Source organism: Scyliorhinus torazame, chromosome 8 (genome assembly GCF_047496885.1).
Source record: "Scyliorhinus torazame isolate Kashiwa2021f chromosome 8, sScyTor2.1, whole genome shotgun sequence".
Lineage (NCBI taxonomy): Eukaryota > Metazoa > Chordata > Chondrichthyes > Carcharhiniformes > Scyliorhinidae > Scyliorhinus > Scyliorhinus torazame.
This window is the reverse complement of record NC_092714.1, coordinates 206,672,684-206,816,862: the sequence shown is the minus strand read 5'-3', so window position 1 is coordinate 206,816,862 and position 144,179 is coordinate 206,672,684. Positions and strand designations below refer to the sequence as shown.

Below are 144,179 nucleotides of genomic sequence, written 5' to 3'. Positions count from 1 at the left end.
TGCACATAGCGTTGTTCCATGGGGGTCATGACGCATATGCAACGGGGGCCCATGATGAGGCATCATCGCGTTGCAGGAGCACTGCCCCAATGCCGGATTGGCTGGCATCGGTCAAAATTTTGCTCTTTTTTGCTGGATCAAAGAAAGCTAAGACCAGGGCCGTGGTGAGTTTGGTTTTGAGTTCTGTCCATTCGCACTCGTGGGCAGGGAGCCATTGGAAGTCTGTCGTCTTCCTGACCAGGTTCCTGAGAGCCGTGGTATGAGAGGCGAGGTTAGGGATGAACTTCCCTAAAAAGTTGACCATGCCCAGAAATCGGAGGACCACCTTCTTGTCCTTTGGCGTTTTCATGGCTGTGAGAGCAGCCACCTTGTCCGCATCCGGCCGCACACCCAACTGGGAGATGTGGTCCCCGAGGAACTTGAGTTCCGTCTGACCAAAAGAACATTTGGCCCTGTTGAGGCGGAGGCCCTGCTCACATATACGTTTGAATACGCGCTGGAGGCGACTGACATGCTCCTGCGGGGTGGTGGACCAAATGATTATGTCGTCGACATAGACGCGAACACCTTCAATGCCTTCCATCATTTGTTCCATAATCCTATGGAACACTTCTGAAGCAGATATGATCCCAAACGGCATCCTGTTGTGACAATATCTGCCAAAGGGAGTATTAAATGTGCAAAGTTTCCTGCTGGATTTGTTGAGCTGGATTTGCCAGAATCCTTTTGAGGCGTCAAGTTTGGTGAAGAGCTTGGCGCGAGCCATCTCGCATGTCATCTCTATGCGCTTGGGAATTGGATAATGCTCCCTCATGATATTGCGATTTAGATCCTTGGGATCAATGCAAATTCCCAATTCGCCGGTAGGCTTTTTTACACATCTCATGGAACTGACCCAGTCGGTTGGTTCCGTGACTCTGGAAATCACTCCTTGGTCCTGGAGGTCCAGCAGCTGTTGCTTGAGGCGGTCCTTGAGGGGTGCTGGGACCCTGCGAGGTTCGTGCACCACAGGCGTGGCATTCTGTTTCAATAAGATCTTGTAGGTGTACGGGAGCGTGCCCATGCCTTCGAAGACATTGTGGTGCTGGTTGATGATGGCATCCCATGGTGGAAACCCATGCTTACACGGGAAGAAAGTGCAAATTCCACACAGACAGTTCCCAAAGGTCAGAAATGAACCCAGGTCTCTGATGCTGAGAGGCAGCTCTCTACCACTGTGCCACCAACGAGGATCACTCAACCTTACTATTGCAAGCACCAGCTAAGAGGCTGATATCCTGCATAGTCTAGTGTGCCAGATAACGGGATCTACACTGAGATTCACTGATCACAAGTATGTAGAAGCAAGGAGAAAGGTGGCTTAGAGACAATGCTGTCAATCATAGAGCATGGAGTTGTTGGCCCTTGCTCCTGCTTTTCATTCTTGACTACTTGGTCTTGTTATTCACCTTGCTCCTTCGTGTCTTCTTCATGAGGTGCCCCAAGGGCTCCCTCTTTCAAAAGGGAGATGTTGTTGAGAATGCAACAAATCAAGATGCAAAGCCCATGTGTGTTATGTTCAGGGAAGTACTGCAAAATGCAAGTTTCAAACCCTCAAAACGTCAAAGGCATTTGAAGACTAGAATAAGTCTGGAAACCTCTCAGGCCTGTACTGAATGACTTATTCAGACTGCTCCACACAGGTGAACTCTGAAAAAGGCTATTTTATAGTTCATTCCTCATGGTTCAAAGTTCTTTAATTCAAAGTATCTGATAATTCAGAACGTTTTCAGCATTAAATTAAATTTCTACTTTGTTTTGTAATTTAGTGCATTATAGTGCATCCAAATGTTTCTGTGCAAAACCTATCTCTGAATTATCAGGAATATGCTGTAAAGACAATCTGATAGGAAGAGTGTTGCAAATTTGTAGCATATGTCAAGTCATTAACTGAGTATAAGCTGACCCATAAAATTAAGTAACAACTGCAAACACCTGCATAATTATATTTTATAATTTTATGTTTCCAATTTCTGAACCCTGTCACATTGCTTTTTATAATAAGCGTTTGGCACACTAGCCAAATATGCTAATAGTCAGCTAGGGCAGTGTTTTTCAAACCTTTTTCCTGGGACCCACTTTTACCAACCAGCCGATCACTGCATCCTTTGAAAAAATCAAGAGGTTTGTCCTCGAACTTGCCTCGAAAATGCCTTTGAAGTTTTGAGGGTTTTAAACTTTCATTTGCCAGTACTTCCCTGCACATAACACACATGGGCTTTGCACCCTGATCCTGGCACAATTAAAATGCCATACCTCAAGAAATCATCTTTACAATGCTTTGTTCCCGATTACAGCTCCTTCTTAATGGGTTATTCACCAGAGGCCCTGGAGCTCACACAAGCTCTGTTTTGTCCTGCTGTGGACTCGCCTGTGAAGCTCTCTCCTACAGATTCAGTTGTAGGATCCTGGCCTCTTTGTGTCTTTGGCCCTCTATTCCTTATTACAAAATGATCCATCTTCAGTTCTTCAATGTTTGCTTACCGGCAGCTACAAATTGGAGGAATCTATCCTCTGTGATTTCGCGTCCGAAGCATGGACCGCGTGACGCCAGCGTTCGTGCCAAGCATGTGACCTGCTCTTTACCGCCGCTTCTGGCGGATGACTCTACCATTTAAAAAAATAAATTTGGTCCTGGGACAGCGTGCTGATGCCAGGAGGAGACGGTACTGGGACAGCGCACTGACATCAAGAGGTGGTGGTCTGCCCCGCTGGGCTCCAGGCCTGTGCACTGCTGGATCCGCTTGAGGTGCACGCACGACGATCCTAAAGCCAATTGTGGTTGGCATTTTTAAAAGCCGGTCCCGGCCATTGGGCGCTTCTCCCACGATTGGGAATGCCGTGATCGATCGCTCCGCGACCCTCCCGGCACCCGCCTGTAGCCACCCGTGGTCGCGACCCGGAGTTTGAAAAATCCTGAGCGAGGACACCCCCTCTCGTTCATTGAGTAAACCTGTATTTTTGTTTATTCGTTCATGGAATTTTGACTTCCCTGGCTGGGCCATCATTTCTTACCCTTGAACTGAGTGGCTTGTTTGGCCATTTCAGGGGGCATTATATGGATTTTTAACAAATAAATTTAGAATATCTAATTCTTTTTTTCCAATTAAGGGGCAATTTCATGTGACCAATTCACCTACCCTGCACATCTTTTTGGGTTGTGGGGGTGAGACCCATGCAGGCACAGAGAGAATGTGCAAACTCCACACGGACAGTGACCCGGGACCGGGATAAATCCAGGTCCTCGGCGCTGTGAGGCAGCAGTGCTAACCACTGCACCACCGTGCCTCTCGGGACATTATAAGGAAGGCAGACTTCCAGATGGGTTTTTACAACAATCGACAATGGTTTTAGATTTTTCCAGATTCAAATTTCATCCTCTGCCATGGTGGGGTTTGATCCTGGGACCCCAGAGCATTACCCTGGGTCACTGGATTATTAGTCCAGTGATGATGCCACTATTCCACCGCCTTCCCTATTTATCTTTTACCATTTGTTTTATATTTAACTGTGGTGGTGTCCTGCGCTATGGCCCTATTGCCTTTACTTAGGTTATACAATTTTTGAAAAGACACTATCTGGTATAGCTCTGAGTCAGTCAGAGTAAGACTATCTCTGGGTTAATGCTCTATCTGTGTCAAATTAGCTGATCTCACCAAGGCAACAGTAACAATGCCATGGTTGTTTTCAGCACCTGTGGATTTTGCATCTGGAATCAATAGATAGCAACAATCACAGGACATTTACTCCCCTCCCAATGGCCAGAAAGGTTGAAGCCAATTCTAACATTCCCACCATGGCCTGCCTGAGATTTCCCAACTCAGTGCTGTGCAGGGATTGAACTGGGACCTTCCTGTTTGGTGTGGCACACATTACTCCACATGATGTGCCTTCAACAGGGGGCCCACCAATGGATAATTCATCGTGTGCAAATAATTAGTACAGACAGAAATCAGAAAAAGAACAAAAGATTGCAACAGTATGAGAGAAAGATGAGACTGAACTGAAACCAAACAATCTGAAGCGTGCACAATAGGGATCCTGAAAGCATCCATTCAAAGCACAATAAACATTGTGAATGTTCTAACAGTGTGACATTTTCAATTAGATTATCCAAGCTTGCCTAGGTCAGTAACTGTGTCACGACAATATTAACTTTATCCAGCAGCTGCACATTTTTATGTCCCTTTTATTAATTTGCAAACATTTTAGCTGCAAAGCTAACCATTTGACAGAAATAATTTCAATTCATACTTTGCTTCACGATTGGGAGAAGAATCAAGTCAGATTAAATAAATAATGGAGAAGGATATTATTTTTACATTGAAGCAGGAAATGTTGTCCGAAGGGAGGGAAGCAAAAGTATCATTTTGGCCAAGGGCTTTTTAAAAAATATATATTTTATTCAAAATATTTTCATATAAACAAACAAAAGCAGAAGAACAACTATACAACATTATAAACAATAAATAGTCTCTCCCTCCCCCCTTCCCGGCTCCCCTATTACCGTCCCTTCTCCCATCTTGCCTACCCTATTTCAATCTCCTTGCACCCCCCCTCATTACTGACCCTTCAATCCTCCTTAAAGAAATCAATAAATGGCTTCCACCTCTGAGTGACCCCCTCAGGATGAACTTGACCTTCTCCAGCCTCAGGAATTCTGCCAGGTCGCTCACCCACACCCCCGCTTTCAGCAGCTCCGAGTCCCTCCATCCAAGTAAGATCCGTCTCCAGGCTATCACGGAGAGAAAGGCCAAAATATCAGCCTCTCTCATCCCCTGGACTCGCTGAATATTGCCACCTTTGGACTTGGGGCCGCCTTCAACCCCAGCACCTCAGACATTATGTCCGCGAACCCCTGTCAGACCCCCCTCAGCTTCGAACATGCCCAAACATGTGGACGTGATTTGCCCCTCCCCCCTCCATGCACTGCCCACACCTATCCTCTATCCACTCAAAAACCTACTCATCCGTGTAACTGTCATATGGGCCCTATGGACTGCTTTAAACTGAATGACGCTTAACCTCACACACGACGAGGATTCATTCACCCTCCGCAGGGCCTCAGCCCACGTCCCGGCCTCCACCTCTTGTTCCAGCTCCTCCTCCCACTTATGCCCCCACCAGGACCCCCTCCCAGTGCATCAACTCCTTGTAGACCTTGGACACCTCCCCTCCCCCATCTCATCCTTCAACGGTACCTTATCCTCCAACCCCAGGGGCCACAGCCCAGGAAAGGATGTCACTTCTCTCTTTACCTGAAACCGTTCCCCCTGTGCAACACGTACTCTTCCTTCAGGTCCTCCAGCTTCGCGAATCTTCCCTCTTTGAACAGATTGCCAAATCGCTCAATCCTTGCCTGCCGCCATCCCCGAAATCTCGCATCCAATCCTTCCGTGCAAACCTAGGGCCCACAATGAGGCACCCGTCAGTCCCAAATGCTGCCTCCTCTGCCCCCACACCCTTAGGGCCACCACTGGGCTCATAGAGTGCCCGGCCGGCGAGAAGGGCGGAGGCACTGACAATAAAGCTCTTAAACTCATTCACCTACATGAAGCCGCCTCCATCCGCCCCCACACAGACCCCTACCCACAACCTATTTCCTAACCATGGCAATGTTCGCCGCCCAGTAGTAGTTCATCATGTTCGGCAGAGCCAGCTCCCCCGCCCTCTTCCCCCCGCTCCAGGAAAGCCCTCGTGACCCGCGGGGTCTTCCTCACCGACACAAACCCAGAGGTCAGCGCATTGACCTTTTTGAACAACGCCTTTGGGTCAAAGATTGGCAGGTTCCGAAGCCCGAACAGAAACCTTGGCAGCACCATCATTTTTACTGTCTGCACCCGTCCCGTTAGCGGCAAGCGGTAGCATATTCCACCTCTTAAATGTTAATTGCGCTCAAGATTATGAGAAAGGGATTCGACTCCATCTGGCGGCTTGAATGGGTTGTTCGACTAGCCTGTCCAGATCAATCTTATTTTCACCTGCTGTACATTTCCCTTATTGGATACTGATCAGAAATTGGAATCATCCCTGAGATGTTGGAACAAACTAAACTTCCTGCAACTGAAATTAGCACCGCTTTGTGCAAATAAATCTTCCCGGTGTCTGGGTGCCGAATGATTAATTTAAATAAAATCTTTGGGGAGCCCGCTCTTTGAAAGATTAAACAGGAAGCAGATACAACTTTTAGAACAACATGGCAGGGTACAGCATCTCTGATTAAATATAATTCTTTAGCTGACCAATTGCTTTCACTTTCTTCAGGCCAAAGCTTTCATGCTAAAAGGATAGTGTGTGGGTGTGTAATTATAAAACATAAGAGAAAAATGCTCTTTGAAGGTATTTTGCCGTCTCTGAAATTTGCACTTTACAATCACTGACCAAATTACTGTGTTACAAGAAAGGAAGCGGCTATCTGGTTTTACATTCTTTTTCCAGGGAGTTTGTGAGGAAGCGTCATGTCTGAAAAAGCAAACAAAGTGATCAGGCAGTAATTCTGCAGCAAGATCCTTTTAACAGCTGTAATTATCTAGGAAGATTATTTATTTGACAGATGTTGCTAGGCCCACCAGCTAGTATACACGTACCCGATCTCCTTTATATATATATATATCTTTATACATAGTCTTTATATTCTAGCCACAGCCTTATCTTTGCAGTGCATCACAACCAACATTTCCACAGTGTCTTGAGGTCAATTAATATTTATATACATACTATTAATATTAACACTTTGTGTTCTAGTTTCCTATTTAAAAAAACATGTCATTTTATAACACCAGAAAGCGCACTGCTTGAACATTAAAATAAAATGTATTGCAATAAGGTTTTAAAAATGTAATACTGTAGTCATTGTGTTCCGGCGTTGTTTGTTTCATTCCCTAGTTTTCTCCCTCCTCTCCTCAAGCTGCTGATTCTCTCACTGGGATACACTTCCATGGGTGGTGATAATCCCCTGGTTACTTCCATAGATTTACACCGTGGTTACAACACAGATACACCCGGTTCAGTTCAACCGGTTTGTGTTGGTGCTTATCTTCTTCATAAGTAGTAGTCCAAATCCCATGTGACCATCCCTTATCCCTTTATTCCCCATTACTTCGCCTACTCCCAAGTGGCATGGTCTGGGAATCTCAGTTGCTATAACTTTGCTGGAAGTGTGGTGGAAAGTCCGTGTGCATAGCAACAGGATTTCTGCCATATTTCCAGTGAAGTTACAGCACAAATAACTCTTAAGAAATTCTTACCGATGGTGTTTTACAATCATTAAATTGGATTGTTAGTTCCACAATTTCACAACTCTCCCCAAAACAGTTTCTTCTCCTCTCTGTCCTAAATCTCTTACATATGAATATGTTTAAACAAGTGGGCATTCTTTGTATGTGATCCTGACAGTGAGCAGTGACAGCCAAATATGATATTCAAATACAGTTCATCAATAATAGTCAGGATTAGATTTCTCCCAGCTCAAGTCTACAGATACGGAGACCAATTGCATCATACCAACAACTGAGACCAGTTCACTCAGCTTGGGTTTGAAGCTGGGACTCCTATGCGATATTGGTCAATTATGCACAGCCTTTGCCAATGGTACATCAATTCAAATCTTTTACCAGCACCCTACCCTGCATTAAATCTACTCAACAATCTACCCATATGAATGTTCTGACCCCATTTCTGTGCCATGCCTTGAGACACTGTCTTGACAGTGGAGGCTGTCAGGAAATTATAGTCGAGATATTGAAGATGGTCAACGTGCTGCTGTTATGACATCGACAGAGTATTGATTATTTCGGCCAAACTCCGCAAGTGCATATCATGCAGCCTCAGTGACCATATATGAAATTTAAAATCAACATTTCCATTGATTTGAATATATCTTAAGTTTAGTGCAGCTCAAGTAAGAACGGACAAAGAACAATAAGCACAGGAACAGGCCCTTCGGCCCTCCAAACCTGTACCGGTCATGATACCAACCTTTGCCAAAACCCTCAGCACTTCCTTGTGCCGTACCCCTCTATGCCCATCCTATCCATGTGTTTGCCAAGATGCCTTTTGAACGCCGTTTATGTATCTGCTTCCACAACCTCCCCAAGGCAACGCGTTCCAGGCACTCGCTACTCTCTGCATAAAAACAATTGCCTCGCACATATCCTCTAAACTTTGCCCCATGGACCTTAAACCTATGCCCCTTGGTGACTGACCCCTCCACCCTGGGAAAGGGTCCCTGCCCATCCACTCTATCCATGCCCCTCATAATCTTGTGGACATCTATCGGGTCACCCCTCGGCCTCCATCTTTCTAATGAAAACGGTCCGAGTCTATTCAGCCTCTCCACATAGCTAACACCCTGCAGATCAGGCAGCATCCTGGTGGGCCTCCTCTGCACCCTCTCTGGGGCCTCCACATCCTTCTAGTAGTTTGGCGACCAGAATTGTGCACGGGTTTCCAAGTGCGTCCTTACCAATGTTCTATACAACTTTTACATGACTTGCCAGTTTTTATACTTGAAGCCCCGTCCACTTGTGTTGTCACCTCCAAAGATCTGTGGACCTGTACGCCCAGATCTCTCTGACTTTCTACATTCTTGGGGTTCATGTCCACAGATCTCTGGGGGTTGCCACTCAAGTGGATAGAGCCGTGAAGAAGGCCTATAGTGTGTTAGCGTTTATTAACAGGGGGCTTGAGTTTAAGAGCTGTGGGGTAAAGCTGCAACTGTACATGACCCTGGTGAGACCACATTTGGAGTGTTGTGTGCAGTTCTGGTCACCTCACTGTAGGAGGGATGTGGAGGCATTGGAAGGGGTACAGAGGAGATTTGCCAGGATGCTGCCTTGTTTGGAGGATAGGTCTTATGAGGAAAGGTTGAGGGAGCTAGGGCTTTTCTCTTTGGAGCGGAGGTGGGTGGGAGGCGACTTGATAGAGGTTTATAAGACGAGGGGGATGGATAGAGTGGATGTTCAGGGACTATTGCCTCGGGTGGATGTGGCTGTTACAGGGGGGAATAACTATAAGGTTCAGGGTGGGAGATATAGGAGGGATGTCCGAGGTAGGTTCTTTACTCAGAGAGTGGTTAGGGTGTGGAATGGACTGCCTGCTGCGATAGTGGAGTCGGACACTTTAGGAACTTTCAAGCGGTTATTGGATAGGCACATGGAGCACACCAGAATGACAGGGAGTGGGATAGCTTGATCTTGGTTTCGGACAACGCTCGGCACAACATCGAGGGCCGAAGGACCTGTTCTGTGCTGTTCTATGTTCCTGATCTTAACAGATTTTTAAAAATATATAAATTTAGAGTAGCCAATTATTTTTCTTTTCCAATTAAGGGGCAATTTAGCATGGCCAATCCAACTAATCAGCACATCTTTGAGTTGTGGGGGTGAAACCCACGCAGACATGGGGAGAATGTACAAACTCCACACGGACAATAACCCAGAGCCGAGATCGAACCTGGGACCTCAGCGGCGTGAGGCAGCAATGCTAACCAATGTGCCACCGTGCTGCCCTTCCAAATACTTTTTATGGTAATGGAACAAGTAAAGAAACAAAAGATGGGTTCAGAGGAGGTGTGAATGGCAGAATAATGAACAGCTGCCATCAAAAGCAAAACAAAATAATTGGACAGCAAAAAACAAAACCAGCCAAGAAAAAGATAACAAAATGGAGGCAAAGATTTTGATCTGAAATTGTTGAACTCAATGTTGAGCCCAGAAGATTGTACAGTGCCTAATCAAAAGATGAGGTGCTGTTCCTTGAGCTTACATTGAGCTCACTGAAGGAGACAGAAGACAGAAAAGTCAGAATGGGAGCAAGATGCAGAATTAAGATGACAAGCAACTGGAAGCTCAGGGTCACGTTTGCAACTGAACAGAGGAGTTCAGCACAGCAGTCACCAAGTACGCAATAGATCCCTCCAACGTGGAGTACACTACAGCGTGAGCAGCGAAGACAGTGTAATAATTTTTTAAAAAAATTTAGAGTGCCAAATGCATTTTTTCCAATTAAGGGGCAATTTAGTGCGGCCATCCACCGACCCTGTACATCGTTTGGGTTGTGGGGGCGAAACCTACGCAAATACAGGGAGAACGTGCAAACTCCACACGGACAGTGACCCAGAGCCGGGATCGAACCTGGGACCTCGGCACCGTGAGGCAGCAATGCTAACCACTGTGCCACCGTGCTGCCCGGCAGCGTCCTAAATTGAAAGAATTGACACTCTAATCTCTGTTTCACCTGGAAGGAGTGTTTGGGGCTTGGACAATGAGGAGACAGGAGGTAAAAAGGGTATTTGTTTCATGGGAGGAGGTGTTGAAGTGATTGAGGAGTGGATCAGGGTATCATAGCAGATGGGCAAACAGATTGTTTTTGTTTGTTAAAGTACCACTTTCAAAAATGGTTATGCTAGTCACGCTCCAACACAATCTCCTGAGCACGAGTTACTTCTACTGCCACTTGGAATTAAACTGCCTTTGTGAACTTGGCTGCATTTGAGCATTTGCAAATTAAATTGCTAAGAGGTATTTTGCTCACCTTCGCAGATCTGCGAGAGTGTTGCAGAATGTAGGGCAGCTTGTAGGATGTCATTAAGGCTGATTTAAGGAGCTATTTCAGAATACGTATATTCCTACTATAAAGAAAAACCAACCCGATTCACTTACCTGCAGGGCACTAGCAGGGACCCGGGGAACTTCACACAGCTTTGGCTGTGGATACAGGCCACTGCACTTCCGGTTCCGAGTCCGCGCATGGCAGCAGCCTCCAGCGGCCGCGACGAGTGCGTTGGACCGCGGACCAACATAAACAACTAAGCCACCCATCGATCGGCCGCGCACCCCTGCATCGGACTGGCCCAATCGCTGCCCCGACTGCCCATTAGGTCCCCTCCCGGTGCTTGATCTCCCCGCCCCCCCCACCAGGGCGGCCACAGACTCAGTCCGCATCCACCGCGCGAGAGTCCCGACCGGCCAGACCATATTAGTTCCACGCCGTCGGGAACTCGGCCGGTCGGGAGCGGAGTATCGCTGGGCGGGCCTCTGGCAATGGCCCCCCAGTCACGCGGCATAATTCGCACATGCCCGGATATACAGGGCCCGGAGAATTGCCGGAGCGACGCCGGGCCCGATTCCGTCGGGAACTTCGATTCTCCGTCCCCGCGGCAAACGCGATTTCGGCGTGGGGCTGCGGAGAATCCAGCCCAATGCAGATGGATATAGATAGGACATATGAGTGGGCACAAATCTGGCAGATGGAGTAGAATGCAGGAATGTGAAGTTGTTCACTTTGGCAGGAAGGATAAAAAAACAGAGTATTACTAAATGGAGAACGACTGCACAGTTCGGTGGTGCAGAGGAATCTAGGTGTTCTCTTGCACGAGTCACAAAAAGGTAGTTTGCAGGTACAGCATAATCAAGGTGGCTAATGGAATGCTATCCTTTATTATGAGATGAATTGAACCTAAAAGTAAGGATATCATGCTTCAGTTATACAGGGCATTGCTGAGACCAGGGGCGGAATTCTCCTCAATCTGCGTGATGTCCGTCGACCGGCGCCAAAAACGGCGCGAATCAGTCCGGCATCGCGCCGCCCCAAAGGTGCGGAATTCTCCGCATCTTGAGGGGCCGAGCCCTCACCTTGAGGGGCTAGGCCCGCGCTGGACTAATTTCTGCCCCGCCAGCTGGCGGGAAAGGCCTTTGGTGCCCCGCCAGCTGGGAATTACTTTGCCGTGCGACGCATGCGGGGGAGCATCAGCGGCCGCTCACGGCATCCCCACGCATGCGCAGTGGAGGGGGTCTCTTCCGCCTCCGCCATAGTGGAGACCATGGCGAAGGCGGAAGGAAAAGAGTGCCCCCACGGCACAGGCCCGCCCGCGGATCGGTGGGCCCCGATTGCAGGCCAGGCCACCGTGGGGGCACCCCCCGGGCCAGATCGCCCCGCGCCCCCCCCAGGACCCCGGAGCCCGCCCACGCCGCCTTGTCCCGCCGGTAAGAGAGGTGGTTTGATTCTCACCGGCGGGACAGGCATCCCAGCAGCGGGACTTCGGCCCATCGCGGGCCGGAGAATCGCCGGGGTGGGGGCCCGCCAACCGGCGCGGTGCGATTCTCACCCCCGCTGAATATCCGGTGCAGGAGAATTCGGCAACCGGCGGGGGCAGGATTCACGCCAGCCCCCGGCGATTCTCCGACCCGGCGGGGGGTCGGAGAATCCCGCCCCAGATCTCGAATACTGTGTGCAGTTTTGGTCTCCTTATTTAAGGTAGGTTATAAATGTGCTGGAGGCAGTTCAGAGGAGATTTACCAGATTGATACGTGAAATGAGCAGGTTGTCTTCTGAGGTTGGGCCTGTTTCCACTGGAGCTTTGGAGAGTGAAGGGTGACTTGATTGAAGTATAATCTCGGTAAGGTGGATGTGGAAAGGATGTTTCCTCTTGCTTGTGAGCCCATAACTAGAGGGCACTGTTTAAAAATGAGGTGTTACCCATATAGGACAGACATGAGGAGATATTTGGGTTGTGCAACTCAGAAGGCAGTGGAAGTAGGATCATTGAATATTTTTAAGGTGCGATAAATTGATTCCTTGCCTAACAAGAATCTAAGGCTATCAAGGGAAGATAGGAATGTGGAACTCAAAACAAAAATAGCTCAGCCAATTGAATGGCAGAGTGGGTTCGAGGGGCTGAGTGGCCTACTTCTGCTTCTATTGTTTATGCTCGTATGATTGTGGATTGGGCTTGGATCATTGTTAACTCCTTCTGTTCAAAAATGTACCAAGAAAAGTTTGAAAATGTTAGGTCTAATATTTACTCCTGCACAACTCTTTTTTATGCACTCACACTGTGGGCGAAATTCTCCCCAAACGGCGCGATGTCCACCGACTGGCGCCCAAAATGGCGCCAATCAGACGGGCATCGCACCGCCCCAAAGGTGCGGAATGCTCCGCATCTTTGGGGGCCGAGCCCCAACATTGAGGGGTTAGGTCGACGCCGGAGGGATTTCCGCCCCGCCAGCTGGCGGAAACGGCGTTTGTTGCCCCGCCAGCTGGCGCGGAAATGACATGTCGGGGCGGCGCATGCGCGGGAGCGTCAGCGGCCGCTGACAGTTTCCCGCGCATGCGCAGTGGGGAGAGTCTCTTCCGCCTCCGCCATGGTGGAGACCGTGGCGGAGGCGGAAGGGAAAGAGTGCCCCCACAGCACAGGCCCGCCCGCGGATCGGTGGGCCCCGATCGCGGGCCAGGCCACCGTGGGGGCACCCCCCGGGGCCAGATCGCCCCGTGCCCCCCCCAGGACCCCGGAGCCCGCCCACGCCGCCTTGTCCCGCCGGTAAATAGGTACTTTAATTTACGCCGGCGGGACAGGCAATTTCTCGGCGGGACTTCGGCCCATCCGGGCCGGAGAATCGAGCGGGGGGGGCCCGCCATCCGGCGCGGCCCGATTCCCGCCCCCGCCCAATCTCCGGTACCGGAGACTTCGGCAACCGTCGGGGGCGGGATTCACGGCGGCCAACGGCCATTCTCCGACCCGCTGGGGGGGTCGGAGAATGACGCCCTGTGTCTGTTTTGTTGGATCTGTAGTACCAGAAGGGATCTTCAATGAATATTAGTGTGGTGTGTACCCCAAACGGCTTAGTTGGTATATGCAATGAGGCAGTGTGGGCTACACTCCTGATCCATGTTGAGTTAGCCTATTTCAAAATATACAATATCCAGGACTAAACAGTCCACTTGATTGGCACCCCATCCAACATCTTGAACATTTGCACCCCCCAACTCACAGTGGCAGCAGTGTGTACCATCTACAAGATGTACTGCAGCAACTCGCCAAGACTTCCACGACAGCACCGTCCAATTCTAACAACCTCTATAGTCTACAATTACAAAACCAGAGTACCATGGGCCGACCGTCACCTGAAAATTCCCCTCCAAGTAATACACCACTCTGACTTGAACACCTGTCACCATTCCTTCAATGTTGTCAGGTCAAAATCTTGGACCTCCCATCAGAACAGCACCCTGGGTGCACCTACATCAGGTGAACTGCAGCAGCTCGCCACCACCTTCTCAGGGGCAAGTAGGAAAGGGCAATAATAAAGAAGAACAAAGAAAAGTACAGCGCAGGAACAGGCCCTTCGACCCTCCAAGCCTGTGCCGATCATGATGCCCTAACTAAAAAAAAACCTTCTGCCCTTACTAGGTCCGTATCCCTCTATTTCCTCCCTATTCATGTACCCATCCAGATGCATCTTAAATGTTGCTAAGAGCCTGCTTCCACCACATTCTCTGGCAGCGCATTCCAGGCACCCACCACTCCCTGCGTGAGAAACCAACCCCGCACATCTCCCTTAAACTTTCCCCCTCTCACCTTCAACCTATGCCCCCTTGTAATTGACACTTCCACCAATGGAAAAAGCCTCTGACTATCCAATAAATGCTGGCCCAACCATTGACACCCACATCCTTTGAATGAATAAAATGAAACTTCAGCAGGAGCCACAGCTCGCAAGAAGGAGAAATGTGAAAAGGAAAAACATTTCCTTTAAGCTACCAGTACATGCCGATTATCCAATAAGGTCAGCATTGTTTGAGGCAGCACACACATGAATGATGTGTGGATTCCTAACATGAATTAGTGTTCTGTAATGTGCATTGCTTGGCACTACTGCAAAAATTTTCCAGGGAGGTAAAATGTGTAGATTGTTTAGTTTGTATAAAACGCACAGTAATAATTATACTTGCCATATATTTTTAAAATTATTTTAAAATTTTCAACCTACCACGAGTTTCCCACAAATCTCCATCCACATCAAACATTATCATTTGCTATTTGGTGAGGTTTCAGGACCCACCCTCACCAAAGTTGCTCTTTAATTGCCAGAGTAGTCAAGAATGAGCTTTCCCTGCTTCCTGCTGGAGAGACATCAGGATAACTCAGCAGAAATGAGAGATTTGCTGTGTGAGCTAAACCAGACAGAGTCTGCAATCCAGTCATCTGATCACGACAAATTAATACAACAGTGACCATTCTGTCCATGCATCAAAAACTGAGATCAATTCTTAAACCAGTTGCAGGGGACAAACGAGAACCACATCAAACTGGACAAAGTAGTTATCTTACAACAAACGCAAGGTTGTGAGCTGTTATTTCCTATTGTGCAAATTGAAGGATTACCATCACTTTCAGCGGAAATTCTCAGCTGCTTTTCAGCACCTGACGTTTGAGGCTGCTCATTGGCGCCGCCCAGTGGACTCCGAACTTACCACATCTTACAGTTGGGTAAAAGTTCATCGGAATTTGCAACCTGAATTGTAGCATTCGAACATGGCTTGGAACCTGGGAGGATGATAATTTCTTGCATTTATGATTCCTTATTGCTCAGAGAGATACTCATTTGCACAATTGTGGGAAAAAGAGCAGGGGAGTGGGATGCTTTCTTATATTACACAGCCATCAGGAAGAGTTGTATTTACAATGTTTATAGCAGCAAAAAAACAACTAATGATCGGTTGGTCAGTAGTGACTTATGCGATACCCATTTTGTCATGTAGACAGGTCATATTATGAACTCTTAGTCAATACTTTTAAAAATTGGACACAAACAAGCTGTTATAATGGCTGCTATTCATAAGATTGTTGGCATTTGGACTGCAGACAGTATCAAATCGCTGGTGAATACCTAATTAAATATGGACATAATTGAGAATATCGCACAATTTGTGGAATACACACATCCCTTTAGTTAAGGATGGGTCAACGCCTAAAGACCATGGAATTTCCAAACTGTCTTCTCAATTCTTCAAACTCGACAAAAGTGAAAGACAAAAGCCGGCAGCTATTGGGCAGCACGGTGGCGCAGTGGTTAGCACTGCTGTCTCATGGCGCTGAGGACCCAGGTTCGATCCCGGCCCCCGGTCACTGTCTGTGTGGAGTTTGCACATTTCCCCCGTGCCTGCGTGGGTCTTACTGCCACAACCCCAAGATGCGCAGGTAGGTGGATTGGCCATGCTAAATTGCCCCTTAATGGGAAAAAGAATGAACTGGGTACTTAAATTTATTTTAAAAAAACAGCAATCATGTCATCGAAGCTGGTTTCAGAGATTACACTCTTGATACTCCAGGACCCAGCCGATCCATCAGAACCATCAGTCGTCAGCTAGCCTAAGAACTGTACGCTGCAAGTCAACAAGCAGCCAAAATACTTAACCTATTTTTGTTTCAAAGTTCACCTGAGAACCACTACCCTAGATATTCGACGACAAGAAACTTTGCAAACAGGTTCGAACCCTTCACTTTAAGATGGCATTGGTAACCATGGATTCATTGGATTGGTCCATGATTATGCTTGGCAAAATAGAGTAGTAGTTTGACATCGACTTCTGTATCAGGTGTTTTGGAAGGATTTACTGTTTGGCAATCAACTTGTTTGTCTAAGTAATGAATGCATCTTCTGCAGCCCTCGAATCCTGAAGAGGGGCTTGAACAGGGAGCTTCTAGCCCAGAAGTAGGTTTGCTACCACTGCGCTACAAGACCTCCCTTTGAGAATAAATAACCTTCTTTATTCTAAGCTCACAAAAGTTTGCTGCTGAATTATGTAATTGGAATTCACACCCCAGTGTGTGTATTCCATACACGCATACCGATTACGGGTAGTAAAAAAAAACATACATTTTCCTCATGACAATTGCACATATGGAAAATAGAAATGAAGTTGCAGATGGAGGAATATTTGTTCCTAAAACTTATATTAACACAAAGATATTTCAAAAGGTATTTTTGACAAAATATTCAAAAAACATTTGTATCATATTTAGATATGGCTATTTAGGCAACATTTCACTGGTTGTAATAGATAGACGAACAGTACTATTTTCAGGTCTGTAATTTTCTCGCAGCCCATAAAATCATTACCTTTTCCTCAAATAATCCAATTATATATTTTGTTGGGTCAGCACCACTGAAGCAGCTGGACCAGGCAAATTGGCAGTGACTTGCACCAGCAATAAAAAAAAGCAACCATCTGCAATCTTAAATTACTGGGCTTTATAGAATTATTTGAGCCTGGTCTGGTGGATTGGTTCAGCTAATTTTGTAAATTGCTGATAGCCCGTTAAGTCTTTTAAAATATATATATTGGGCATAATTTTCAAGGTATCGACAGCATAAAATTGATCACTGCAGCGCAGACATTTATTAAAGTAAGTACCTGATATTACTTTTCATTCATTTTTTAACATATAAATTTAGAGTACCTAATTATTTTATTTTTTCCAATTAAGGGGCATTTTAGCATGGCCAACCCACCTAACCTGCACATCTTTGGGTTGTGGGGGTGAAACCCATGCAGACACGGGGAGAATGTGCAAACTCCACACAGACAGTGACACAGGGCCGGGATCCGAACCCGGGTCCTCAGCGCCATAGTCCCAGTGCTAACCACTGTGCCATGTGCCGCCCCACTTTTCATTCATTTCAACAAACCACGGAAGATGAAAGGGAAACATGATCTTTCTGAGGAGGGAGAACACTTTGAAAAGGCACAGATAATTTTCTCCTTTCCACTTTGAATCGTAGATTCATAGAATCTATACAGTGCAGAAGGAGGCCATTGGATCGTCAGGTCTGCACCAACCCCATGAAAGAGCACCCTACCATTAAACCTGGGTCCCTGACGCTGCGCGGCAGCAGTGCTAAACACTGTGCTGCCCATGTTCTGCTTTTCTGTCTTGAAGGCATTAACTCTTGATGGTATAGTTCCAAATGTGTATATAGTAACATGCCGAAGTTGCCTCCACTCAAATATCAGGTCTCACACTGTCAATAAACCGTGAAAGACTTTACAGCCAAATCCAATCGAGTACATACTCAACATTCATCCTCCCAATTTCCAACTGGATCTACTGCATAGCAAGCTGGCCAGTTACCTGCTTCCTAACTCCCAGGTGCTGAATCCAACTGTTGCATCGGTATCGTGACTGCAGCCAAGATCAGCACCCTGATCACCATCTCCGGACAGATATTGAACGTGGAATCTTCCTGCTCTCGACATTGGACACGCTAAGCAACCAGACAGTATTCTCACAATGCAAAGTCTTACCCAATATCATTGACAAAAGTATGACAACAAAATAAATGATAAGATTAAGCAAAACAATGGCTTGGCCAAGATGCGAATGGAGTTGCAGTTTTGAATGCCACATTACAGAAAGGACATTAAGATCATAGAGAGCACATAATAACCTGAAAAGTCCTAGAGGAAACAAATTCAGCAGTTACACTGGGAGTGAGTGAAGAGCAGTCATCAGCCTAAATGAGAATGAAGAGAGAGGCGAGGACTTTTCTTTCTGTGCAGAAAATTGTTGCAGCATGTAATGATTTGCCACAAGGATTGGCTGAAATACAAACATGCAAAAGAAAAAGGCAACGAGAAGATTAATTGGTCCGTCAACCTAACCCCACCAGCACCCCACAAACCCCCGGTCTCACATTCTCCCGGAAAAGACAAAAAAGGAGGCAAAAAATAGGCCAGTTAAGAACAAACTTTTGACACATTTTTGTTTGTCTCGGATGGCGATCAATCAGGTTTCAGGAGATCGTGGTCACTGATGTCAGTAGTCCCAGTTAGTCCATTTGCCTGCCATAATTTGAGATGTCTCCCGCACAGCCAGCTCTCTTTTGGAGGTCTGGTAGTGAGTTTACAGCCCCTGACATGGACAGGCAACCTCTTTCAAAGATCAACAATTCTCTGGGTAAAGAGGGTCAGAAAGCACTGCACCGTTTCAAGGAAATGCGGATTCATATTTCACTTTCACTCAGCCAGCACTGATGCAACGGGCAGACCTGCCTCTTTCTCTGAGGTAGGATTTGATGGTTCCAAGTTATTTGAAGCAGAGAGAGATTCAGAGCTCTCCAGAGAGAACAGGGAAGTCATGGGATTAGTTTTGAATTGCTCTACCAAATGAGCCAGCGCAGACACAACCGGCTGCATGGCGTCTATCTGTGTTATAAGCTTTGATGATTCAGCATTATCACAAGGGAATTGCAATATTCTATTGTGAAAGGGTTAACATTTTCTTTGCGGATATCATCCTTTAATATATCAGGGTAAGAATCACATTTTTAAAAACTTAATACAGATAGAAAAATGTTACTATTATGTCTAAATAGTTGAGATTATGCCAGGCCAGCCTGATCGTAAAGCTTTTAACCTCCAATTGTGTCTGTTAGTCAGAGTTGCATAAATTTCAAAATGTATGATCAGTTAAATGACCCATAAAACTGACTTACTGGAACTGCACATGGCTGCCTGCCAATGTTGGCAAAGTTGTATTCTGGGAAAGTCTTGGAAGAATTTAAGGTAAGTATGTCAGCAACTTAATTTCATGCCACATAATTTTTAAAAATCAACATTCAAATAGAAGCCTTATTTATTCAGAATGAATAAAAAACAGGGTTGGATTGTTAGTGTCTGTACTTATTTCTACCCAAAACAGTTTAAAAAGACATCTGCAAACTGAATCACACTAGAATCTGGAAATAATACCAGTTCAACATTAAAGGTTCCCTCACAAATGTTTAAGGAGGCATGGAGATAACAAAGCTGCAACTAGGTAGCTGTACTGTGGAGAGCTTAGTCAGAATGCAGGAACATATCTGCATTTTGTTAGTGTTTATTACCATCTATCAGATAATGAAGAACATTGTGGGATATGATGCTGCCTCCTTTGTCTGATGATGATGGCAGATTCTTCACAGGTGAAGATTATGAGAAGGTTCATCTCCTCTGTGGTAGCTAGCATGACCATGGGTGACTAAAGAGGACAATTCTTGATCTGCAGCCTATCAAGCAGTTGGAACTCCTGATTTGGAGGGGCTCTGGGTGGTAAGGTAGCACATTGGTTAGCACTGTTGCTTCACAGCACCAGGGCCCTGGGTTCAATTCCCGGCTTGGGTCGCTGTCTGTGTGAAGTTTGTACGTTCTCCCTGTTTCTGCGTGGGTTTCTTCCAAGTGCTCCAGTTTCCTTCCACAGTCGAAAGATGTGCATGTTAAATTGCCCTCAGTGTCCAATAATAAAGGTTAGGTGGGGATACTGGGTTACGGGGATATGGTGGAGGTCTGGGCTTTAGGGTGCTCTTTCCAAGGGCTGGTGCAGACTCGATGAACTGAGTGGCCTCCTTCTGCACTGTAAATTCTATGATTCTATGAAACAGATTCTTGCGCCTTTCTTTAACGGCCTTGCGTCTGATTGTTTCAAACTTGTAGGGCGCTTTCCTATTGTTGGCTGCCAGCTGTCACCATCGGAAACCTCCTGCTCTCATATTCAGTGGTTAAAGTCAGTTAGAAAGAGGTACCTTTGAAGCATTTGCGAAGGTGCAACTCAGCCTCACTTATCAAACCATTGATAATCAAAAAGCGCCACGTTTGGCATGAGACATGCCTTGCCCAGTACAATTGGCATTGTAAGAAAATGCATTCAATATTGGGTATTTTGACTCGGTTGAGGTCTTCATTATGTGCGATGTAATGCTGCTATCTGATGTCCGTGATGGATCAGAGGAAGCATTGATGGAAGCACTCCAGCAGTTGCATTTGTATTATATACAGAACCCATCCTGACCCATATGAGGGTGGTGATGCCAACTGTTCCCTTCCTGAGTTTTGATATATATGTATCCGTTTCTCCCCCCCCCCCCACCCCCGTGTCCCAGCTATTTCCTATTTATACTCTCAATAAAACAAGAACAACAAAAACATCAATAAATTAAACACAAACGAGAGGGGGCGGGGGGAGAGATAGCCCCTGCGTGGTGAATTGTTTCATCAGGCGCCCTTCTACAGGTGGATCAGGGAGTTATTCACCTTTGACAGTCAATTGTCCAGATCCTTATTGATAATGGCATCATTTAGGATAAAGCAACCTGGATAGGTAAACTGTTTTACTGCATTGAGATAGCTGTTGTCAGTGCTGATCTGAAGTGGATTGTAATTTCCTTGTGGTTGTAGCTGGTATGGTACTTCTGTATTTAGGTTAATTTGCTGCATCAGAGAGTTCACAGAAGCAGCATTGCCTGCTCCTTGTGTGTCATAATGGCAAAATGGTCAGCAAACAGCAGGTCCACGATAAGCTCTTCTGTGCTTTTGCTATTTGCCAGTGGCTGTCGAAGGTAGAAGAGACTGCCATCTGTTCACTTGATGTACGTCCAACTATTCTGTCAACTGCCTTTGCCTCCTGAAGCATTATACTGAACAAAATAGAGAAAAAGCTCAGTGCCAGAACACATACTTAATACCATTGGAGATTGGAAACTGTCTGAAAGGGCCGCATCCTGCTTGACCTAACCTTTCTGTTCTTTGTAAAGTCAATGGAGAATGGTGCGGAACCTTGGAGGGAAACCCAATCTCAATAGTATCCTCCAAAATCCATCTTGCTTGACTGTATTGAAGGTCTTGGTGAGGTCTACGAAAGTAACATTCAGGTCCTTTACCGGAGTCATATAATAATTGTCAAATACTTTGCAATCATAAATACATATCACTGTAACAATGACAAGGGTTACCATAAGTATCGTCTTGTCAATCCTTTGACGATAATGTGCTCTGTTTGTAATATCAGGAACAACATAAAGTACCTTTGCTTAGTTTTTCACAACAATTTTACATCACTCACAAACAAATGTTAATAGTATGATGCGTAACAAAATTACAGGCAAGAAACACACAATTGGTCTATTAAACCTGCCCTACCTATACAAATAATATAAATGTTTCTCAGTTCTTCGAACCTGCTTTGCCATCCAATGAGACCATGGCTGACCTTTAACATTCTCACCCTATTCCAATATCCCATCGTTGCCCTTACGCCCCAAATCAACCAATTTCAGTTCTGAACATACTCAGCAATTATGCACCCACACACTCGGAGGAAGAGAACTCCAAAGATTCACTCGTCTCTGAGTTAAGAGCAGCACAATTCCTCAATTAAGGCAGTATTCATTGGTATGCGTATTGAACAATTCCAAAAGTGGCTAAGGTTTGGAGTCGACCAGATTACCAAACGGAACCAGGGGTGAAATATTAGTGTATCATATGGAAATATTAGTGCAGGACTACTGGTGTCAGTCATCTGGTTACAACTGGAGAACACTGGAGGAACTATTTGCTGCCATAAGACTATAGAACATGCATGTTACTGTTTGATTTGGAAAACCCCACATGGCACAGAACACGACACCAAAGTTTGGCAGTATGAAAACTCACGGGGCTCAGAATATACAGGAAGTTGGTGCTGCGTCGAAATCGGATTTGGAACATACATTATTTCTAATATTCAGGAATAACTCAGACAAAGCTAACATTAGCAAACTTTTTCCCGTTTGCAAAGGATACCAAAATGGAAGGAAGGACCACATATTTTCCTCGAGTTCTCTGCACCGAGGCAGGTCCAACCCACAGAACCACGATCTTCACCATGGGCAGGGCAAGGAAACAGGTCCCGAATCTACCCCAACAGAAACTGCGATCGGACCCCATGGTGTTGGTACCAATCTGATCCAAACCAGCCACCCAGCCAACTGGAGCAAGAAACCTCAAGACGGTGTGTGTTAAATAAATTTACCTCAATGTTTGATCAAGACAGAGCTGCTGCAGATAAATCGATATCAACTCAGTGATTGGTGGCAGTGAAAACTGGCAGACTTATAAGAGCACAAATTAAATGAGGGTATATTGCTGCTGTAAAATGCAGTGAGGCGACACCTATCCTAATATTGTTGGCCTTCACAGGGCACAGGGCTGAGCAGCAAAAATGATTCCTGTTATCAGTTATGACATTAAACGTTTGAATTGCACTGTTTGGGAAAAAGAGCATTTCAAAGTGGGATTTGCAGAAGCAACAAGAGAAAAAAATGTTTTTATGCAACGAGTGGCTATTAGCCTTCAGAAGAGAATTTGATGAATACTTGAAGGCGAGAAAAGGATGCAGGGATATAGGGAAGTGAGACAATCACTTCCCTATGACCTGTCTGTGCTGTACGAGCCTATGGTTCGAGCTGCCTAGTTAAGTTTTGCAGTGAGGCTCATCTTCGTCCTGATATTTATTTTTGCCTTTCACCTTCTCCTAAGACAGTGCCTGAACTGGAGCATTGTTTTACAGATGCTATGAACCTCTCTTCACTTGTGAGGCCAGTGTGTGAATGGCAGGAGAAGCTTGACTATGGCAGCTGATTCCAATCCCAGTTTCACCCAATACTGATCTGCCACTGTTGTAGGGATGAATTTTCCCATGAGAGTCAGGAAGCAGACATCAGGGCCATATGCAAGTCCAAGCCCATGTTTGTCATCAAGGATGCCCACCAGTGAAACCTGTGTGAGGCAGGCTCCTAATTAGCCACCTCTGTGTCTGCCAGCCAATTAAGGACATGAAGCGGGTTCCCAATGCAGGAGGCCGAGTAGGAGGGCCCTTAGCGATGTCCGGGCGGCAGTTTCACCAGAGGAGGTGGTGCTTCGGGGGACAGAGGCAGACGGGGGATTGGGGTTGCATCTGGAGAATGGAGACGATGAAAAACTCCTTCCTTTTCAGTGATGAAAAATATGACAAAGTACTGTGAGGGGCCTCAGGATGCAGGGCGATCCCCTCCAAAGGATTGCTTATGTTTGCTCCACTGAGCAATCTGGCCTTCGAATGCCAACAATTAATTCAGCAACCGATGGGCCAGCAATCTCCCAGCAAAATGCTGCCATCTCAGTGTGGCTAGGGTCCTGACACAGTGGGGGCTGGGGGGAAAGGGGACTAGTTAATGTTGGATAAATTGAATAAATTGGAGCACTGTGGAAAATAGTCATTTATTGCCCACTCACTGCCATGTGAGGCTGCCAGTTCCTGTGGCAGTCGCCCAGAGGCAGGACAACATTGGGACCAATCTGCTTTCAAACCCCTCTCTACAGTGTTAAGAAAATTCAGCCTCTAGTTCTTGCACAGCTGGTCAGCTGAGATCAGTAAACATCGTGGAGGCCTTTGATCAGCATCCAAAAATATTGATAGGCGGGATTCTCCGTCGTTCACGGCAGCGGGATTCTCTGGTATCGCGGCAGTGAATAGGAAATTTGGCTGAGTGCCAAATTTTCCATCCTCCCTAGCGGGGCGGACTCGCAATGGAGAATCCCTGCCATAGTAGGCGGCAAGCTGCCGGTCTGACAATTTTTTGTAACGAATACTAGAGCCGTTGTTAATGCTGATGTTCTCAGTTCATATTTTGATTGCTGTACTTCTGAAATAATCTCAAAAGGATCATTAGGCACATGGGTCAATTGCTTTATGATGAGAGTTCAGAATCTGAGCAGCTTGTCACGGACAACCCATCCAGAACAAAGGGATCCCAGATGCCTTCACCCTTCCTCCACCTCTTCCCAAAGTTCCCTTCAAAGGTCTGGTGGCAAAGAATATGCCCCCATGGGAGCCAGGCTGTGAAGAATATCGCACAGCACCACAAAGTTGGATACATACTTTTCAGTTGGAAACATACGTGGGCAGCACGGTAGCATAGTGGTTACCACTGTGGCTTCACAGCGCCAGAGTCCCAGGTTCGATTCCCTGTTGTGTCACTGTCTGTGCGGGTTCTGCACGTTCTTCCCATGTCTGGTGGGTTTCCTCCGGGTGCTCCGGTTTCCTCCCACAGCCCAAAGATGTGGAGGTTAGGTGGATTGGCCATGCTAAATTGCCCTTAGTGCCCAAAAAAGGTTAGGAGGATTTATTGGGTGTGGTGAATGTATAATTACTGACAATTCACCAGTGCACGGTGTTATGTTATTAACCCTGTGGGCTCTACCTATGGGCCATTGTGTGGCTTCACCCACAGGGGATATGTTGGGGCATGCACGGGCTCCGCCCATGTCTCCACCCCCTTTACAGGAAGTATAAGAGTTGCCGACCTGCGGGGCCGCCTTCAGTGTTGTACCGGTCACAGGCAGGCTCAATTCTAAGCTGATTAAAATCACGGTTTACTTCTCCACGTGTCTTCGAGTGAATTGATGGTCGCATCAATTTAATCAGCTTAAAATACTACTATGGAATCAGCCCTCAAACCTGACAGACTGGAACTCGATCCACAGGCTGCGGAGGCGAAATAAATTTTTTCACATTGCCTTCGATGCTTCAAGGCCTATCTCGCTATGTCGTCTACGCCATCCGTCACTGACTAACAGAAGCTGAGCCTCCTCCACACACGGGTGAGCCATCGCATTTCTGTCCAGCTCGACAAAGCCGCTTCCTATACAGAGGCCCTCGCACTACTCTATGTGCGGCCTGTGAACGAGGTATACACGCGACACGTCTTCACCATTCACCGCCAGCGCCCCGGGAGTCACTAGATGATTACCTAAGTGACCTCAAAGCCCTCGCGCGAAACTGTAACTACCAGGCCGTTACGGCCACTCAGCACATGGAGCTCACCGTCCGAGACATTTACGTGGCGGGGGTCCGATCGAACTATGTGAGACAGCGCCTGCTCGAAAAAGGGGCCCAGGACCTGGACGACACGGTAAAACTCGCTACCTCTCTGGAGGCCGCTTTTCAGAGCCTTACTGCGTACCCGGCCGATCACGTGACACCCTAGTGGGCCACCGACCCAAGACTACCCCAGGACTGCGCCGCACGCCCATGATGGGGGGCTACCCTGCTACTTTTGCAGCCAGTCCCAACACCCCGACTGCACTGCCCGGCCCGCAATGCGAACTGCAGCAGCTGCGGGCGAAAAGGACACTTCGCCAAGGTCTGCCTGGCCAGGTCTAAGAATTCGAACTCACAGACACGATCCACAGACTCACAGGCCCGCAGGCCCCGCAAGGTGGCAGCGTGTCTGCCGCCTCCGCCTCCGCATAACACGTGCGACTCAAAGGGGCCGCCATCTTGGTCACCCTCCCCCACGCGGCTGGCCACGTGCGATCCATGGGGGCCGCCATCTTGGACGCCATCTTCCTCACCGCCCGCCACGCTCGACCAACGGGGGCCGCCATCTGCTACGCTGCTCGACGCATATGACCTACACGGACAGCCATCGCAGGGCCGCCCCAGCACCTCAGCGCGGTCACCCTGGACCAGTCACGACCTAAGCACCTCCGGAGCTCCATGATGGCCGTCCGGGTTAACGGGTACGAGACACATTGCCTTTATGACTCTGGGAGCACAGAGAGCTTCATTCGCCCGGACATGGTAAGACGCTGCTCGCTCCCAATATTCCCGACGCAACAAACCATATCCCTCGCCTCTGGGTCGCACTCGGTGCAAATCCAAGGGTGCACTACTGCAACCCTAGCGATACAGGGCGCTGAGTACGCTAATTTTCAACTATATGTGCTCCCAGACCTCTGCGCTCCTCTCCTTTTGGGACTCGACTTCCAGTGCAACCTCAGAAGCCTACTCTTAAATTTGGGGGCTCCCCGCTCACTGTATGCATCACGCGACCCTAAAGATCAACCCCCCCCCCCGCCTCGTCGCAAACCTCACTGCCGATTGAAAGCCAGTAGCCACTAGAAGCAGGCGGTATAGTATGCAGGACAGGACGTTCATTAGGTCCGAGGTCCAGCGTCTCTTGCGGGAGGGGGTCATAGAGGCCAGCAATAGCCCCTGGAGAGCTCAGGTGGTGGTCGTCAAGACCGGGGAAAAGTTCTGGATGGTGGTTGGTGACAGCCAGACCATTAACCGGTTTACGCAACTCGATGCGTGCCCCCTTCCCCGTATTGCAGACATAGTAAGTCAGATCGCGCACTACCACGTGTTCTCCACGGTGGATCTGAAGTCTGCATACCACCAGCTCCCAATCCGTCCGGAGGACCACCACTACACGGCACTCGGCCGCCTTTTCCATTTCCTCCGGGTCCCCTTTGGCGTCACGAACTGGGTTTCGGTGTTCCAACGAGTGATGGACCGAATGGTGGACCAGTACGGGCTGAGGGCCACGTTACCGTACTTGGACAATGTCACCATCTGCGGCCATGATCAGCAGGACCACGACGCCAACCTCCACCGATTTCTCCAAACCGCCCAAAAACTCAACCTCACCTACAACAAGGAGCAATGCGTTTTCCGCACAACCAAGCTAGCCATCCTCGGCTACGTCATGGAAAACGGGGTCCGAGGGCCTGACCCTGACCGTATGCGCCCCCTCCTACAACTCCCTCTCCCTCACTGTCCCAAGGCCCTGAAGAGGTGCCTTGGATTTTTCTCCTACTACGCCCAGTGGGTCCCCCAGTATGCGGACAAAGCCCACCCACTATTTAAGGCCACCCTCTTTCCACTGGCAGCTGAGGCCCGCTAGGCCTTCAACTGCATCAAGGCAGACATCACTGAAGCTGCGATGCGTGCGGTGGACGAGTCCGTCCCCATCCAGGTGGAGAGTGACGCTTCAGAGGTCGCTCTCGCCGCCACACTCAACCAAGCAGGCAGACCGGTAGCGTTTTCATCACGCACCCTCACCACCTCCGAAATTCGACACTCCTCGGTCGAAAAAGCCCAAGCCATCGTGGAAGCCGTGCGGCACTGGAGGCACTACCTCGCTGGTAGGAGGTTTATCCTCGTCACCGACCAACGATCGGTTGCCTTCATGTTTGACAATACGCAGCGGGGCAAGATCAAGAATGAAAAGATCTTGAGGTGGAGAATCGAACTCTCCACCTATAACTACAATATAGTATATCATCCTCGGAAGCTCAACGAGCCCCCAGATGCCCTGTCCCGCGGCACATGCGCCAGTGCAAGATGACCGATTACGGGCTATCCACGATGACCACTGCCACCCGGGGGTCACCCGGCTCGCCCATTACATCAAGGCCCGCAACCTGCCCTACTCCACCGAGGAAGTCAGAGCTATAACCAGAGACTGCCAAACCTGTGCGGAGTGTAAACTGCACTTCTATCGACCGGAAAAGGCCCACCTGGTAAAGGCATCCCGGCCCTTTGAGTGCCTCAGTATCGATTTCAAAGGGCCCCTCCCCTCCAATAACTGCAACACGTACTTTCTTAACATCATAGATGAGTTCTCCCGCTTCCCATCCCCTGCCCTGATATGACCACCCCCACTGCCATTAAAGCCCTGCATATTGTCTTCATCCTGTTTGGTTTCCCCAGTTATGTCCACAGCGACAGGGGCTCGTCGTTCATGAGCGACAAACTGCGTCAGTACCTGCTCAATAGTGACTACCAGTTCTAACCCCAGGGGAAACGGGCAGGTGGAGATGGAGAACGCAACGGTCTGGAAGACCGTCCTACTGACCCTGCGGTCCAGGAATCTCCCAGTTTCTCACTGGCAGGAGGTCCTCCCCGATACGCTCCACTCTATGAGGTCCCTCCTTTGCACAGCCACAAACCAGACTCCTCATGACCGTTTGTTTGATTTCCCTAGGGGAGCTACCTCAGGGGCCTCGCTTCCACCCTGGCTGATGACACCGGGTCCAGTCCTCCTCCGAAAACATGTTCGGAGCCATAAGACCGACCCCCTGGTAGAGCGGGTCCAGCTCCTGCACTCCAATCCACACTATGCGTACGTCGAACACCCCGATGGCCGGCAAGATACCGTCTCCCTCCGGGACCTGGCGCCCACAGGCTCCAACACCACTCCCACTACTGCATCCCCCACACTATGTCCCGTCCAACCCCCCATGTTCAGCGCCCCCATCCCTTTATGGTTCCCGCGCTCCCTCCCACCCGCCGCACCGGTCCACAGGAATGAAGCTCCGGAAGAGCTGCTCCAGGAGTTCAGGCCTGTGCCTGCTCCGGACCCACTTCCACAGCCACCCGAAGCAGCTGCAACACCAGTGCTTCGGTGGTCGCAACGTACGATCCGGGCACCGGACCGACTGAATCTATGAGCCCGTCACCCCCGCCGGACTTCATTTTTAAACAGGGGGTGAATGTGGTGAATGTTTAATTACCGATAATTCACCAGTGCACTGTGTTATGTTATTAACCCTGTGGGCTCTACCTATGGGCCATTGTGTGGCTTCACCCACAGGGGATATATTGGGGCATGTACAGGCTCTGCCCATGGCTCCACCCCCTTTACAGGAAGTATAAGAGCTGCCGACCTGCGGGCCGCCTTCAGTGTTGTACCGGTCACAGGCAGGCTCAGTTCTAAGCTGATTGAAACCACGGTTTACTTCTCCATGTGTCTTTGAGTGAAACAACATCCATGATTTCCTCCACAACGATCCTGGTGGCAACAGAACTTCCATTTAGGAGTGTTGACCAGATATGGCCGCATGGCAGAGGGGAGCTAAAAGCCAGGAATAGTGATAGTCCCTGTCACCAAGCAGCCAGATCTGGTTCATTATGTTGGCCAAAAGAGAAGGGCTGACTGAAGCAAGACAAAAGAATTGCAGACATTCACCAGCTTTATTATCTGTACATTGTTGCCAATCAACTGTACTTTCAGGGAGTGGTAGCCCTAGTGGTTGCGCAACATCCCCACTTTAATGTGTGTGTGCTGCAGAGCCACATGTCAGCAGTCAATGACATCCTGCACAACTGGGAATCCCATATGTCTGGAAAACCCAGCTCCCACTCCTACTGCTTCTTTCAGCAAAGGGATAAGACTGCAAAGCCTCCTCTCCTGGTGTAACTTAAGATGTTGCTGTCTTTAGTTTTAAGGCATGGTATGTTGCCTGCCCGGTGCTAGGGTGCGGGACAGCTCGGACCAGCTTGAAAGGATACTGGAGAGGGAGGGGGAGGATTCAGTTGTTGTGGTCCATGTCGGTACCAACAACATAGGCAAGTCTAGGAAAGAGGACCTGTTTAGAGATTATAAAGAGCTAGGATTCAAATTAAAAAACAGGTCCTCAAGGGTCATAATCTCCAGATTACTGCCCGAGCCACGTGCAAATTGGCATAGGGAGGCAAGAATAAGGGAAGTTAACACGTGGCTGAAAGAGTGGTGTGGGAAAGAGGGGTTCCTTTTCATGGGACACTGGTATCAGTTTTGGGACAGGGGGGACCTATACCGTTGGGATGGTCTCCACCTGAACCGAGCTGGGACCAGTGTTCTGGCGAAACGAGTAAATAGGGTGGTCAATAGGACTTTAAACTAGAGATTGAGGGGGAAGGGAAAGTCAAGGAACCAAGAGGTGAAGTAATCAGTGGGAAGCGTAGCTGCTTAGGAATACAAAAAAGCACGAAAGGACAGAACTCAGGAGAGGTTACGATAGTCCCCATCCCACAAAATATGACACAGTGTATGGAAAGGCTCAGTAAACCAAGGTCCACCACACTAAGAAAACAAAAAGGGACGGTTAATAGGGAATTAAAGGTGCTATATTTAAATGCGCGCAGTGTACGGAACAAGGTAGATGAGCTTGTGGCCCAGATTGTGACTGGCAGGTGTGATGTGGTAGGCATCACAGAGACGTGGTTGCAGGGGGTTCAGGCCTGGCATTTAAACATCCAGGGATTCACAACCTAACGAAAAGACAGAGAGGTGGGCAGAGGGGGCGGGGTTGCCTTGTTAATTAGGAATGAAATTAAATCAATAGCACTAAACGACATAGGGCCAGATGATGTGGAATCTGTGTGGGTAGAGTTGAGGAAACACAAAGGAAAAAAAACCACAATGGGAGTTATGTACAGGCCTCCTAACAGTGGTCAGGACCGGGGGCACAAAATGCACCACGAAATCGAAAGTGCATGTCAGAAAGGCAAGGTCACAGTGATCATGGGGGACTTCAATATGCAGGTGGACTGGGTAAATAATGCTGCCAGTGGACCCAAGGAAAGGGATTTCATTGAATGTTTACAGGAGGGCTTTTTGGAACATCTTGTGATGGAGCCCACGAGGGAACAGGCCATTCTGGACTTAGTGTTATGTAATGAGCCAGACTTGATTAAAGATCTTAAAGTAAGGGAACACTTAGGAGGCAGTGATCATAATATGGTAGAATTCAATCTCCAATTTGAAAGAAAGAAGGTAGAATCAGGTGTAAAGGTGTTACATTTAAATAAAGGTAACTACAGGGGCATGAGGGAGGAACTGACGAAAATCGACTGGGAGCAGAGCCTAGTGGGAAAGACAGTAGAACAGCAATGGCAGGAGTTTCTGGGAGTAATTGAGGACACAGTACAGAGGTTCATCCCAAAGAAAAGAAAGGTTATCAGAGGGGGGATTAGGCAGCCATGGCTGACAAAGGAAGTTAGGGAATGCATCAAAGCAAAAGAGAAAGCCTATAATGTGGCAAAGAGTAGTGGGAAGTCAGAAGATTGGGAAGGCTACAAAAACAGAGGATAACAAAGAGACAAATAAGGAAAAGAGGATCAATTATGAAGGTAGGCTAGCCAGTAACATTAGGAATGATAGTAAAAGTTTATTTAAATACATTAAAAACAAACGGGAGGCAAAGGTTGACAATGGGCCGCTCCAAAATGATTCTGGTAATCTAGTGATGGGAGACAAGGAAATAGCTGAGGAACTAAATAAGTACTTTGCGTCAGTCTTCACAGTCGAAGACATGAGTAATATCCCAACAATTCAGGAGAGTCAGGGGGCAGAGTTGAATATGGTAGCCATCACAAAGGAGAAAGTGCTAGAGAAACTAAGAGGTCTAAAAATTGATAAATCTCCGGGCCCAGATGGGCTACATCCTAGAGTTCTAAAGGAGATAGCTGAAGAAATAGTGGAGGCGTTAGTTATGATCTTTCAAAAGTCACTGGAGTCAGGGAAAGTCCCAGAGGATTGGAAAATCGCTGTTGTAACCCCCCTGGTCAAGAAGGGAACAAGGAAAAAGATGGAAAATTATAGGCCAATTAACCTAACCTCGGTTGTTGGCAAGATTCTCGAATCCATTGTTAAGGATGAGATTTCTAAATTCTTGGAAGTGCAGGGTCGGATTAGGACAAGTCAGCATGGATTTAGTAAGGGGAGGTCGTGCCTGACAAACCTGTTAGAGGTCTTTGAAGAGATAACAAATAGGTTAGACCAAGGAGAGCCAATGGATGTTATCTATCTTGACTTCCAAAAGGCCTTTGATAAGGTGCCTCACGGGAGACTGCTGAGTAAAATAAGGGCCCATAGTATGCGAGGCAAGGTACTAACATGGATTGACGATTGGCTGTCAGGCAGAAGGCAGAGAGTTGGGATAAAAGGTTCTTTTTCGGAATGGCAACCGGTGACGAGTGGTGTCCCGCAGGGTTCAGTGTTGGGGCCACAGCTGTTCTCTTTATATATTAACGATCTAGATGACGGGACTGGGGGCATTCTGGCTAAGTTTGCCGATGATACAAAGATAGGTGGAGGGGCAGGTAGTATGGAGGAGGTGGGGAGGCTGCAGAAAGATTTAGACAGTTTAGGAGAGTGGTCCAAGAAATGGCTGATGAAATTCAACGTGGGCAAGTGCGAGGTCTTGCACTTTGGAAAAAAGAATAGAGGCATGGACTATTTTCTAAACGGTGACAAAATTCATAATGCTGAAGTGCAAAGGGACTTGGGAGTCCTAGTCCAGGATTCTCTAAAGGTAAACTTGCAGGTTGAGTCCGTAATTAAGAAAGCAAATGCAATGTTGTCATTCATCTCAAGAGGATTGGAATATAAAAGCAGGGATGTACTTCTGAAGCTTTATAAAGCATTAGTTAGGCCCCATTTAGAATACTGTGAGCAATTTTGGGCCCCACACCTCAGGAAGGACATACTGCATTGGAGAGGGTCCAGCGGAGATTCACACGGATGATCCCAGGAATGGTAGGCCTAACATACAATGAACGTCTGAGGATCCTGGGATTATATTCATTGGAGTTTAGGAGGTTGAGGGGAGATCTAATAGAAACTTGCAAGATAATGAATGGCTTAGATAGGGTGGACGTAGGGAAGTTGTTTCCATTAGCAGGGGCGACTAGGACCCGGGGGCACAGCCTTAGAATAAAAGGAAGTCACTTCAGAACAGAGATGAGGAGAAATTTCTTCAGCTAGAGAGTGGTGGGTCTGTGGAATTCATTGCCATGGAGGGCGGTGGAGGCCGGGACGTTGAGTGTCTTTAAGACAGAAGTTGATAAATTCTTGATTTCTCGAGGAATTAAGGGCTATGGAGAGAGAGCGGGTAACTGGAGTTGAAATCAGCCACGATTGAATGGTGGAGTGGACTTGATGGGCCGAATGGCCTTACTTCCGCTCCTATGTCTTATGGTCTTATGGCATAAATGTTGCTGCCTTTCCTGATGCTGTTTCTTGCTGTACTGTTTGCAGACTGGTTTCTCCCTGGTGCTTAGAACAAGAAAGAAAGATTGTTTATTCATTATTCACCCAGAACGATTTGAAATTTGAAGTCATTGCTACATAGTGAGGAATGGGTGGTGGCCATTCACACCTACTTATTATTCAACTGGATTCTGCAGTTCTTTGTTTTAATATATCAAGCTCAGAAACAATAGGCTGGTTGTCCGGTCGGCGACGCCGAAATTGCTTTCGGCGATGGGCAGAATACCCAATCCTGACAAAAACGGTGGTGGCGCCGCTTTCGTGCCGCTCCGCCCCTTCCAAAGCGGCGTATGTACGGCATCAGTTCGTTGCCGGGGCCCACTCCCCCGATGCTCCGTCCCCGACCGGACGAGTTCCCGACTGCGTTGGTCGCGTGTGCTATCATCCGTCGGGAACTCGGCGTGACAGATGCAAACTCAGTACAGGGTCGCTACAGTCAGGGAAGGGCCGATCTGCGAGCCGAGTGGACTTTGTCAGGTACTGGGGGCACTGTTGAGTGGTGGTCCAGGGCTTGCGAGCTGGCGAAAGGGTGGGGCCACTATTTTACAGGCCGTATCTGTGCGCGGCCGGTGCCATGTTGCACGGCACGGCCGCTGCAGGCCGCCGCCGTGCGCATGCATAGCCACGGACTCGGCAATTCTCCGGGCCATATCGGCAGCTAGAGCCGGGTGTTCTACGCTGCCTTGCTGCTAGCCCCCAGCCAAATGGTGGATCGGTGGCCATTTTGTGCCGAATTCTCGAGCGGAAAACGTCACCGTTCCCAACCCGGTGTGAGGACATAGCCACAGAATGGGAGAATCCAGCCCAATAGGTCTGGGAGTCTATTGATTCGGAATTTCGGGAAGTCCATAAGTAATGAGAGGTGTGAAATCCACTTTTAATTTTGGTATGTTCATTCAAGAGATGCATACCACCCATGGTCATTTAATTTAGAACTTTCCGGAGGCTTGAGCTGTTTCTGACTCGATGCAGAAAATTTAAAAGCCACCTGATTCTTAGCAGCCTTTAATGTTCATTTTTAAGAAGGGCAGTTCCAGAAAATTCTGTCCATGTTTAAAGTTCTGAATATATCATGCCTTTAGTGATCAGTCCTAGCTGCTGATTGCGGGTTGTTTCCTTTCCCTCTTCACTGGTATTAAATAAAACACTTCATAACGACTCCAGTGAACCTCTCAATTTTGGAAAAATGCTTAAGTGATAAGGCAAGACCCACAAGATTATATTTCTTTTACCAGCTCATTTTTATTGTCCGTGGCATTTGCTGACTTGTCCATAGAAATTATACAAATTACCATCTTAAAAATATGCAAGATGCTCCTCAACTAAATTGCAATGTTAGTTGGTTATGCTTACTGATTTTATGAGATCAACTTATTAATCAATTCAATATGTGATCTCTTGTCTCAAGGACAGTCAAATATTTGGCTGCTATAATTTACTGGGTTTGATAACTTTCGTTCAGAATTAAATCTGATGATTGCGAGCAACTGCATTATTAATTAGATTTGATTGAAGATTAAAAGACATAATTTGGAGGAATGTTTACAGCCTTTTCCCCATCATACTCCAATGCTGCTTCCCTCGAGGTGGTATAGTTTGTACTGCTTTCTTTGCTACAGCTAGTCAAATATCGGGGCAGGGTCTGACAAAGACTACTACTGTTGTTCTTCTTCAAACTTCGCTCTCCTTCTGATGCAACTAATTCATGCTGGATGAAGACCGAGCGAAGGTACTTGGCCTCCAAGAACATTTTGCATCTGTGAGCCTAGACCGTAAACAAACAGCATCAACATATGACTGTGAGTTCATCAGATGAGAAATAGGAGCAGCAGTAGAACATTCGACTCCCTAACCTGCTTCACCACTCCATAAGATCACGACTGATCTTCTACCTCAACTGCATTTTCCTGACCCTCATATCCCCTAATTCCCTGAGAGATTAAAAATCTGCCCATCTCAGTCTTGAATGTGCTCAACGGCAGAGCATGTGGAATCCTCTGGAGTGGGCAATTCCAAAAGGGTCACAACCCTAAGTGAAGACATTTCTCCTCTTCTCAGTCCTTAAGTGTTTCAATGAGATAATCTCTCATTCTTCTAAACTCCAGAGAACATAGGCTCACGTTACTCAGCTTCTCATCATAGGGGAACCCAGGCAGCATGGTGGCGCAGTGGGTTAGCCCTGTTGCCTCACGGCGCCGAGGTCCCAGGTTCGATCCCGGCTCTGGGTCACTGTCCATGTGGAGTTTGCACATTCTACCCGTATTTGCGTGGGTTTCACCCCCACAACCCAAAGATGTGCAAGGTAGGTGGATTGAACACACTAAATTGCCCCTTAATTGGAAAACAAAAATGAATTGGGTACACTAAATTTATAAACAAACAAAAAAAAAATCATAGGGGAACCCTCTCATCCCAAGAACTAATCTAGTAAACATTCGCTGTGCCACCTCCAAGGCAAGCATGTCCTTCTGTTGGTATGGAGACCAGAACTGCGCACTGTACTCCAGATGTAATCTCACCAATTAGAATCACGGATTCCTACTGTGCAGAAGGAGGCAGCCATTTGGCCCATTGCGTCTGCACCGACCCTCTGAAAGAGCACCCTACCTAGGCCCACTCCTCCCCTCTATCCACGTAACCCCACCTAACCTGTGCATACCTGGACACGAAGGGGCAATTTAGCATGGCCAATCCACCTAACATGCATATCCCTGGACTGTAGCAATTGCAGCAAGGCTTCCTTATTCTTATACCCCAAACCCCTTCCAATAAAGCATGCCATTTGCCTTCCTAATTATTTGCTGAATCTGCAGGCTAACTTTGTGCTCCTTGTATGGGCAAATCATGACTCCAGTGATAGCCACACACACAGCTTTCTTCCCTGCAGAAGAAAACAATCTGGGTGGGAACTCTTCTAGAGTCCGAGGTTGCTGATTCGGTTAAGGCTTGTTGACTCAATACGAACTGAAATCACAACTTTGGGGTCCATCTTCCTCCAACCCCCGCTCAGAATGGTTTGTTTCAGCAACAAGCTATTCAATCATTGGAAAGCCAAAAGAGACTTCATAGTTTAGGATGTGATTTACTAACAATTTTGCTTATCGTTTTATTTTGCAATGTACCCTTACCATTAGGTACTTAGGATGATGAAGCACCCACTCTCACAGTGGTGAATATTTTCAAATATTAACTAAGGTTCAGACTGGAATGATCTCTGTTAACTATCATCAAAGCTATGAAGTTAGTTTAAAATCACAGATGACTATTAATGAAATAATTTGTTCTTGCAATGATTTCATCTTAATGATCTGTGTAAGACCATCATGCCCAAATAAGAGTACAATAGCTGTCTACAGAACACAACAAGCATTAGATTCTGCTGCATCGCTGCATTTTAGTCAATCAAAATCATATTCAGAATCTAGATGAACATAACAAGTTCACATTGTCCACTCTTGGGTCTCACTTATGGAACAGGATGATTGTGCATTGCCTCCACCAGAGGTAAGATGCATTGTTTGTCTATCGGAAAGCTGTGTGGAATCCTGCAGCACTAAGGCTGTGGTAGCACTGGAATCAGTGTAGAACGTCCTCTCAGAGAGCGGGTCATCAGTTGGTTGTTGCTGCGTTGTTGAAACAACCATTGGCAGACTCTGTATAATCACTCCTGAAGTGCTGATGCCGATGCTGGATACCAAAAGGCTGTTTGTTTCCATGGGCTGTGAGGGGAAGCCTACAGCTGAAGAATTATGAGATGGAATCTGTAATACTGAGCAGGTCACACTGGACGGAGCCTCGGGTGGAACAATAGGATAGGTCTGTTTTGGTCCCTGCGACTGAGGAGATGGGGAAGAGAAGATGGGTGATGTGGAGGATGAGGAGGAGGTTGCAACAGTCTGGCTAGCATCACTAACGACAGTGACATCCCTGCTTTCCTCTTGCATTAGGGCATTTAAGCCATCTAGATCTGAGCAGTTGATTGTAGAAGTAGTGATGAATGACTGGCTGTTTGAAGATGCTTGGTTGGCAACAGCTGTGGTTTGCATTAGCGCCTGATGGAGACTGTCAGTAGCACTTGAATCGATGGGGCTAAGTAAAGTGGCTGCCTGCTCTAAAGATGAGTTTGTTTCCGTTTCATTCTGCGATATTGTTTGTTGGGTTGGAGCAATTAAACTGACCTGCTGCAACAGTTGCAACTGGTTACTGGAGGTCACACCATCCCTGTTCTGGTGGCTCGAATCAGACACCGCAGTATCTCTTATTGTATGATGTTCGTTTCCTGATGTCTGAACAATGCTGTTGGCTGGATTCAGCTGATGGCTAACTATAATCTTCACCTCTCCTTTACCAAAGGATGCGACTGACCTTGGCTGAAGGTGATTTGACACAGAAGGAACAATGGTTTGGTTCTCTTGATGAATCTGCAGCTGTAAAACTGCTAGTGCATTGTTGTCACTGCTGTGGGACAAATCACGATGTTGATTCTTATGGCTGCGCAGTGAATCTTCTCTGACAAAACTTGCTTCGCACATATCACATCTGAAAGGCTTTTTAGCATCCAGTTTAACTACTAACCGTGAACTGCCTTGGTTTTGCCCATCGACATCTTTCTTCCCTGCATTCAGCTTATCCTTACCTATATCATGTTTTTTTAGGTGCATATGAAGGTTGCTACGTTGCTTTGAATCAAAGGAGCAATATTTGCACCGGAAAGGTCTATCTTCAGAATGAATTCTTTCATGTACCTTCAAAGATCCTTTACTAGCACAGGAGTAGCTGCACTGCAAGCATTTTATCGGCTTATCTGGTTGATGGGTTCTCATGTGCTGCCGCAGTGTAGATTTGTTCCCACATTGGAAATCGCAATGTGGACACTTGAAAGTGTTCTCCATGCTGTGCTTTACACGGATGTGAGATCGGAGGTTGCCCTTCATAGCACAGCGGTAATCACAGAAGCCACATTGGTACGGCTTTTCACCAGAGTGGATGCGCATGTGTCTCTTTAGGTCGGAGTTGATTTTAAATTTGGCGTTACACAACTGACATTGGAAAGGAGCATCACCTGAGGAGAGCAAAATTGTAAATACAAGGTTAAAAATGGTGCATTTTACAACTGAAATTCTCATCCTTGCTTTCAAATTCCACCATAGCCTCATCCATCCCAATCTTTCTCATCTCTCCTCCAGCCCCAAATCTCTCCAGAGGTTTCTGCCCTCCTCTAATTCTAGCCTCTTGATCATCCCCCAATGTTAAATCGCTCCAAGTTGGAAACCACAGCCTTGCGCTCTGGAATTCCCTCTGTAAGCCCCTTCACCTCTACCTCGCCTTCCTCCTTTAAGACTCTCCTTATAACGTATCCCTTTGTCCAAACGCTTGGTCACCTGCTCTAGTATCATCTTATGTAGTGTGATGTCAAATGTTATTTTTAATGCCCTGTGGAGCACGTTAAAGGTGCTATATAAATGCCATTTATTTTTTATTGCAGTTAACTGTACGGACTGAGTAATCATTCTGAAGATCTCCAGATTTGTTGATTTCATCACACAGGATTGTGGCAGTCTTTCTGTGAGAGATGTTTTGCTTTGAATTATTTTCCTCAACTTCCCAATTTTAGATTCTGCTCAGAGCTCACTGACGGAAAAAAGGTTTACTTCTTTTGATACATCAAATTTTATCACCATGAAGATTGGATGTGGCCAATGCAATTAGTTATTCTGGACCAGTAATATTTTTGAAAACTAAGGAATGTGATATCCTCTCTCTTTTTGCTTTTATGCATGTTGTACTGCAAATGTTGGAGCCCCAATGACGTCAAATGGTAAGCTGTGTAAACCCCGAGTCCAAATGCCCACAGTAACAAATCAAAGGAAGATTCGGTAAACGGTGAAAATTATGGGCTTGATTCTCCAGTACCCCAGCTGTGTGTTTCTTGGTGGTGGGATTCTCTACTCCCAGCGCTCGTCAATAGAATTTCCCACCGACACCACCCCGCGCCGCTGAGAAACCTGCGGGTGGGTGTGTACTGCCGGCGGGAATAGGGAATTCCCGTGGGGCAGCACGGTAGCATTGTGGATAGCACAATTGCTTCACAGCTCCAGGGTCCCAGGTTCGATTCCGGCTTGGGTCACTGTCTGTGCGGAGTCTGCACATCCTCCCCGTGTGTGCGTGGGTTTCCTCTGGGTGCTCCGGTTTCCTCCCACAGTCAAAAGATGTGCAGGTTAGGTGGATTGGCCATGATAAATTGCCCTTAGTGTCCAAAATTGCCCTTAGTGTTGGGTGGGGTTACTGGGTTATGGGGATAGGGTGGAGGTGTTGACCTTGGGTAGGGTGCTCTTTCCAAGAGCTGGTGCAGACTCGATGGGCCAAATGGCCTCCTTCTGCACTGTAAATTCTATGATCTATCTATGATAACAAAAGCCAGAGAATTCCGGCCAATATCTTTTTAAAAAAATTTGTTCATGGGAAATGGACGTCGCAGGCTGTGCCAGCATTTATTGCCCATCCCTAATTGCCCTTGAGGGGGCAGTTAAGAGTCACCCACATTACTGTGTTGTTGGAGTCACATATAGTCCAGACCAGGTAAGGATGACAAGATTTCCTTCCCTGAGGACATTAGTGAATCTTAGTGGGTTTTTTACAACGACCGACAAGATCTTAAGCCTTGAAAAAATGGTTGATTGACATGGAGAATGGAACAGACAGGGTTGGTAGTTTGTGTAAGGTTTACGATTAGGCGAACAACCATGTGGGATATCTCAGTACATAAGCAAAGAAACCGCACAAAAAAAAAAAATCAAAGATGAGAAACAGGAAAGGTTGGCTAACAACACAATTTAATGCAAATTAATAGATTTGAATGCTTTTTGAATCAAAAGATAACAATCTCGTAGAACAATAGCTACAAAAAGTTCAGGTTTCCGGCTTTTAAAAATGAATTGACAGATCAGCAAATCTCCGTGTCGCAATTTATAAAGTCCTTGTGCAGAAAATATTGAGTGTTTTCATACTTATGTTAAAAATGAAACACTTTGGGCGCCCTCTAACGGCCGCGACACACGCGAATCCGAGCTAGCGGGTTAGATTGTGGGACTCCGAAATCGGGAACCGCGCCGGGCGCTGATCGGTTTCCGATCTAACCTGCCCGCTTTGCGAGATCTGGATCCTGCTGTGGCATGGGGGGGAAATCAATATTCACCAATTAAGATCAATCTCCAGCCAATTAATGGGAAGGACCCTCTATCTAACAGCCTCCCGTGGTCTAACCGGCTCCCCAGCTAGCGCTCGTGCGGACACCCTTTAGCACACCCATTTAAGAACGGGAAGCTGGCGAAATGGCTGCTGGAGGGGATCGGAGGAGGTAAGTAACCATTTTAGAAATCGGGCAATCAGCCCGGGGGCAGGGGTAAGAGTTCCCTGCGGCTTGGGGCAACAGGCCTGGCTGGGGGAGTGTTGGCTGCAATCGTGGGGGCTGGGAGGAGAGGGGCTCAGCGCCCGCTGGTCCGACATCCATCCCCCGCCCCGGATCTTGTACACCCACACCAGGGGCAACCTCAGCTGCTGCCTGTCCCATCCCAGCGAACAACCTCAGGAGAGTGTACCATCTGTAGTAATACGGTGCAGGTCACTTTAACCCCCACTGACCGTGTATTCTCTGGCCGCACAGCTGAAGGCTAACACTAATAGGGAATTGGCAATATTGGTAATGTGAGCACTCCACAGCTCCCAAGTGGGTTCCTGTGGGTTGACATGCCATCTCGCAGGCGGGTGTTACTGCCTGGCATCCCAATCAGACTGTGAGACTTGGTCACTTTCCCTGAACACTGGAGGCTGTTGACTTCTTTATTTCTGTGTGAACCACAAGATGTTTCTTATATTGACCAAATGACCACACAACCAGTATATTAGTTCAAAAGACAGTTTATTAACAAACACAAGACTTATTTCTATATGCAATGATTCACGCGGCTATGTACTAAACTAGACAAAATAACTAAGATGACCTTTACTTAACTTCAGGGTAACCGGTTCTGTGCGGGAGATAAGGCCTTTATCTGTGTCCACGTGGGTTGGTTGGAAGTCGTCAGGTTAGTCTCAGCTGGGCTCGTCCTTCAGGTAGCGATCGTGGGTCCTTGAACTTGGCCGGTTGATATGCTGCAATTGGTCGCACACAGGCCGGTCCAAAAGAGGCCGATCCCTAGTGTGCAGGGATTCTTATCCTTCTTCTCTTTTGTGCCCTTTTGGGTGGTCCTAACTCCCGATCCAATGGATCGATAGGGTTTTGATCACCCTCATTGATCCTGGCCAATTAAGGAGCGGATACCTCGGTGGCTGGGCGGGTTCCAGCTGTCATTGTCCCAGGCACGTAGGCCTTTTCAAATAGGGGGAAGTGGCGCCGGCTAGTTTGCTACTGTTGCCGTTCCTTGATTCGAGTTCTATTGTCCTGGGGGAAACGGTGATTGACTTTTAATGGGTGCAGGTTTCAGTCAGGTTGGCTTCTTTGCACAATACACAGAGGCTGTGTACTTGTCTGTGTCCAAGTTGACCACAATTCCCATGGTCCTTTGCAGGTGGCCATTTTAGATGGCTACAAGGTATCAACACCACAAGGGCAGCAGCCAACAATCAAACACCCAAGAGCTGGGCTTCAACATGGAGGAGATCCCTGTCATCAGAGGGTGGGTGTGTGGATCGGGGAGGGGACCTGCGCCCGGTCCAAGCATCGTTTCCAGTGGGGACCTGGGGTCCAGTGCCCAGGGGCCCCTGCTGTGACCGGGAGTACACATGCAAGGCAAGGTCCCCCAGCACAACCGGCTCGTTGGATGGTACCCTGAAAGAAGGCAGAAAGCATAACGGCGGGAGGCTTGGGGGATTGATTGATTTGTCACATGTACCGAAGTACAGTGAAAAGTATTTTTCTGCAGCCAAGGGAATGTACACAGTACATACATAGTCGACAAAAAGATTAATCGACAGAGTACACAGACAAATGGTACATCGACAAATAGTGATTGGTTACAGTGCAGAACAAGGGCTAAACAAAGCAGATACTTGAGCAAGAGCAGCATAGGGTGTTGAGTGCTCTTACAGGGACTGGAGGAGTCCAGTACAGTGGGGACGAAGCTGTTCCTATGCCTGGATGTGCGGGTCTTCAGACTTCTGTATCTTCTGCCTGATGGAAGGGTCTGGAAGAGGGCAATGCCTGGGTGTGAGGGGTCTCTGAAAATGCTGGCATCTCCCCATGTCTGCACCATGGTGTCAATGCCCTCAGCGATTCCTCTCTGTGACCGGGTAACGCTCTGCAGCGCCTCACCAACATCCACCTGCATCCGTCCGGGACACGGTCCAGAACAATTGGGACATGCTCTGGAGCGACTTGGCAATGCCTACCTGAAACTGGGACATGCTCCGCAGCGTCTCGGCAATGCCCGCCTGAGACTGGGACATGTCCCCCAGCGACTTGGACATGCTGTCGAGGCCCCCAGCCGTGGCCGTTATTGACTGAACAATGCCTTGGATAACACCACTCATGGTGCTGAAACCGTGCTCCAGGCTCTCCACTGTGGTTGCCACCCTAGCAGTGTTATCCTCAGTGCTATGCATTGCCGATGCTATCTGCTGCACACGTAGCCTTTGGGACTCCTCCAATCAGCTATGTACACACTGGTGTGTTGCTGACAAGCCCCTCTGAACTTCACGATCTCTGCGCTGGTGGAGGGTGGGTGTGACAGCTGTGATTCCCCGACAGTGGCATCCTCGGAGTTGTCCTCAGAGATTACTCTTGGGTGAGGGGGGCACCCCAGATGATGGGCCGGCACCGTCAGATGGAGATCCTGCGGGAGAACGGACATGTGGTCAGTGGGAGGAAGGATCATTTTGTCTGGCATGAACACACGTGATGGGACATCTGGTTGGGGGCCGGTGGATACCCACCTCTGTGGCGCAGGCCAATCTCGACATTGGTGACCGATCTGACCTCCTCTTCCAGGACCCGTTCCTCGTAGAGGGTGAGGATTCTGGTGTCTGGCACCCTGCCGTCCGTCTGGGCCCCTTCCCGCCTATTATCAGCTACCTTCTCCTGCGGGTCAAAGAGGGGGGGCATAGTGAGTCGTCCACTTCATGCGTCGCAGGCGGGGCACTGCAGCTGGTGATGGGTGGTGTGCGCAGGTGGATGCCAGGGTGTGCTGGGGCAGGGTCATGGAGGGGATGTGGAGTAGCAGGCGGGACTAGTGGCAGGGGGCCGATGCCAGCTCATCCATGCGGCCCAGTGGAGGTCATTGAGCTTCTTGTGGCGCTGGGTGGTAGTCTTCCTGGCGATGGTCCCCGAACTGACGGTCGCTGCCACTGCCTCCCATGCGGCACTGGCTGTCCTGTGGCTGACCCTGCGACCCCCTTGGGGGAACAGGTTGTCCTATCTGGACTCCGCCACGTCCAAAAGCCTGTGGTCGGCATCTCCGAAGCGTGGTGCTGGTCTAATTGGTGGCAATACTGCGTGCTGTCTGCGGTTTGCACTGCGGGAACAGTTTAAGTGCTGCTCCTCCTTCTTAGCAGGGAGCTGCTGGGCACGGTCCAGGCAAATTAGCTGGCGGGACAGTCATTTCCAATATGGAGCCCATGGGGCATCATTACTGGCCCTAATTGGCATTATACCGGTTGCTGTCGTGCTGGGTCAGCAGTCAGGAAACACCCGCTAATTCCCGCTCGCTACCACACTCAGAAACATATCCGTTAGATCGTGCCCAGAATAGTAAGTTTCTGGAGGGCTGGATTTTTCTTTTTCCATAGCTTTTGCTCATCATTGTTTTATGCAAAATACATCATCCACTGTTTTTCTGGGTATATTTATTTTTTACTGTTACAGAAATCCTAATGCATATTTAATGTTATCAGATGACTTCCTGCTAATCCTGAGAGAACACAATGTGCACGATAGGAACTGCTGATACTATTTGCATTTATTTGGTCAGTTCATGGATGCTTTTATGATTGTGATGCGTGACTAAATTAATTGCCTCACAATGAGATAGCTGCAATATAATTTGTAAGTGTGCTTGAAATTTGGGTACATGGACCCTCGTTATGATACAGCAGCAGCATAAACATTCTGCAGCAACTCCAGCTGTGGCTTTGCACATAAACAGTTTGGGGCCCTGTCTGAAATATTTTCCATTGTATAAGTAACAACTGGAGGCATATGCCCTGCCATTTCACTCAACGTGCGTTCAGCATGTGTCACTCCTATGAAATGGCAGTTGTTTGCACAAACATAGTCTGTTGCTTTGTCACAGCATAATCTCATATCTGCAGTATAATTATTTTCCCGTGGCTTTTCAGAATTGCCAGCGCGCAATCACAATACAATTGACATCTTCACTGAGTTCTTTTTTTTACCAGTGCAGAATCATCTGCAATTAAAGCGCTCACATGCCTGCCTGGTAAATGCCCCCCCACCCCGGTGTGACACTGAGTCAAAAGACCAGGAGGTTCAGGCTGAAAACATGGTCAGTATCAAGTTAACAGAGCTCATCTGAGCTGCAATGAGGACGCTGCAGCTGGCCTTCCATCCCCTTATCTTTGGAGAGGTGGAATCAGCTACTGAGTGACTTCTGCTGGAAAGTGTGCATATATGGATGCTGAGAACTGATGCACCATCAATTACACACGAGGCAAGTTGTAGGAAACGAAGTAATGGTTTTAATACTCCAAGATGTAGCCTGTCTGCTGCTGAACCCAGACTGGAGACAGGGCTACAGATCAGTCAACTACATACAACACCCAGTGGGGCAGAGCCATGGAAGAACAATATATAACACAGTGAGTAACAATGGAACAAATAGTAACAGAGAATATATACAGCGCTGTAAGTAACAGTGGAACAACAATAACAGTGGTTCACCACATTCACCCCCTGTTAAAAAAAAAGTCCAGCGGGGGTGAAGCAAATTTATAGATTAAGTCTATCAGGAGCTTTAACCGTCCGCTGTGATCTCCTCAGTTCCAGCTGTGGTGTGGGCACAGGTGTCGAGACCTCTGAATCCGGGAGCGTGTCGTCCTCTTCTTCTTCCGGAAGCGTCGACAGAGAGGGAGACGGTGTAGGCATGGGGGCGATGGTAATGGAGGTAGATGATGGAGGGTCGGGTGGGAAACCAGCGGTTGCCAGGTCCCGGAGGGAGACTGTGTGCTGCCGCCCGTCCTGATGTGCCACGTAGGCATATTGTGGGTTAGCGTGGAGAAGCATAACCCGCTCGACCAGGGGATCGGTTTTGTGGTTCCTCACATGCTTCCGGAGGAGAACAGGCCCTTTGGCTATCAGCCAGGACGGGAGCGAGACCCCTGAGGTGGACTTCCTATGGAAGACAAACATACGTCCGTGAGGTATCTCGTTGGTGGCAGTACACAGAAGCGACCGGATAGAGTGGAGCGCATCGGGAAGGACCTCCTGCCAGCAGGAGACTGGGAGACTTCTAGACCGTAGGGCCAGGAGGTCGGCCTTACAGACTGCCTCGTTCTCCCTCTCCACCTGTCCGTTTCCCCGGGGGTTGTAGCTGGTAGTCCTGCTTGAGGTGATGCCCTTGCTGAGCAGGCACTGACGCAGTTCATCACTCACGAACGAGGAGCCCTGATCACTGTGGATATAGGTGGGGAAACCGAAGAAGGTGAAGAGGCTATGCAGGGCCTTGATGACAGTGGCTGAGGTCATGTCAGGGCATGGGATGGCGAAGGGAAAATGTGAGTACTCATCAACGATGTTGAGGAAGTACACATTATGGTCGGTGGAGGCGAGGGGCACTTTGAAGTCGATGCTAAGGCGCTCAAAGGGGCGGGAAGCCTTCACCAGGTGTACTCTGTCTGGCCAATAGAAGTGCGGTTTGCACCCCGTGCAGACCTGGCAGTCCCTGGTCATGGTCCTGACCTCCTCGATGGAGTAAGGCAGGTTGTGGGCCTTGACAAAATGAAAAAGGCGGGTGACCCCCAGGTGACAGAGGTCATTGTGGAGGGCCCGAAGTCGGTTTACTTGTGCGCTGGCACATGTACCGCGGGACAGGGCATCAGGGGGCTCATTGAGCTTCCCAGGACGATACAAGATATCATAATTGTAGGTGGAGAGTTCGATCCTCCACCTCAGAATCTTGTCGTTCTTGATCTTGCCCCGCTGTGTATTATTGAACATGAAGGCACCCGACCGTTGGTCAGTGAGGAGAGTGAATCGCCTGCCGGCCAGGTAATGCCTCCAATGATGCACAGCTTCCATAATGGCCTGGGCTTCCTTTTCGACGGAGGAGTGTCGTATTTCGGAGCCTGGAGGGTACGGGAGAAGAAAGCTACTGGCCTGCCCGCCTGGTTGAGGGTAGCGGCCAGAGAAAAGTCAGATGCATCGCTCTCCACCTGGAACGGGATGGACTCATCCACAGCGTGCTTCGTGGCCGTGGCAATGTCCGCCTTAATGCGGTTGAAGGCTAGGCGGGCCTCAGCCGACAGGGGAAAAAGGGTGGATTTGATGAGTGGGCGGGCCTTAGTTGGTCCGCATAGTTGGGGACCCACTGGGCATAGTACGAGAATAACCCCAGGCATCTCTTCAGGCCCTTGGGGCAGTGGGGAAGGGGAAGTAGCAGGAGGGGGCGCATGCGGTCGGGATCGGCCCCTAGGACTCCGTTTTCCACATCGTAGCCGAGGATGGCTAGGCGGGTCGTGCGGAAAACGCACTTCTCCTTATTATACGTAAGATTAAGGAGCTTGGCGGTGTGAAGGAAACGCTGGAGGTTAGCGTCATGGTCTTGCTGGTCATGGCCGCAGATGGTGACATTATCCAGATACGGGAACGTGGCCTGCAGCCCGTACTGGTCAACCATTCGGTCCATCTCCCGTTGGAAGACCGAGGCCCCATTGGTGATGCCAAAGGGGACCCTGAGAAAGTGGTAGAGGCACCCATCTGCCTTGAAGGCAGTGTATTGGCAGTCCTCTGGGTGGATAGGGTGCTGGTGGTACGCGGACTTCAAGTCTACCGTGGAGAAGACTCGGTACTGCGCAATCTGGTTGACCATGTCAGATATGCGGGGAAGGGGGTACGCATCGAGCTGCGTGTACCAGTTGATCGTCTGACTGTAGTCGATGACCATCCGGAGCTTCTCCCCAGTCTTGACGACCACCACTTGGGCTCTCCAGGGGCTGGTACTGGCCTCTAAGATCCCTTCCCGCAGGAGTCGCTGGACCTCTGACGTGATAAAGGCCTTGTCCCGAGCACTGTATCATCTGTTCCTGGTGGCGACGGGCTTACAGTCCGGGGTGAGGTTAACGAAGAGCGGGGGTGGGGCGACCTTAAAGGTCGCGAGACTACAGACGGTGAGAGGGGGCAGGGGTCCACTGAATGTTAAGGTCAGGCTTCGGAGATGGCATTGGAAGTCTAGGCCTAATAAAAGGGGAGCGCAGAGGTAGGGGAAGACGTAGAGTTTAAAGTTAATGTACTCTACGTCACGTATCACAAGAGCTGCGACACAGTACACCCGGACCTCAACAGAGTGTGATCCAGAAGCCAGGGAGATTGTCTGGGACGCAGGAAAAATTTTGGGGGAGCAGCGCCTTACTATAGCCGGATGGACAAAGCTGTCCGTGCTCCCGGAGTCAAATAAGCTGGTCGTCTCGTGCCCGTTGATCTGGACGGTCATTATGGAGTTCTTGAGATGACGGGGATCTCGAGACTGGTCGAGAGTGACGGAGGACAGCTGCAGAAGGTGGCTCGTCTGGTCGGTGATAGCGGATGGCGTCGAAGATGGCGGCCAAGATGGCATCCCCCACGAGTCGCACGTGGTGGGTCGCGTAGAAGATGGCGGCCCCCACGAGTCACACGTGGCGGGTCGCGTCGGAGATGGCGAACAAGATGGCGGACTCCAAGGGTCACACGAGGCAGGTGACGTGTTAGAAGGGTGCAGTTCCGACAGGCAAGGTACCACGCGGCGGGATTTGGACGTTTTAGGCCGGGTCTGGCAGACTTTTGCAAAATGGCCCTTCTTACCGCACTCGCTGCAGGTCGCGTTCCGAGCTGGGTAGCATTGTCTGGAGTGCTGACCCTGGCCGCAGAAGTAGCAGGACGGTCCCCCGGAGTTGGCGGGCTGCCGCGCGGCACAGGCTTGTGACACCCCAGGATCGGGTGATGGCTGCGCCCAGGACGCCCACGAGGATGCCGCGTGGTCGGGCGTGAAGGCATCCATATTCTGGAAGGCCACTTCCTGGGAGTTCGTTAGCCGCACCGTGTTGTTTAGGTCGAGGGTACCCTCTTCGAGCAGGCGCTGATGGATGTAGTCAAGACCTAATGCCGGCCACATAGGCGTCCCGGATCAGGAGCTCGGTATGTTGAACTGCCGTTACTGCCTGACAGCTACAATTCCGGGCGAGTACCCGCAGGTCACGCAGGAACTTGACCAAAGATTCTCCTGGGCGCTGACGCCTCATGGCGAGGTGGTGCCGGGTGTACACCTCGTTTACCACCCTCACGTACTGCCCTTTGAGGAGTGTAATCGCCTCGTCGTACGTGGCCGCGTCTCTGCTGAGGGTAAATATTCGGTGGCTCACCCGGGCGTTGAGGACCCAAAGCTTGTGCTCCCCTGAGAAGGCATCAGTGGAAGAGTCGAGGTAGGTCTCGAAACAGCTTAGCCAATGCTGGAAGATCGCGGTAGCATCGGCTGCCTCTGGGTTCAGGTCCAATCGCTCAGGCTCGAGTGAGTTATCCATCGTACTATCTTAGAGTATTAAATTGATGCACCATCAATTACCCACGAGGCAAGTTGTAGGACACAAAGTAATGGTTTTAATACTCTAAGATATAGCCTGTCTGCTGCTGAACCCAGACTGGACACAGGGCTACAGATCAGTCAACTACATACAACACCCAGTGGGGCGGAGCCACAGAAGAACAACAATATATAACACAGTGAGTAACAATGGAACAAACAGTAACAGAGAATCCATACAGCACTGTAAGTAACAGTGGAACAACAATAACAGTGGTTCACCACAAGAACAGGATTGTCCTTGGCTGGGATGCCCAGTACAGTCAAGTAACTTGTCCGTGGTCAGACAAAAAGGACGGCTGCTTGGGCAAGGTGCTCTTGCAAAGGTCAGCAACGAGGGAGGAGAGAAAATTGGAAGAGGAGGGTGGCGAAGGGGGAATAGCTTAGAATAAGCACAACAAGCTAGTTCACCTATGGTACATTTTGGAGTATGTGTTCCTCCCTCAGTTAATTTGATCTTGTTTACTTGGTTCTTTATGTTATGCAAGATCGTCGAAGTACATGTTCCGAGCAAAGTTCCAGTCAGGAAGATGGCTGAACAGCAAAGTAGCATTGACCAAAACGCTGATTATCAAAAGCTCCAATGTGAGGGCAGCACGGTGGCGGAGTGGTAGCACTGCAGTCTCACGGCGCCGAGGTCCCAGGTTCGATCCCGACTCTGGGTCACTGTCCGTGTGGAGTTTGCACATTTTCCCCGTGTTTGCGTGGGTTTCGCCCCCACAACCCAAAGATGTGCAGGGTAGGTGGATTGAACACGCTAAATCACCGCTTACTTGGAAAAAAAATTAATTGGGTACTCTAAATTTAATATTAAAAAAAAGCTCCAATGTGTTGCACAGTCACTTTTCCTCCTCGACATGATGGATGAAGATCAGGTGGGCCTTTGCTGTATGGCCATGCAGCAATGTTGCAGTCAATGGTGTAGTGAAGGAAGCTGTCTCATTTGCAGCAGGTAACATGCACTGGCCTGTGTTGACCGTCGGTCCACCAGGTCTTGGATCGATCAGACAATATTGGTTGGCAAAGGCTGCCTGGCCTACAGGATGCCAAATATTTACCTGTGACAATGACAACTACAGAGGCAATAAACACAGTTGTAAAAGTTCTCCAGAAAATGAAGCAGGCCATTATGGAAAATGCCACAGAGATCCATGAAGGATAAGTTCAGAGATCCCGCAGCAATTGTCCCTGCACAGAATGATCAAGGCCCCTCCGAGTTTGGACGAAGCTTCCAGGAGCAGCCGGAATAAGAAACACAGTGACATGTGTGGCTCAAGCTACCACCAGTCCTTTGTCAGCTAGTGTATTTCAGACAAGCTCCCAATAGCAGAAACTGTATAAGCTAATCCTGGCATACAAATAGGTCTATATGTCATATGTAGAGGAATGGGGGCATGCACAGATATTCCCAACAGCTCCTCGGGACATCGGGTTTACAATCCTCCCAAAATGGCTGGGAGACTGCTGGATTTGCCCTAAATCTCCTGGTGATTTTTAAAAAGCAATCAGGAGATTTTAAATTGCAAAGGGTTCACTTTTACCCCTCCTTGCACCTGTCGCCAGGAAAGGAATGAACAAATTGATTACATAAGCATGAATCCAAGTTTAAAATTTTTTTAAATTAAAGTAACCAATTCTTTTATTTCCAATTAAGGGGCAATTTAGCGTGGCCATTCCATCTACCCTGCACACCTTTGGATTACATAGAACATACAATGCAGAAGGAAGCCATTCAGCCCATCGAGTCTGCACCCACCCACTTAAGCCCTCACTTCCACCCTATCCTCATAACCCCGCCTAACCTTTTATGGTCACGAAGGGCAATTTATCATGGCCAATCCACCTAACCTGCACGTCTTTGGACTGTGGGAGGAAACCGGAGCACCGGAGGAAACCCACGCAGACATGGGGAGAACATGCTGACTCTGCACAGACAGTGACCCAGCAGGGAATCGAACCCGGGACACTTGTGCTACCGTGGGGTGAGACCCACGCAGGCACGGGGGGAATGTGCAAACTCCACATGGACAGTGGCCCAGGGCCGGGATCGAATCGGGGTCCTCAGCACCACCGAACAGGGATCCAAATTGATAGAATTGTTTCCCATATTATCTTCGAAAAGACACATATTTCTAAAATGACTAAACTCACCTCACCCGGGGTTTGGCAAATCTCAGATCGGTAAACATGACCAATATTCAAGCTTGCACAGCAGCAGCCAGCAGGCTCACCAATAGAGACAGACCCAGGCCAGGTCAACAGGGCGGAATCGCAGTTCGGAGCTGCTGTTGCGCTGCAGACTCGCTTTGTGCACCGAACACTTACGGGTTCAGCAAATGTTGTTAGGGTGTTCTGGCAGAATGTATTGGAAGTATGGGTGTGAGATTAAAACAGTTAAATATCAATATTTCAAACACCTCTCAGTTCGACTAGATCTGTCAGAGGTGAGATAGACAGACAGAGCTTTCTGTACCCATGCTGAACTCCAGCTGCCAGTTAAAGGCGCTAGTTAAATGATTCATATCGCTGAACTAGGAGGGCAGTCTGAAGACTGAGACAGTTCAGCATCACATCAGTTGCAGCTGTTGCCAAACTTGATGCATTATTAACTTAGTCAGCAGAGTGTTGTTTTATTTGTTTCCTTCGAACTTTGGAAGCCAGATCTACAACATTTTGAAGACCCTGAGGTAACTGCTGCAGGGGAGAGAAGGGGAAAACAAATACTGGAATAAATGTCAAAAAAACGGTATCTTGAAAAGCAGCCATGGGAAGTGGGATGAGATGGCAGGGTGAATGAAAAATCTGCCCGTTTACTCTGGTTTTCCATGGCGTCACTTCTTCCAATGTCTCCAGGAATACGTCCAGCCCAAGTTGCAATTCTATCAGGACATCTCACAGGAATGCTTGGTATGTTGACTTTCAATATTGTAAGGGCCCTTCCTGTTGATTCCCATATATCCCATTTCTTTTACCTTTCCATTATTATTTTGATCCTTTAAATCGAGCAGAGGAAGTGAGGAACTCAAAAGTTGCAAAATACTACACTGTGCTATTTGGCGATAAAGCTTTTCACCAGCAGAGCTCAGACTTTCATGGCACCCAAGAGATCGGAAGGATTTGGTTCGATTGGTTGGCTGGTGGCCAATGAATTGGCCAAAGGTCATATTATGCCCTGCGACAGGCGGTGATTAGACCCTACCCATGTGAGATGTTTTTCAAAAAACCCAGGAAGGATCAGTTGGGTCCTTGTCGCAGAGAGCTGTGAGCTGCTGTCTCTCTCTATCTTCCTCCAGAAATGCCGCCTATCTGCTGCTTTCTTAGAATTTTATGAAACCATTGCAGACTGAAAGCAAAAATCTAGATTGAAGAAAGGTGTACTGGAAGACATCCATCTAAAAAGGACTTTTATCCTTTTTTTTCCTGCGTATTATTTTTCTCTTTACACCCCTCTTTCCCCTCTGTTTTGTCTGTCTTGTGTGTGTAGAGGGTGGGGCGAATTAAAAGAGGATCAGGAATTAGATAATAGTTAACCAGTTGCATTTGTTGCTTATTTACTCATAGTCATTGTTGTTAATAAAAATTGTGTGTGTTTGGGGCGACATGTGACACAGTGGTTAGCACTGGGACTGCGGCACTGAGGACCCGGGTTCGAATCCCGGCCCTGGGTCACTGTCCGTGTGGAGTTTGCACATTCTCCCCATATCTGCGTGGGTTTCACCCCCACAACCCAAAGATGTGCAGGTTAGGTGGATTGGCCATGCTAAATTGCCCCTTAATTGGAAAATAATAATTGGGTCCTCTAAATTTATTTTTAAAAATTATTTGTGTTTAAATTTACAGACCTGGTGACTGTAGTTATTTGGCAGCCAAAGACTAAAGACTGTGGGTATTTTCTAAGAATTAATTGTTAATTTCAATTGTATTGCGACTCTGGGTCAAGTGGGGTTGGAATTGGCCACACACTAGCCCCGGGTGTCGTAACAATAGGTCATGGCATGGAATAATGCATTAAAAGTAACACTAATCATTAGCTCACAAAACACAAGGATGCTTGCAATAAATGGACTTTTTAGAGTGATACAAGCATATACTGAGCATGACCAAGTACTGCTGCAAACTCTTAATGTAAGAAACAAATTATTCACTGGATAATAATTGGAGAGCAACACTCAGTTGTCTGTTCAAAACAAAGCAGGGGAAAGGCCAGATGTAGCTCTCAGGAAAAGCAAAATGCCTGATAAGGTCACTAGCTGGCATGGTGCAGGGACTTCATGTAGGTACAAGTAGTGGGGAACCTTGCTGCAGATTGTTTGTATCAAGTATGTGTCTGCCTTTCAATGACAGCACTGTGTAACATTTTCAACTAGCTCTCTCCAGAATGGTCAAAACACTAGGAATCTTTTAACAAGGCAAGGATCTGATGTTATATTTTTTCCTTCCAAACGTGCTTTGTTTTATGCTCTTTCTTATGGAATATGGTGGTTCAGTAAAAATATGATCAGCCATATTATGCAGCAGATAGCTCAAATCTCCCAGAAACCATCCTTACATCAGGAAAAAACAACAGCCTTTGTCGATAAAAGGCAAGGATACTGCCTGCATCTCCACACATGGCATCTTGTATGTGTAGAATGTCATAATATACACCAGTATATCATGGTGCAGATAAACACACTGATGGACACACAGCAAGACCAATCAACACACACAACACTGCAGCCAATCACCAGTTAGAGCACACTCACTATAAAGACAGAGGGCATCAGTTCTCCCGCTCATTCGGGATGCAGCCTCTCAGAAGGACAGAGCTTACAGCACAGATCTTCACCATGTGCTGAGTGCATAGACTGGTTAGGATCGGCATAGGTCTTTAGTTTAATCTAACATCGTGTTCACCCACAGTGAAAGTATGTTCAACAGTTTCTAGCTTAATAAAATAGTGTTGTTCTATTTTAAGTGTTGGTAGCCTGTATGTGTTCCACGGATCCAAAGCACCCAACACATCATAGAATGCAACACAACGGATCAAATTTGCAAAATAACCGACCAAATTTGGTCTTTAACTCATGTGGCATGTTATCTGATGTACAAGGCATTCTAATGAATTCTGTTCATTTGTGATGCACTGGCAAACTGCAATTTGTTTAATTAATGCTCTGCATGATCAGAGGCTATGTAAGGAAGTGCAGTATTACAGCTATTTTGCATTCACAGACATTGTCCTCCAGTTACTCCTAAGCCCTGATACAGGTGTGACAAAGCCCAGCTTCTTGATAAGACCATATGACATAGGAGCAGAATTAGGCCACTCGGCCCATCGAGTCTGCTCCGCCATTCAATTGTGGCTGATATTTTCTCATCCCCATTCTCCTGTCTCTTCCCCATAACCCCTGATCCCCGTATTAATCGAGAACCTATCTATCTCTGTCTTAAAGACACTCAGTGATAGGTTGTTCCTTGATCAGGTCCAGGTAGGGAAAACAATGCAAATACTTGTGCTCCATCATGTAATAGGAAGGGTCTTGGTCCTTGAGCATTTCCAATCATGATCTAATCTTGTTATTGCCCCTCTGGCTCCTCATACGTCTTGAGCACTGGCAGACTTTATGTGATGCTGTTGTTGCAAAGTCCACTAAAAAGCTTCTCCTTTGAGAAAGTCCATCCCTGATGGTTCACCAGTGGCCTATCACCTCAAATGAAACAGTTTTCAATGTGAGAAATTATATGGGAACAAAGTGAATCCTGCATGAATTTGCAAGTTTCTTGTTTATTGCTCTTTAACAAGCAAAACAAGGTTTGTGTGTTAAAGTGCAATATAGAACTCATTACTCAATTCAACCCATGGGCAAAAATTAATTAATGACAAATCCGGTGAATTAATGGTAACTCCGAACATTTCAATCCCCAAGATACTCAGGTGTGTGCATTAATGCACAGGGAAAACTTAACCCTCAGGAGCTTCTTATGCTTTTGCATTCTTTCTTTGCCTTGGCCTCCTGGAGGTAATGTCACTTTGCTGTAGCACAGCATTGTACGCAGTCCCTCAACCTATTAATTCTCATTTGAGCTTCAACAACAAGTGTTGTCATTTGAGAGAAATTAGGAACTGGGACCCTAGCAACTAGGTGTCACGTTATACTGAATTCATTCCAGTTTTTATATGACACTTGATTTGTAACTCACCTCTTTATGGAACTGCGGTTATTCATATCTGTACAACAAATTTGAGTTTGCCTTTCATGCATTCACTTCAAAGTGATAAAATAATTCTTAAAATTGATAAATTCCACATTAAACAACTGAAGGCAGACATTTCTAAGCACCTTCCAACCTATAAACTACCCTCATCAAACCAACAAACTCTGACTGACCTTAAGCTGTATTTACTTAATTTAAATTTTATAGCCTTAAAGAGATATATTGAGTTCAAGGATAACTCCATTTCAGCAAGGGAATAATGAGGGAGCTTTTACAGCTGATAGGCATCTAACAACATCTGCCATTTCGGATTTCTCCTGCGCTATTCAGCTCAGTCCACCTTCAGTGCACCTTTTCCCACTAAGTCACTGAAAATGCAAGCTGATAATACGACAGTAAGATATAACGGGAATCTGAGACCAAACTGAACAGGGCAACCAAAGGTGTACCTCCTTAATCAAACAAATCAAAGGATTGTGAAATTACTAGTGCAAGGAATGAGAGCAACATCCTGGGGTTACAACTGACCAGAAACAGAACTGGAATAGCCACATATATACTGTGGCTATAAGAGCAGATCAGAGGCTATGAATCCTGTGGTGAGTAGCTCACCGCCTGACTCCCCAGAACCTATCCACCATCTACAAGGCACAATTCAGGAGTGTGATGGAATACTTTCCACTTACCTGGACGAGTGCAGCTCCAACAACACTCAAGAAGCTTGACACCATCCAGGACAATGCAGCCTGCTTGTTTGGCACCCCATCTGCAATATTCACTCCTCACACCATGAATGCACAATAGCAGCTGGGTGTATCATCTACAAGGTGCACTGTAGGAACTCACCAAGGCTCCTTCCTAGATTGCACCTTCCAAAACCACGACCGCTACCATTTAGAAGGACAAGAGCAGCAAACACATGGGAACACCAACACCTGGAAGTTCCCCTCCAGGTCACTCACCATCCTGACTAATAAATGCATCATTATTCCTTTACTGTTGCTGGGTCAAAGTCCTGGAACTTGTTCCCTAACAGCATAGTGGGTGTACCTACACCATGTGAACTGCAGCGGTTCAAGAAGACGGCTCACCACCGCCTTCTCAAGAGAAGTATGGAATGGGCAACAACTACTGGCCTAGACAGTGAAGCCTACATGCTATGAATGAATAAAAAATAAGAATGTAGTCCACATTTAAAAAGAAATAAATTTAGAGTACCCAATTCATTTTTTCTAATTAAGGGGCAATTTAGCATGGCTAATCCACCAACGCAAACATGGAGAGAATGTGCAAACTCCACACAGACAGTGACCCAGAGCCGGGATCGAACCTGGGACCTCAGCGCCGTGAGACAGCAGTGCTAACCATTGCACCATCGTGCTGCCCGCAGTCCACATTTAAAGTCATGAATAGGAATAGGTTAACGACCAAAAACGTAGTCAAAGGTGCAGGTTTCACGGAATGTCTTAAAGGAAAAGTGGGGGTGCAGAGAAGTGGGGAGTTTTAAGGATGGAATTCCAGAACTTGGGGCCTAGGCAGCTGAAGGCAAAGCTACCAATGGTGGGATGATGAAAATGAGGGCTGTGCAGCATGGCAGAATCTGAAGAGTGCAGAGGTTTGTTGTAGGACTGGAGCAGGTTACAGAGGTAGGGAGGAGTGAGCCCTCAGAGGGATTTGAACATAAGGATGAGAATTTTAAATGAGGCATTGCAGGAGCTGGAGAAAATGTAGAAAACAAGAAAGTAGTCTCATGAAAAGGAGGAAAGAAATAACCTGAAAAAGGAAGCAAAAGAGCATGGGCATGATTTAACGGAAAGTCTTCGAAGTGTCATTTGTGGTGGGGTTTGCTGGGAGTTAAGTTCGCCACTTTTTTTGGGCCCTGGCGAGTTTCTCACCGGTTTTGCCCACACATGGACCCTGGGGGCCCACTCTTCTTCAGGCCTCCCTACACCTTCCAGGACTCCAGTCACTCCCCTCCCCCCAACCACCCAGAGGCCCCTTCTTATCTGCCCTGCACCCCCCCCCCCCATCCTTCATACCCTCCCTCCACCCTGCTTTCAAGGGCATGGCCCTCGTCAGGCCTTGACCCTTGGCAGTGTCGCCCTGGCAGTGCTCCTGCCGGCTTGGTAGTGCCACCTGGGCACCGTGGTAGTGCCAGGATGCCAGTACCAAGGTGCCCACATTCCAGGGGGAAGGCCAGGGGGCCACCCTGCACTATCCCTGGCCACCCCCAGGGGCTTCTGATGGCCTGGGTAATCCCACGGATGTGGACCAGTACTGAACGGCACCTGGCTGAGAAGGCCGTTGGATCCCGGGAGACCGTAGATACCAGGTAAGTAGGCCTAAAGTAGGTTTAAGGCTTACTTACACAAGAGCAGCTTGGTCCTGTCCATTGCGGGCGGGTTCCTGATCCCGACGCCTCGCAGGACTTGGGTAGATCCTACGAGACGGTGTGGCTGTTGCGAAGCCCGTGGGAGGCTTCACCCGGGATCTACTGGTCACGTCGTGCTTTCATTATTTAAAGGAGAAATATTAATAGTGACGTGCAGCGAGAGCAATTCTGGTCATCTTGCTGCCCACAAAGTGCCAAATAAATGATTTTCTATTGGCTCCAGAATACTGGTTCAGATTGCGTCCTGCTGAGTCGTGGGCAGTTGGAACAATCAGTGAGCTACTTGGTTGATTGCAGCAAAATGATAGTGGAATATGAATATGTCATCACGCCCAACTTGCACTAAATTACAATGATCCTACTTGCTTCTGACAGGAGCGCCGGCCGCTTAAATGAGGGCCACTTGAAGTATTCAGTGGAAACCCTGGTTGAAGCTGAGGAAATGATAAGTACATGTTGAAGGAGTTATGTCAAGGTGCAGGAAATAAAAAGAGTAATTTGTCTCGAGACTCAGTACTGCAACCATTGTGGGTTGTAATTTTTATAAACCACCTTCAAACAGAAATTCAGTAGAAAATGGTTAGATGTACAGAAAATACCAAACTAGCAGAAACAGTGGTACCAGAAGACAGCTCAGAAATTCCAGCTCTTGTACAAAAGTATGCGGGTGAATGCAACAAGTGATGTATGAAATTTAATGTAGTAAAATGAAAACATAACACATTAAAGGAAAAAGGAAAGTGACATATAATTTACTGGGATTGGTGTTGAAATATTTGACGATGAACATTGAACCTTTACACACCCAACGATAAACACGATCAATCAATGCATAGCAGCAATCAATAAAGTTAATCAATAAAGTTAATAAGATGACGAAACACTAATCAAAATGGCAAAACGCAAGTCAAAAGAGTTAAAAATGAACCGTTATGGGCAGCACGGTGGCACAGTGGTTTGCACTGCTGCCTCATTGCGCCAAGGACCCGTGTTTGATCCCAGCCCTGGTTCACTGTCTGTGTGGAGTTTGCAAATTCTTCCTGTGTTTGTGTGGGTCTCACCCCCATAACGCAAAGATGGGCAGGATACGTGGATTGGCCACGCTAAATTGCCCCTTAATTGGGAAAAAAAATTGGGTACTTTAATTTTTTTTTTAAATGAGCCATCTTTGTGCTCAAGTCAGACTACACTTTGACCACTGCATCCAGTTCTGATTGCCATGGAAAGAGCTTGACCTCCACTATCAGGAGTCTGAGAAAAGACTGAAAAAGCTTGGGTTTTACAGCAAGCAAAGGAGACTTTTCAAAGCTGCCGATTTATCGATGGTCATGAGCTAAAAATGCAGAAAAGGGTCGAGCCTCAAAATAGCCTCAGCTCAATCAATTTGTCCAAATGTTAATGCAATGGTTCAAGTTAAGAGGTGTGAACAGAGGAAGGAAATAAAACCTAAAACATAAATGTAACTGCTTTACCGTACCTTCATTCAATTCAAAACAACTTCTTTTTGTACGCATTTCAATCTGGCTTGCACCATGAGTAGCAGTATGAGTAACAATATGGCTTATCTTTATTTCTATTTTAATAACTTTTGCTGAATGTGGCAGATGTCTGGAGACTGCATCAGGCCCTCCATGTAAAATGAGTTTGTGACCATGGCTCTGAACCATCAGAAGCAGATGCTTCTGAACTTCTTGATTAATTGATGGGCCGAATGGCCTCCTTCTGCACTATAAATTCTATGACCTCCTTCTGCACTGTTGGATTGGATTTGTTTATTGTCACGTGTACCGAGGCACAGTGAAAATTATTTTTCTGCGAGCAGCTCAACAGATCATTAAGTACATGGGAAGAAAAGAAAATACATAATAAGGAAATTTTAAAAGATTAGAACGATTGTAAGTTAAGTAAAAAGTGGATCTGTTGGTGAGAGCTCCGGCGCCATCTTCAGAATGGTGACCAGAATGGTCACTGTAAACTCTATGACCTCCTTCTGCACTGTAAATTCTATGATCTATGAACAGATTGAGGACGTTCTTCTGGTCTAACCTTTTAGTCTCACCTGCATCCAAGTGAAACCAATAAATGTAACTCAGCTGGGTTATTAGGGCATTAGTTTCTCTCAGGTTGTGCACCTTTCTAAAAACGAGAAAAACTCATTGTATGTATTTGATGAATGTTCTGAAGTGTTAGGATGTGACGAAGTTCGACGTGCAGATTTGAATCACTGTGCAACTAAGTTACTGCAACAAGCTAGTTTCCTGTATCTTCATTCAATTCATAACAACCTCTATAGACATGCCGTTTCAATCTGGACTGCACCTTGAGTAAGGAGTCTTACCAGTGTGAGAACGGAGATGAATAATGAGCTGGCTAGAGCTGTGACTAGCATAAGGGCATATCTGACATTTAAACGGACGCTCATCAGAATGGATCCTGAGGTGCTTCTTCAGGCTGCTGCTGTCTGCTGCTGCATAGTTACAGTGTTGGCATTTATGTGGCTTCTCTCCAGTATGCGAACGATTATGCATCTTCAGCTTATCCAGACGACTGAACCTCTTGTTGCAAATGTCACATTTGAAGGGTTTCTCACCTACAAAAGAGCACAGTTTAAACACAGTATGAACACCCCGAAAAATAACATGGGCCTGTGCTGATGGACTGCACTATTGGTCTTTCCTGAATGAGCATTTTCTTCTATAAATGTGCGCTACTTGAATTGCAGCAAAATCGTTTCACTTGGGGGAGAGGTAAACATTCAGTTAACTATTAGAATCAAGTCAGAAGTGATGATATTTATGACCGCTAATTAACTACTCAGGCTAAGGGCACAGTTTGAAACAATCAATGCACAATGGGAGCTTCAGGGCACTGGTGAACTATTCCTCAACACTATTTTCACTTTGGCTGTAGTAACTGATTACTGATTCAGAAAATATGCATGATAAGAATGCAATGGTTCAAGTTAAGAGGTGCGAAAATGAGGAAATAAGCAAAAGAAAAATGATGGAATAGTTAAAACAGCCACTCCATCAGGGCTGAGTAGAGCAAGTACAAACAGAACATGTTCAAATTTCCCCTTTATTACCGCAAATTCACATGCAGACCGGCTTCCTTGGACATTCGAAGGGACAGAACTTTGCTGGACAATGTAGGGGCACTTGCATCAAAATTTCACATGGAAAATCATATATGTATCCCATTGCAAACCACCTCACTTGTGATAACCTATTCCCACTCTCAGATGACTGATAAAAATAACAATGGACTAAGGCATATAATGCCATTTGTTAAAAATCCCCACTGTTAGAAAAAGCGTTGCAGTTAAAACCAGGAAATTTGACTCCGTGATTAACAGATGGAAAAGGCATAAGGTTTCTGGGTCATTTAAACCTAAGACCCCCAGTTTGATTTCTAGACAAGCGTTTAGCTTGCTCATTCTATCTGTATGTAAGTAAGAGTCCTCCAATCAACCTCAGTGCTCCTGATCTAGGGATCTGACAGTCAGCATGGGTGCTCAACCCTGACTGAGGTTCAGTGGCATCTTTTGCATAATGAAAGTAGGTGGATGCTAAGGGAGGACAGAACTGGGCTCAGTCACGATAGCCCCCAGTAGCTGAACAACCTAGAAATAATCAGTCTCAGGTCAAGCATTAGCAAAGGTCAGCAAGGGCTGACAGAGCTTATGAGCTGGCTTCCAAACCGGAGTCAACATCTGCAAGAAGGACAGGGAGGGGCCACAACACTGCTCGAGTGTACAGAAATGCAGGTATTGCAAGAAGAAAGATTTCTAGTTTTTATTTGGAAAGGCAAGTATTGGCAGAATCAACACTCAACTTGAACTTTGAAATGTCTTCCCATTTTCCCTCTGTATACAGCCTCAAATTTAAAGTTGATAATAAAACCCAGGTTTTGCTTACTTACCGGTTGGAGTAGGCTTGAAAAGAAAATCACAAAAAGTATTTAAATTTGATGGCATTTAGGTAGTAGTGCTACTACAGATTGGTCTTACCTGTATGAGTTCTTAAATGTCGATCTAAATCTTTATTTCCATGGGATGTTTTGAATGCACAACCTAGTGCCAAAGAAAATAAATAAGATAGTATTTTTGTCGGGTGTACAGCTTTTTTACATCACATGAAACAATCCTGTCAGACTCTCCTGAGGATTTGGCAGCTAAGGCTTGTTTGGTGTGGTTCTAAGCTCTACAGACCAGGATTTTCCAGTCCTTCCCGCTGGCTGGAACTGTCCCTGGTGTTTCATTTATGATCAGGCCAAGTCAGCCAATCTCAGCCCAGTCAGCAACAGGGAGAAGACAGCAGGCCTCAGTGTCCCAAGGCAATGGAGAGCAGAATAAAAAATGTTAGTCAATGCTCTGGTTTTTTGATTGCTGGCTTGTGCCAGACCCCTGTCAGTCACCCACCTACCCCAGAGAGAGCACCTGCAGACAACAGTCGAGGATAGGATCCTACAGTAAAATCACCTGCTCGCATAAAAAGAATGACCATGTGGGAAGGTGCATGTGCTAATGCTTGTGGAAATCACCTCAACATGAAGCCGTGCCTTCAGAAGCAGCAAAAAGTAACTATTTGTGAATTATGCCTCGAGTATTGATGGTTACATCAGACAGCCTAATGCAATGCGGAAGCTGTGCAGAAATTCATTCAATGGCCAAGGCTGTCATTCTCCGCAAATTCCAAACTATATCGAATTCCAATGACAAGAATTGGTTGTTACAGAGCTTCACCATAAAAAAAACTTGTCCGAAATTGTTCGCCGTAGCACTATTTTGAACAGCATTACCTCTTCTATCGCCCAGGAGCACAGAGCTCCCTCGAATGCAGCAATGACGGCAATTTAGCCCAAACCTGACTTCATAAAGCCCAAGTGGTTGTATTTGATACCTGGATTCCAAATCCAGAAAGTAAATATCAATGCAGTGTCAGCGTTGTTTACCCAAGAGAAAAAACAAGTGGGAAACTGCCTTGCAGTAGCTTCAGTTAAAGGGCCAAGCACCCTGATTCCAAAGAGAGGATGAAGAGGGATATGGACAGGTTGAGTGAGTGGACAAGAACAGGGCAGATGGAATACAATATGGCAAAGTGTGAAGTTATCCATTTTGGTAAATAAAAAGCCAAATATTTTTTGTATGGTGAGAGACTGGGAAATGTTTGCAATCAGAGAAACGTGGGTGCCCTTGTTCATAAATCACAGAAAGTTAACATTCAGATACAGGAGGTAATTAGGAAATTAGATGATATGTTAGCTTTTGTTACAAAGGGATTAGTGTAAAAAAAGTAAAGTTGTCTCACTACAATTATACAGGGCATTGATTTGGCCTTCTCCTGGAGCAAGGGGTGCAGCTTTGGACACTTTGCCTAAGGAAGGATATGCTTGTTCTCAAGGGAGTGCAACAAAGGTCCATTAGGCTGGTTCCTGGGATGAGAGTATTGTTCTATGAGATTGAGCAGGCTAAGCATATATTTCCTGGAGTTTAAAAAATGAGTGACAATCCAATTGAAACATGAAATCCTTTAAATGTGTTTGACAGATACTGAGAAAATGTTTCTCATTGCTTCAGAGTATAGAAAAAGCATGGGGTGGGGAGGCATCACAGTCTCAGAATAGTCAGCCATTTAGAGCTGAGATCAGGTCAAATGTCTTTACTCCTGAGTTGTGAATCTTTGGAATTCTCTAGCCCAAAGAGCTGTGGATGCACAGTCATTAAATATATTCAAGACAGCAGAGGCCGATAGATTTTTGTGTACTAATGGAATGAGGGAAGATGAGGATAGTGCAGGAAGGTGGAGTTTAGGTAGAAGATCAGCTTAAATGGTAGAGCAGGCTGGAGGGGCCAAATTGCCTATTCCAGTTCCTGTTTCTTATGATACTTCAAGCAGATGGACAATCGAAATTTGAGGGCCCGAATAACACCTGCATTAACCTGCAAAGATGACCACAATCAATGATATTTTATACAGTGCTTGTTTACTCTGCTGTCTTTCTATAGATTTCATTTCATAGAATTTACAGTGCAGAAGGAGGCCATTCAGCCCATCGAGTCTGCACCAGCCCTTGGAAAGAACTTCCTACCCCAAGCTCACACCTCCAACCTACCCCCGTAACCCCACCTATCCTTTTTGGACACTAAGGGCAAGTTAGCATGACCAATCCACCTAACCTGCACATCTTTGGACTGTGGGAGGAAACTGGAGCACCCGGAGGAAACCCACGCACACACGGGGAGAATGTGCAGACTCCGCACAGACAGTGACATATATATAGACAAATTCAAAAATGCAAGACAATGCTAGAATGCGAGCATTTGCAGTTAATTAAGTGTTTACTTAATCGTTTCGGGCAATAGGACCCTGTGTGAGAACCTCTCTGGCTACATCGAGGGCACCTTGAAACCCATCGTACAAGGTACGACCAGCTTCTGTCGCGACACGACGGACTTCCTACAGAAACTCAGCACCCCGGACCAGTTGAACCAGGAACATTCCTTATCACAATGGACGTCTCAGCACTCTACACCAGCATCCCCATGATGACGGCATTGCTGCAACAGCCTCAGTACTCAACACCGACAACTGCCAATCTCAAGACGCAATTCTGCAACTCATCCGCTTCATTCTGGATCATAACATCTTCATCTTCGACAACAAGTTCTTCATCCAGACGCACGGAACAGCCATGGGGACCAAATTCGCACCTCAATATGCGAACATCTTCAAGTTTGAACAAGACCGCCTCACCGCACAGGACCTTCAGCCGACGTTATACACCAGATACATCGATGACATTTTTTTTCCTTTGGACCCACGGCGAAGAATCACTGAAACGACTACACGATTACATCAATAAGTTCCATCCCACCATCAGACTCACCATGGACTACTCTCCAAATTCAGTTGCATTCTTGGACACACTCATCTCCATCAAGGACGGTCACCTCAGCAGTTCGCTTTACTGCAAGCCCACGGATAACCTCACGATGCTCCACTTCTCCAGCTTCCACCCTAAACACATAAAAGAAGCCATCCCCTATGGACAAGCCCTCCGTATACAAAGGATCTGCTCAGACGAGGGGGAGCGTAACAGACATCTACAGATGCTGAAAGATGCCCTCGTACGAACGGGATATGGCGCTCAACTCATCGATCGACAGTTCCAACGCGCCACAACAAAAAAACACACCGACCTCCTCAGAAGACAAACACGGGACACAACCGACAGAGTACCCTTCGTCATCCAGTACTTTCCCGGAGGGGAGAAACTCCAACATCTTCTTCGCAGTCTTCAACACGTCATCGATGAAGATGAACATCTTGCCAAGGTCATCCCCACAACTTGCCTTCAAACAACCACGCAACCTCAAACAAACCATTGTTTGCAGCAAACCACCCAGCCTTCAGAACAGCGACCACGACACCGCACAACCCTGCCATGGCAATCTCTGCAAGATGTGCCAGATCATCGACATGGATACCACCATTACACGTGAGAACACCACCCACCAGGTTCGTGGTACATACTCGTGCGACTCGTGCCAACGTTGTCTACCTCATATGCTGCACGAAAGGATGTTCCGAAGCGGGTACATTGGCGAGACCATGCAGACGCTGCGACAACAAATGAATGGACATCGTGCGACAATCACCAGGCAGGAATGTTCCCTTCCAGTCGGGGAACACTTCAGCAGTCGAGGGCATTCAGCCTCTGATCTCCGGGTAAGCGTTCTCCAAGGCGGCCTTCAGGACACGCGACAACGCAGAATCGCCGAGCAGAAACTTATAGGCAAGTTCCGCACACCTGAGTGCGGCTTCAACCGGGACCTGGGATTCATGTCGCATTACATTCACCCCCCACCATCTGGCCTGGGCTTGCGAAATCCTACCAACTGTCCTGGCTTGAGACAATTCACACCTCTTTAACCTGGGATAACCCCTATCTCTGGATCTGTAAACACTTAATTAACTGCAAATTCCCGCATTCTAAGCATTGTCTTGCATCTTTGAATTTGTCTACATATATGTTTCTGGAACATACCTCTTCATTCACCTGAGGAAGGAGCAGTGCTCCGAAAGCTAGCGTTTGATATAAACCTGTTGGACTTTAACCTGGTGTTGCAAGACTTCTTACTGTGCTCACCCCAGTCCAACGCCGGCATCTCCACATCATGGATATATTTCCAAGTCAAGATAGTGAATTGCTTGGAGGAGAACCTCCAGGTGGTGATGTTCCCATACGTCTGCTGTCTTTGTCTTTCAGGTCATCATGAGCTTGAAAATGCTTTCTAAGGAAGCTTGGTGAGTTCCTACAGTGCATCTTGTAGATGGTGCACACTGCTGCCATAGTTTGTTGGTGGTGGAGGGAATGACTGTTTGTGGGTGGGATATCAATCAATCAAGCGGGCTGCTTTGTCCTCGATGGTGTCAGGCTCCTTGAGTGTTGTTGGAGCTGCAATCATCCAGGCAAGTGGAGAGTATTCCATTCCACTCCTGACTTGGAGGTGGTGGACAGGCTTTGGGTTGCCAGGAGTTGAGTTACTTGCCACAGGATTCCTGGCCTCTTGACATTATTTTCACCAAGATGACTGCTTTAGCCACACAGCCAGCATCAAAATCAAGTTTTCAGTTAACTCACGCTATTTTATCCACAGATAATAATCAGAACTGGAATTATACAAGATTAAAATCTAGTCCTGAGTATTACAAGAGCTCTTGAAGATGATTAACCACTTAAAGGGTTCTATACATACCTGGATAGCAGCATGTTAGTTTCTTTTGTGTTGCTGAAGTGGATTTAGATTTTTTTGGAGTTGGTCTGGTGGGTCCCAGGGATAGATTAGAAACTTGACCCGCACTACTCGTACTGGGTACATACGTCTGATACCCTTGTTCAAAACCAAATTCGGACAACCGGTTGGAAACTGTAAAAATAGAATTAACATCAATTGTACAAATAGCTCTTCTGCAATTCATTAACAGCTTTGTTTGTAAAAACAGAATTTTGCTTTACAAGTTGAGAGAATGCTAATGTTCAAGATATGAATCCTCCTTCTCTGGACATTCTGTGCCTTTTATTACGTGTCTTCTTGTACATCACTGCTCCCAGACCTGCAAGAGATCACGTATTTCCTCCGATCTTTCCTCTCTCACCTTATTGAGCAGACCTTCCATTGCCAAGCAACTCCTCCTGACAATGAACAGTAATTTTGTGCATGGAGAGTCACAGGTGCTTGCATGCACCTGACTGCTGTACAGGCCCAGCCAGCAGTCACCTTGTTTTACTTACTCACCCCACTCGCATGCAAAATTTTAAAGACACTACCATGTATTTTTAGCTATGCAAGCTCTTTTTGAAAGAGTGTCTTGCATCCAGTATCAGTTCAGCTCTTTTATAGGGAAACCCCTGTGGTAGTATCAGGTATTGCGGTACCCGAGAGGCTGTAGAGCATTGGGTAAGCCTAGCAGCTTGCCATTGGATGTTTGGTATGTGGCTCCGCCCTGACAGGCGGGGTATAAGAACAGATGCCGTCCCAGCAGCCCTCATTCTGTACCGAAGCTGCTGGGCAACAGATCTAGTCTATTAAAGCCTTCAGTTATGATACAACCTCGTCTTCAAGTTTAATTGATCGTGCATCAACCCCCAAGGACCAACAGGTAGATTATAATGATATCCCAGGTGCCAACATCTCACAACACATCTCCTTCCCACAGTAAGCAGCATCCGTGCTGAATCCATTTGGTGGGGTGGGAGGATAAGATAATCTAACAAGGGTTCATTGAGCGATGCACAAGAGCACAAGTACTGCAGGAGCAAGTAACGGTGGGCAGCAAGTAAGAGGAGGTATAAGGGGGGGTATAAGAGACAGGCAAACTGCTCAAGTCTTTCAGTAGCTTCCCTGCCATATAGTACAAATTTTGGGTGCATTTTGACTGACCATTATCATGTCAAATTGAATGCAGATACTTTCCCATCAAATTGTGTGCATAATGTATTTATTTACATGTCCTCAGAATGCCTCAAAGCATGGATTAATTCTCAAGGGCAATCATTACTAATGGCCTGGATTGTATTTATTTATTTATTTTTTAAAAAAAATTTAGAGTACCCAATTCTTTTTTTCCCAATTAAGGGGCAATTTAGTGTGGCCAGTTCACCTACTCTGCACATCTTTTTGGGTTGTGTGGGTGAGACCCAAGCAGACATGGGGAGAATGTGCAAACTCCACACGGACAGTGACCCGGGGGCCGGAATCGAACCTGGGTCATTGGTGCTGTGAGACAGCAGTGCTAACCACTGCCCCACCGTGCTGCCCCCGTGACCTGGATTTTATTATGAGAGGCGAAGGAAAGGTTTTTGCTGTTCCACCTCCTGTGCAGTTGCCCAAATACTTTTAGAGAGTGTGTCAGCCAAAATTTCTACTCTTCTGATGTCAGCCTCATGGAGAATCCTCGCTGTCACATGCAGACAGCAGAGCAGGAAATAAGAAAGGAAAAGTAGATTACATTTAAATCATCGTACGGAAACAAAAGAAAGAAAGATTGAGACATGCAAATAAAAGAGCAAAACCAGAAAATATTTATTTCTCCCCAACAGGTATTCCGCATGAATTTTCTTCTGATGGAACGATACTGCACACCTATCAGATTAGTTTTCTCAGGGCTACATGGGTTCTTCAGTAGTAATTATCACTTCATACAGAATTTAAAAAGTCAGTTACTCCTGATTGAAGCCCTATCTTTTTCAGCCCTTTTTAAAGTAACAGCAGATAATTTCCAATGTTTGTGCCATGACATTTATTTCTTTGCCGATTCCATCAGCGAAGGTTGCAGCAATACAACTAGAGGACGATAGCAACTTTAAGATTTCCACGTTTAAATGCGCATGTGTTGATGTAGAAGTTGTTGTTGTCACTTTTGTCGTGTTGGGTGTTCCGATATACAAACGAACCAACACGGTTGTAGATGGTACAACTCTGTTTTATTAATCTGTACAATAACTACTGTTAACTTCTGGCTGTGGTTCGTACTTCACCAGTTAACCTGTGGACCCAGCCCTCGCACTATCTTAGAGAGGCACTCAGCACATGGTGTATGTCTGAGTGGCACGCTGTGAGCTCTGTGCTCTGAGCTATCTCCTGGTAGAATGAACGGGAACTGTGGTGTTCCCTGTTTTATAGTGCGTGTGCTCTCACTGGTAATTGGCTCTGATGTTGTGTGTGTGTTGATTGGTCCGTCTACCTGTCCATCAGTGTGTGTGTGTGATTGCACCATGATATGTTTATATGGATATCATGACAACTTTTACCCAGGAATAATGGCAAGTGCTAACAGACTTACTGCTACTTGCACAGCAACATCTAGGCCATTAGATGGGCATATACAAGCCAATTGAAAACAAAGGGCAAATGAATGGCTAATTTATTTTGTGGTGTTAGTTGAGGGGGGTGTCATAATATACACCAGTATATCATGGTGCAGACACACACACACACTGATGGCCATGCAGTGGGACCAATCAGCATACACAACACCGCAGCCAATCACCAGTGAGAGCACACGCACTATAAAGACAGGGGACAGGAGAGTTCCCGCTCATTCTAGTAGCAGCCAGCTCGGAGCACAGAGCTCACAGCCTGCAACACAGACATTCACCATGTGCTGAGTGCATCACCTTGTTAGGACCAGGCAAGGGTCAACAGTTAAAGCTGGTATTGCATGTATCCACAGTTTAAGTATGTTAATATAGTTAACCTTATAATAAAATAGAGTTGACCACTTCAAGTGTTGGTGACCTGTTTGTGATCCAGAACACCCAACACATCAGGGGGGGATGTGGGCCAGTGCACAAGAAAAAAAATCATTCACTTCCTCTCAAAGTTTAACCACATCTTCTTGACATTCACTGGCATTAAGAAAGTCGGATCACCCCAATCAACATCCTGAAGATCATCGATTACCAGGAACTTCACTGGGCCAGCCACATAAATATTATGGCTACAAGGGCAGACCAAGGGCTGACTACTCACCTCTTGACACCCAAAGCTTGTCCACCATCTACAAGCCACAAGCCAGAAGTGTGATGGAATACTCCCAACTTGCCCGGAGGAGCGTAGCTCTTTTTAAAATAAATTCTAAGTGCTATTTCTATTTTTTCCATTTAAGGGGCAATTTAGTGTGGTCAATCCACCTAATCTGCACATCTTTGGATTGTGGGGACGAGACTCACGCAGACAAGGGGAGAATGTGCAAACTCCACACTGACAGTGGCCCATTGGCGCTAACTATTGTGCCACTGGGCCGCTCCGGAGGAGTGTAGCTCTCACAATATTCAAGAAGCTTGACACCATCCAGGTAAGAAGCCAGGCTGATTGGCACCCTATCCATCACCTTAAGCATTCACCCCCTCCACTACAAGCAGGTCAAGGCTGCAGTGTGTATCATATAAACAAACAAATTAGGAATAACCTACAAGATGCACTGCAACAACTCACCAAGGCTTCTTTGACAATATCTCCCACACTGGCAACTTCTATCATCTATTAAGACAAGGGCAGCAGGTGCATGAGAGCATCACCAACTGCCTAAGTCACACACCATCCTGACGTGAAAATCCATTATTAAGAGTTAAATTATTACATTAACAGTCTTTGTGTCTCCCATTTGGGCGGCACAGTGGTTAGCACTGCTGCCTCACAGCAGCAGAGACCAGGTTCAATTCGGCCTTTGGTCACGGTCTGCGTGGAGTTGTGACGTTCTCCCCGTGTCTGCGTGGGTTTCCTCCAGGTGCTTTGGTTTCCTCCCACAGTCCAAAGATGTATGGGGTATGTGGATTGGCCATGATAAATTGCCCCTTAGTGCCCAGAGATGTGCAGGTTTGGTGAGATTATGGAGTCACAGAGATAGGGTGGGGGAGTGCTCATTTGAAGGGTCGGTGTAGACTTGATCAGCCGAATGGCCTTCTTTCTGCACTGCAGTGATTCTGTGATATATACACTGAACTTCGTTCATCACAACTGGGTCAGAATCCTGAACCTCCCTGCCCAACAGGAGCACCTTCACCTCAGTAACTGCTGCAATTCAAGAAGGCTGTACCACACTACCAAATGCAAGAGCAATTAGGATGGTCAGGAAATGATGACCTTGCCAGCAGCACCCTCATCCCAAAATGAAATAATAAAAACTCCCTGCTCTACTCTGAATAGTGATATGCGATCTCTTACATTTACCCGAGCTGGTAAAGGAAATCTTGATTTAATATCAGGTCTAAGAGACAGCACGTCCAGCAATTCTTCGCAAAGCGATGAGTGCTAGAACTTTCTAAATTTGAATCGGAAAAAACATTTTTTTAAATGAGGGAAACATAATGTAGGTTAAAACGACCTGCTTCAATTACGAAGCATGACCATCTCAAACCAGCTTAAAAAAAGCCTTTTATATCAGTTGCCATGGTTGTAAATGCAAGGAAAATATGGCAGCCAATCTGGCTCTCAATTTGGTTTTGTGGGACTGCTTTCATTTCAAATTACCTCTTTTTGTTAGTAGTTTGGGTGCTAAGGGACTACTTGTTGAGAGCTACATTTGCTGAAGCATATAACGGAAAGGAAAATTGCTGAAGGCGAAGTTGAAACATCTTTTTTCTGCTTTCCTCACCAATTCTTTTCCCCTCCCTGCCTTCTCACCTTGCTTGAGTACTTGCTGGGATACAGTTTCACACACACTGGCTAAACACCTCATTCATTATTCATTCATGTGCGAGTCTCAAAAGTATTGTATTATAAGAGCATCACTCACAAGCCTGTTTTAACATTTGGATTTGGATTTGTTTATTGTCACGTGAACCGAGGTAGAGTGAAAAGTATTTTTCTGCGAGCAGCTCAACAGATCATTAAGTACATGGGAAGAAAAGGGAAGAAAAGAAAATACATAATAGGGCAACACAAGATATACAATGTAACTACATAACCACTGGCATCGGATGAAGCATACAGGGTGTAGTGTTAATGAGGTCAGTCCATTAGAGGGTCATTTAAGAGTCCGGTGACAGGTGACAGTGGGGAAGAAGCTGTTTTTGAGTCTGTTCAGGCATGTTCTCAGACTTCTGTATCTCCTGCCCGATGGAAGAAGTTGGAAGAGTGAGTAAGCCAGGTGGTAAGGATCTTTGATTATGCTGCCCGCTTTCCCCAGGCAGCGGGAGGTGTAGATGGAGTCAATGGATGAGAGGCAGGTTCGTGTGATGGACTGGGCGGTGTTCACGACTCTCTGAAGTTCCTTGCGGTCCTAGGCCGAGCAGTTGCCGTACCAGGCTGTGATGCAGCCCGATAGGATGCTTTCTATGGTGCATCTGTAAAAGTTGGTAAGGGTTAATGTGGACATGCCGAATTTCCTTAGTTTCCTGAGGAAGTATAGGCGCTGTTGTGCTTTCTTGGTGGTAGCGCGACGTGGGTGGACCAGGACAGATTTTTGGAGATGTGCACCCCTAAGAATTTGAAACTGCCAACCATCTCCACCTCGGCCCCGTTGATGCTGACAGGGGTGTGTACAGTACTTTGCTTCCTGAAGTCAATGACCAGCTCTTTAGTTTTGCTGGCATTGAGGGAGAGGTTGTTGTCGCTACACCACTCCACTAGGTTCTCCATCTCCCTCCTGTATTCTGACTCGTCGTTATTCGAGATCCAGCCCACTATGGTCGTATCATCAGCAAACTTGTAGATGGAGTTGGAACCAAGTTTTGCTTCGCAGTCGTGATTGTACAGGGAGTAGAGTAGGGGGCTAAGTACGCAGCCTTGCGGGGCCCCGGTATTGGGGACTATTGTGGAGGAGGTGTTGTTGTTCATTCTTACTGATTGTGGTCTGTTGGTCAGAAAATCGAGGATCCAGTTGCAGAGTGGAGAGCCAAGTCCTAGGTTTTGGAGCTTTGATATGAGCTTGGCTGGGATTATGGTGTTGAAGGCGGAGCTGTAGTCAACAAATAGGAGTCTGATGTAGGAGTCCTTGTTTTCGAGATGCTTGAGGGATGAGTGTAGGGCCAGGGAAATAGCGTCTGATGTGGACCGGTTGCAACGATATGCGAATTGCAATGGATCAAGGCGTTCTGGGAGTATGGAGGTGATGCGCTTCATGATCAACCTCTCGAAGCACATCCATTGCAACCTGTTCCAGCAGGATTACTCAACTGTATTATGTACCTAGAACCTTGCTACCATTTCCCTGCAAAACCAAGGTCTACATAATGCCAATTGTAATGTCCTGGCTGAGAGTAACTGAAGTCAGCGCAAACCAAGAAAAGAAGCTGGGTTCTTACCAGGTCTGTGACCCACTTACTCAGGATAAATTACAACAGCAACTTGCTTTTTCGAATGTATTTCATGGAGAAAAGCACCCCAATGCGATTGGATTGGATTTGTTTATTGTCACGTGTACCGAGGTAGAGTGAAAAGTATTGTTCTGTGTGCAACTCAGACAGATTGGATTGGATTGGATTGGATTTTGTTTATTGTCACGTGTACGGACGTAAAAAGAAAAGTATAGCACAGGAACAGGCCCTTTGGCGCCGACCATGCTGCCCGTCTAAACTAAAATCCTCTACACTTCCGGGGTCCGTATCCTTCTATTCCCATCCTATTCATGTATTTGTCAAGATATGCAGTGAAAAGTATTTTTCTGTGAGCAGCTCAGCAGATCATTAAGGACATAAAAAGAAAATACATAATAGGGCAAACATAAAATACACAATGTAAATACATAGACATAGGCATTGGGTGCAGGGAAGATGTGAGAAGAGATCAGATCAGTCCATAAGAGGGTCGTTTAGGAGTCTGGTAATTCCGGGGAAGCAGCTGTTTTTGAATCTGTTAGTGCGTGTTGTTATCAGACTTTTGTCTCTTCTGCCCGATGGGACAAGTTGGAAGAGTGAGTAAGCTGGGTGGGAGGGGTCTTTGATTATGCTGCCCGCTTTCCCAAGGCAGCAGGAGGTGTGGACAGAGTCAATGGATGGGAGGTAGGTTTGTGTGATGGACAGGGCAGTATTCACGACTCTCTGTAGTTTCTTATGGTCTTGGGCTGAGCAGTTGCCATACCAGGCTGTGATGCAGCCAGAAAGGATGTTTTCTATGGTGCATCTGTAAAAGTTGGTAAGAGTCAACGTGGACACGCTCAATTTCCTTAAGTTTCTTGAGGCAGTATAAGACCATAAGACATAGAAGCAGAAAAAGGCCACTCGGCCCATCGAGTCTGCTCCGCCATTCAATCATGGCTGATATTTTTCTCATCCCCATTCTCCTGCCTTCTCCCCATAACCCCTGATCCCCTTATTAATCAAGAACCTATCTATCTCTGTCTTAAGTGATTTGGCCTCCACAGCATTCTGCGGCAAAGAGTTCCACAGATTCACCATCCTTTGGCTGAAGAAATTCTTCCTCATCTCTGTTTTAAAGGATCGTCCCTTTATTCTGAGATTGTGTCCTCTGCTTCTAGTTTTTCCGACAAGTGGAAACATCCTCTCCACATCCACTCTATCTAGGCCTCGCAGTATCCTGTAAGTTTCAATAAGATCCCCCCTCATCCTCCTAAACTCCAACGAGTACAGACACAAAGTCTTCAACCATTCCTCCTACAACAAGCTCTTCATTTCAGCAATCATTCTTGTGAACCTCCTCTGGACCCTTTCCAAGGCCAGCATATCCTTCCTTAGATATGGTGCCCAAAACTGCTCACAATATTCCAAATGGGGTCTGACCAGAGCCTTATAATGACACCCCATTATTGTCATTGACATAATGGGGTCTCAATGAAGCGGCTGCTTGGTCCTGGATGGTTTTAGAGTTCTTTAATGTTGTTGGGGCTGCACTCAGCTGTGCAAGTGGAGAGTATACCATCACATTCTATTCCTGATTTGTGCCTTTTGGAAGACAGGCTTTGCGGAGTTAGAAGGTAAGTTACCCTCTGCAGAATTCAAAGCCTCTTGAGTTTATATCCACAGTATTTATATGTCTGGTTCAGTTTCTGGTCAATGATAACCCAAAGATGTTGATAGGAGGTTACTATTTCTTTCAAGAGGGGGAAAAAAACAGCACTTTTTGAACAGCTGGCACACAACATTCAAGTCCCCTAATCCTTTGGAACTTTCAATGCATCAGATGCTAAGCACTGGGACCACATTACTCATTCTATTAAGCATCACATGTGCTATCATACCCAGATCCATTGTTAGCTATTTCTTCACCATCCATAGTATACTACAATATTTATTTTTCCTACTATTGTGCAGTGTTTTGCATTTGCTGGCATTGAATATTACATTGTCTATATACAAATGATGAAAACTACACTTTCTCTATGTCAAGTGTGCACCACAGATTACAAATGATTCCTTGTTTGCAGCAACACTAAACATATAAAGCACAACATACAGTATAAATTTAGCAAGTGTCTACGTCTACAGTCCCGGTGCGGTCTTGTTGCTGCCAGACGAAGCACCCTCTAAATTTGTCTGACAAAACTCGTATCTCTGTTCAGATCAGTTCTCTCAAACTCAATCATATATTCTGCAAAACAAAAGTAATCTTATCAGAATGCAACTGAACTCTGATTAGAATAATGTTTCGTAACAAGGAGCCATTTCCAAACCTCAGATCTCTTTCGTTGATTAACATGATAATGGAGCAAAATGCATTGTGAAATACAAAGCAATCAAATGGTGAATATCAAATGCCTGGCACTATTTACAGAGACTCTCCCAAATCAAATCAAACTGAATGGCAAGAGGCACACTTTGTGGTTTACTTTTGAAGGAACAATGTCAGGTTCATCAAGGATTCTCTACATTTTCTTCTAACTAAATGTTAAGTCCTTACATCAAACACATGCCATTGTGCAATTAATTGTTCACAGAATAGACCTGGATAAGCCTATGTAAAAATACATGTGCACTCAAGTGATGTTTCCTCCCCGTCTCCCTCCTCTTCTTTCAATCTTCTTTCCCTTTCTCAAGGCAATGAAACATGCTCAGCTACGGTTTCACACAAATGCTCATTATTCATGTATCAGCCAGACAGCGAGCATCAACAATCTATTCAGCCTTCATGGGAGATCATACCTAATCACCACCATGTCCTCACTTGGATGTACAAAAATGGACACATTTTCTGGCAATGATCACTGGATAACAATCAGGAGATGGAAGCTTAACATATTTCTCCCCTCTGTTGTTCCAGCACAAACCTGTAGTATCTCATGTGTTGCCCCGAGATTACCCAAGGTCAGATAACTCAGTAGAGATCTTGGAGGTTAAATCGCTGAATTCTATGTGGGATATTGCACTGAACCTACTAAACCGTTAGAAGCAAAATCAGAAGAATTTCTTCTTTTTATGCTTCAGGAGAAATAAAGTCACCACCACAGAAATCACACTTGCAGATGGCTGAAAATGTGCTAAGAGTATTTTGAATAGCTACTAGATAATTAGTGCAAATTATCTATTTTGAATAGCTACTAGATAATTAGTGCAAATTATCTAAATCCTCAAAGTACAGTAAACCCTTGACATTTAATCAGTTCCAATGCTTTTATACATGAATATATACACATTGTATATAAATTGACCCCATCTTTCCTATTTTAACCATTCATTTTATCACCACCCCCATCGCTTTACATTTTTGTCCTCACTCCTGAAAACTCACTTGGGCTATCGTTCTATAGTTGCCAGCAGCTCTCACCTATAATAATAATAATCTTTATTGTCACAAGTAGGCTTACATTAACACTGCAATGAAGTTACTATGAAAGGCCATTCCTTTTACAGAGGCCTAGGTTGTGAGTCTCATGTCTAAGTCACACTGAACCTCACAGTTGATCCTCATCCTGTCCTCAAATGCAATGAACTATTATACACTTGTCGCAGGTTTGCTGGATAGTGACCTTGCTTGCTTTGTTCCCTCACTGGCCTAGGGGACTGAGGAACATCTGTGAAAATAAATCAATGGTCCACCCATTTGATAAGACGTGTTTCACTGTAATGTTGTACCAGGCCTCAATGTGTAAAATCATTGCTCTTCATTTACACTGAATTGATCTCATGACCACATCATTTCATTATGATAAAAATTAAGAAACATGGGCAAAATTGCCTATAATATGCAAAAAAAAAGGTAGCACCATTTCTCATCTAAGTATCAGAAATGTAGAACTGACAGACTGTACAGTAGCTAACAAAATATTTTCATGCGGAAATGAAGTTACGACAAAAGGCTAAAGTTAGTCAAATGAAGGATTATTCTATGCGAATTATCAATTCACTCGTGATGGATGAAGTCAGTCATGAGGTAAATTCACGATTTCCTGAAGGCTGGCGTACACATGTGCTAATGCCAACATCTATGGAAAGTTTCTGAATCCCTGTGATAATCTGACAGCTGACACATTTTAGAATTTTGTTGAGTTCCTGATATAAAAAAGCATAATAACAAATCACCTGGACTTGTATTTAATAGTGCTGCTTCACAGCGCCAGGGTCCCAGGTTCGATTCCCGACTTGGGTCACTGTCTGTGCGGAGCCTGCTCATTCTCCCAGTGTCTGCGTGGGTTTCCTCCGGGTGCTCCAGTTTCTTACCACAAGTCCCGAAAGACGTGCTGTTAGGTAAGTTGGATGTTCCGAATTCTCCCTCCGTGTACCCGAATAGGCACCGGAATGTGGCGACTAGGGGCTTTTCACGGTAACTTTATTGCAATGTTAATGTAAGCCTAATTGTGGCAATAAAGATTATTATTAAGCATCTCACACCATAGACTTAAGAATTTCCTGGACACCGGAGGACGTTCAGACTTGCATTACGGATCTTCTCAAACTAATCAACCTTGACCATCCTGTTTATCTTTTATGCATGACATGCAACCCAGAGGTCCCAAGTGTCAATTGCATATTCAGTCAGCTTAATGGAAAACAACACCATGGCACTAATATCCATTTCCAAACCAAATTGTTGGAGACAATGTTAACTTGTGATTAATGTGAACTGTTCTTGTGAAACATTGTGAAACGAGGAACCAAGCAATAAATTTACCAGCAAAAAAAGAAGAATCAGTCTTGTTCAGGATCACTGACAGTAAAAACAAACGTCAATTCCAGGATTAGCTACGTACAGCAACGAGTAAATAATTTAGCCAGCAAACAAGAAGCGTAACCAGAGACCAAAAGCACAATCACCTCATTTGGTAAAATCATGAGAGTGAATTTGTTATTAACTGTCACTACCCCTTCCATTATCCAGCCCCTCCTCCAGCACTATATCCCTCTGTTCTGGTTTCTGTTCTGCCAGCCAACTCAATCCCTGGCTCGAAAAGCATTCTTAACTTAAGACTCTTCACTTTGAGTATGCTTTCAGAAAACCACACCTTTTTCAACTTCTTCCTCTATTCATTTACTTCCTGCCTGTCATTTGCTCAAAGATATTTCTTTTGAACAAGGCCCGCCGCAGAAACAAAAACAAAATCCCATTCTGAGCGGGATTAGAGGGGTAAGGACAGGGACTAACCTCACTATCTAACAGCACTGTATTTCTTTTCCGGGCCTCAAAGGGTAACACCCTGCTGAGGCCACACTCAGTCACATTTCCTGCACTGAGGAGCAACCCCCTAAGACACAAGAGCAGAATTAGGCCTCTCGGCCCATCGAGTCTGCTCCACCATTCAATCATGGCTGATATTTTCTCATCCCATTCTCCTGACTTCTCCCCATAACCCCTGATCCCCTTCTACCCATAACCCCCTGGAAGTCCCCAACACCCCAACTCACCTGTCAGGGGTGGGGGGGTCCTCGAGCGAGCCCCCCACCTCATACGGGCAGGGTACCCCCGGGCCTGATCGCCGGCGCGGACAAAATGCCACCTGGGCCAGGGTGGCAATGCCAGGGTAACAGGTTAGCAATGCTAAGGTGCCCCAGTGGCATCAGCGGTGTCAGGGTGCCACCCAGGCCTGATACCAACCACCGAGGAGCTTCTGATCGCCTGGGAGACCTCTCTCCCGCCCATGTGCCATTCCGCCTGGCACCCGTTTGTGGGGACCAGTGCTAAATGTCGCCCAGCTGTGGTCTCCTCGGCAAGGTTGGTAGATCCCGGGAGCCACTTTGAGTTGGCATCGGCAGAGGTAAGTGAGCTTTTAAACTCAATTAATTCTGAAAGTCTGGTTCATCCCATTGTGGGCTGAATTCAGATCATGGCATCTCACAAGGTCTTGTTAGAGATGGCATATCACAACAGGAACACCACCTTGCACATCTTTGGGTTGTGGGGGCGAAACCCACGCAAACACGGGGAGAATGTGCAAACTCCACACGTACAGTGACCTACGGCCGGGACTGAACCTGGGGTCTCGGCGCTGTGATGCAGCAATGCTAACCACTACGCCACCTTGCTGCACGCAGACAGTAATTCTGACATGATGTCAGTTCTCGATAACTCATGCCAGGGACTATTCTTCAAGTGTGAGAATAGATTATTTTTAATTTGTCTGATGTGGGCATTGCTGGCTAGGCCAGCATTCATTGCACATCCCTAATTTACCTTGCACCAAATGCCATTTCACTGCGAGGCCATTTAAGAGTCAACTACATTGCTGCGGCTCTGGAATGAATCAGTGAAATAGTTGGGGTTTTGCGACATTTGACACGGAATTCAAATGTGACCATGTGCTGTGGTGCGATTCAAACCTGGGTCCCCAGAGCATTACCCTGGGTCGCTGCATTACTAATCCAGTGACAATACCACTACACCAACGCCTCCCCATATGAGTGCCTAATTAAGTGAGTCCTTACTTTAAGTCACCCTGTTTTTAAGTTGTTTTGTTGACCAGTAAATGGGGCCGGATTTCACGTTTAGCGTCAGGAGTTTTATTTTAATGCTGTTTTGCCCCGGGTGTGACGTAGGGTCACACGATTGATTGGCGGCCTTCTCCTGCTCCCCGGGTCACTGCCTTCCCAGTTTACAGTTTACCTCATGAATCTACAACTCTTCTTTCATAGGTTTCTTCCTGCCTCTCGTCACTCATCCCCCATATCCTTTGCTCAAGAGCATTGCAAATCTACTCCAGGGTTCTGAATGCACATAGAATCTATAAATTCAAGGTTGGAAGTCCTAAAATATTCAGGTACTCAAGGATAAGGGGAATGTGTAGTTGATGTGGAATTTTTGCTATGATCTTACTGAGTGGTGGTGCCATATGCCCACTCCTACTCGTTTTTCCTTGTGTTCTTATTAGAAATGTCTTTACCCACTATGCCATCAGGGAAAAGTAGTTACTTTTTTCTAATACAATACAACCACCAATTATGCTGACAAACATTTTTTTTAAATGCAATGGTATCTGTTAAGAACCCAGACTAGATCACATTTGTTAGGAAACGAGACAAGGACCCCAAACACATTTTTTAAATTTGTAAAACGGTGAGGAAAGGATTCTTCACCGCAGGAGTGCATTCCCTGACCAATATGCTTGTTCAAGGATCAGCTACTGCGTGTTCTTGATAAGTATGTACCGGTCAGGCAGGAAGGAAGGCGTAGAGCGAGGGAACCGTGGTTTACCAAAGAGGAAGAAGGAGGCCTATGTGAAGATGAGGTGTGAAGTTTCAGTTGGGGCGATGGATAGTTACAAGGTAGCGAGGAAGGATCTAAAGAGAGAGCTAAGACGAGCCAGGAGGGGACATGAGAAGTATTTGGCAGGTAGGATCAAGGAAAACCCAAAAGCTTTCTATAGGTATGTCAGGAATAAGCGAATGACTAGGGAAAGAGTAGGACCAGTCAAGGACAGGGATGGGAAGTTGTGTGTGGAGTCTGAAGAGATAGGAGAGATACTAAATGAATATTTTTCGTCAGTATTCACTCAGGAAAAAGATAATGTTGTGGAGGAGAATGCAGAGACCCAGGCTATTAGAATAGATGGCATTGAGGTACGTAGGGAAGAGGTGTTGGCAATTCTGGACAGGCTGAAAATAGATAAGTCCCCGGGGCCTGATGGGATTTATCCTAGGATTCTCTGGGAGGCCAGGGAAGAGATTGCTGGACCTTTGGCTTTGATTTTTTATGTCATCATTGGCTACAGGAATAGTGCCAGAGGATTGGAGGATAGCAAATGTGGTCCCATTGTTCAAAAAGGGGAGCAGAGACAACCCCGGCAACTATAGACCGGTGAGCCTCACGTCTGTAGTGGGTAACGTCTTGGAGGGGATTATAAGAGACAAGATTTATAATCATCTAGATAGGAATGATATGATCAGGGATAGTCAGCATGGCTTTGTGAAGGGTAGGTCATGCCTCACAAACCTTATCGAGTTCTTTGAGAAGGTGACTGAACAGGTAGACGAGGGTAGAGCAGTTGATGTGGTGTATATGGATTTCAGTAAAGCGTTTGATAAGGTTCCCCACGGTAGGCTATTGCAGAAAATACAGAGGCTGGGGATTGAGGGAGATTTAGAGATGTGGATCAGAAATTGGCTAGCTGAAAGAAGACAGAGGGTGGTGGTTGATGGGAAATGTTCAGAATGGAGTTCAGTTACAAGTGGCGTACCACAAGGATCTGTTCTGGGGCCGTTGCTGTTTGTCATTTTTATCAATGACCTAGAGGAAGGCGCAGAAGGGTGGGTGAGTAAATTTTGCAGACGATACTAAAGTCGGTGGTGTTGTCGACAGTGTGGAAGGATGTAGCAGGTTACAGAGGGATATAGATAAGCTGCAGAGCTGGGCTGAGAGGTGGCAAATGGAGTTTAATGTAGAGAAGTGTGAGGTGATTCACTTTGGAAGGAATAACAGGAATGCAGAATATTTGGCTAATGGTAAAGTTCTTGGAAGTGTGGATGAGCAGAGGGATCTAGGTGTCCATGTACATAGATCCCTGAAAGTTGCCACCCAGGTTGATAGGGTTGTGAAGAAGGCCTATGGAGTGTTGGCCTTTATTGGTAGAGGGATTGAGTTCTGGAGTCAGGAGGTCATGTTGCAGCTGTACAAAACTCTGGTACGGCCGCATTTGGAGTATTGCGTACAGTTCTGGTCACCGCATTATAGGAAGGACGTGGAGGCTTTGGAGCGGGTGCAGAGGAGATTTACCAGGATGTTGCCTGGTATGGAGGGAAAATCTTATGAGGAAAGGCTGATGGACTTGAGGTTGTTTTCGTTGGAGAGAAGAAGGTTAAGAGGAGACTTAATAGAGGCATACAAAATGATCAGGGGGTTAGATAGGGTGGACAGTGAGAGCCTTCTCCCGCGGATGGAAATGGCTGGCATGAGGGGACATAGCTTTAAACTGAGGGGTAATAGATATAGGACAGAGGTAGGTTCTTTACGCAAAGAGTATTGAGGCCGTGGAATGCCCTACCTGCAACAGTAGTGAAATCGCCAACATTGAGGGCATTTAAAGGTTTATTGGATAAACATATGGATGATAATGGTATAGTGTAGGTTAGATGGCGTTTGTTTCGGTGCAACATCGTGGGCCGAAGGGCCTGTACTGCGCTGTATCGTTCTATGTTCTATGTAGCTTTTATACTAAAATAAACTTTGTTCTTAACATATGATTAAACACATTAACATCACAGGAAATAGACTTCAGGTGGCGCTCGCGAGTGGAGTGGCTGCGTCGAGAAGAGGCTCCCGCCGGTCCGCGATATTTCGGACTTTTTTTGGGGTTTCCCCGATGTTCTTTCTTCCCGAGTTTCTTCGGCCTTTGGGGCCTGAGGGACGTGCATCGGGTTGGTCCAGTTTGGAGTCGGCGAGGAGCCCCGCGGGAGTGCCCGGCGGCCAGAGTGGAGGGCATCGATCCAGAGGTTGGATGCGTGGGCGGAGCTTGACACGAGGCGAGGCAATCGAGGTGGCAGGCCCAAGTCCATAACGCGATGTAGAGGGGGAAGTAGAGCACATTGGGTGGCTCCCACTGAAAATGGATTTTTGAGGAGTTTGAAGTCCGGTCCCGGGGGAAGAGATTTTTTGATTTTGAGGAGTTTGAAGTCCGGTCCCGGGGGAAGAGATTTTTTGATTTTGGAATTTTTGGAAAATATTTCTGAAAATATTTATTTATTTATTTTCGGATTGAAGAAAGAAAAAATAATAAGTCGTTAGAGCCTGCGAAAAGCAGCTAGGAAGAAGGAAGAAAACCCGGGTTCGCTGTTGAATGAGAAGGCCAGCAAAAGCGCTGACAAGGTGGCAGATGCCAGACCGCATGGTGGGGCCGCACTACTTACGGTGGAAAAGATGATCGAGTTGATGGCGGTGGAGCTGGAAAAGCAGTTTGCGAGGCACATGGAGGCTTTGAGGAAGGAGACGGCAGTCGCATTGAAATGATTGGTGGAGGAGGCAATCGCCCCGGTGAGGGTAGCTGTGGCAGACATCGGCCGAGGTGAGAGAGCAGGGCGAGAAGGTGAAGGAAGTGGAGGAGGCCGTGTCACAGCACAGCGGCCAGCTCACCTCGATGGGGGACGAGCTGCGGAGAGTGGTGGAGGTCAACAGAGGACTCCGAGCAAAACTCGAGGACTTGGAGAACCGCTCGAGACGGCACAATCTGAGAATTGTGGGCTTGCCCGAAGGGACAGAGGGCCCAAGGCCAACAGAGTACTTCGCCAAGAAGTTGACGGAGCTGATGGGGGAGGGTGATAACCCCTCCCAGTACGAGCTGGACCGAGGCTCATCGGTCATTAAGGCCGAAGCCCAAGGTGAATGAGCCGCCAAGAGCAGTAATTATCTGCTTCCATAACTACTGCATGAAGGAGAAGGTGTTAAGCTGGCGAAGCAGAAGCGCGAGGTGCAGTAGGATGGTGCTGGAGTTCGGATCTATCAGGACTTGACAGTGGAGTTGGCAAAAAGATGAGCGGCGATCGGGTGAGTGAAGGCGGCACTGTACAAAAAGGGGGTGCGATTTGGTATGGTATACCCGGCGAAGCTGAGGGTGACGTATGATGCCAAAGACTTGGTGCAGGAGCCAAGGTTGGACAGGTCACAGCCACGCTCGCTGGTCGCATCAGGGGAGGCGAAGGTGTTAGCTGGGCTGATGGTGGAAATGGGAGGGGTGGACCGTTGGAGGTTCCTGCACCCGGGGTTACTCGTTTTTCTCAGCAGTCCATAAGGTATATTCACAGATCGACCTTTTCGTGGTGGGGAAGGCTTTGCTGGCTGGGGTTCAGGCGTTGGAATAATCGGCAATTGCAGTGTCAGATCATGCTCCGCATTGGGTGGATATGGTGCTGGAGAAGGGGGTAGCGCAGAGACCAGGGTGGAAATTAGATGTGGGACTTTTGGGAGACTAAGTATTCTGTGACAAAATTGAAAAGGTAATTAAGGAATATGTAGGTTTCAACTGTACGGGTGAGGTATCGAAGGCGATCGTCTGGGAGGCTCTAAAGGCGGTGGTGAGGGGTCAGGTCATTTTGTTTAAGTCCAGGGTGGACAAAGAGGAGAGGTTGGAGCTGGAGAGGGTAATTGATGAGAAGTTGGAGGTAGATAGGAGTTATGCAGAGGATGGGGACCCAGCAAAGCTGGAAAAGAGAAAGGAACTACAGGAGAGCTTTGACCGACTATCTACCAGGAAGGCGGTGCGCCAACTGAGACGAGCAAGGGGTGCAGTTTACGAACATGGAGATAAGGCCTGTTAGCAGGTCAGCTCCGGAGGGAGGCAGCGGCAAGGGAAATTTTGCAGGTGAAGGATAGGGCAGGGAAGTTGGTGGTGGCTCCGGATCTGATTAACAAGGTTTTTGAGGATTTTTATGAGAGGTTGTGCAGGTCAGAGCCACCTGGGGGAGACCGTGAGACGCAGGAATTTCTCGATGGGTTGGCGTACCCGAGGCTAGGGGAGGGGGACAGGGCTACATTAGAAGGAGCCATAGTGGAGCAGGAGAAAAAGGATGTGATTGGGAAGATGCAGTCGGGGAAGGTGGCAGAGTCGGATGGGTTTCCGGTGGAATATTATAAAAAATTCAAGGATAAGCTGGCACCCCTGATGGTGGGGATGTTTGAAGAGGCGATAGGGAAGGGGGTGTTGCCTTTCAACTTTGGGGCTGGCAACGATTTCCCTGTTGCTAAAAGATAAGGATCCGACAGAGTGTGGGTCGTATAGGCCCATATCACTTCTGAATGTGGACGCAAAAGTATTGGCAAAGGTGCTAGCGGGTAGGCTGGAGGAGTGCCTCCCAAAGGTGATAGGTGCAGATCAGATGGGGTTCGTGAAAGGGAGGCAGCTCTTTTCAAACATTAGAAGAACGTCGTTATGGCACCGGCAGAGGGGAAGGAAACAGAGGTGGTTGTGGCATTGGACGCTGAGAAGGCGTTCGACCGGGTAGAATGGGGGTATTTGATGGCAGTTCTGGAACGGTTTGGGATTGGACCAAGATTTGTGAACTGGGTAAAGCTACTATATAAAGAGCCGAGGGCGAGTGTCTGCACAAACTGTTGAAATTGAGTTCTTTCTGCCCTCAGTCTGGTCTCAGTCAAACGCTGAGTCGGATTCGTAGATATTAATTTATTTTATTTCAACCAGCTTGCAAGCATCAAGTTTCACATACACCTGACCAAATAAGGTAATGGTAACGAATGCAAGATTCTCATAGGTCTTTATCACACATTCCTTGACCTGGCCATATAACCTGATCCTCACAGTTACTGATCTTGATAGGCCCACACTACATTCCTCAGCCCTGGGGCCCCTTTCACCCAGCATCCTCTGCACAAAGAACCGGTCCTAATGGCTGCCCATCCCCCTCCTGACCATGCTTTGCCCAGCCCCTTTGTTCATTCTCTGCAACCTGGGTTAATGTCTAAAAATGCACTATCCTAATCTTCTGCTCTCCTATATTAGGGTCTACCTCTACACTATCCTAACTGGTCATCCCAGTCTAGTACCTTTCTCTTTAGTTCAATTCCTCATTTCCCCTTTTATCATTTCATGATAACTATTGGTCCGCCCCCCTGAATTGTGCCTCGTACTTGGAGATCTCCCTCATCCCCATCCAGGAAGATTCTTCGTTGCAACTCCAACTCCCGCTGCAGCCCCTCGTCGTCTGCTGCACCCTCATGGGTCCTAACCACCAGAATTCTAGGAGTGTTTATTTGTTCTAGCGCGACCTGCATTTTGCCCATCACGCATTTGGGGATGGCTAGGCCTACAAAGATGCAGCCGTGTGCCACAGCTAAATACATGGCCATGTTTATCAACCAGTCCTTCCACCCTCCGAATCCCCAGCTTCCCCAACAGCCGGGGTCGTTCATACCGTCCAAGTGGTCCCGTAGGCGGTCCATAAATGTAGTGATGTTAGCGGTTAGGTCCTGAACCCCCATGTTACACTTTCCCTTCACTATGGCGCATACCCCACCTTCGCGGGCCAGCAGATAATCAAGGGCGTATCGGTTCTGCGTGGCAAACAATCGCAGTTGAAACAATTCTTGCGTCATTGCGCCGAGAGCCCCCAAGGTTTCGTTTCCTAGAATGGTGAGGCCACAGATGAAGTAGTTCCGATTACTGGCCGCCAAGGAACCCCCCACACCTCCCAGTGTCACGATGCTTAGGATTCCCCATCCGACTGAATGGCCCCGGTTGGGCGCTAGGACCTGGAGTTTTTTTCCAGTTCTCGCAGAATTATGCCGAGACTGCCCGACGTACCAAATGATTGTGCTGGGTCCACTCAGAGGGGCAGGGGACTGTGGTGGGGACTAAACTTCCGATAGCGATTTGGCGGGGAAATGGAGGGGACAAAACATTGGTCGCTGTGCCATTAAAAAAGTAGTATCCTTGGTCAGTATACAGGCTGGCATCACAGTCAGTATATCGGTTAAGCAGGGATCCCCCAGTAGCCCAGTTCATCCAGCTTCTGAAGGCCCATTCGGCCTTCCCGGCAATGCGGAAAGCCCTATCTCCGACAGTGATGTGAGAAACATTTGCCCCGCCGCAAAGGAGCTGGAGACCTGCCTTCAACGGAACGCAGGTGGTATTGTGAAAGACGCATTGGCCTGACGTCTGGGTTACGTGACACTGTTGGTCAGTACAAGTGGAGAACAAACATGTTATATTCGTTTCCACCTCTACCAGCAGACAGCCGTATCCTTTCCCGCTAAAACAATGTTCATACACCCGGGGGTCTCTGTTGGGAGTAATGTGGCTGGGTATATACGCCGTCCACCTTTGAAGCTTGTCATATTGTGAGTGGGAATTATCCCGGGGAAGGGGAAGGCAAATTGCCGGTGGGGCTGAATCCAAGTCATAAGGGAGAGTGACCTGCTCGGGCAGTGGCTCAGGACGCTGACAGTGAACCACCAGAGTTCCCCAAAGCGGTGAAACCGAAAATAACCTAGCCACGGATACGGGGTCCGGATAGCAAACAACCCTTCCTTGGCCATACATTTGGTGATAAGTTTGGTGGAAAAGATTCATGGTTCCCAGGTTCCCTACCTTCCAGGTCCTAAGTGAAGTAAGTATGCTCTCTGATAATCCGCGTTTCCGTCGTGGCCCCCCCCCCCCCCGCCACTTCACCCTTTCCTTCCTATCGCTATTCTTCCTGTCTCTCATGCAACCTTCACCTACCCCTCCCCCTTGGCACGATTTTACCTTTATGGCACCAGTCTTGTTACATCCAAAATCAAATTTACATTTAGTCCAGAAACAGGGCACTGTCCATGCAACTTTTCCTTCCCATCGTCGGGACCATGTAATTGTTTCATTAATCCTTCACTGTCCGTTAACCTGATGACCTTCCATGATCCGATATCCTGCTCTCGTACATGTGGGCAGCAGAGAACGTCACCTCTACAAAGGTGAAATGTCCTTATAGGTTGGCCGCGATGACAGATAAAGATGTCGCTCCTCCTATCCATTCCCTCCTTGGCAAGTGCCCCAATCGTGGCGAGGCCGAGGACAGCCCAGGCGGCCCGCATCCAAACCGACATATTCCAAACCTGTAAAACAGCGCTGGGGAAAGGAGGCAAGTTAATGACCGACCTTTTTACAGTGGTGGCGGTGGACCCAAGATCTCCTCCCCTCTATTTTAGCTGCAGTCGGGGTAGTAAGGAGAACTTGGAAGGGCCCTTCCCACAGAGGATCCAAACCTTTCGGAGTCCAATTTTTTACCAGGACATAACTGCCAGGCAGCACCTGAGATGAGCTAGGTAACGGGGTCGGTGTCAGGTGAGCCACTTTAATCTGATCATGGAGTTCCTTGACAACTTTAGTGAGGGATAGGACATAAGTCGTCATTTCTTCAGTCATATGGTGAAACTGGACCAGTTTGGAGATATGTTGGTTCTGAGGTGTCTGCCGTAAAGGATCTCTGCAGGAGAGAGCCAGGCCGATCCCGCAGGTGTAACTCGCAGCTGGAAGAGGGCGATGGGGAGCAACTTAAGCCATGTTAACCCCGCTTCTGCTCGCAGTTCAGCCAACTTGGTTTTGAGGGTCTGATTGTGTCTCTCAACCAACCCGGCAGCCTGTGGCCGATATGCACAGTGTAACTGCTGGCGTATGCCCAACTGGGAGCAGAACTCCTTGTTAATACGTCCAATAAAATGGGGGACGTTGTCGGAACTCAACTGAGCGGGTATTCCGTACCGGGGAATGATCTCTCGCATTAGAACCTTAACCACAGTAGCAGCCTTATCAGTAGTCGGATACGCCTCAATCCATTTGCTGAACACATCCACAATGACCAAAACATATTGATAACATTGACTCCTTTCCAACTCAATGTAATCCATCTGGAGCATTTCAAAAGGATCACTGGGTAACAGGGTGTTCCCCATCTCACAAGGGATACCCTAGCCGGTGTTATACTGCTGACAAATCAAACACCGGTTACTGATACTTTGGGCCAGCCCTGCATCTTTGGATGCCACCAAGTGTCCAGTAGCAAATCGCTAGTCCCCTGAACCCCACAGTGAGTTGCAAAGTGTACACATTCAATGACCCACAGTGCTAGCACATCAGACATGCAAGTCTGACGTGCTGGAGTGGTCCACAAACAAGATACAGGATCATATGTACAACGTAACTGTTTCCACATTTGTTTAGCACCCTCAGGAGCGTCCTCCTGTAACCTTATATGAGTCTTGGATGGCTGGCACTGGCTTGTCAGGGACAGACCTGTTTCTTTCAGAACTCTTATTTTGACTCATCATTTTAGGCACCACCACCTAGTGAGTCTGCACGGCTGTCCGCGACTCACAATCTGCGCAACCATTACCAACGTCAACCGGGGTCTTACCATTCATATGGGCAGCGCATTTAATGACAGAAATCTGCGCGGGCAAGAGGAGAGCCTGCATTCGGTCATTAACAAAACCTCGGTGGGATATCTCTGTGCCCGCCGAGGTAAGGAATCCCCTATTCTTCCAGAGTTGTCCGAAGTCGTGGACCACCCCGAAGGCATACCGTGAGTCAGTATAAATATTCACCCGGTGATCTGCCCCAAGTATACATGCGCGGGCAAGGGCAAAAAGTTTGGCTTGCTGGGCCGAGTAGGGGGTTTGGAAAGCTGCTGCTTCCATGGTCAGGCCATCCTGTTCCACTATCGCGTAACCAAACAGTCTCTGGCCGGTTGGGCTAATCAATGCGCTGCCATCAACATACAGGGTCATGTCCGGTTGATCTAACGGGATATCAGTCAAATCATCCCGTACTGTGGTATCTTCCTGAATCAGTGTCAGACAGTCGTGGCCAGGTGCATCTTCATGCTCGGGGGGACTGCTAAGGAAACAGGCTGGATTGATAGTGGTACAATATTTAAATCTCAGTCTTGGATTATTTAAAAGATATATTTTGTACCTATTTTGACGAGCTGTGGTAAGGTGCTGAGACTGCAGCTGCCCCAGCAGTGCAGTGACCGAGTGGGAGCTATACACCGTAATGTCCTGTTGGAGAGTTATATTGGCAGCAGCCTGCAAACTATTGTATATCGCTGTCAGGATCTGGGTGCAAACAGGGTGGCCCAGCGCCACCGGATCCAGTTTGGAAGAGTAATATGCCATGGGCCGGTGCTTATCCCCATGTTGCTGGGTTAGTACTGCTGTTGAGCACCCTTCCAGAATAGTACAGTATAACTGGAACGGTTGGTCGTAGAAGGGCCTGCCTAGGGCTGGGGCTTGTAATAAGGCCTGCTTCAGGAGATGGAAGCCTTCGAGTGCCTCACTGGTGGGAGTGGAATTCCCTTCCTTGCTGGTGTAAGGCATCAGCAGCAGCAGCTTAGTATAGACAGCAATGTTCGGTATTCATTGCCTGCAATAATTTACCATGCCCAGCCAGTGACGGACCTCTTTGGCTCTGGTAGGGGCGGGGAATTGGCATATAGGTTCAATCCGACTGGCTTTGAGGCTTCTTTCTGTGGCTGTGAGTAAGGAACTTGACTTTTGTTTGAGCCACCAGTACCTTGGATTGTGAAACAACATAGCTCAACAAAGATAGGTGGTTTAATAACTGTATCAAGCCCTCCCTATTACTGGGCTCATCGAGGCTTGCTACCAATAGGTCATTTACATACTGTACGAGAGTGGAACCATGCTCGAAATTCAGAGCCTGGAGTTGGGTCTGCAGACATCTGGAGAAGAGCGTAGGTGAGTTGACAAATCCCTGTGGAAGTCGGGTCCAGGTATACTGCTGTCCATTATAAGTAAAGCCAAACAAATACTGGCTTTCAGGTGCGAGTTGAAGGGCAAAGAAAGCATGTTGGAGGTCGACTATGGCAAAAGCCCAGGTCTGGGCTGGGATCTGAGCCAGTATGTGGGCGGGATTAGGGACGAGAGCATGTAACGGCTATGCAATGGCATTAATCGAACGTAGGTCCTGTACCAGCCGGTACTGGTCCGGCTTGCCTGGTTTGGGCACCGCAAGTATGGGTGTGTTACATCTTGATTGGCACGGGACCAGAATCCCCTGTTGTAGCAGTCCTTGTATCAATTTGGCTATAGACGGGATCGCTTGGAGTTTCAGGGGGTATTGCCGAATAGAGGGCAGCGCCGCACGGTCCTTAATCGCTACCTTAATGGGTACAACCTTCGCTAGTCCCACCTGTGACGGATGATCCGCCCAAACCTGAGGATTAACATATGACAAAAAAATCACGCCCCAGATGATGTCGGAGTCGGGTGTTAACCGTCTCAGGATTCTCTGAGTACTGTATAGAAGTGCCATCTGGCAGCACTTGGGGTGTGTATTCTGTCGGATTCGATTGGTCCACCGCCCTTTTTACCATAAGCCCCAGATCCTTAGCATGGTGTGGGGTATGGACTTCACGTGTAATATATGGGGCCACAGAGGCTGATTGTTGTTTTAATTTGGTGGTATTGCTACAAGGTCCGCTATGCCTTCCTGTCCCATGACAGTTGCCATGATTGTGATTGGCCATTCGGTCCCGATTAACAACTGATACTTTTCGTCTAGTTTCCGGTCCCGTCCGGTTCTGTCATAAGCGAGGGTAACGTGGTGCAATGAACGTTCTATGTCTAACGTCCACCACTGAGGTGTAGTGGCAACATAACATTGTCTTGCCGGCTTCCATGATTGAACCGTTACCCCTTCATCCCCGCATTCCAGCCGCAGCTGGAATATACACAGTAGATCTCGGGCCAGCAAGTTACAGTCCAATCCGGTGGTAATCACAAATTGATGGTCCGTCGACTCATTCTCATAAGTCACCTTCACTGGTTCAGAAAGGGGATATTGACACCCCGACAAATGCTGGGTGTGGTCAGATACGGATTGCACCGAAGACATGGCTGCTCCGGTGTCGACCATGAATGGATAATGTAGATTCCCCTATTTGCAGAGATATAATGAGTTCTCTGTCCGATTGGAGGGTCCGTATAACAAGATTGGCTAGTCAATCTTGGGATGGGAGGGGTTTGCCTGGGCGAAGTTGGTGTACCTAATCTGCCCTCCCCGTGGCGCCTCCTTGCAGGCGGGTGTCCTCCTTCTACTGCCTGTCTTCTAAATGAGCTTTCCTGATGCCAGTGATATGTTTGGCCACAGTTGAAGCATGAACTATCCCTTCTGTATCCTTGCCCTCTTCCTCGCCCCCTCCTTGCGGTTGACCCATGGCCTCGCAGAGGGGGTGGTGGTTGTAAGGTTGCCGGTTCATACGGCGGGCCTTAGAGGGAGGCTGAAGGTCCATTTGGGTGGGTTTGATATCCCCTCCTGTACAGATCCACCCACCCGAGATCGCAATATTGGGGTTCCATCTGGTAAGCCACTGCATCCACATTCGGTTGGGGTCTTAAATCGTCCTTTTTCATGACATATTTGGTCTTAATCTTTGTAACCTGGCCCCCTTCATGGCCTCTACCTTCTTTCCAATAAAATGTAACTGCCCGGGCCATCTGGGAAGGGTCATTCTCTGTCCAGTTCATATTATTACATTTCACAGCGGTGGCCACGGAAGGGGGCAGGCAATGCATCAACATAGCACAATATTGAGGAGAGTTCTGATCGTTTTGATATGGTAAGTCGCCTAATTGTCCACGATATATCTCATTAAAGCGTTCCAGAAATTCCTCTGGCTCCTCTGTCTTTTTGGGTTTGATATATAGGATGGCAGAGATGTTTATGGGCTTTTGAAACGGACATTTGCGCATTCAGGATTTGTGCCTGTCTATCATCATCTTGGAAATTGGCCTGCTGAAGTGCAGTGTGGTCGGCTGCGGTATTCAGCTGGAGTTAAAACCTGTTGGACTAGGGCCCAGAGGTCCCTAGAGTTTGCTTGATAAACGGAGGTCGTGGTAGTCCACAAATGCAGCAGGGGATTTCTTCCTGTCTGGAATTGCAGCTAGAATAGCCATTGTCTCGCTAGGTCTCCACGGAAGATAAACCTCTATCGTGGGATTAGCTGCTGCCGTGGCTGCGTCAGTGTGGGCATTTTCCTAATCGGTAACTGTCTCGGAGTTTCTCCAGGAGGCGCCGGAGGTGGCGTAATTTGGGGAGATTCCCCTTCAGAGGCATCATCAGAGACCTCGCACTCTGATGTAGGGAACTCTAGTTTCTCAGGATCGTCCCTATCCTCGTCCCGTAGCGACAGAGTTTTCTGTTCTGTCCTTTTAAGTAATCTAGGTCACAGGTGTAATGGGTTCCGAATGACCTTAGATTTCTTTTTCATAGTCTGAGATCAGGTTCTGCATGCGACTGGGCTTGTATAACGGTGCCTCTCTTTCCTAACTGATGCTGGTAGCGAGGAAGTAATACCTGGCCCTTCCATTGAAGGGGCTGGCCCTGACTCCTGCTGGGATGCTAGACTACCAGCCAGAGGGGAGGTTTAACTGGGCCCGAGGAAAGTGTAATGGCTGGCATGTATTGGGTCTTGGGAGTAATGGCTGGGTACAAGTTCTGGTATTCTGGGAGAGGTGGAGGTGGGGACGATGCGGTGCCTAGCGGGCACAATTCAATTCTCTAAGTCATCGTCTACCTCTGTCAATGCAAGGCCAGCCATTGAACCACGCAGTCCATTTTTTTTCGATCGAATTTGCCCCTTTTTGTGTCTCGGCCTCTTTCTGTGCGCGCTTTTTGAATGCACACTCCTTTTGTAGGAGTGCCAAAGTTTTCTGATTTCCCCCTTCGCTAATTGATATTCCCATTTTAAGGGCATTTTCTTGCCAACTTGACAACAAGGTCTTATCTTTTTCCTCTTGACAATATTGTCTCCATAATCCAATCAGCTCCTTAATTTTAATCGTCCTGTTTTTTTCCCATATATTCTCTTGAATCCTTTTGACCAACTCCAATTCTTTGGTTCCCCTAGTGGCCATTCATCGCCCAACATTTTATTCAATGCAGCTGAAAGTTGTCTAAAACCTCTTCCTTTGTCTGGATATTTCTCACATATTACCTGTAATGAGCAACCCGGGTCACTAGTGTTATCTAGACAATTCCCCATAATCAAACTAGTCCCTGGACTGCGTTTTTCGCCCCTACAGTCCAAGAACAAAATTTTAACTTAACCAAGTCTAATTTTCAACATGCAACTGAATTACTAGGCAACATTCCCTCAGTCTCCAACTGAATTATTACCCCGTATTCCCTCAGTCTAGTTTCTCTTTTTTTTTTTAACCCTCAGCCATACCTACATCGACTGAAATTAGTTTTTCTAGCATCAAGTTTCACATACACCCGACCAAATAAGTTAATGGTAACGAATGCAAGATTCTCATAGGTCTTTCTCACATATTCCTTGACCTGGCCATATAACCTGATCTTCACAATTACTGATCCTGATAGGCCCACTCTACATTCCTCAGCCCTGGGGCCCCTTTCACCCAGAATCCTCTGCACAAAGAACCGGTCATAATGACTGCCCACCCCTCTCCTGGCCATGCTTTGCCCAGCCCCTTTGTTCATTCTCTGCAACCTGGATTAATGTCTAAAAATGCACTATCCTAATCTTCTGCTCTCCTATATTAGGGTCTACCTCTACGCTATCCTAACTGGTCATCCCAGTCTAGTATCCTTCTCTTTAGTTCAATTCCTCAAAACAACATCAGCTCGAGATACTTTTCTCTCCACCGTGGGACTAGGCAGGGATGTCCTAGGTCCCCCCTGCTGTTTGCACTCGCGATTGAGCCGTTGGCCATCGCATTAAGAAGTTCGGGGGTATGGAAAGGAATAGTGTGGGGGGAGGGATAGAGCATAGGGTGTCCTTGTATGCCGATGACTTGCTGTTATAAGTGTCGGAACCAAGTGTGTCGATAGGGGGAATATTGGAGCTGCTGCGAGTGTTTGGGTCTTCTCAGGATACAAACTAAATCTAGACAAGAGTGAGTATTTTGTGGTGTCTCGGCCGGGGGTGGGGGTAGGGGTGGGAGGGCTGCCATTCCGTAGGGCAGGGACTCACTTTAGGTGAGGTTGCCCGGGAGTGGGGGGCGGGCTCCGCAGGTACAATATTTGTTGTTTGGTGGGGAGAGTGAAAGCTGATCTGGCAAGGTGGGACGGTCTTCCTCTGTCACTGGCAGATCGGGTACAGGCAGTTAAAATGAACGTGTTGCCGCGATTTCTGTTTATTGTTCAATGCCTGACGATTTTCCTGCTAAAGGCTTTTTTCAGAGAGATTGAGGGAAGGATTACGTCCTTCATATGGGGAGGGAAGGTGGCCAGAGTTAGAGTTAGAAAGGTGCCACTACAGAGGGGAAGGCAGGCATGGGGTTTGGGTCTCCCAAACCTGATGTATTACTACTGGGCGGCAAATGTGGAGACGGTGCGGAGCTGGGTAAGAGGGGCTGATTCCCAGTGGGTCAGAATGGAGGAGAGCTTGTGCAGGGGGTCGGGATTGAAAACACTAGCAACAGCACCGCACCCCATAGCTCTGGGGAGGTACTCAGGGAGTCCGGTAATAATAGCTTTATTGAGAATTTGGAGGCAGTTTCGCCAACACTTCGGGTTGGGGGCAGGGTCAAGGGAAATGCCGATTCAGGGGAACCACAGATTTGAGCCAGGGAGGCGGGATGGAAATTTTCGGAAATGGGAGGAGAAGGGGATTAAGACACTGAAAGATTTGTTTCTTAGGGGTCGGTTTGCAGGATTGAAGGAACTGGAAGCGAAGTATGGGCTGGAGCAGGGGGAAATGTTTAGATACATGCAGGTTCAAGATTTTGCCAGAAAGGAGATACAGAACCTCCAGGAGGAGCCGGCCTCCACACTGCTGGAGGAGATGCTGAAGACAGGGGGACCGGAGAAGGGGGTAGTGTCAGTGGTTTACGGAGCTATTTTAGAAGAGGAGAAGCACCACTGGAAGTGTTCAAAGAAAAGTGGGAGGAACAGTTGGGAGAGGATATGGAGGGGTTCTGGTGTGAGGTGCTCCGGAGAGTGAATGCCTCCACCTCGTGCGCGAGGTTGGGGCTGATACAGCTGAAGATGGTATACACAGCACACCTCACGAGGACGAGGATGAGCCGATTCTTTGAAGGAGTAGAAGATGTGTGATTTGTTATGTTGTAGGTGTAACATAAGCAGCTTCCTTGCGGTGACAAAGGAAGGTTCAGACGTGGAGATAACTTCAACACGTGTATTAAACTATTTACACTTCTATTACTCGGGTTCGACACTACTGCTAATCCTACTATAGCTACCCAGACTGACTAACCAGCTGCTGCAATCCACGTGGTGGGTGTAATATTGAATCAATGTGTGTGAACGTTGCGGGGGGGGGGCTCGCTAATCACATTCATATGTTTTGGTCCTGTCCAAAGCTAGAGGATTACTGGAAGTGGTGCACATGAAACTGGACCTGCGCCCCCGGGTGGCCATATTCGGGGTGTCGGACCAGCCAGGGTTGGAAATGGGTGCGGAGGCAGATGTTGTAGCCTTCGCCTCGTTGATCGCCCGAAGGCGGATCCTGATGGGATGGAGGGCAGCCTCTCCACCGTGTTCCCTGGCGTGGCGGGAGAACTTGTTGGAATTCTTGACTCTTATCTCCCCCCAAACGGACACAAAAACACCATCAAATCTAAGTATGGCTTAAGTGGAAAGAGTGCTGTGTAGGCAGTAAAAGGTTGCAAGAATGGAATACAGTGGAAAGACATTTAGGAAATTATATTTCAACAAAGCAGGATGACCCACTGAAATAGGGTAGTATAGTATCTTCACCATTTTACATCATGCAAAAACCACCAGTATTTGCATTAATGTAAACGGTCAATCCAATTACAAGTGTTGTTTTCGGATAGGAAATAAATCAGCTTAACAATTTGCATCAACTCTCATCTCCCCAAATACCTGCACAGTATACCTTTGGACAAACTGAAGAAACATATGCACAAAAGACAAAGGTCCAGATCACAAGACAATGTATTATTACATCCCTTGGCTATACAACCATAAGGTAGATAAATGGCAGTGCAAGACCGCTCCCACAAAAGAAAAACATTTGAGAGTGATTGATGCCATTGAACCTGGGAAAATATCAGTAACAACCCTAAATTGACAACAGTAAGCAAGAACGGAAGTGTGTTTTCACCATTCTCCTTTTAGGAGTCCTTCCAAAGTTGAGATGGCAGCTTTAACAGGCCCAATAAACGTAGCACTGCACAGCATGCTTATTGCACACAATGCCTGACACAGCCACCATCAAAGGCAAAGCACTGTAATTATTTAGAGAGAAAGTTTAGTGAGAACATATTACGTAAAACTCACAGTTTAAGAGTGAAAAGCAAGTAGAGTTGTCAATGGTGGAACAGGATGTAGCTGATGATAGGCCAGGACTAGGCCCATCTGCCATAAATAAAAGCCCTTTATTAAGTGAAAATGCACATAATTCCTTGCATGGGTTGTCAAGGATTGTGCATCACTGCCATTGCAATGGCAAGCAAGATTGCTGCAAAAGAATGAATAGTATATGTTTTAAAATGTGTTGTGATCCTAGTTGATGTTACAACTGAACGAAAAGATCCCAGAATGGAACCCTGGCTCAAAAGACCATATAATTTATTTTGTTTAATAAAACATGATGGAACAGTCATATGACTGTTAATTAGTTTCCACAAGAAAAAAAACATTAAACATGAAAAAAATTGGATTATGATACAATATGCATTTACTTCCCCCCCCCCCCCACATGTTTTTGGATTAACATGGATTATGAAATACATCTTAATCTACAATGTTCTCTTTAACACCAAATCCCTTTCAAGCACACAAGATGATGGTGGGCAAATACACTCCCCACTCTGAACCCCAAGTGAATGTTTGTGGATGTCTCCTCAGAATTCCCGCAGATGATTGTCAAGTGAGATTTTCCAAACTCCACTCCCAAAAATTCATTTTAAAATCTTCTCTCATAAGTATGCTTACCCGCGATTTGTATTCCAAATCCAGACCAGGATTTCCAAATTACACTTTTAAACCATGTTTCTGCTCTACTTTTAACATCGAATCCAGTCCAGGATGTTACACCAATCCCATTAGGTTATCTTTGTCTGGATTGCTGTGCAATCTGCTCACAATTGCTTTAACTCTTGATTCCCAGACTGTATTAAAATGAATCACACGTTTTATTTACCTTTGAAGGTAGCTGTCCCACTTTGAATCCAGTTACTGCAATTGTCTCTCGAGCTCAGAACACTTTCTTTACTCTTACTTGAATCTTCTGAACCAGTCTGTTCACTTAATTCCAGGCTTCTTGGACACTTTATTTCTCTAGTTTCCTTAACTAGCTGCACCTTAAATTTCTAGCATCTGTTTTCTTAACCATTATTCCAAAATATGTTTTTTCTTCTAGCAAGGCCGAGAGAGATGTTCCCTCTTTAGCTCTCTAAAACCAACGGTTTACAGCAGAGCTGCAAGACCTCCTCCTCTCTCACTACTTATCTCCAACTGCAATCAAATGAGCTAAAGTGAACTTAAAAGCTTCTCTATAAAAGCAAATTACTGCGGATGCTGGAATCTGAAACCAAAGAGAAAATGCTGGAAAATCTCAGCAGGTCTGGCAGCATCTGTAGGGAGAGAAAAGAGCCAATGTTTCGAGTTCAGATGACCCTTTGTCAAAGCTCAAAAGTTAAAAGCTTCTCTACCTTACATGGCCTCAGTTGTTTTTGTGAGGGCCACGAAGAATCTAGCACGTGTTTGTTGAGTCAAACAGAAAGTAACTGTATTTACAACACTATGTACACAGCAACACTAATTCACTGGTGCTTCCTTCTCTAGCTGCTACCACACTGGCCTTCTCTCTATTGATACAGCTGCAACTACAGGCAATTTCCCCCACCCCCCCTCATTTGGTGAGCTCATACTCAAGAGTCATGGGATAACCAATTGTCCACAACCAGTAGGATCCAGGCAGGTTATAACAACCCCCCCCTCAAAGTCTGAGGAATCTGCCAAAGACCTTGGCGAAGGAGGGCATCGGACTCACTTTACAGCAGGTTGTGTGTCATGATTATGAGTCGCTGGATCGGGAAGCTTATAACAAGGCGGCAAATGGTGCTTCTGAGACGGTTGCAAGTTCGTGGGCCATGGAAACGACGGCTCCCTCTCGGAGGCATTCTGTGTGTCCATCTCGGAGTCGAGAACCTCTGTCATCTTGGCATCCTTATATCTGTGGGGTTCTGTCGTGACCGGAGCAGGCCTCAAACATGGTGCCAGAGGAAGATCGAGGATGAGCATCCACTGAATCCGAATCCAGTAGCTGCTGCGGTTTGAGTAGTGATTTTCAGGGAAGGGGAATCTGTGGAAGAGGTGGCCTTCTGGATATGGTCTAAATGCTTGCGTTGTATATGACCCTGGACTTGTAACTGGTAAGAGATTGGCCCCGTTCCAAGGATAGCACCGCTAGCAAAATTTCGAACAAACACCAGGTCTCTGGGTGCAAACTGTCGGACCAGCCGATGTCAAGAAGGGCCATGCCCCTGCTGGTCCTGATTTTGGTGTACTTTCACCAATGTCAGGAAAAACATTGCTGAGGCGGATACAAAGTCTGCGGCCCAGTAGGAGTTCTGTGGGAGTTACCCCAGTATTCTTGTTATAGGAGTGGTCCTGTAACAAAACAAAAAACGAGCCAGTCTAGTGTCCATGGACCCGGAAGACTGTTTCTTGAGGCCCCATTTTAACGTTTGCACTGCGTGCTCTTCCAAACCATTGGAAGCCAGGTGAACAATATAATAGAACATTACGGCGCAGTACAGGCCCTTCGGTCCTCGATGTTGCACCGACCTGTGAAACCAATCTAAAGCCCATCCACACTATTCCATTATCACCCATATGTTTATCCAATGACCATTTAAATGGCCTTAATGTTGGCGAGTCCACTACTGTTGCAGGCAGGGCATTCCAAGCCCTTACTACTCTCTGAGTAAAGAACCTACCTCTGACACCTATATCTATCTCCCCTCAATTTAAATCTACGTCCCCTCGTGCTAGCCATCACCATCCGAGGAAAAAGGCTCTCACTGTCCACCCTATCTAATCCTCTGATCATCTTGTATGCCTCTATTAAGTCACCGCTTAACCTTCTTCTCTCTAATGAAAACAGCCTCAAGTCCCTCAGCCTTTCCTCATAAGATCTTCCCTCCAGACCAGGCAACATCCTGGTAAATCTCCTCTACACCCTTTCCAATGCTTCCACATCCTCCCTATAATGCAGCGATCAGAACTGCGCGCAATACTCCAAATGCAGCCGCACCAGAGTTTTGTACAGCTGCAACATGACCTCATGGCTCTGAAACTCAATCCCTCTACCAATAAAAGCTAACACACCATCGGCCTTCTTAACAACCCTATCAACCTGGGTGGCAACTTTCAGGGATCTATGTGCATGGACACCGAGATCTCTCTGCTCATCCACACTACCAAGAATCTTACCATTAGCCCAGTACTCTGTATTCCTGTTACTCCTTCCAAAATGAATTATCTCACACTTTTCAACATTAAACTCCATTTGCCGCTTCTCAGCTCAGCTCTGCAGCTTATCTATGTCCCTCTGTCACCTGCAACATCCTTCCAGGTGATATGGAGCAGTGTGAATCTGCCATATGCCGTTCATCTTCATGAATCCCGCGAACTCCTCACTTGTGAAAGGAGTGCCATTGTCCATGACCAGCACCTCGTTGTTCCTGCCATTCTATGTAACTCGACCCACATTGATCGGGCATTAATCATAAGAGGAACATGGATCCTTGAAAAGGACCAACAAAATCGGCATGTAAGCGCACCCAAGGCTGGCCTGGCCATTCCCAGTGATGCAGGTGCGTGGCTAGCGGAAGCTTCTGATGCTCTTGGCAAAAAGAGCAGCGTTTGGCCATTTTCTCAATGTCGGCATCTGGACCCGGCCATCAGGCATAACTCCAGGCCAGCATCTTCATTTAGGTCACGCCCAGATGACCATTGTGGAGGTCCTTTAGAGTCAGCTCCTGCCCTTTATCTGGGTCCCCCACAACAGGATACCATCTTCAACGCTGAATTCTGACAGCTTGGAGGAAAATGCCCGCAACTCATCTGGGAGCTGTCTGAACTGCCCACCATACAGGACGACATGTCGAACCTTGGCGGGGACTGGGTCTGGGTCTGCTCATGGATCTGCAATACTGTGACAGGCAATGAGTCCATAAAATTCAAGGTTGCGACCATCTCACCTGTCATGGGGATCGACAAAGGCAACCGGCTCAGTGCGTCAGCATTCACGAACTGGGTCCCTGGTTTATGCACCAAAGAATACCTGGAGGCAGTGATCAGCAAAGCCCAGCGCTGGATCCGCGCGGAAACATTGGGCGGAATTGGCTTAAGCTCCCTGAAAAGTCAAAGCAGAGGCTTATGATTGGTCATGATAGTGAACTGGCGACCATTAAGTGGCGGCCAGTGAAAGCGTTTCACTGCAAAGACCACTGCCAGGCCTTCCTTTTCAATCTGCACGTATTTCTTTTCTGCTGCAGTCAACATGTGGGACAGGACGGCCCCAATACCATATGGGGAGGCATCACACGTGACGAGCAAAGGCTTTGCAGGATCATAGTGGGTTAGTAATCCGGACAACGACAACTGTTGCTTTACCCGCTGAAAAGCAGTTTCTTGCGGCTGACCCCCAAGCCTAGGCGTGATTCTTCTTCAACAGAAGGTGCGATGGCCAGATTGGGGAGAAACTTCCTGAAGTAATTTACGAGGCTGAGAAAAGAACGAAGACCCAAAGCATCCGAAGCGGGGGCCTGTTGGATTGCATGCACCTTCTCCGCGACAGGGAGCAAACCTTTGCGGTCCACCCAATAACCTAGGTAGACCACTTCCTTCGTCTGAAAGACATACTTTGCATGACGTAAACAGACTCCAACCTCCAAAAAGCATTTAAGCACAGCCTCCAAATTATCCAAATGCTTTCGCTCCGAAACTCCCATAATCAAGATGTTGTCTAAATAAACAGCGACTCATGGCAACCCTCGCAAGATTCTCTCCATGACGCACTGAAAAATTGCAGAGGACACTCCAAAAGGCGACTGTGTATACTCATACAGGTCCTGTGCGGAATGATAGTAACAGATGGTTGGGAGGCAGGGTCGAACTCCATCTGCAGATAGATGTGATTCATATCCAATTTCGAGGACGAAAGTCACCCGCAGGTTTCAGGTAGAGATCTTCTTTGTGGGGCGTTTGTCCTTACTTTGCCTGGCCAAGGTACGGCCAGACGCTTTTGGACAGAAGGGGACATACCCCAAGACATGCACCTCCATTCCCTGTAGCTCCTGCACTCCCCGTTCTGCGCTCTCTCAGGACAACGCTATCTGGATGGCCTGTTGAAAAGTCAATGGCGGCTCAGCTAAGAGTTTCCTCTGGGTGGCCGCAGTGTTGATGCTGCAAACCAAACATCTCCGACAAAGTGTCACCATATTCACAGTACTCCGCAATCCTGCGTAGCCTGGATAAGAACTCAGCAAGGGATTCTCCAAGGATCTTCACTGTGGTGTTAAATGGGTAACATTGGACTATCGCGGATGGGGTTGGGTTAAAATATTGCCCCACCAAAGTTACAAGTTCATCAAACGTTTTGCTGTCAGATGTGGCTGGGTTCGTAAGGCTTCTCATCACCCCAAACGTATGTGCGCCAGAGGCAATTAGCAAAATGACCACTTGCCATTCGTTTTCAGTGATGTTATTCGCCCGGAAGTGGTAAAGCATTCGTTGTGCGGACTGGTTCCAACTCTCCAGCGCAGCATCAAATATATCCAAATGTCCGTAAAGAGGCAAGGTGCAACAGAAAAAAAACTTCCAACATGTATCCAACAAAAGTCCAAGGAGGTGGCTTCTGTCGCCAGTTGTGTGAGAACCACGAAGAATCCAGCACGAGCTTGTAGAGTCAAACAGAAAGTAACTTTATTTACAACAATAGATATATACCGGCAGTAATTCACTACTGTTTCCTTCTCTAGCCAGTACCACACTAGCCAGCTCTATTTATACAGCTGCAACTACTAGTGATTCCCCGACCCCCTGCCCTCATTGGGGGAGGTCATATTCCTCAAGAGTCATGGGATGACCAGTTGTTCCCAGCCAATAGGATCCGGGCAGGTTATAACAGTTGCGAAGCAACCATTGCTATTTTATGTTCTCTTCACACTGCAGCCCTCTCTAAGCACAATAGAAACACAGTTGGAATTGAAACCAGCCCCCAACACATACAAACAACTTTGTCTAGCATGAACCAACTATAGATTTTACCCTTCCAGGTACAGAAACATTAAATTAAACCCACTTCAGCCTTCTTCGAGGCAATATCCAAAGTGGTGGGGATGAGGTTGGAGCCATGCCCGAAAGTGGTGGTCTTCGGGGTATCAGACCAGCCAGATCTCTTCATGGGTAGGAGGGCGGACGCCCTTGCCTTTGCCTCCCCGATTGCCCGCCGTAGAATCCTGCTTAGTTGGCCATCAGCAGCACCACCTAAAGCTGCAGATTGGCTGTCCGACCTATCAGAATTTCTCCAAATGGAGAAAATCAAATTCACCATCTGTGGGTCGGAAGAGGGCTTCCACAAAACATGGGAGCCATTCACCCGACTGTTCCAAGATCTGTTTGTGGCTAATACATCAATAAATAAATAGCCAGTAGCCAGGGGGAATTAGCCAGGACACGATAGAAGGAGGAAAGCGAGGGAGCAAGGTGAGGTAGCAAAACCCAGCCTGAAAAAATGGGGAGCAGCAGTGAAAAAGGGGGGAAGGGAGAGGGTCAAGGAGAGAGGAACTGGAGTGGAGGGGATAGGGAGGATTCTATGCTGAGCCAGATGGCGACAGACTGTAAATAGAGAAACCTAAGAAGGAACCTCTGTGACTGTACAATAAATGAAAACGAACAGCAATGTATATAAATTTTGAAAATGCCAATAAAAATACTTGTAAAAAAATGAATTAAACCCACTTAAAACAATACCTTATTTCTAATATTTACAAATACAAATATAAATCCCTTAAAGCTACTTTTCTTTTCCTAATAAATGTGAATGAAAAGTCGTGTATACAGCAACAGAAATTACAGCACAATGAAAATTGAAAAGGAAACTGGCGAGAAAGTAAAAATAATAAGTTTACAACTAACATTATAAATTGCAACTTTTAAATAATCTATATTTCTCGACATTAGAAATAAGGTATAGATTTAAGTAAGTTTAATTCTGTGTTTGAAATCCTGGAAGTGGATCCTTGGTGAAGGAATCCAAGAGAAAACAAATTTTGGGAGAAGATTCCAAGGCGTGCTATTTGGAGAATGGAGTTTGGAAACACTCAAGTGGAAGTCAGAGTTCCAGTGAGACCAGTTGGCTCACAGCGACACAAGCATCTGGGGGGATTTGATGAGACTCCACAGAAGTTGAATGGGGTAGCATATCACAAGGTTTCTGAGTGTAGTGTATCTACATTTCACCTATTGATTTACATGGACTGTGTATTAACTGAGAACATTAGAGTATAGATTACATTTTGTAATTTGTATAGTCCTTATAAATCTGTATATATTTGTGAAGGTATAGTGGGAGTGAAGGAGTCATGGAATAGTGTATCATAGGTAATCTTTTCCTGTTTATTAAATGTTTTATTCTTTTGTTAAGAGTTAATCAACCGTAATCAACTGATCATCCACTTTTCTAAACAAAAAAATTAAAGTTACAATCTAATGAGCCATGGACCTGACTGTCCAGTGGTATCAGCTATGATCGTAACACAGAACAGATTTGAAAAGGCTTATTTTGCCATTCCATGCAACTAGAAAATAATATTAAAGCAAAATACTGCAGAAGCTGGAAATCTGAAATAAAAACAAAACATCTGGAAACATTCTGCATCTGCAGCTGTTAAGAGAAAAAGAGAAAATCGATTCAGGTCTATGTTCTGATAAAAGGTCACAGACGCGAAAAGTTAACTCTGTTTCTCTCTCTCTACAAATGCTGTCTGACCTGTTGAGTATGTTCAGCTTTTCTGTTTTTGTTTGGAAGTACAAAACTTGAGTAATAACAATAATCTTTATTGTAACAAGTAGGCTTACATTAACACTGCAACGAAGTTACTGCGAAAAGACCCGAGTCGCCACATTCCGACACATGTTCGGGTACAAGGAGGGAGAATTCATAATGTCCAATTCACCTAACAGCACGTCTTTCGGGACTTGTGGGAGGAAACCGGAGCACCCAGAGGAACCCACGCAGACACGGGGAGAATGTGCAGATCCACACAGACAGTGACCCAAGCCGGGAATCAAACTTATGACCCTGGCGCTGTGAAGCAACAGTATTGCTAAAAAAAAAAAGACGTGCTGTCAAAGCTTTTCGTCTTGAATTCATCAGGGCAGATTCATAAGAATACCAATTGTAAAGGGAACAACAAATTATATTGCGTGAGAAGAGACTGCTGATTAGTTGGCAAGTGGGCACTGATTGGTAGAGATGTTGCATTGGAGAATGCACTAGGGAACAGGTAAATGCCAAACTTTTGTTTAAATTCAAACCAGTCGACTGGTCAATGTATTGCATGGGGAATGAACAGTGGAATGGCTGTCCTCCAAGCTTTTGTTTAGCTGAAAAAGGCTTCTTTCTGTGGTGCAAATGACAGGACCCTATGTGTGAATATATACATATCGTTTCTAGCACATGTAAGTGAGTCACACTGCAAGTCTGACTGATAATCTTAAATTGGTCAGCAGTATAATCCTTAGCACAATTTGTTGGTCAGTCTCTACGTTGTGTACAACTCAATCATTATTTTGCTTTCCATAAAATCGTATTTAAAAATGATAACAATCTGCTTGTTATCTTCTGGTTTCCCATCTGTGACAATTATTCAATATGATGGACTGTGTGGCCTGCTTGATGACATCACTAGTGCTGAACACCAGGAATCCCCCTTTAGCTTCCAGCTCCATAACACCACCCAACTTCACCCATCTAAGCTCAGCGGCTGATGAAACCCTCAACCTGCCATCATTTAGATTTCATCTAGATTCAACTATTTTCATGCGCTCCTGGCTGGTCTCCCACATGCTAACTTCTGTAAACATGAGGTCATACAAAACTCTGCTGCCTGTGTCTTCACTCACACCATATCCCATTCACCTTTTACCCCTGCGCCCACTGACCTTCATTGGCTTCCGGTCAACGACGTTTTGATTTTAACATGTTAATCCTGGTTTTCAAATCCCTCCATGGCCGCAGCCCCCCCTATGTCTGTAATCTCCTCCAGCCCCTCAACCCTCCTGAAATGTCTGTGCTCAGCTAATTCTGCTCTCTTCTGCGTCCTTGATTTTAATCCCTCGACCTTTGGTGGCCGTAATCTACATTGCATAGACCTCCACTCTGGAATACCCTCCCTCCACCTCACCACCTCGACTTCGCTTTGCTACTTTAAGACACTGTTTACAACCTACCTCTTTGAAGAAGCTTTTGGTCATCTGACTTAAAATCACCTTATGTAGCTCTGTGCTGCATAATGCTCCTGCTGAAGCACGTTCAGATGTTTTATTACACCAAAGGTGCTATATAAGCTGACGTTGTTCTTCAAGAAGATCTAGGAGCCAGCAAGTCACTCAAAAACAGGCTGGAAAAAGGAAACGTAGGGATTCACAGCAGGGAAACCAGAGGTGGGAGAATCTTTAATTCCACCAGTAACAAATAAGAACTCATGAAATTGCATTGAGAACTAATAGTAACACTGCTATCACTTAGATTTACCTCATAACCAACAGCAATTCACTGAGTCAATATGTAATTGACAGCAATCGGCAGAAGGCTACCATGTCAGACTATAACTCGCAGTGATCTTAAAAAGCATTACAGTTCATTCTGTAACTACAACCAGAATCCACCAGCACAGCAGAAGTTACGATCAGACTCCCAGTCAATGACGTTTTCTTTTCTTTTTAAACAAAAAATTCCAATCAAGGGGCAATTTTGCGTGATCTACCCTGCACATCTTTGGGTTGTGGGGCGAGACCAACGCAGACATGGGGAAAATGTGCAAACTCCACCCGGACAGTGACCTGCGGCTGGGATCGAAACCGGGCCCTCAGCGATGTGAGGCAGCAGTGCTAACCACTGTGCCACCGTGTCACCCGTCAATGACATTTTTAACAGGCCCCATCATTTTGGGCTCTGGTTTTGTTTGTGGAATTAGGAAGCTCTGTAGTAGCAGCATGTGAATTTGAGTTGGTGTTGTTCTAACAGGGTGAAACAATTCTGCTGGCGCGAATAAAAGTGGCTTGATGAGACTCTTTCTCCTTTGCGCCCTCCTACCCATCCAGGTTCCTCTACCACCACCACCCCCTCACCCGGGCTTCATCTTTTACTCCAGTTAACTAGAATAGTTGTAGCTGAGGAGAAATTCTCACTGAGGAAAGTGATACGGTGGTAGCTGCAAATACATAACCCTAATGTTCAACCGTTCGGATTCACTAATATGGACTATTGGAAAGATCTATTTTTAGTGGGTCCTCTGAAGTGTTGGTCTTAGTTAGTCCCAAAAGTTTTACATTTGGCCAGACAAAATCTACAAACCTGGTGCTACTACCATAGCATAAAAAAGGGCTTTACTTTGGCTGCAAATCTGAGAACTCATTAATCCATTCTCACTGTGGGAGGGGAAGAAGGGATGCACAGCAAACAATTTTCACACTACTCAGTATTTGTATTGTGGGCTGTACCATTAATGCCATCTGCATCATTAACGATGTTAATTCAATCAAAAACTGTTTTTGTTTCTTTCAGTGTATATTTACACATTTAGAGTGCTAATTTGCCAGCACATAAAAATAAATGACACTTTCAAATGAAATAAATTGGCTGATTACATGAAGGATCATTATACAGGCAAATTGCATAATGTGGTACAATACTGCCTCTCAAAGGAATACTTTGTTATACAATGTCAAACAGGCATTGCATAATATTAAAATAAATGTTCAGATACATGAGCAGCATTTTGTTTGTGCCACAAATAATTATACTTTCAGTCAGTTAGCATGGGAGAAATCTTAACTGAGGAAGAGGACGCCTTTACTTTGCTAGGTTTTAAATCACAGCTAAGAACAACACTCGAATTTGTCAAATTAATTGCAACAGAAAGAGCATGATAAACAAATTCCACCAAGACCCACTTGCTTTGTGTTAAACTGGCAAAAACATAAAATTGGAACAGTTATGAGAACAGTTAACAGATACCAGGGAAAGATCTCAAATATGTAATTTTAACCCAACAAAATGATAATTAACCACTCAAATATCACCCACCTGCTTCATTCTCTGGATCAGAGATTTTTGTTTCTGAAATATCTATTATTTAGATGAAACATTTGTTATTTCACATCAACCATGCTGTGCAATAACACCAAATAGAAATGCACTGTTTAATGCCTAACAGATTTTTGCACGCTTAACCGTCTGCAATAACTACGTCACAGTCATTATCTTCCATTTTGCATGTTTTAATAAATTGCACAAATTATTATGGCCATTGATGCCAAACATGGCACCTTCTTTATTACAAAGAGACGGCAAAACATTGATTTTTTCCCCCCCCCTCAATTTCCAGCGTGTTTTTATATTAAAAAGGAGAATTGCAAAAGGGCTATTCGTGGATTTCCGACAAGTTTTGTTTACATCTGGATGACATAACCTCTGCCTCTCAATGAGACTACTGCTCGACAGCCATGCAACAGTCATCATTTTTAAGCACATACTGCCTGTGTTAATAATAATAATAATAATAATTGCTTATTGTCACAAGTAGGCTTCAATGAAGTTACTGTGAAAAGCCTCGAGTTGCCACATTCCGGCGCCTGTTCGGGGAGGCTGGTACGGGAATTGAACCCACGCTGCTGGCATTGTTCTGCATTATAAGCCAGCTGTTTAGCCCACGGTGCTAAACCAGCCCCATAGTTAGTGTTAGCCCCAGTGTGAGTTACATTACCAGATAATACATTAATGCTAAGAACACAAATAGAATGTAAGTTATATTAATAAAAACAGAAAATTCTGTGCAAGTTACATTGTCTGATATTTTTTAAACTTTGGTGAACTGTGACTATTCAAGTTATATGTCAACCAGAACGGTGGTGCAGCATACTTTCAGCAACAGAGGGCTGATGTGGGTTATATGGTTGCTATGGTGTACAAGGATTTCCAATAGGCAAAATGACACATAATAGGCTTGTCAGCAAAGTTGAAACCCATGGAATAGAACCGACAGTGAGAAAGAGAGAGTAGTGGTACACGGTTGTTTCCCGGGTTATGCAATGGGGTTCCTTAGGATACAATACTGGGACCACTGGGATCACTAGACTTGGGTGTGCAGGGTGCCATTTCAAAATTTGCAGATGACCCAAACTTGGAAGTATTGTGAACTGTGCGGAGGATAATGATAGACTTCCAAGAAGACATAGGCTGGTAGAATGGGCGGACATGTGGTGATGTGCATCAATGTAAATGCATGTAGGCTAGCTAGACACTCGAGGGAGCACCAGAAACATCACACACACACACACACACACTCAACCAATAGATCAGTTAGATAGGATGCGACCAATGGACATTCACGATGCACATGGAGGTGACACAACCACAGGGGGGCATTACACCAACCCATATATAAAGGACACCACACACATGATCTGCCTCTTTCCAGTGGAGACAGTCAGTGAGTACAGACACAGGGTTGATTCAATATTACACCCACCACGTGGATTGCAGCAGCTGGTCAGTCGGTCTGGGTAGCTATAGTAGGATTAGCAGTAGTGTCGAACCCAAGTAATAGAAGTGTAAATAGTTCAATAAACGTGTTGAAGTTATCTCCACGTCTGAACCTTCCTTTGTCAAGTGCACCACAAGGAAGCTGCTTATGTTACACCTACAACATAACAAATCATGGTACCAGCAGTGAACTGTTTCAATCCATATAGCCAAACCTAGCATACAGTGACAACCAGCAATGATACCCAGGCAAGGTGTTCAAGATCTGGGTTCCGCAGCAGCTCCAGTGCCACGGCGATCTCCGCGGAAGCTGGCGGCATCAAAGGTTTTGGTGAGCTTCTCCTCACCATCGCCGGTGCCAGAGCAGAAGAAATCTTTTAAAAATTCAAGTTCTCCAAGGGGAAAAACAGGAGCGACTTCCAGGCAGTCCTGGACAAATTCGGCAAATACTGTGAGGAAAACACACTCCAACCAGCAAGAAAAGGTAAGAGAAGCGCCAGTACTCATCTCGAGGCCGAGATCCCGGAGCAGAGAACGATTTTGGTCGGCGGCCATCTTTCTACAGTTGCTGCTTGTTGTTCACTTGGGTTGGGTAAATTGTTAAGTGATCCAGTTGCGCGAGAAGCGCACAGAACGAGAATGTCCGTGTGCGCATGCGCGAGAAGCCGCGCAGCGCAATCACAAAAAAGGCCGAAAGTAAAGGAACAGCGATCTGCGCATGCGCATGACGACAGCATCCCACTTCCCATGCAAGATGTGCAAAGTGACAGACCTCAGCTAGTGTGTACAGAGGCACTCGACGATCACTGTGAGACCACTGGTGACTCCGGTGACACCACGATACCTCCACCCTCAATCGCTCGAACTTCTCCACAAGTCAATGCATTCCTTCATTTTCCGACTCCAGACGTGCAGCTTCAAGAAATCTCAGCTGACTCCAGTGAACCTGCTAAGACTCCGGACGGGGAGCATCAACAAACCAACACTGACTCAGTTAAAACAGACAAGACTCCAGATGGGGAGCAACCAAACGCCGCCACGGATTCACGTAAGCTGGAATTTACTCCAGACAGGGAGTGCCGCAACCTCAGTGACGGCAAGCTCAGGGCGATAGCAGATGCCACAACGACAGGAGATGGATCACTTAACAATTACACAGGGTCAGTAATATCAAGCAGCGGTTACATGGACATAGAACAGTACATCACAGAACAGGCCCTTCGGCCCTCGATGTTGTGCCGAGCATTGTCTGAAACCAAGATCAAGCTAGCCCACTCCCTGTCATTCTGGTGTGCTCCATGTGTCTATCCAATAACCGCTTCAAAGTTCCTAAAGTGTCCGACTCCACTATCACAGCAGGCAATCCATTCCACACCCTAACCACTCTCTGAGTAAAGAACCTACCTCGGACATCCCTCCTATATTTCCAACCCTGAATCTTATAGTTATGCCGCCTTGTAACAGCTGCATCCACCCGAGGAAATAGTCTCTGAACGTCCACTCTATCTATCCCCCTCATCATCTTATAAATTTCTATTAAGTCACCTCTCATCCCCCTCCGCTCCAAAGAGAAAAGCCCCAGCACCCTCAAACTTTCCTCATAAGACCTATCCTGCAAACCAGGCAGCATCCTGGTAAATCTCCTTTGCACCCTTTCCAATGCTTCCACATCCTTCCTATAATGAGGTGACCAGAACTGCACACAGTACTCCAAATGTGGTCTCACCAGGGTCATGTATAGTTGCAGCATAACCCCGCGGCTCTTAAACTCAAGTCCCCTGTTAATAAACGCTAACACACTAGAAGCCTTCTTCACGGCTCTACCCACTTGAGTGGCAACCTTCAGAGATCTGTGGACATGAACCCTAAGATCTCTCTGATCCTCCACATTCCTCAGAACCCTGCCGTTGACCCTGTAATCCACATTCAAATGTTTTCTCCCAAAATGAATCACCTCGCACTTATCAGGGTTAAACTCCATCTGCCATTTTTCGGCTCAGCTCTGCATCCTATCAATGTCTCTTTGCAGCCTACAACAGCCCTCCACCTCATCCACTACTCCACCAATCTTGGTGTCATCAGCAAATTTACTGACCCACCCTCATGCCCCCTCCTCCAAGTCATTGATAAAAATCACAAGTAGCAGAGGACCCAGCACTGATCCCTGTGGTACTACAGTCCAAGAGGAATACACCAATATTCACCACAGCTATATCCACACATTCTTTCCACACCAGCAGTGCAGCCAATGACAGCTCATGCTGGACAAACCCAGTATTCAGGCATGCAGCAGCCAGCAGTCTATGCAGCATATTCTCAAACAGGCCAGCACTACGGATTGCCCACTAATGGAATCAAGACCGAAGGAGGACTATCGCAAGCCCAATCTGCACTACAGACTGGATGCCTTAGTTACAGCCCAGGATTTGCTGCACCCCAGCCTGGCCAGATGGCATATTCCTATCAGATGCAAGGTTCTAGTTTCACACCATCACCAAGTATTTATGCAAGTAGCAATTCTGTTTCCAATTCAACGAGCTTCAATGGTTCTCAGCAGGATCACCCTTCCAGCACAGCACGTGGCCAGAACCAGTATGTACAGTCTTATCCAACTTCAACATAGGGCACATCCATGACCTTGAATGATACTGTTGATGGTACCTCTTCAACGTCAACACTTTATCAGCTACAAGATGCCATCCGACAGCATCATCACAAACATCGAAAAAAGAAAGGGACTCCAAATCAGACAGCAAAGTGATTTGACCACTTCTTGGTTCCTGTGGCACAGGGACATTGATGGCGTTCATAACCAAGAGAGACAGTTGACCATGATCATTGATGGTTTTTGGACTCACATGAATGATTTGGACTTATTGTTTAATCACTGTTCCCATGACTTGTATATACCTTACCTTATCTACCTGTTCTTTGTTCAATTTTCTCAAAGTGTGCAGATAATATGTAACATCTAGAAAAAGGGGGATGTGGTAATGTGCATCAATGTAAATGCATGTAGGCTAGCTAGACACTAGAGGGAGCACCAGAAACATCACACACACACGCTCAACCAATAGATCAGTTAGATAGGGTGCAACCAATGGACATTCACGATGCACACGGACGTGACACGACCACAGGGGGGCATTACACCAACCCATATATAAAGGACACCACACACATGATCTGCCTCTTTGCAGTGGAGACAGTCAGTGAGTACAGACACAGGGTTGATTCAATATTACACCCATCACGTGAATTGCAGCAGCTGGTTAATCAGTCTGGGTAGCTATAGTAGGATTAGCAGTAGTGTTGAACCCAAGTAATAGAAGTGTAAATAGTTTAATAAACGTGTTGAGGTTATCTCCACGTCTGAACTTTCCTTTGTCAAGTGCACCACAAGGAAGCCGCTTATGTTACACCTACAACGTAACAAATCACATGTGACAGATGTAATTTAGTGCAGAGAAGTATGAAGTGATACATTTTTGTAGGACGACGGAGGAGAGGCAATATAATCTAAGGCCTATAATTCTCAAGGTAATGCACAAACTGACAGAACTAGAGTATATGTGAACAAATCATTGAAGGGGGCAGGGCAGGATGAGAAAGTGATTAAAAAGGTTTATGGGATCCCAGGCTTTATAAACAAAGGCACCGACTACCTCTATTTATCAAGGAAGGAAGTTATAATGACCCTTCGTGAAACACAGCGTCAGCCTGAACTCAAGTATTTGTTCAATTCTTTAAATAAAAAAATTAATTTAGAGTACCCAATTCTTTTTTTCCCAAATTAAGGGGCAATTTAGCATGGCCAATTTGCCTACCCTGCACATCTTTTTGGGTTATGGGGATGAGACCCACGCAGACATGGGGAGAATGTGCAAACTCTACACGGACAGTGACCCGGGGCCAGGATTCAATCCGGGTCCTCTGCGCCGTGAGACAGCAGTGCTAACTACTGCGCCACCATGCTGCCCAGCATGTGTTCACTTCTGAGTACTACATTTTAGAAAGCATGTGAAGCCATTAGAGAGGGTGCAGAGAAGTTTTACAAGAATGGTTCCAGTGATGAGGAACTTCAGTCAAATGGATAGATTGGAGAAACTGCGGTTGTTCTCCTTAGAGTCGAGAAGACAGAGGAAATTTGATGAAGGTGTTCAAAACCATGAGGGGTCAGAACAGAGACATTAGAGAGAAATTGGTCCCGTTGGTGGACTGTTTGAGAACCAGATGACACTGATGGAAGGTAATTGGGCAAAATAAGTAATGATATATGAGGAAGTTTTTTCATGAGTGATTAGGATCTTGGGTTATCAGCCTGTATGTCCTTCCAATATGTCTTGTGGCAGCGGCTAAGAGTGGGAGAGCTTCCTGGTCAGTCATACTGCAGGAGGCAATGGCAATCCATTGCAGTATTTTGCCAAGCACAATCATAGGCCAATCCAAGGAAGTTCATGGTCGCAAATATGTAATAGGATGGTAGGAACTAGAATATATTGCCTGAGAATGTGTGGAGGGAGATTCAATTGCGACTTTCAAAAGGGGTTGGATGAGCACCTGAAGAGAAAAAATTGCTGAGGTTAAAGGGAAAGGCAGGGGAGTAGTGTAGTAGAGTTTCTCTTGCATACGCCAGCTTGGTCATGTCATGCTGGATGGTCTTCTTCTTCTGATCATTCAATGATTCTAAGCTCAGACCTTGGCTCCAGGATCACTCCTCCCCCAATGCTACTGGTATAGTGAACACATTCTAGACAGCCATCAGAAGCAACCTTCAGTGAGAAAATGAACAGATTCTTCTTGATGAATGCTACCCTCAGAGCACACAGCAATAATTGGTAAGGGAAACTGAAAAACTTACATTGGTGGAACAAGGTGACCTTTGGAGAGCTATGTTAAGGGGGCCGGTACAGAGAGCTTTATGTTGCATTGGTTCTGAAAGTGCTTCAAAAAATGACATCCATTCCTATTCCCATCAAACATTATCAAGTAAATTTCTTAATGGTCGATTGGGCAAGTATACTGCCCAGTGAGTTATTGCGTCAATCCTGCCTTCGTTAACATCTAAAGCTGTATATACATTCCAGTGACTGATCAGGAAAGGGAACCCTGGTTGAATTTCCAATCTCACCAACCCAAAAGAGTTGAGACCAATGCTAGTACCCGAACACAGGGTTAGCCAAGATCAACAAATTCATATGTGTTAACTTTATTCGCTGTAATGTAGTACATCTAATCACTAAATTATCAGACAACCTTCTTTATTTTTTCATCTACATCACATCACTACTTTAGCAATCATCAATCACTCCCAATTAGGACAACATAAGTGAAATACAAAGAATAACAAATTACTTCCAGCAAGTTTTTTCTCGTATTATGTCAGGGTGTCCTTGATCTTGCGGATTAGGGCCTCAAACAATTTTTTTCAATTTTATTAGAATTTTTACACTTAATGCTAAAACTTTACAGAACAATATAGAAACAATAATAATAACCAAAACAATAGCAAAACTAACACAAGTATCACAATCTGTCACCACGTCTGTGACAGTAGTCCCAGTGCTATCATTTCCCTACATTATTTACATTAGTGTGTATTATACAGTTTTTAAAAAAAGTGTTCTTATTACAAAATGTTAAAAGACCCAATAAGAGTTATACACAACTTTATGTATGTAGTTACAATTACTACCAGAACTCCTTACACGTTTATAAACATTTATTTATTTATTTTGCGGGGGGAGAGAGAGAGAGAGAGAGAGAGTCCGGTTCCCCCCTTGAGTTCTCATGGGAGGTTAGGATGGTCTGCCTTCCCAGTTTGGCCCATGTGGGAGGGATCTGTGTCCCTTCCTGCGACTGGCCTTCCTTCCCATTCCTTCTCTGCTATACGCAAGCTCCCTGCCCGCCCTTACTACCCCCTCCCCTTCCTATCTTCTCCCTCCCCCACTATTTAGTTGCTGGTTGTGAACAAGTCTGCAAAGAGGTTTGTGAACTTCTTCCACATGTCGTGGAGTCTCTCCTCAGACTCCCTTATCAAGAATTTTATTTTTTCATGTTGCAGGAACTCGGCCAGGTCTGACAACCACTCTGTTGACCTGAGTGGCGCAGCCAACTTCCAGCCTAGCATAAATCCTGCCTGTGTGATATACATCACTGTAAATACACAAGGGGTTAATGTAAATACACTACGACTAAGTAAACACTAGAGGGAGCACCAGAGACGTTAGTACATGCAGCCATACAGCTAATGAACATATAGAATAGGACACGACCAATGGGCAGTCAAGACATCCAGAGGTGACACGACCACAAGGGGGCATTACACAACCCATATAAAAGGGCAGGGCACACATGCTCTGTCTCTTTCCACAGGCAACACTTAAAGAGAAGGACAGGGGCGGATCAGAAGCATCACACCAACCACGTGGCTTAGAGCAGACTGGTTAGTTAGACTGAGTTACTATCGCAAGATTAGCAGGAGAGTCAAACTCATAGGGAACTGTGCTAATAAATGTTCAATAAATCACATTGAACTTACTTCAAAGTCCAGAGTATCTTTTGGTCAAAGCTGCATCGAGTTGCAGCCTGTGTTATCCCAGAGTACATAACACAACATGGTACCAGTTGTGCCTGTTGAATCTATATAGTTAAACTCAGCAAGATCCGTGACTACCAGCAACAGTACCCAGGCAAGATGATCGAGATTCCGGTTCCTCAGCAGCTCAGGTACCACGGCAACCTCAGTGCCAACTGGTGTGCATTCAAGCAGAGATTTGAGATTTACATGGTAGCATCCGACCTAGATGGCATGGCCAATGCTGAGAAGATTGATCTTCTACTCACCATTGCGGGTGAAAGTGCAACAGAAATCTTCAACTCCTTCAAGTACTCCAAAGGGCAGGACAAGAGAGACTTCCCGACAGTCCTGGACAAGTTTGAAAACTGTGAGGCGAACACAACAGAATTCGATAAAACTGGCGCCTCTACTCACCATGAGGCAACGGTAAGTTTGCCACAGAAGCAAACGGCACTTTTAATTGGCAGCCATCTTGCGCAAGGAGCCGCACATGCGCAGTTCCCGAGAAGACGCAATCCGGCAAACCAATGTCTTGCGCAAGCGCGAGAAGCCGTGCATGCGCAGTTCCGAAAAATGCGCACAGTAAAAGGAAAGTCCGTTTGCGCATGCGCAAGAAGCCGAGCATGCGCAGTTGCGCGAAGAGCGCACAGTGAAGGAAAAGCAATCTGCGCATGCACAATCGATTCCTACACTCTACGTCACAAGCGTCATGACATCAGAGGACCACGCCCACTTAAAGGGGAAATGTCCCAAAATAGTGAGAAAAAAAATTTAAAGCCAGAAAACACAATTCTTTCACCTGGAACGACAGCACAATGCCTGAACTTCGACCAGTAGCTGAAAGTAACCTCCGCAGAACCCTGCAACAAGCAGTTAGTACCGTCCTGAGATGATTTAGTCCTTTAAGACTACGACTCAGACGATGATTTCATCATTGGACGTGGCGACCTCAGTACCAAATCCGAACCTCAACGAGATGTGTTGTACATTGAAGCATCCGACAGTCATGGGCGAGTTCTTCGGATTTGAGGATCCTCAGCCCAGCATAGACGACATCCCGACCCATGAGTACAGGATTCTGCTGCGGCCTGACGCCAAGAGACAGAGAGCAGTACAAGCCCACAGAGAGCGGCCTGACACCAAGAGAGTGGTCCACGCACCACGAAGAGTCCCCAACTCCACACAGAGAGTGGTCCACGCACCACGAAGAGTCCCCGACTCCGCACAGAAAGCGATGACAGACTACACAGCGAGACCACTGCACGTTTCCACACAGAAAGACTCCACAGCGAGACCACTGCATGACTCCATTGGGAGCGCGCAGATCGATTCCACAGCGAGACCACTGCACAACTCCACACTGGGAATGATGCCAGACTCCACAGAGAGAGCGATACAAGCCTGCACAGCGAGCTCGTTGACAGACTCCACGATGGAAGCAACACAAGACTCCAGAGCGCAGTCCTTGCATGAACAAGACCATGAAGGTCTAGCAACCTTATCTGAGCAACCAGCAGCAGACGATGCAAGTCTGCCACATTCAAATGCACAGCAAAAAGACCATGACAATCTACCCAGATTATTTGAGCCACCAGAAGAAGACTCTGACAGTCTACCCAGCTCATCTAGCCGACAAGAAGATAGTGAAGGTCTACCCACTTGATGTGCGACAAGTGACAAAGGCTTCACAATTCCCATACAAGATGTGCTACATCTCAGCGAGACTGACAGATCTCAGCTAGTATGTACAGAGGCACTCGACAATCAAAGTGAGGCTATAGTGACTCCGGTGACACCACGTAGACACATCTACTCGAGCCTCACCACAAGAACCTGAAACGACTCCAGACGGGGAGCATCAAGAAACCAAAGGTGATTCAGGTGAACCAGAAAGGGCTCCTGACAGGGAGCATCGACAAGCCAAAGATGATTCCAGTGAACCGGACATGACTCCAGACGGGGAGCGCCGAGGAATCAGAGACGGCACACTCAATGAAACAGCAGATGCCACAAAGGACACTGACACAAGTAACTTTGTGAAGGACTCGAATTCTCCACTCGGTGTGGTCATTGAGCGCAACAAACACAACAACAAGCACGTCAATAACAACAATGACAACAACAATAAGACAACAACTGGTACGACATTGTACAACTCTGCCCATGAAGGACAATGTTACTGCTCAGCTCAGAACAATGGCGAGAGTGCAAACATACCATGGCATGTCAACGCATCTTACCAATTCACGTTTGCGACACTACGGACAAGCAAATCAGCTTTTAGGAAAGGTGTCATCAAGAATTGCTACCACAAGCATAAAAAGAGTCCACCTCAGACAATGAAGTGATTTGACCATTTAAACACCTCCTGATGACTTCTTGGTTACGTACACACCAGGACACTGACAGCGTTCACAAGGGAATGACAACATCAACATTGACACTTCCATAACAGCACAAGAAAGCCACTCAACTGTGTAAATTCATGACCTTTTGGACTCATAACTATTATTTGGTATTGTATAATCCTCAACGTCATCATGGGCAGCACGGTAGCATAGTGGTTAGCACAATTGCTTCACAGCTCCAGGGTCCCAGGTTCGATTCCGGCTTGGGTCACTGTCTGTGCGGAGTCTGCACATCCTCCCCGTGTGTGCGTGGGTTTCCTCCGGGTGCTCCGGTTTCCTCCCACAGTCCAAAGACGTGCAGGTTAGGTGGATTGGCCGTGATAAATTGCCCTTAGTGTCCAAAATTGCCCTTAGTGTTGGGTGGGGTTGCTGGGTTGTGGGGATGGGGTGGAGGTGTTGACCTTGGGTGGGGTGCTCTTTCCAAGAGCCGGTGCAGACTCGATGGTCCGAATGGCCTCCTTCTGCACCTTAAATTCTATGATTATAACTATTATTTGGTATTCTATAATCCTCAATGTCATCATAACTATTCTTTGATCTTGTACAGTCATCACAGTAATCATAACTTGTACATGTCATCATTTATTTACCTATTTTTGTTCATTTTTTCTTTAACACTGTACAGAAAATAGGTAACACAAAAAAAGGAGTGATGTGGTGATGTACATCACTGTAAATACACAAGGGGTTAATGTAAATACACTACGACTAAGTAAACACTAGAGGGAGCACCAGAGACGTCATTACATGCAGACATACAGCGAATGAACACATAGAATAGGACACGACCAATGGGCAGTCAACACACCCAGAGGTGACACTACCACAAGGGGGCATTACACAACCCATATAAAAGGGCAGGGCACTCATGCTCTGTCTCTTTCCACAGGCAACACTTAGAGAGAAGGACAGGGGCAGATCAGAAGCATCACACACACCACATGGCTTAGAGAAGACTGGTTAGTTAGACTGAGTCACGAGAGCAAGATTAGCAGGAGAGTCAAACTCATAGAGAACTGTGCTAATGGTTCAATAAATCACATTGAACTTACTTCAAAGTCTTGAGTATATTTTGGTCAAAGCTGCATCGAGTTGCAGCCTGTGTTATCCCAGAGTACATAACACAACACTGCCTGGCAATCATTGAGCTGAAGGCCAGGTGTCTGCCCCTTCCCTGTCCAGAGTTCTGGATGCTCTGACACCACAAACACCACCACAGATGGGCACGGCTCTATCTCGACCCCCACCCGCCTGGACATAGCCTTGAGCTAGGCTTTCCAGAACTGCCTGAGTGTGGGGCAGGACCAGAACATGCGGGTGGTTGACTGGGCCCCCCTGACACCGTTCGCACTTAATCCTCCACCTCTGTGAAGAACCCGCTCATGCATGACTTAGTCGGTGTGCTCGTGCACCAGCTGCATCAGACTTGGCCTGGCACAGGAGGAGGTGGAATTGATCCTGTGCAGCACCTCAATCAAGAATCCTCCCCCTATCTCCATGCCCAGCTCCTATCTCCATTTCTGCCTGGTCTCATCCAGTGGGGTCCTGACCTTATCTATGAGTCGTACCTCAAACTATTTTAATTAGTTATTGTTTTGAAGCTCACAGCCAGACATCTATTGTTCTAGATCTATTGTTTAACAGGAACTTGCACAATTGATTTAGGGTGCAAAACATGTAGCTTCTTCCTGTCAGTTTATTCCATGTAACCAGAGCCATATCAAAATACTTGCACTCAATCTATCATTGCTGCTAAAGCAAGAAGCTGAGCTTTGCCATCTTTTTAAAAAATTAATTTAGAATACCTAATTATTTTTTTTCCAATTAAGGGGCACTTTAGTGTGGCCAATCCACCCAATCTGCACATCCTTGGGTTGTGGGGGTGAAACCCACACAGACACGGGAGAATGTGCAAACTCCCGTTTGGAGTATTGCGTACAGTTCTGGTCACCGCATTATAGGAAGGACGTGGAGGCTTTGGATTGGGTGCAGAGGAGATTTACCAGGATGTTGCCTGGTATGGAGGGAAAATCATATGAGGAAAGGCTGATGGACTTGAGATTGTTTTCGTTGGAGAGAAGAAGGTTAAGAGGAGACTTAATAGAGGCATACAAAATGATCAAGGGGTTAGATAGGGTGGACAGTGAGAGCCTTCTCCCGCGGATGGAAATGGCTGGCACGAGGGGACATAGCTTTAAACTGAGGGGTAATAGATATAGGACAGAGGTCAGAGGTAGGTTCTTTACGCAAAGAGAGGTGAGGCCGTGGAATGCCCTACCAGCAACAGTAGTGAACTCGCCAACATTGAGGGCATTTAAAAGTTTATTGGATAAGCATATGGATGATAATGGCATAGTGTAGGTTAGATGGCTTTTGTTTCGGTGCAACATCGTGGGCCGAAGGGCCTGTACTGCGCTGTATCGTTCTATGTTCTATGTTCCACACAGATAGTGACCCGGGGCCGGGATCGAACCAGGGTCCTCAGCGCTGTAGGCAGCAGTGCTAACCACTGCGCCGCCCGCCCATCTTGACCACCACTGGAGCTACACCTCCGTCACTTTGTCGAGCAGTAATTTAAAGCAACAAATATTACCTGCGGTATACTTCATGTATAATCAGAAAATGAAGGCACTAATAGAAACCATAAAAGCCAGAAGTCTTATTCAAAGGCTGAGATATTTTACACGTGATTCCAGGTATTACATGGAAAAGCTTGGATTTCAAAATGTATTTTTCCTTTCCAAAAGCCTCCCTTTCAGATATTAATTTCATTCCCCAAATGTGGCAGATCAAGTAACAAAGCAATTTTTGAGGTTGATTATGCAATAAAGAAAATCTAGATACTGTATTAACCTTTCACCCTTACTTTAATTTACATGGCAGACTGACCTTTTTAGTTTAACCAATTTCCTTCTGAGATTCACACAGCTATGTAATTGCAGTTCAGCCTACAGCAGTGTTTGTACTTCACACAAGCACTGCTAATATTGTTTTAGTAACAATCACCATACTATCATTTTTCTTCTAATAAATCAAATAAACGCACTAAAAAGTTCTGCCAGTCTCCCCCATACCTGAGATGGTCTGTGTCTGTGCAGTTATCATACTTGTAGCAGTCTGAGTCTGGGTAGCCGGTGCTGTTGCCTCTGCCAAGAACTGAACGGAACTGGTGCCTGCAGTTGTCCCAAGGTGGCAGCCATTTTGCTTGTGGGCCACAAAAGTATCTAGAGTGTTGTACTGTTGTTTGCAGATACCGCAGATGTGGATATCGGCACTTACTTCTACCAACACCGTGGCCCCTGGGGAAACTACAAAGAAAAAATAAATTAGAGCACAGCATAACAAAGAACAACTTTCGTCTCCTCTTTCACAAAGCTGCTCTCCTCTGTACCTGGGGAAAAAAATGGAAAAAGCAGTGTTGAAGACTGGAAGCATCTGTGCAGAACATTCCCTCAGGAAATTAATTAGTACAATACATATTAGGGCATGTAATATAGAATTAATGTAATAAACAGGCTTGTTAAGCCCCCCCCCCCCCCCCCACTTTTATTTTTGCAGGGTCAACACTTGATTTCACTCCACAGTGATTGTTCCCAGCCTATTTCACCACTCAACGCAACACAGCAGAGATCAATCCTGTTCTCAATCAACATCTAGACACATGCCTCCTAACAGGGTTAATAGACACACAAACTCAGTGACCTTTACCATCTTTAGCCTAAGGATGCTGAGATAAGCTATGGTGCTCACATTGCCAAGCTGATTGAGGTCAACAATAACTTGCATATGGTGCCTTTAGTAATGTAGAGAAATGCCCCCAGGAGATGTAATGAAAAATAAAATGGACATTGAGCCATAAGAGAAGATATCAAAAGAGCTGGCCAAAAGTTTGGTCAAAGAAATTGGATTCAAAATGAGGTTTAAAAGAAGAGCAGAAAGTAGAGCAACTTTCCAGCTCCATCAGTACAAGAATTAACTATAGAATCTTAATTCTCTGTATAGCTGAGTGGAACCAAATAGTACATTTATTTTATAAATTGGATGGGTACAGCCATCAACCTTTGGGGAAAAAAAGAACAAAATGCACTCTTTTAGTTACTTCCACGTTTATTTTGATTCATCAACAATCAAGTTATTGCACATCTCCACGAACACCTCATAAAATGATATCCCCAGCAAATTACAAAGATCGTGCTAACGTATTAAATAGATGTAAACCTTTGGATTACCAATGCAAACATATCACAGGATGTTCCAAGGTAACACACTACTCAATCAGTGTGTTGCATCATATTCTGGAACTATGACTTTCACATGTTAGGGAGCTGGGTTACATTTCATTCCGCAGTTATTTGGGGTCTCAATATTGACAGGGATGGGTTTGATGAGATAGGAATGTTGGTGGGGCTGTGCTCCCCCACGTGCTATGAAGTTTTAACTCCACAGCATATATACAGGATCACCGGCCAGATTCAGTCTGCTTAATAAACCTTTGCTTCCATTTAGGCGGAAAACACTCCAGAGTAGGCCACAGCCGCAGGTAAGGAGCCTGCAGCTGCTAGTGTGAGCTTGAAGGAGGCAGGGAATCAGATCCCCTAACTAAGGGGAGAGCTCGCCTGCCTCCTGGACCACAGGCAATGTTGCACAGGGCAGTCACCTCCTCCCCAAAGCTGTCTCCACTTCCCATGAGCTCCTGTGTTTCCTGAGGCTTGAAAACCTCACCAGCGAGATTAGATTAGATCAGAGGCTGCCAGTTTTGTTCAAATATTTAAATTATAACCCACCCCATGTGAGCAGATTAGCTGCCTGTCACTTTTTCAGATTTAACAGAAGTAGAAATGGGCAGTTTCAGGTCTTATAAATTTAGCATTTCATCTGGCACCATCCACCTATTCTTTGGGGGTACAAATTAACCACAAATGAATTTATAGCACGGAACCAGGCCATTGAGCTCAACCGGTCATTGTCAGTATTTATGATCCACAGAATCCTACTCCCACTAGTCTTCATCTGACTCTTTTAACATTTCCTTCTATTCCTTTCTCCCGTTCATGTTTACCTAGCTTCCCATTAAATGCATCCACACCATTTGCCTCAACGCTCCACTAGTGAGTTCCACACTCTAACCACTCTTGGGTAAAGAAGCTTTTTCTGAGTTGCCTATTAGTTACTATCTTTCATGTGCAACCTCTAGCTTTAGGCTCACCACAAGTGGAAACATTTTCTCTATATCTACGCTTCAAAGCCTTTCACAATGCTAAAGAGCTCTACCTGGTCATACCTTAGCCTTGGCTTTTCCAGAGAAAATTAAGAGCTCCAACCCGTTGAGCCTTTCCTGATGAATATTTTGGCAGAATTCTAGTGTTAAGTTTGTAAATGATAAGAACATGAGAAATCGGAACAGGAGTGCACCAAATGGCCCGCAAAGCATGCTCCAAAATGATCTGTCTGTCACTTTGTTACCCACTCACTTAGCCTATCTATATGTATTTGCAGATTCTTTGCATCCTCCTCACAGCTTGCACCCAAGTTTTTGTTTTGCCAACAAATGTAGATACTTTAATCTCTGTCTCTTCACCTAAACCACAAATACAGATTGTAAATATTGGAGACCCTGGCACTACTCCTTGCAGCACTCCACTAGTTATATCCTGTCCTGTCCGTGAACCAATTCCCTATCCATGCTAATATTTTACTCCCAACTTCATAAGCCCTTATCTTGTGTATTAACCTTTTGAGTGGCACATGTGGAAATTAAAATCAGAGTTGGAGCTGCTTAATCAAAATAATTTACTCAACCTTGAAGTGGGAAAACACTGAAAATGTATTTGTGACAATTAAATTAGATACTTAGGATTAAAACCATTAACATATTTTAAAATTGTAAGGTTGTCAGACTTTTTTCTTGTAACATTTAATATTTTTTAAAACCCTGTTGTCATAAAACAGTGTGGGCGGGGTTCTCCGGTCTTCCAGCTGCGTGTTTCCCAGCAGCGTGCCATTCACTGGCGGCGGGATTCTCTGCTCCAGCGCTTGTCAGTGGCAATTCCCATTGAAGCCACGCCACACCGCCGAGAAACCCGCGGGCGTGCTGCCGGAGGGAACAGAGATTCCCGCCATCAGCAAACGGCCAGAGAATTCCAGTCTTAATTCCTCTAACTCAGTATGACAAACATGGAGAGAACCTGGTGAAATTCTTGCATAGAGGAGTTACGTTTCACTTATAAAAGCAATAGTGTTAATTCCATCTGTTCATAAGCAAGCCCTCATGTGTATACATATTTCACTCGGATTTCAGTTTCATGTACAGATATAAAAGTTTCAGCATTTCCTCCCTTGTATATGCTTAAGAGATGCTGAACACAGCTTTAATTCCCGAATCTCCTCCCAATCAAATGCACCCTCTGAATCCTGAGAATGTAGTGCCTATGTCTTTCCTCATTGTGAAACACATGCACGGATACCATGAAAGCGGAGACCACACAAAAAAGTAATAAATCCATTAATTTACAAGAATTACGCAAGTGTATCAAAAGCACAGGACCAGAATAAATAGCAAGCCATCTGGCTGGTGCCAAGAACAAATATTTATTTTGCACCCACTTCTTCAAATACTTATCCAGTTCTCCCTGCAATGCTTCCACACTAACTCCCTCCATAGCCAGTCCATTTCATGAATTCACCAATTTGAGTGTTTATTGAAACTTGGCATAAAGCAATTCAATCTGTTTTCTGTACGACTCTCTTTTCAGCCTAAACCTGTGTCCCCATACCTCAAGGAGCATCATATTGGGATTTAATTTATATATTTCTATAAGGATCTTGAACATTCGAGTACAAAATAACATCTACCTACACCCTCTTCTTCACAGTAAACCAATCCTGAGTATTCAATCTCTCAAGCTCAGACCACCCTGAACTAGATAACAGTTTGGTTGCTTTACCTGCGATACATCTGGATTTATGCTCAAACTGTGGTAATTTTAGCTGATTTTATTTCCAAGCCACCGAGAATATTCCGCTGACAAAAAAACCAACACAGGATAGACCTTGGCATGGCCTTGCTACAATGTGGTTCATAGAATCCCTACAGTGCAGAAGGAGGCCATTCGGCCCATCAAGTCTACACCAGCCTTGGAAAGAGAAGCCTATTTAAACTTAAGTCCAAGCTACCACCCTACCCCCGTAACCCCACCTAACCTTTTTGGACGCCAAGGGGTAATTTAGCAAGGCCAATTCGCCGAATATCTTTGGACTGTGGGAGGAAACCGGAGCATCCAGAGGAAACCCACGCAGACATGGGGAGTGCAAACTCCACAAAGTCACCCGAGACCGGAATTGAACCCGGGTCCTTGGAGCTGTGAGGCAGCAGTGCTAACCATGCTGCCCATCTGTTGACCATCTCGCATTCAGTTAACAATATGCATATATATCTGTACCACTTCCAACATCTGGATATCTTTATGGCAATCAGAAGTGTACGCAATGCTCAAGGTGTGGTTAGGACAGTGTCTTGTGTGAATTTTTGGGATTTATTCTATTCTTCTGGCCATTTACACTCTTATTCCTCTGGCCATAACATCCCAAGTTATAGTTTGCTTCTTTTTTTCTTATTGCACGTTTGATTTCAATGAGCACCCAATCAAACCTCCAGAAGGAGGCCATTCGGTCCACACCTCCACTCTATCCCCATAACCCAGTAACCCCACCTAACCTTTTGGACACTAAGGTGCAATTTAACATGGCTAATCCGCCGAGCATCTTTGTACTGTGGGTGGAAGCCGGAGCATCCGGAGGAAACCCATGCAGACACGGGGAGAAAGTGGAAGCTCCACACAGACAGTCACCAGAGACCTCCTTCATGACAACCTGTAAAATAAAGCTATTTAGTTTATAATCCCAATGCGTATTTCCCTTTTCTAGTCTTGTTACCATGTATTTGACAACATAAAATTCTATTTCCCAGATATCAGTCCACCTTCCAGATCCAGATGCATGTGTTTTATTTATTCCTCATTTTTGAAACACCCTGATCTTATCATCCATAGATTGTTAATGTCCACCATGGTGGGGGTTGGAGGGTTAGTGCAGACTTGATGGGCCAAATGGCCTTCTTCTGCACTGTGGGGATTCTATGGAACACTAACAGCTATTTCTGTGTGTTACAACAAGTACTCGTACACCAACATTAGGGGCTGTTTAGCACAGGGCTAAATCGCTGGCTTTGAAAGCAGAGCAAAGCAGGCCAGCAGGACGGTTCAATTCCCGTAACAGCCTCCCCGAACAGGCGCCAGAATGTGGCGACTAGGGGCTTTTCACAGTAACTTCATTTGAAGCCTACTTGCGACAATAAGCGATTTCCATTTCCATTTCCATTCCATTCCATTTTCCACATTGGAGTGCTGTACTGATATGGCCATCGACACTTTTTTGATCTACATCTCTGCTTGCGACATAGCAAGTATAGGAAAAAGTGCTTCAGCGGTGAGAAATGAGAAGGATAGAGAATGTGATGTTGCAAATTATATTGGACAGCAGTGAAACACTGCTGGTATCGTGTGGGCTACTCATTATAGGTCACACCGATATTCAGTTCCATTGACTTCCATTTGACAGGTGACCCAAGCAATACAGCCCTTTATATGTTATCACACAAGACACATTTCTACCCTATATATTTTTATAAACACTCTTCGCCCCTCAACTTGTAAAGCAGAAACTCAGGAATTTTACTTTCTGGCCAAAACACAGGATTTTTAAAAAAATCTTGCATTTATATAGCACTTTTCACAACCTCTTCACAGCCAATTAAGTACTTCTTTGGAGTGCAGTCGCTATCATCATCCAGGAAACATTGATGTAAACTATAAGCAACAATCCACTGAATCCCATGGCGCTCTGCTGGCATTACCTTACAGAATCAATGCAGCTTCACTTACATCAGCTTTTCATTTTCTCCTGTTGGCCAGCTACCAATCTACCGCAGGCGTTTGTTTCTGTTCACGCCTTTCTACCCGTGGACTAATTGTTCGCATATTTCAGAATCAGAGCTTCTGCCGAATTTCAAATAAATTGTGCACGCAGAATTTCAACTGTCAACACCACTCATTGTTTCCTTGAATGGATCCAAGTCAGTTTGTTAGAAAACCTCTCTAATGTCAGGTGCTCCAAGTCACAACTTATCCATCAGTGAGAGGTGAACTCTTAAAACAAAAACACACAGCCTTTCCAAACCTCCACCTCCCTGAAATTCAAGTGCTACTATTTAAATAAGATGTATATATCACAGTAGGATTTGGGGGAAGATGGTGGCATAGTGGCAATGCTACTGGACTGGTAATCCAGTGTCCCAGGTTAATGCTCTGGGGACGTGGGTTCAACTCTCACCATGGCAGCTGGTGGAATTTAAAATCCATTAATAAATTTGGAATTATCAGTAATGGTGACCACGAAACCCATTTGGCTCACTAATATCCTTTAGGGAAGGAAGTTTGCCATCCTTACTTGGTCTGGCCTGAGTGTGACTGCAGACCCACAGCAATGCGATTGACTCTTAACTACCTTCTCAAATGGCCAATTGTCGATGGGCACCGTATGCTGACCTTGTCAGCGATGCACACACGCATGAAAGAAAAAAAGGATGAAATTGTCTGGGGTTTAAGGCTTTGATTGCCCCTGATTTCAATCCCTACGCCACAGTTTAGGTGCCCATGTAACAGCTCATCATAAAATGATGTTTGAAAATTAAGAGCTGCAACGTTCTCACCCTAATTCACAAATATATTTTCAGAAAATATGGCAATGATTATTCAACATTATGGTTCTCCGCCAATTTGTGTCAACCGTTGTGCAGTTTATGTAACAATAATACAAAAGAAAAACAATGGGCGGGATTCTCCGGTCGGCAACGCCAAAATCGCGTTTGGCGATCGGCCGGAGAACCCCATTACCGACAAAATCGGGGGCAGCGCCACTTTTCCAATGCTCCGTCCCTCCAAAGCGGCGTACTCTAGAACTACTGCGCACGCTGTATCGACGGCCTCAGGAAGTTGTCCGAGGCCCACCCGCCAATGCTCCGCCCCCAACTTACTGAGTTCCCGACGTTGTGGGTCTCTCATGGTCTTACCTGCCGGGAACTTGGCGTGGCGGCTGCGGACTCAGTCCAGCGCCGCAACAGTTGGGGGAGGGCAGAGGGGAATGTGTTAGGGGCTGGGGGCACTGTTGGGGGCAGTCCGGGGACCACGGGCCGGCCAAAGGGGGGCACTGTTTTGCAGGCCGTCGTCATGTGCATGCGCAGCCACGGACCCGGCAATTCTCCACGCTGTATTGGCAGCTAGAGCTGGGTGCTCTACGCTGTCCTGCTAGCCCCCAGCCAAACAGAGCTTCAGTGGCCGTTTTGCGCCAAAATTTCTGTCGTAACAGGCCACCGTTCCCACGCCGTCGTCAGGACATAGCCTGAAAATCGGAGATTCCATCCCAATGTTTCACTAAGTATGCACACAAAAACTCTTCTGGCTTTACCGGGCGCAGCACTAAACCAAACAGACCAGAGATCTTAAGTTTGATTCTAAGTCCATCCTGACTCAAATGCATGGGCTCAATATCTCTAGTCTCTTTATCTAGGGATGGGAGAATTTAACCAGGATTCCCAGTCACAATCTAGCGTCCTTCCGGATTTGTGAACCTTGAGAAAGAACAAGATAATGTTCAGCTCTCCAATCAAATACTCTGCTTATTCTCTGTTTGGGCACAGACATGATGACTTGGTCAAGGTACTGAAAGGCTGGCAGCCACAGTGGAGCCAAATCCAAAACAGCCACAGCTTTCACGAATGGAGGGAAAAACGTCCTTTAAAAAAAACTTCAATACTGCCCAGACACTTTTTTCCACATGAGCACTTTTAATTCTGACCATGCTACTGGTGGAGATAGAAAATATTTAATTTTTATTTTACGGGAGCGGTTTAGCGCAGTTGTCAGCTGGTTCATGATGCAGAGCGAGGCCAACAGCACGGGATCAATTCCCATACAGACGGAGGGTAATCCTGAAGGCTCAGCATTCTCACCCTTACCCCTTGCTTGAGGTGGCACAGTGGTTAGTACTTGCATCACAGTGCCAGGGTCCCAGGTTCGATTCTTGGCTTGGGTCACTGTGCGGAGTCTGAACATTCTCCCCGTGTCTGCGTGGGTTTCCTCCGAGTGCTCTGGTTTCCTCCCATCAAGTCTTGAAAGACATGCTTGTTAGATGAATTGGACATTATGAATTTCCCTCAGTGTACCTAAACAGGCGCCGGAGTGTGGCGACTAGGGGCTTTTCACAATAACTTCATTGCAGTGTTAATGTAAGCCTACTTGTGACACTAATAAAGATTATTATTAGGTGTGGTGATCCTCAGGTTAAATCACCACCAGTCAGCTCTCCCCTCCTCAAAGGGGAAAGCAGCCTATGGTCATCTGGGACCACAGTGATTTTACTTACTTTACTAAAATATATTTTTAAAATGAAATTACAGTAAATGAGATACGAATTCCACTGTACATCAAATGTTGCACCTTGTATTTAAACTAATTTCTTTTGAGTTTCCCACAGGTTCCTTTCTATTATTATTGTGCAAGTACTTATTCGAACTGCAGAGGGAGCCATTAATCTTCCTCAGAGGCATGTCCAAGCAAAATGGGATGGGTGTTGATGTGCTTTTAAAGAGTTGGTGGGCTGGCATTCTTTTTCTGGATCTTAAAAGTCAGTTGTGCAGATATGCAAAGAAAAAAAGACAAAGGTTGTGGAGATATACAATATCTTTTGTGCAAACGTAGTGCATCATAAAGCGTTTCACAAAAAATTACTCCTCTTCAACTCAGTTTAAATAACACTATTGCCAAAGGTTCCACAAATAGCTAAAAGGTAAATGGCCTGTTTTTTTTGTGATATTGGTTAAAGGAAGAAATAAGGGAAAGATCCGGAAAATTTATTGCTTTACTTTACACCATTTCACAGGGTCATTAACATAATGCCCCTCGCCTAAGGTATGGTGATCCTCAGGTTAAATCAACCCAAGTCACTCTCCCCCTCAAAGGGGAAAGCCGCCTATGGCCATCTGGAACCCTGTCGACTTTACCTTAAATCAACCCCGACACAGCATATGGGACCTCGGGTTAATTTTTCATCTTCAGATCATAGAATCCCTGCAGTGCAGAAAGAGGCCATTCAGCCCATCGAGTCTGCACCGACCCTCCAAAAGAGCACCCTACCCAGGCCCATTCCCCCGCCCGATCCCCTTAACCCTATCTAACGTTTGGATGGCCAATCTGCCTAACCTGCACATCTTTGGACTGTGGGAGGAAATCGGAGCACCAGGAGGAAACCCACTCAAGACACAGGGAGAATGTGCAAACTCCACACAAACTCCAAGGTCAAAATCGAACCCGGAACCCTGGCGCTGTGAGGCAGCAGTGCTAACCATTGTGTCACCTTGCCACCTATAGATTCCAAATCAGACAACCAACAAAAGTGAATAAGCACTTGAAAAAGGTTAACAGCTCAAATATTTCACTGAATATAGATCTTATGAAACATCAGGCAGCAGGATACGATACTGGCATGAACTTAAACGATAGAAACCATACAGTGCAGAAGGAGGTCATTGGCACATCATGTGTGCACTGACCCTTCAAAAGACCACTTAACCTTGGGCCACTCCCCCTTCCTATTCCCGTAATCTCGAGCATTGATCATGGCCAATCCACCTAACCTCCACATCTTTGGACTGTGGGAAGAAACCGGAGCACCAAGACAAAACCTACTCAGACACAGGGAGAAAGTGCAAACTTCATATAGAAAGTCACCCGAGGCTGGAATTGAACACGTGTCCCGGCGCTAACCACTGTGCCACTGTGTCGTCCAAACTCCGAACCTATCATTCCTTTTCCTCAGGATACAAGACTAGAAGTGCACATATGTATAGCAGCAGTGAATTTAGACGTGACTAAAGGCATGAGTTTTATTTTATAATAGGACTTTAACCCATCTTTTTCTCTTTTAAAAGCTACTGTGCATTTTAAGTACATCTTCCAGATAATCCACCTACAAACAGGAAAATTTGGATCTGGCAAATAAATTCATATTAAAAGGAACATTGATTACACATCCATAAAATTCATTGGCAGTGGGATCAGTGGATACATCTAAAGAATAGTAATGTCTGGGCTCGATTTTCAGCCCAACCCCATCCACCTACCTAAATGAATAACGGGACCTGGGACGTCAGGACCCTCAAGGACAACCCCAACAGCAACAGACCCAAACCGCAAACCGCCATCATAGCCAGGGAACGCTGATGTCACAACATTGACATCGCTGCTTGAGTGATACACAATTGGCAGGAGAAGGCCAGCTTAAAGAACAAGGTGGCAGACATACCTTCTTCTGGAAAGGCGAAACAGAAGAAGAACAGCTTCTCTACGGGGTCGGCTTTGCCGTAAAAAACAAATGGGTCGGGGACTTCCGGTTGTGGCTATGCAGAGCTAAGTCGCACGTTCGGCAGCTCCCTCTTGGAACGGACTTTTGGGCTCTTTTCAGGGCCCCCGAATGGCATTTTTACGACATTTCCCGGTGTGGGAAGAAGAGTGCAACATTCCTCCGACAGTGTATGGCTTGGACCAGGAGCGGGTCGACTAAAAAAGGGGTGGTGAACCCAAAGAAAGTGCGAGGGAAGAAGAACAAGATGGCGGCGGGCGGGGACCAGGCAGCGTGGATGCAGGAGCAGCAGGAGGTTATCCAGCGCTGCTTCAGGGAGCTCAAAGTGGACCTGCTGGAGCCGATGAAGGCTTCTATCGATTAGCTGCCGGAGACCCAGACGGCCCAGGGGGTGGCGATCTGCGAAGTCCGACAAAAGATCTCCGATAACGAGGACGAGATCTTGGGCCTAGCGGTAAAGGTGGAGGCGCACGAGGCGCTCCACAAGAAATGGCAGGAACGGTTCGAGGAGATGGAGAATCGGTCGAGGCGGAAGAATCTGCGGGTCCTGGGCCTCCCGGAGAGGCTGGAGGGGTCGGATGTGGGGGCCTATGTGGTCACCGTGTTAAACTCGCTGATGGGACCAGGGTCCTTCCAGGGGCCCCTGGAGCTGGAAGGGGCCCATAGAGTGCTGGCTAGGAGGCCCAAGGCTAACGAGCCGCCGCGGCGGTGCTGGTGTGGTTTCATCGGTTCGCTGATCGGGAGTGCGTGCTCAGATGGGCCAAGAAAGAGAGGAGCAGCAGGTGGGAGAACACAGAGGTTTGAATATATCAGGACTGGAGGGCGGAGGTGGCGAAAAAAGGGCCGGGTACAACCGGGCGAAGGCGGTGCTGCACAGAAAGGGGGTGAAGTTTGGCATGTTGCAGCCTGCGCGACTGTGGGTCACCTACAAGGACCAGCACCATTATTTTGAGTCCCCGGAGGAGGCGTGGGCCTTTGTTCAGACCGAGAAGCTGGACACAAACTGAGGGTCGGGATGGGTGGTCGGGGATTGCTGTTGGTGTTACATTTTGAGGGAGGGGTTCTTTGCTCTTGTTTCTTTTTGATTCGGTGTGGGTGGTTAGGGTGGGTTGGGCACTGTTTTGGTTGGGTCTGTCAGGTGGGCTCTTGGAGGGGGGCATGTAAATGGAGTAGGGGTGGATGGCCGGTAGGGGAGATGGGGTCATGCGGGGGAGGACGAGGCCCGAGTCGGGGGTGAGGGGACTGGGCCTGTAAAAGGAGCTGCGTCAGAGGTGGCGGGGCTGGGCAGGTGGAAAGCGCGGGCTTTTTTCCTGTGCTGAAGGCTGGAGGGGGTGGGGCCGAGGCGGGGAAGCAAGGGTTGTTTCCCGTGCTTGGGATGGAAGGGGGAGGCGCAGAGTCTGCTGATGGGTAATGGAGGAGGAGGGGATGTCCCACAATGGGAGGAGTCGAAGGAGAGGCAGGAGTGGCTGGGGTCAGCAGGAGTCAGCTGACTTGCGGGAGTGCAATGGGGGGAGCAAAGCAGATAGGAGGGGTCCTAGGTGTGTGTGTGTGTGTGGGGGGGGGGGGGGGGGGGGGGGGGGAGAGAGAGAACCGGGTTGCTGCTGGTATGGTCAAGGCGGAGCTGGAGCAATTTGGGACGGGGGTCTGCCGCCGTGGGGAACGGGCCGGGCGTGGGGTGCGGGCGCGTGGCTGGCCGAGGAGGGGTTATGGCTAGTCGGCGGGGGAGGGGGGCGGGTAGCCCCCTGATAACCTGGAATGTAAGGGGACTGAACGGGCCGGTCAAGTCCAGGTGTTCGCGTACCCGAAGGGGCTGAAGGCGGATGTGGTCATGCTCCAGGAAATACACCTGAAGGTGGCAGACCAGGTAAGATTGAGGAAGGGGTGAGTAGGTCAGGTGTTTCATTCGGGGCTGGATGACAAAAATCGGGGGGGGGGGGGGGGGATCTTGGTGGGAAAGAGGCTGTCGTTCGAGGCGTCGAGCATTGTGACAGACAATGGCGGCAGGTATATAATAGTAACTGCAAGGGGAGAGGGTGGTGCTGGTCAACGTGTACGCCCCAAACTGGGACGATGCGGGTTTTATCCGGCGCATGTTGGGTCGGATCCTGGACTTGGAAATGGGGGGCTTAATAATTGGGGGTGGGGACTTTAATAGTGTTGGATCCGGCACTGGACCGCTCCAGGTCTAGGACGGGTAGGAAGCTGGTGGCAGATAAAGTGCTGAGGGGGTTTATAGACCAGATGGCAGGGGTGGACCCTTGGAGATTTGCGAGGCCGGGGGCCAGGGAATTTTCATTCTTCTCGCATGTTCATAAGGCCTATTCCCGGATTGACTTTTTTTATTATGAGCAGGGCGCTGATAGGGAGAGTAGAGGATACCGAGTACTCGGCGATAGCCATTTCAGATCACGGCCCGCATTGGGTAGACCTGGGGCTGTGGGAGGAGAGGGCCCAGCGCCCGTTGTGTCGCTTGGAGGTGGGACTGTTGGCGGACGAGGAGGTGAGTGAGCGGGTCCGAGGAAGCATAGAGAGATAACTGGAGGCCAACGATAACGGGGAGGTCCGAGTGGGGATGGTCTGGGAGGCGCTGAAGGGGAGAGTTGAGAGAAGAGGGAGAGGGAGAGGCTGGTGGGGGAGATGGTGAGGGTAGACAGGAGGTATGCGGAGGTGCCGGAGGAGGGACCGTTGAGGGAGAGGCATAGCCTCCAGGCCGAATTCGACCTGTTGACCACCAGGAAGGCGGAGGCGCAGTGGAGGAAGGCCCAGGGGGCGATTTATGAGTATGGGGAAAAGGCAAGTCGGATGCTGGCGCATCAGCTTCGGAAGCGGGACGCAGCTAGGGAGATCGGGGGAGTTAAGGATAGGGGAGGGAGTGTGGTGCGGAGTGGGGTTGGCATCAATGGAGTCTTCAGGGACTTTTATGAGGAACTGTATCAGTCCGAGCCCCCACTGGAGGAGGGAGGGATGGGCCGCTTTCTGGACCAATTGAGGTTCCCGAAGGTGGAGAAAGGACTGGTGGCGGGATTAGGGGCCCCGATTGGGCTGGAGGAGCTGGCCAAAGGAATAGGGAGCATGTAGGCGGGGAAGGCACCGGGGCCGGACGGTTTCCCGGTCGAATTCTACAAAAAAATATGTGGACTTGTTGGGCCCGTTGCTGGTTAGGACCTTCAATGAGGCAAAGGAGGGGGGGGGGGGGGGGGGGCTTCGCCCCCGATGATGTTCCGGGCACTGATCTCCTTGATCCTGAAGCGGGACAAGGATCCCCTGCACTGTGGCTCTTACAGGCCGATTTTGTTGTTAAACGTAGATGCCAAGGTGCTGGCGAAGTTCTTAGCCACAAGAATTGAGGACTGGGTGCAGCAGGTGATCCATGAAGACCAGACGGGGTTCGTGAAGGGGAGGCAGTTGAATGTGAATGTGCGGAGGCTCCTGAAGGTTATTATAATGGCGGCTAGGGATGGGGAAGGCGGAGATAGCGGTGGCGATAGACGCTGCGAAGGCCTTCGATAGGGTAGAGTGGGGGTACTTGTGGGAGGTGCTGAAGAGGTTCGGGTCTGGGGAGGGGTTCGTCAGGTGGGTTAGGCTGTTGTACGAGGTCCCGATGGAGAGTGTGGCCACGAACAAGAGGAGGTCTGAGTACTTTCGGTTGCATCGAGGGACGAGGCAGGGGTCCCCCTGCTCTTCACACTGGCGATTGAACCTCTGGCTATGGCACTGAGGGAGTCAAGGAACTGGAGGGGACTGGTGCGGGGCGGAGTGGAGCATAGGGTGTCGCTCTATGCGAACGACTAGCTGCTATATGTGGCGGACCCGGTGGGGGGAATGCCGGAGGTAATGAGGATCCTCAGGGCGTTCGGGGATTTCTCAGGGTACAAGCTCAACATGGGGAAGAGCGAGTTGTTCGTGGTTCACCCAGGGGACCAGGAGAGGGGGATTGGCGAGCTCCCACTAAAAAGGGCGGAGAGGAGCTTCAGGTATTTGAGAGTCCAGGTGGCCAGGAGCTGGGGGGGCCCTGCATAGACTTAATTTTACGAGGCTAATGGAGCAAATGGAGGAGGAGTTTAAGAGGTGGGACGCGTTGCCGTTGTCCCTGGCGGGTAGGGTGCAGTCAGTTAAGATGACGGTGCTCCCAACGTTTTTGTTCCTGTTCCAGTGCCTCCCCATTCTTATCCCGAAGCCCTTCTTTAGGCGGGTCAACAGGAGCATAACGGGGTTTGTGTGGGCGCGAGGGGCTCCGAGGGTGAGAAGGGTGTTCCTGGAGTGGAGTAGGGATTGGGGGGGGGGCTGGCGCTGCCCAAACTCTGTGGGTACTACTGGGCCGCCAATGTGGCGATGGTGCGCAAGTGGGTGATGGAGGGGGAGGGGGCTGCATGGAAGAGGCTGGAGACGGCATCTTGTGAGGGTACGAGTCTGGAGGCGCTGGCAAAGGCGCCGCTGCCGTTCCCTCCAATGAGGTATACCACGAGCCCGGTGGTGGCGGCTCCCCTCAAACTCTGGGGGCAGTGGAAGCGGCACAGGGGGGAAGTGGGGGCCTCGGTGTGGACCCCAATACGGGGGAACCACCGGTTTGTCCCAGGGAGAATAGATGGAGGGTTTTCGGGGTGGCACAGGGCAGGGATAAGAAGGTTGGGGGACCTGTTTGTGGATGAGAAGTTTGCGAGCCTGGGTGAGCTGGAGAAGTCTGGGCTCCCCCTGGGGAACACCTTTAGGTATCTACAGGTAAGGGCGTTTGCCAGGCGGCAACTGGTGGAATTTCCGCTGCTGCTGCCACGCACGGTACAAGACGGGGTGCTCTCGGGGGGGAGGGTTGGAGAGGGGAAGATCTCGGCAAATTACCAGGTGATGCAGGAGGAGGAGGCGGCCTCGGTGGTGGAGTTGAAAGGTAAGTGGGAGGAGGAGTTGGGGGAGGAGATCGAGGAGGGGACGTGGGCAGTTGCCCTTGGGAGGAGGGGACGTGGGCAGTTGCCCTTGGGAGGGTGAGCTCTTCCTCTTTGTGCGCGAGGCTCAGCCTCATAAGGTGCTGCACAGAGCACACATGACCGGAACAAGGATGAGCCGGTTTTTTGGGGGTGAGAGCAGGTGTGTTAGGTGCTCAGGGAGCCCAGCAAATCACACCCATATGTTCTGGGCATGCCCAGCGCTGGAGGAGTTTTGGAAGGGCGTAGCAAGGGCGGTGTCGAGGGTGGTAGGATCCAGGGTCAAATCGGGATGGGGGCTCGCAATTTTTGGGGTTGCAGGGGAGCCGGGAGTGCAGGAGGCGAAAGAGGCCGGAATTCTGGCCTTTCCCGGGGTGGGGGGGGGGGGGGGTTCTATTTTATTTTTGTTTGTCTACACTGGGGGATCTGAGGGGGTGTATATATTTGCTATGTGTTAATTCGGGGTGCTAATTTATTATTTATGTATAGGGGGGAGGGGGGCACAGGGGTTGTTTTATTTTGATTTGTATTTAATTCTATTGGGTTCCTTTTTCATTTTGTTGTTGATATTTTGTGAAAACTTCAATAAATTTTTTTTAAAATTTTTTTTAATGGGTCGGACGGCATGGTGGCACAGCTATTAGCAGTGCTGCCTCACAGCGCCAGGAACATGGGTTGGATTCCGACCTCTCGAGCGACTGTCTGTGTGGAGTTTGCACATTCTTCTCATGTCTGCGTAGGTTTCTTCTGGGCGCTCCAGTTTCCGCCCACAGTCCAAAGATGTGCAAGTTAGGTGGATTGGGTACGCTAAATTGTCCCTCGGTGGGGTTGTAGGGATGAGTGGGAGAATGGGCTTAAGTTGGGGCATTCAGAGGTCGATGCAGACTCGATGGGCTGAATGGCTACCTTCTGCACTGTAGGGATTCTATGATCTCAATGGACCCCCCCTGGGGGTGAATGAACGACACATGACCCTGTGGCTCACCCTGGCTCAGAGGCAGCACATCACAGCTGTCAGTGCCTACACCCCATTCTTAGATGCAACGGAGGAGACAAACAAGCATTCTACTCCAGCCTCGACCAATCACTATCCTGCATTCCAAAGGGAGACAAGCTGATTCTCTTCAGTGACTTCAATACGGAGTTGGGAATGAGGCAAATCTTTGGAACGGCGTGTTAGGCATGGGGAAAAGAAACGTCAACAGAGTCCACCTCCTGGTAAAATGTTTAGAACATGACCTTGTCATCACAAACACCCTATTCCACCAGAGGGACAAGCAGAAGACCTCATGGCAACACCCCCGCTCTAAGCACTGACACCTAATATACTATATCATCATCCCAGAAAGGGTTCGCCAAGACATCCACATCACCCAGGCCACGACCGGATTGACAACTGCTGGACTGACCACCGACTAATCCGCTCTACTATCTCCATCACCCTGGCCCCAATCCAGCACAGGTAGAAGAAACTCTGCCGCAGGCGACACAATGTCACTGAACTCAAAGACGCAGAGAAGAAAGAGCTACTCAGCTGACACCTCATAGCTAACCTGGCAACAACCAACAAGCCAGAGCCACAGAATGTCCACAGCGCCAGGTCCACCTTAAAAGCCACCCAGTCAGCACGTGCGAGGAGATGCTCAGTCACTCGACCACGAAACACCAAGACTTGTTCGACGGGAATGAGCAGGAGATCCAGGATCACCTTGACTGCAAGCGCAAGGCATTCCTGAACTGGCAGCTCTACCAAACCTCGAGTGAGAGGAAACAAGCCTCCAGGCAATTGAAGGCCGAGGTGCAACAAAGAACTTGCGACCTAAAAAACAGATGGTCATTGGAAGGAGCGCACGAGGCTTAGCAACTCGCTGACAACCATGATGTGCGTGGCTTCTTCAGCACAATCAAAACCATCTACGGTCTGAGTACCATGGAGCCCTCCCCACTGAGAACCAAAAACGGAGAAGCACTCATCAAAGACAGAGAGGCAGTCAATGCCTGCTGGAGAGAACACTTCAAGGACCTCCTCAACCAAGACACAGCCTTTGACACAAGCGTTCTCGACACCAGTCCGCAACACGCTACCCACCACCATCTCAGCGCAATCTCATGAGGTCAAAAAAGTCATCCGACAGCAGAAGAACAACAAGGCCTCTGGCACAGATGGAATCCCCGCAGAAGTACTAAAATACGGCGGAGATGTGCCCTTGACAAGAATTCACAAGGAACCATTCTCATTAATATTTTCTGTACTCTCACCTATGCTTTCACATCTTTCCAAAAATACGGCACCCAGAACTGGATGGAATTCTCCAGCTGAGGCCAAACTAGTGTCTTATAAAGTTCAACATAACCTCGCTCATAATCCACAACCCTTGTCTGAAAGGAACAGAGCATGCTGGATGATCTCATAGATGCCTTAATTGTAACCATTTTCAAGAAAGGAGACAAGCCGGCTGCGGAAATTAAAGAGAGATTTCCCGACTCTCCGCCACGGGAAAGGTCATCCTCAATTGCCTCCTCCCAGTGGCTTAAACGCTCCTCCCAGTCTCAGTGCAGCTTCCGCCCATCAAGAGGTTCAATGGACATGATCTTCAGCACGCAACAAATCCAGGAAAAGTGCAGAGAGCAGCATCAACCTCTGCATATGGCCTTCTTCGATCTTGCAACGGCCTTCTACACTGCCAACCGTGAGGGACTGTGAAGCATCCTTAAATGCATGAAAGGCGAAATCCTCACCAGCAGAATCATCACAGACTAAATACGTGTGCAAATGGAGTCAAACAGGGCTGCGTCATCGCACCAACGCTCTTCTCCATCTTACTCGCAGCAACACTCCATGCAGCCACCCTTGGAGTCGAGCTGACCTACTGGACAAGCAGGAAACTGTTCAAACTACAATTCCTCCAGGCCAGAATCAAGACCACCCCAATTTCTGTCATCAAGCTGCAGTACGCAGACGACGCCTGTGTGTGCACACATTCAAAGACCAAGCGGCAAACCATCATTGATGCATTCACCAAGACATATGAGAGAATGGGCCTCAGACTAAACATCCAGAAAACAAAGGTTCTCTACCAGCACGCAGAACTGCTTCCGAATCATCAAGATCTGCAGTGAGCCCCTGGACAATGTGAATTATTTCCCATACCTCGGGAGCCTCCTCCCACTGCGAGCAGACATTGACGACAAAATCCAACATCAACTCCAATGAGCCAGTGCAGTCTTCGGACGCCTGAGAAACAGAGTATTTGAAGACGGAGACCTCAAACCCAGCACCAAGCTCATGATCCACAGAGCAGCCGTGGCCCCCGCCCTCCTGTATCCATCAGAAACATGGACAATGTACAGCAGACACCTCAAATCCTTGGAGATATCATCAGCACTGCCTCTGCAAAATCCTGCAGGATAGGCATACCAACATGAGCATCCTCTCCCTGGCCAATATCCGCAGTATCGAGGCACTGGTCATACTCGACTAGCTGCGATGGATGAGCCCCATTGCCCACACGCCTGACACAAGACTCCCAAACAAGTTCTCTACTCCGAGCTCCGCAATGGCAAGTGATCACTAGGAAGGCAGAGGACACTCTGAAAGCCTCCCTAAATAAATGCAACATCCCCACCAACACATGGGAATCGCTTGCCTTAGAACGCACAAACTGGAGAAAAAGCATCCGCGAAGGTGCCAATCAACTTGTAGGGGGAGCATGTGAAGGCCAAGCTTAAACAGCGGAAGGTGAATGCAGAATCCAGAGTGTCCCTCATCAAACACCACCTGCCAATCCTGTGGCAGAGTGTACGGATCCAGGATCAGACTATTGAGCCACTGCAGAACCCACATACCCGGAGTGGAACAAGTCATCCTCGACACTAAGAAACTGCTTGGGAGAGATACCCTTCTAAAGCCCCACACCCACATCTCACAGCTCTTACAATGTCAGTTTTTCAGTTTGACGGATACATCATCCAAACTCATGACATGATCTTCAATAAAACACTTCCTTCTTTCTTGCAGGATGATGATGCAGAAGGCAGAAGAGCTTAACCAGTTGGGGGGGGGGGGGGGGGGGGGGGGGAGGCAGGGCTGCATGTCCTCACCCCAATGGAGGAGAGGGGGGTTGCCAGTATTGGAGCAGCTACGACAAAGTCCGTGACCAGCAGAGGATGAAAGCTTGGAAGATGATGTTGTGCATCAGGATAAGGGTAGCACACCTTCCAGCTTGCCAGGGGGAGAGGCCGCATGAGTTCCTTTGCCCAGGACTCAGATAAAGACTTCAAAGCGGCAGCGCACAGCAAAAGACTGATGGATTATGTACACAGAAATGCTCGTTGAATTGGCAGGCCAGTCAGAGAAGAGATCCTACAGTCACTGTCAAGTGTGGAAGGGTCTGGAACCAATCTTCTGCATGGGCTTTCCGCAGAGCATGAAGCCCGTCCTTTCCAGTGTGAAAGTGATGGCCAACTCCATGACCCCCACAATGTTGTAATTTCCAGTGACTGATGTCTAACTTCCGTTGCACAAGCAGAAACCATCCAATATCCAAGTACTGCAGTCAATGCACAAACTGAAGTCCTGTACGTTCAGCTTGTCATCAACAATATTCAGATGGCTGAGTACTGAGCTCTGATGGCAAAGGGTCTTAGAGGCTCTCAGGGGTACTCCAGCAAACTGCCCTCCAACACAGAAAGCTACAGTTGAAATGCCACACTGGGGAAGGGACAGTGGCTCAAAGGAACACAGACCGGTTGTCGTCTCTCACAATGATTGTGTTTATCGCCCCCCCCCCCCCCCCCCCCCCCCTACTGCCACTCGTCAGCCAGCCAGCCCAGAGCACTGCCACCCATACGAAGATAGTGCAGTCCAAATCTGGCCGGGAGTGGGGTGGGGGGGTTGGGCGATGTGCTGCAGGACTCTGTGAGGTCATAGAACATACATACAGTGCAGGAGGCCATTTGGCCCATCGAGTCTGCACCGACACACTGAAGCCCTCACTTCAACTCTATCCCCGTAACCCAATAACCCCTCCTAAACTTTTTTGGTCACTAAGAGTAATTTATCTTGGCCAATCCACCTAACCTGCATGTCTTTGGACTGTGGGAGGAAACCGGAGCACCCAGAGGAAACCCACGCAGACACGGGGAGAACTTGCAGACTCCACACAGACAGTGACCCAGTGGGGAATCGAATGTGGGACCCTGGCGCTGTGAAGCCACAGTGCTATCCACTTGTGCTGCCGTGTCATTGTGCAAGACCATCCACAATCTCCTCCACTGAAAGTCAGCATCTTTCCACCAGCCATGTTGCAACCCTGGGGTAGGCAAAGGCACAAAAAAGATGGTGGCCGGGTTTCTCCGTCCTGCCAAGCCAGAATTCTGGTACAGCACGCAGTCGGGATTCTCCATTTCACCGGCTGGTCAATGGGGGTTCGCATTGTGGGGCAGCCCCACACCATCGTGTCGGGAAACCCCCAGGTTGTTGGTGAAACGGAGCATCCCGATGGCGGAGAATTTAGCCTGGCAACTAAGGGAATACACAAGGGTGATTTGTTGACGTTTGAATGGTTTGTAGAATATTGTTGGTTTGGAATGTCTGTTTTGTGGTGGCTTTTATTTTGCCATTGTGGCCAAGAGGTCACCTTGATGGTCAGTGCTTGAGGAAGATATGCAATTGGTGCTCAATGGGAATTGGGTTTGAATTCAATGGTACCACAGTTGGAAGAGCTGATCAGGGACAGATGAGCTGCCAAGAGACTGTGTTGCCTCCTCTTTCATCCTCCTCAACAGCTTGCTCTATATCTAATGGCAAGAGCTGTGCCCTCTTGGTGACAAAGCCTTGCAGGATATTGACGGCTACGACAAATTGTAACACATGCTCTGGAAAGTACTGTAGGATTCCTACAGAATGGTCCAGGCAACAGAAAGCATTGCTTAGGCACCTTAATTGTCTGCTCAATTACATTTTGTGTGTCCGAATGGCTCTTGTTATACACATGCTGCCCATGTATGTATGGCTTGTATGGCAGTCATGAGCCAGATTGTCAGGAGATAGACCCAATAACATATTAGCTGTCCTTTGGTTTCTCTAAGTGCTAATAGTCCAATGGATTTGTGTGTCACGGCTCCTGCTCAGAGCATTGAGTTGCATGATTCGCTCATCACAGCAGCTGGGTGTGGAACCGGTTGCAGTTGTGATGCATTCAGAGTCCGCAAAGCAACATGCAGCAATGGCCTCCTCAGTCTGAGGTGGCCTACTATCCTGGCGAAGTTATGTGCTTCCGGGAAAGAGGGAACGCATGCTGACAGAGGTAACAATCTGCATATTCTTGGCCCATCCTCCCAGTGCCTGCAGTGATGACCTGCTCAACATGGCAGGTGCACCAAAAGTGCAACCTTATGATGGGGGACATCATTCTGGGCCCAAAATGACCCCTGTAAGTGCTGAAAATTGGGGTCCTAGGCAATTGAATTTAATAATAATCACTTATTGTCACGAGTAGGTTTCAATGAAGTTACTGTGAAAAGCCCCTAGTCGCCACATTCTGGTGCCTGTTCGGGGAGGCTGGTACGGGAAGTGAACCCACGCTGCTGGCATTGTTCTGTATTGCGAGCCAGCGGTTTAGCCCACTGTGCTAAACCAGCCCCTAATGGTCTTAAACTTTGCATTCATGGCAGAAATGGTCGGAAGTGTGGCAGAAATCATTGCAACACCAACTATGCACCTTTTATTCCGAAATTAATTTTAATGCCTCGCGTCTGTAAGTGCTTCTGGTGCACCAACTGCAAGTTGCCAGAATTTAAAAAAGGCTATCGTTAATTCTAGGGCTTCGTTTTCAAATGCACCAGCCTGGGAAGCCTCAATTTTACCTCCTCCATATGTTGAATGAAATGGGGGCTGGGGGGGGGGGGAACCCCTGACTTTGTATATCACATACAATGAAAGCCCTGGAACCTGAGTATTGTACCTCCCCTTGCCCGTCTCCTGCTCGCCAGGCTCCCGGGTGTTCGCTACCCAGGTTCCGGGGCTGCCCTGGGCCCGGGCCCCGCCGCCGCCGCCCCAACCCCTGCATAGCTGGACTGCTGCATACTCACACGGCACCGGGGTGAAAGCATCGCTCTGTCCGCCCGCGTTCATCGCACAGCCAGCGAGCGAGGGAGGGCGAAGGAAGCCAACCCCCGCCCCCCCGGGGGACCGACCGACCTCCCGCCCAAATAAATAATATTTACAAAACAAACACGGTGAAGGGTTGATAGTGAGGCCGGGCCGGCACCTCAGCGCGGCGGAAGCGGCGGTGCAGCACTTCCGCCTGGCCTTGGAGAACCCTAGTCTCGGCAAAGGGCTCCTCGTCTTGAGGCACATTCTTTATCCCCAAAAGAAGAATGAGCCTTTTTAGCTCATTACCCCCCCACGCACACACGTTTGTGCTGTTGGATTATCAACCTTAAATTCATCCCTAAGTTTAAAAAAAAAATGTAAAAACATACTTATTGTGCCATTTCATACACGTATTATTTGGATCGCTATACCAGCTGCAATTTTCCTGCA

General features: G+C 47.1%; 1 protein-coding gene across 1 annotated transcript; it reads right to left on the bottom strand.

Moving 5' to 3' along the window:
• Window positions 1-34,471: 34,471 nt before the first annotated feature.
• Window positions 34,472-143,932, bottom strand: zfp64 (zinc finger protein 64 homolog (mouse)). The gene is made up of 6 exons (XM_072514708.1): window positions 143,726-143,932; window positions 121,319-121,552; window positions 66,388-66,558; window positions 61,636-61,698; window positions 59,965-60,216; window positions 34,472-38,316 (listed from the first exon to the last, which is right to left on the bottom strand). Exons 1-6 carry the CDS (start codon window positions 143,766-143,768, stop codon window positions 36,695-36,697), a joined length of 2,385 nt encoding a protein of 794 aa, XP_072370809.1. The 5' UTR covers window positions 143,769-143,932; the 3' UTR covers window positions 34,472-36,694.
• Window positions 143,933-144,179: the final 247 nt, after the last annotated feature.

Coding starts and splice junctions, on each gene's coding strand:
- zfp64 (XM_072514708.1), bottom strand. CDS start 143,768: ATGAACGCGGGCGGACAGAGCGATGCTTTCACCCCGGTGCCGT. Junction 121,553..143,725: donor TGCTTTCACCCCGGTGCCGT/GTGAGTATGCAG, acceptor TTTTCTTTGTAG/TTTCCCCAGGGGCCACGGTG. Junction 61,699..66,387: donor ACTAACATGCTGCTATCCAG/GTATGTATAGAA, acceptor CTTTGGCACTAG/GTTGTGCATTCAAAACATCC.